At 41.9% G+C, this 133,203-nt stretch overlaps 4 protein-coding genes across 4 annotated transcripts in view; 2 read left to right on the forward strand and 2 right to left on the reverse strand.

Annotated features, from left to right (window-relative positions):
* Positions 1-54,795: 54,795 nt before the first annotated feature.
* hao1 (hydroxyacid oxidase (glycolate oxidase) 1) lies at positions 54,796-61,025 on the reverse strand (the record flags this gene model as incomplete). Its single annotated transcript, XM_080849862.1, has 8 exons — positions 54,796-54,863; positions 55,292-55,361; positions 55,542-55,700; positions 55,923-56,014; positions 57,328-57,503; positions 58,453-58,708; positions 59,934-60,085; positions 60,889-61,025. The coding sequence occupies 8 exons, from the start codon at positions 61,023-61,025 to the stop codon at positions 54,796-54,798; spliced, it is 1,110 nt and encodes a 369-aa protein (XP_080705988.1).
* Positions 61,026-65,396: 4,371 nt separating this feature from the next.
* Positions 65,397-69,857, reverse strand: tmx4 (thioredoxin-related transmembrane protein 4; the record flags this gene model as incomplete). Its single annotated transcript, XM_080850406.1, has 8 exons — positions 65,397-65,638; positions 65,778-65,850; positions 66,351-66,452; positions 66,805-66,850; positions 67,725-67,853; positions 68,115-68,160; positions 69,098-69,213; positions 69,682-69,857. 8 exons carry the CDS (start codon positions 69,855-69,857, stop codon positions 65,397-65,399), a joined length of 930 nt encoding a protein of 309 aa, XP_080706532.1.
* A 1,749-nt stretch (positions 69,858-71,606) lies between these two features.
* On the forward strand, positions 71,607-120,143 carry plcb1 (phospholipase C beta 1; the record flags this gene model as incomplete). Its single annotated transcript, XM_080850427.1, has 32 exons — positions 71,607-71,705; positions 73,770-73,847; positions 79,604-79,672; positions 90,846-90,986; positions 91,289-91,368; positions 91,886-91,939; positions 92,080-92,155; positions 93,398-93,498; positions 94,318-94,484; positions 97,294-97,440; positions 100,683-100,840; positions 101,068-101,150; positions 104,273-104,357; positions 104,618-104,804; positions 106,298-106,368; positions 106,631-106,727; positions 106,875-106,959; positions 107,415-107,539; positions 107,687-107,841; positions 108,163-108,327; positions 108,726-108,825; positions 108,911-109,015; positions 109,637-109,749; positions 110,187-110,331; positions 111,967-112,023; positions 112,220-112,439; positions 116,757-116,937; positions 117,153-117,229; positions 117,378-117,467; positions 117,740-117,797; positions 117,899-117,985; positions 119,940-120,143. The coding sequence occupies 32 exons, from the start codon at positions 71,607-71,609 to the stop codon at positions 120,141-120,143; spliced, it is 3,660 nt and encodes a 1,219-aa protein (XP_080706553.1).
* Positions 120,144-127,774: 7,631 nt separating this feature from the next.
* Positions 127,775-133,203, forward strand: part of plcb4a (phospholipase C, beta 4a) — a 37,211-nt gene continuing 31,782 nt past the window's right edge. The window contains exons 1-3 of the mRNA XM_080850764.1: positions 127,775-127,865; positions 130,299-130,379; positions 130,469-130,525. Of these exons, the coding sequence (XP_080706890.1) occupies positions 127,782-127,865; positions 130,299-130,379; positions 130,469-130,525 (222 nt within the window). The 5' untranslated portion in view covers positions 127,775-127,781. The remainder of the gene's footprint in view (positions 127,866-130,298; positions 130,380-130,468; positions 130,526-133,203) is intronic.

Raw genomic sequence — 133,203 nt, forward strand, 5'->3', positions numbered from 1 at the left:
ACAGCTCTAAACAGAACAGCAATAGCTTTACCACAAATGAAAAACATAGTGGTATATGATGATGACATGCATGTATTCAAGAACAATATTGGGTTTCTTTTTCAGTGGCTTTTTTCAATATAATACAATCATTTGTGGGAATACTAGAATTACTGTGAAAATTCAATCCCCATAATTGTACCCCAATGATACACTTCCAGTCTCCAAATAATGGGCCTGCCATGGATGCCACAATCCCCACCACTCAGACAATGGGACTCATTTATAAAAAGCTGCGTAGAAACCATCCTACATTTTGTGTAAGACATTTTCTGAAATGATCGTAAGTGAGATCCACAGAAAACGAAAGTACACACAAAAAACGCCAATCCTTCGGTTATAAATCACAAATGATCGTGGAATTGTGCGCAACCGAATTGTGCTCCACCCTCAAAACGCCCCTATTTAATCTAATTAGCATATTATCAATTCACAAACAGAACGCATCCTTAATGCACAAACTCTCTGTGACAATGGCAAGTGAGAAAGAAGCATGTAATCAGAAGAATTATAGTGAGGCTGAGATTGACGTTCATCTGATGGAAGAGCAGATGTGGGCCAAAACATTGTTAGAAAGCCTGTCTGGTGGCGTAATGGCAAAAGCAAAGTATGTGACATGTAGTAGACACGTCTCCGAAGCACCAGTGGCTGCACCTGCGGCACAAGCACCAGAAGCCGCATCTGCGGCAGCAGCACCTACTGCTCCAGCATCCGGGCCTAGCCGGCCATCACCACCTTCCCTTCAGCATGCCCTGCTGCGCTCCACTACCGACCGCGCACGGGCATGTGCTGTATTGAAGTGGGCTTCCTAGGCTATCTTAGTGTGCGCAATCTGGATGAGAATACATTGGGAATGCTGTTTTACGCAGGAAATCCTCTTTCACATTTTGCTTTTCCTGGGCACTGTATGGAAATAGAACATCGGGCAAAATTCTGCTAAATGATGACTGGGATATACTCGACTGGTCTCCAATTTCTCGACGGAACGTTCCTGTAGCCAGGAATCAAAGAACAGATAAAACCTGATCTGAACGGGTATGGCCTAGTTGTATCTGGTGCGCCTCTGTAGACGAGGGGCCATTTGGGTACAAAGCTCTAACAGAGCCGTTCTCGGCAAGCGGCACCTGCTTATCAGCCATACATCAGCCTGTGTCAAAAAGTCTGCGCAATCACGAACAAAACCCTTTCTCTCCTTATTGCGCAGTTGGCAATATCCTCTAACAACGCCAATGCAGCCATATCTCCTACTGAAAACTAAGCCACTAATAGACTTTTTATATTAATTTCACTTGTGAAATTAAAACGGAATACCTATTAGACGTGAATTTCATTCATGTGTGAATTATTCTAATAGTTGAATTGATTTTATTGAGCGAAACATTAATTTGGTCTTTCACCATTAGCCCTAATGGTGACGGTGGTGCTGACGATGATGATGATGAAACATCGTGCCGGCGCTCGGAGAGTTCTGAATTCCTGCAGTACTCCAGTATTGCCACAAGGAAATGCACTTACGCAAACTGAAACAAGACGTAGAAATACGTCCTTTTCCATGTCTAACACGGTTTTTATAAATCTGTACTTTGACGTGGATGTATTTGCACGCACACTCTAAGATCAAATCTGTGCGTAAGTACGTTTTATAAATGAGGCCCGTAGACTCATCCAATAAGAGCATATCCACTGAAGAGATACTATGATCATTTTGCATGCAAGGGTAACTAAACCTTGACCAAGCTTTAGACATAAAGTTGTGGTCCGGTGTTATATGTCTTGGCATAACTATTTCAAATACAGGAGACAATGGGCCTGTTTTATATAACGTACTTACGCACAGATTTGATCTTAGAGTGTGCGTGCGATCAAATCCACGTCAAAGTACAGATTTATAAAAACCGTAGTAGTGGAGCACCAAGGCATGCTGAAGGGAAGGTGGGGATGAACGGCTAGGCCCCGATGCTGGAGCAGTAGGTGCTACTGCCGCAGATGCGGCTTCTAGTGCTTGTACCGCAGGTGCGGCCGCTGGTGCTTCGGAGACGTGTCTACTACATGTCACATACTTTGCTTTTGCCATTACGCAACCAGACAGGCTTTCTAACAATGTTTTGGCCCGCAACTGCTCTTCCATCAGCAGAACGTCCATGTCAGCCTCACTGTAATTCTTCTGTTTACATGTTTCTTTCTCGCTTGCCATTGTCACAGAGAGTTTGTGCATTAAGGATGCGTTCTGTTTGTGCATTGATAATATGCTAATTAGATTAAATAGGGGCGTTTTGAGGGCGGAGATTCGGCTGTGCGTTCGTTTTCTGTGGATCTCACTTCAGAAAATGTCTTAGACAAAATGTAGGATGGTTTCTACGCAACTTTTTATAAATGAGGCCCAGTGTAACAGACATTTGATCCTAATTAAACCACAAGAAGTCACTGCAACATAGTGCAGCTGTTAATGTTGCATTTGTAGCAGCAACCATGCTAAATGTCAGACCACACCATACTTTGCTCTGCTTGAACTGCTTCCAGCCCAGATCACCGACTAATGCGATCGGTGAGTGTTGCAATATCTCAGTTCTCCACATTTAAGGGGCTGAGACTTGTAAGTCGTTTATGGTAACCATTTCCTGTCCTGCCACTTCCATTGTAACTCCTCTGTGATCCGTTGTGCTTCTGATACTGTGAGGTCCACTGGTGGGCATGAGGGGAGATTGTGTTATTCCTTCATCAGAGTGCAAGGCCTTTGTTCCGAAGCATGTTCTGTAACTGATATCATGACCATTAGACTCTGCATTGTGTTTCCGCTGCTTTACGCTTTAGTGAGCACGAGCATGTGGTCTGTCTGCTTCGACTGCGGTAGTTTGTGAAGGAGTAGCATGTGGGCACTTAGGTTTGGCTGCAAGGGTGAAGTAACCTCACTGACCCCTCCTGAGTCATTGCAACTTGCTGTGCAGAAATATGAAAAAGCACACAGTTGGACTGAAAGCTCACCAAGGGCTTGACGTTTACAAGGCTCTCCTGTTAGACATTATTCTAGTGCTGCTGTGCTCAGGGCCCGTGCTGATTTAGCCTTCAACCAATCGCTTTCAATTTATTTTCACATGAAAATACAATGAAGCTACACGGAGCCAAAATAGACAGTGAATACATCTGGAAGACCTGGTTGAAACGCAGACATGGCAGGAGATTTGCAAGAAGATGGAAAGCAGGACGTTTTTTTCAGAACTATCTAGCATTCATGCTGTCAGTATGCAACAATCCAACTGGGATATTTACTTCTGCAGTACATCTGGCACTATATGTGACTGCCTCATTTTGCACTAAGGACTTGCCACTGTGGTTAAATGCAATTCAGAAGGTGAAGTGCTTGAATGGTGAAATGCCCTGGTGTGCTTAGACAAGTGCTTCTCCTCCAACGTTGTCACATTTGCTATATGGCTTTCCAACATAAACAACTGATGTCACTGAGCTGCCTTGAGAACATACACAAATTGTACACTAGAACATTTTTGTCACCCTGGAGACATGAGCCCTCAGGACAAAAAAGTGCAAGAAATGAAAGCTGTCTGGTTCAAATTATGCTTATAAAACACCTATCCTTTGCCAATGCCCCTAAAGAAACCTTTTTCTTCTGAAGCGGCACTGACTTCCAGAGTGTCGGCTAGCAACAGGAGCCCTCCACCAAAACAAACACACCCAGATTCCCTCCTGCTCTGATAGTCAGCTGTCTCTGCTTTAGATACCGAAGACCTGTAATTTCATGTGCCGCTGGCTGCTGTCTCCGGGGTGATTTATTTTGTGTAAATACATGCTTTCACTCCACTGGACCCCACCAGCAGATGGCAACCATCAGTCCATCTCACTTAAAACCAAATACAGGCCTGATATAAATACTGCACAGACCACTTCAACGTGTGTGATCGGACTAAGGACTTCAGATCGTAATTGCATTTAAACATGGCCTAAAGACTGCGGCCGTTATTGCTTTGCACACAGCGCAGGCAAACTGTAACGTGCATTCTAAAAGGTGATGCATCACTGAGTTTGGTCTGGAGCGTGAAGGTGTGAGCAACAGTAAGAGATTGTGGCAGGATCTGACCATCAACCACAGATGAAAACATTTTTAAAATGGAGATAGAAGATTCATTAAATATGTCCATGAAGTTGTGTAAGTAACTTCTTGTCTTTAGGAGCTGCATTTGAAACTGAACTGTAATAGTATATGAAGAACACTTAGCATGACGGGTCATTAAAGTCATAAACTGGCTTACTAGACCTGACTCAAATTTACGTTTACATCTACTGTATAAAGTTCTGCAGAAAATGAAGTCTGAAACTACATTGGACGTGAACAGCTTCAAACCACTGTCTGTACAAGTTTTTTGCACTTGAAAATAAAGATGAATCAAGTCTACGAAGTCTCTTGTCCAGTGTGAGTGCTCATTGGCTGGATATGTATATGGCCAGAGGTAGGGTTGGGGAGAAGTGCTGGGCCGTGAAGATTGAGAATGCTTCTAAGTGTTTCTGACAGTGGCAGTGGCTCAGGGTTTCACTTATTATTGGAGCTAATGACATGACATAATCCTTCACATGGCTCACAGTAATAGGTCATGACCAGCCCCGGAACAGGTGGGACTCACATGGACCCAGCCTCATCCAAGAAATTGAACAAAGTGGAAGTTTTAGTGATGACTCCAATCGAATGGATACCACACAGACACAGTAGGCAATAGGTATATTGCGGTATCTTCCTTTCTCTCACTGAATAACACAGTGAGCATTACATATCTCATGTGTGACCATGCAGCATTTTATTTGAACTTCATTCGACTGAAGAATTTTATATCTAACTGAGCGTGAGCTAAGCACTGAGAAAAACAGGAAGGAAACGCCGGTGCCCTGACCGCAAGCTTCACTCAAGACTATTTACATTCGTTTGGAAAGGGTTTGGTCCAACATCACTCAAGACTATTTACATTTGTTTGGAAAGGGTTTTGTCCAACATCCAGTAGCTCCTGGGCTAATGACTCATTATCTGGATGGTGTTGCACCACACATCCATTCTAGTTCAGAGGCCCAATCCCCGAACCCACGCTGCTCTTCCCATTAAAGCCATGCATGGTTTCAAAGAGATTTAATATTAGAGGCTGGCCCACAGCAGGAAGGGCCCTTGGGAAGAATTCAACCATCCTATACCCTCTCTTTGTGAGTCACTGCGACAGGTCCAGAAGCTGAAGGGAGTGAACAGGATCAGTTTCCCTGAGTGGTGTTCCAGAACTCTCCACTTCTACACACCCTTTTCCCCTCTGGTGAAACAACATAAAGTCATATTTAGTCTGCCAGGTTCCATTTCTCTTCAAGGAAAATATGTTGCATTTTTTTTTGTTGGATGACATACATATGGTTTTACACAAGTTAAATATCTTCACTGGTTCACTTATGTGAATGTTATAATTATATAAATATACCATGTAACATATGTCTGGTTCAGTATTCAGACAAAAGAAAAAAGTCTGTCAATCTGTTAACACACTTGAAAAACTCAAACACATTAAGATGACACCTGCGTTTCTCAATCATCGTACTTGAAGAAAAAATGTGTGTGTGGATGAGTCAGACAACCACAAAAGCTCCAGATGACCTGGGCTGGTGTTCTGAAACCACAAATGAAGTGTGATTACGTTTCCTTCTGCTTTCATCTCAACAGAGGAAGCTGTCTGCCTAATCCATCTCTGCTCCCTGCAGGAGGTGAAAGGTTCTTAACAGCCATAGAAATATTCACAGTCTGACAATACTGAACTCTAGCACAGATTCATTGCCTTTCAGATGAAGATCATCTGAATATGGGGATTGCAGCATTAACTCTATTTAAAATATGCCATTTTTAAATGTGATTGCAATGACCTTGAATATTTTTGTGGTACAGAGAATAAACAATTGTAACAGTTGAGAAATAAAATATGTTATAGTTATTTAAATGGGTAATGAATGAACAGTTTATTAATACAATAAACAGTAAGATTAAAGGTTACAGGTGTCAGTCAAACTGGATGTAAGGTGAACAAAAAATGGATAAGTACAACTGCAGTAATACTGTACTTAAATGACCAAATAAACCTGAATGCATGAGAATGAAGAACTGGCAAGAATGAGTGAGAGAAATGGTGAAGGAGAGACAAACAGACAGATCATATAAGAGAAGATGAAGAGAGAGAATAACAGTACGAATAAGAGTAAGAATAAGAGCAAAAGAAAGACTGCTGTAAACTATGAACACCGCATAAAATGACATTAGGATATATATTTATAAATACATGTAATTGAACCCTGTAAAGACTGAAACATCCAATGTTAGCCAGAATTATTTTTTTAAGATGGAGTGTTCATTGGACATTTTGACAAAATACAAACCAAAAAACATAGTAATTTACATAAATTCCCTGTAAGCAAAATTACGTCCCCTCGACGTCCTGTAATGGTCTCTCTGAATGTTCTAAAAACGTAAATGTGTATGGTTCCCTTGACAACTCTGGGACGTTTTGCACGATGTTCCAAGACCGTCCCGTGGACGTTGCGGTGACAATTGGGAAACGTTTTCTATAGGTCCTGGGGACGTTCTGCAGGACGTTGCAAGAACGTCCCTAGGAAATTGCGGTGACGTCTGGAAAACGTGTTTCTATAGGTCCTGGGGACGTTCTGCAGGACGTTGCAAGAACGTCCTTAGGGCATTGTGGTGACTTCTGGGAAACGTGATTTAGACGTCCTGGGGACGTTATTCAAGGACGGTAAAAGGACGCACCGAGGACGTAGCAGGCACGGTGGGGGTAACAACCGTTTTTGCTGAGCTAAATTATTATTTTTTTTAAATATGAATAGACCGCTGGGCCGTCATTTTGCACACACACACACACACAAGGGCGCGTACAAACTTGATTGCGTGGCTTGGGAATTGAACCTCTAACCTTCCTTTTACTAAACCACTTCTCTACCTACTGTACTACCACTGTCTGACTGATATTTTGTCACTTTAACACGTTTATCACAGTGTGAGACACTGTCAACAAACTTAGTAATTTTTTTCCGAGGGTTTGAGGAAAAGCATATTGTAGCGATCTTAGTCACTACGCATTGAGGGTTTTTCGTAATGATTCCTTTTTTAATAAACATCCATGGCACGTCATGGACGTGCGGTCAGGGAGGCAGAGCCTAATAACTAGCCAAACTAATAATGAGAAAATAAAATAAATATGAATGCTTCTCTACTGATCTGTGCTATAAATGTAATGTCTGCATGATTCCAATACAATGCATACATAGGAAGGTCTATCAAGTCTCTAGCTTTAACATTGAGCTTTACACAGGCCTTCAAAGATGCTGCAACAGAACGTAGAGCTCACGGGTCAAATTGTCTGATTGGAATTTCTTAAAAATCCCGTCTCGCAAACACAATCTGAATTTGACAACAATCCTAATATTTAGGCCTATACAGCAAACGTGCACTGCCCCTATTATGTTTTAAAGGTACAGGCTAATCTGCCGTTAGAAAGTTATTAAACAACACGCATATGCTGCATTTTAAATAAAGCGCAAACCCTCGTTTACAAACAAGGAGCGAACTGAGTGAGAAGGATCCAACATGGCCAAGCAGACTAGCCTTAAAAGCCAAACACAACTGATGAGGGTAAACCATCTGACGAGGATGAACCTGTAATACCTGCAGTGTTGCGTCTGAACGTGTTTCATTTCATTATACTGTATATGCCCGTGCGTGAGCGTGCCGAAGTTGCGTAGGAGCTGAGAGAGGTATTGCAGACAGATAGAGATTTGGAAAAATTATAGCTCGCACTCGCAGCATATTGAAAATTGGAGCTGTGAACTTAGTTCAAAATTTTGAATTACGAACTATGAACTGTACTAGTTCATGTAGAAAGTGAACTTTCCAAACACTGAATACCTGAAGCCCTAGATGTTCGAACAGCTTCACCAGAGAAAAGGCCGAAATGTCGGGCGTTTATGTCGTTATGGAGTGACAAGTTCTCTTGGCTAAGGTGCGAGGTAATTGATAGTCACAGTAAAATGTTCTGTTAGCACTGCGAAAAGGCGACGCAAAGGATTCACAAGAGGGTCGAATAATTTTAGAATCTCTGCTATCATTGAACATAGTCAGAGCAATGACCATGTTGTGGCGCTCAATTTATCGCCACAGCAGGTTGCGATTAAAGGCCACTTCTGATTACTGAAGATGAACTCTACCAAGCAATTATGTCCTTTCAAAAAGGGAAATCGCCAGGCCTCGATGGGATACCAATTGAGGTATACCAAGTGTTCTACGAACAGATTAAGATTCCACTCCAGGCATGTTTTAATTTCTCATATGGAAAAGGTATTCTCACTGACACACAAAAGGAAAACGCAATCACTCTATTGTTAAAGCAAGAAGCAAGTGGTAAATATAAAGATCCAGCCTTGCTAAAAAATTGGAGGCCTCTTACATTACAAGGATATGATACAAAAATATTAACAAAATGTGTTGCAACACGTATTAAGAATGTTTTGCCACAGATCATACACAATGATCAAACTGGATTTATTCAGGGAAGAAATATCTCAAACAGTATTAGACAGTTACTGGAAATTATAGAACATTATGATATGGAAAAAAAACCTGGTCTGATTTTCATTGCTGATTTTGAAAAGGCGTTCGATAAAATAAATTGGGAATTTATATATAAGTGTTTGAAGTTTTTTAATTTTGGAGACTCCTGGATATCATGGATCAAAGTTATATATAAAGGCTCAGTAAGTAAAATTATAAACAATGGATATCTTTCAAAAGCTATCAGACTGGAAAGAGGAGTTAAACAAGGATGTTATCCCCGTATCTCTTCATCATAGCAATAGAAATACTGGCAGAGAAAATAAGAACTAATGAAAACATTAAAGGATTACAATTGCACGGCTTAAAAACTAAAATTTCAATGTATGCTGATGATACAACCTTTATGCTTAATCCAGACAATATCTCATTACTACACTTGGTTAGAGATTTAAATGATTTATCAAAAACATCTGGATTAAAACCAAATTATGAAAAATGTTATATACTGAGATTAGGTAAATTGAAAAACACAACCTTCTCTCTTCCATGTGACATACCAGTTAAATGGACTAACGGATCTATTAATGTATTAGGTATTAATATACCAGACGACATGAGAGAGATATCATCCGTGAATTTTAACACCAAGCTTAATAAGGTCTCCAAAATTTTGCAACCCTGGCAGAGGAGTAACATAACTATATATGGTAAAAAATACGCTGGTCGTGTCACAGTTCACTTACTTAATGTTAGCGTTACCCTCACCAGGAGAAAACTTCTTTAAAGACTATGAACAACACATTTTTAGATTTATATGGAATAATAAAAAAGACAAAATCAAACGTGCATACTTATATAATGATTATAATTCTGGTGGTACAAAACTATTTAATTTAAAAGCTATGAATTTATCATTAAAGGCCTCCTTGATACCAAAATTCTATTTTAACACAGAGTGGTTCTCAAGTAAATTTCTTGTAAAAGCGCATCCAATGTTTAAGAAATTACTTTTTCCTTTTATACAAATTCAACCGTTGCAGTTTCCAATGATGAAATGTATTTTTTCTAAATTGTCTGCTTTTTTGACCGAAGCCTTACAAAGTTGGCTGCATTTTCAATATCATCCACCAGAAGATAATGAACATATTTTACAACAAATCTTATGGTTAAATACCAATATAGTACTGGGAGGAACTACGATTTTTTGGAAACAAATGTTTAAGAAAAACATACTTTTCGTTAAGGATATAATTAATGATAAGAGGGAGATTATGTCATACACACAGCTAATACAAATATATGGAGTAACATGTACTCTACAACAATATAATCAACTTGTTGGATCTTTACCTCAAGTATGGAAAATAAAAATAAAAAATAATGATGGATCCCATATAGTAGACCACACATTAAAATGACAACTTGGTTAAAAAAGGTAAAAATTAATAAGGATATATATGATTTCTATTTGAGAGCAAAGGAACTAACGGCAGTACCATATACAATATTTAATAGTTGGGAAATTATGATGGATGTACCTGTCCCTTGGAACAGAGTCTTCATTACACTATATGAAACTACGCTAGACACAAAAATTAGATATTTTCAATATAAATTAATATATAGATATTTAGAAACAAAAAAAATGTTAAAGGCACAATATGCAACAATTATGCTTCAGGATTAGGGTTAGGATAAGCTGTTTAACCTTAAAATAACAGCTTAAAAAAAATTGGGGCGCTACAATGACTAATATGGAGAATTGCGTCCATGCCAATGGCATAGCAGGGTCGATAGGCATATAACTGCCTTCTGTAGTTTTGCCTGCCGATGCCCGCCGACCTGACTTTGATTACCTTCTGTCATACATTTTTAAACATTTTTGGACCCGGTACCTTTTTTTATCTCGTTCACACGAAGCAGTGTCAAGAAAAATCTGCTTTTACACAGAATTGCTGGAGCGGAGTTGTTAAATCTGCTGTAAAGATGTCATGGAGCATGTGCATAAAGTGACAGAAGACATAAGTCGAGATCCAACTAGCAATCTTCAGTTTGTTGAACGACTTCTCTACCACCTGAAATTACTGTTACCACAGCACTCAAACAGGACTAGTTAGAATCGCGCACTTCACCATAACCCTCGTCTGTGTTACCGTTACCGTTTTAAAACTTCCGTCTATAAAAAAATATTGGCTATTGCTGACATTGCTGACACTGACACGGTTTTGAACAATGCCATAGACTTATATACATGTATATATACATTATATATTTTTTTAAACAACTAGAGCTCAAAATTACGTAATCACTTCCGGTTTCTGTGCCTCACCAGCTACGAACCTCACGGCACGTCACTGGACCAGGGTTATTTGACCATTATCACAATGGAGCTTATAATAGTTTTGAGTAAGGTTTTCTCACTGCATAGTTTTGAATCCACTGGCCACGTATTACATATTGCGGAGATACATCCCTGCTTGTTTTTAGCATTTTAGTTCTAGCTATACACAATATAGACATAACACAGGGAGACTGCGGGCCCTATTTAGACGATCAGAAACGCGAGTAGGACGGCGCCAAACGCAAGTAGCTGTGTGGGCGGCTCTATGGCGCAGTTGCTATTATAACGGCGGGAAAAACACACTTGTGCCCAGCGCAAGTGTCAAATGGGTTGGTCTAAAGGAGGTTACTCAGCCATAGGTGTGGTTTGGGCGTAATATGCAGTAAACCAATCAGAGCGTCATCTCACATTCCCTTTAAGAGCGAGGAGCGCATATTCCATAGCGGCTTGTTATTATAATAGCGGAATTACCTGGAGGAAGACCGGAAAAGTTCACAGCCGAGGAGACCGACGTGAGATTTACACCAATTTTTTGGCAAGCCATGTATAATTTCAATGAAAATAAAGTATTTACCACATGAGGAAATCATTGTGATATCCATATCCAAGATATTTTAAAAATAGGCATACATCTAGCATACACATTGACCCAAATGATTCAGGTTAATTGAAGCTGCGTGACATTTGATTTATTGTATGGCTTTGTAAAAAGCCGGGAGATAGATATACGTATATGGGGATGCGAGAAACCCTCCAAAAGTTAGCAAAGTCAAGCAAGCATGGGAAGATATTGCCGTGATTGTTTCTGCTATGGGGCACCCGAAAACGGCCACACAATGCAGAAAACGCTATAATGACGTCCGGAGACGTGGGAAATCCAAGCTGGCAGGTAACACACGTGTCGGCGCCATGTCGCCCATGTCGGCGCAAGTTCATTTCGACGCGCGCCTCTGGAGGGAAAATCCCGCTGTGCACTGGGTGCAAGATAGGAATGATACATGCGTCGGTGACAATGTCAATTGCGCTGGGTGCAAGATAGGACCCTGTGTCTGACTGAGCCTCGGTTACCGTCAATACGTGGGTATGGGCAAAAAGCTCAGAGAGTCTCATAAGTCTGTCTTTACTAATAGCATAGATTCTTGAAGCCTTTTCCTCTACCCCCTGACAGCTATAACCAACCTCCTTTCAACCCTGGCTTTGCATCAGTGGCGTAACGTAGTAACCACGGGCCCAGGGGCAGGCAATTATGAGGGGCGTAAGGCAGTGGTTTCCAAACATTTTACAGTCCCATACCCATTTTTTTCATGTTTGAAATCGCCACCATGCCCCCTCCCCCGCACACATTTTCTGCCTATAACACTGTGACATTATCAGGGTTGACCACTGACCACCGCCACCACGCCCCCTCCCCCTGTCAGGGTAGTTTTTCGCTGAATACAGGTAAACATCAGTATTTTTGACAATGTGACTTGCCTATTCAGACTATTTAGATTGACATAATTATGTCTAGCTCTTGCTAATTGTGTCTCTTTTCAGATCAAGATGTCCAGAGTCTATCCAGACTGTGGCCATACCCGGGAGAAGGGTGACCGGCATTGCCTCGGCAGAGGGCACGCTGAGGCGGCGTTGTCCGGGGATATCCCTCCTGCTTGTGCGCTCTGTGCCGCAATGACGACGGCACGAGTCACGAAGCACCTCTCTCTATGGGAGAGAGAGGACCTGCGTCCGGGGGTGCAGCCTGTGCAGTCCGGGTGGTGTCCACAGACGGAAGAGGCTCCCCTAGCCCTGGAATCAGCAGTGGGCCTGGCGGTTTCCTTCGGTTAGCCGCTGGGTCCTCCTGCTCTTCCCCAGCGTGCTCGGTGGCCCCAGTCGCGGTGACTGCGGAGGCCGCCGAGCCGCTATCTGAGCTGGAGGAGAGAGTCTGTTGGAGGATTCGTTCGAGGACGAGGTCACAGACGTGGTGATGGGTGACTCGCCGAGGGCTACGAAGCCTACGGCACTCTCCCGGAACCTGGGTCACCAGCTACACGAGGTAGCGGTGAGGGCGGCGAGCCGGCTTGGTCTCCCCCTCCCCCCTCCGCCCAGCGTGCGTCCTGCATTGTTGGACGGAGAGTACTACGGTGACCCACCCCAGCCAACTTCCTCAAACATCCCCTTCTTCGAAGAGGTTCACGAGGAGTTGGTGACCTCATGGGCTGTGCTGTATTCAGGGCGCGCTCCGGTTCCGGGGTTTGCGGAGTACCTCCGTGTAGACCGGGCGAAAGAGAAGGGCTACCTCTCCTTTCCGCCGGTGGAGGGCACCGTAGCAGGGTGTCTCTCCCCTGCTTCCCCCACGATGCGCCTCGGCCAGAAACCCGTGCTACCCACCAAGAGCGCTCGTCACATGGCGGTTCTGGCCGAGAAGGCTTACCTGGCTGTGGGGCAGTCCACGTGTTCTACGAGCGTGCTCCAACGCTACCAAGCCAAGCTCCTCACGGAGCTCGCAGCTCGTCTGGGGGACGACGAGACGGTGGAGGAGCTACGGAGAGCAACGGATTTGTCTCTCCGACTCACCAGATGCTCGTCGCAGGGACTGGGGCAAGTCATGGGGGCTTCTGTGGCGACGCAGAGGTACCTGTGGCGCTCCAGTCAGCGTCAAGGGCGTGTTCGGTGATGAACGACAAGTTCGAGGCTGAGCAGAAGAGCCGTGAGGCTTTTCAGTCGTGGATGTCGGTCGAGCAGCTCCGAGCCAATGTCCTCTTCAGGGCAGACCACACCGGCACAGGGGGTGAAAAGGAGTGGGTTCCGATCCCCAGCTCCTCCAGCTAAGGTGGCCGCGCGCCGCGGCTGGAACAAAAACCCGTTCTGGCCACCGGCCCAGCCTGCTAAGCCACAGCAGCAACAGCAGCAGCAGCCAGCTAGGAGTGGGGTCAAATCAAGGTTTAGACAGATTGGTCATGAGCGGCTTAGTAGCCGACAAATTCAATATGAGCCCCAGGCTGGCAGATTGCGTTTTGAGCTGGCGCGCATGCGCAGTCTCGCCCTGGGTGCTGAAAACGATCTCAAGCGGTTACACTCTTCAGTTCGCCAGGCCTCCGCCCAGGTTTACGAGTGTAATTAAATCACGGGTGCCACGAGATCGCGCACATTTCCTTCAACAGGAAATAGATGCGTTACTCGTGAAAAGTCGCCCTATATTAGAACAAGTCTCTCATGCCGCTGAAGTTCAAAATGTTAACTCCACGCCGGCTGATTCAGTTCATAAAGCCGAGCGATTGGCTGATCACGTTAGATCTCAAGGATGCGTACTTCCATGTTCAGATTCATCCCAGACACCGCAGGTATCTGAGATTTGCATTCGGCGGAGTAGCATACCAGTTCCACGCACTTCCATTCGGTCTCTCCCTAGCTCCGAGAGTATTCAAAAAGTGCGTAGAGGCTGCCATCGCTCCATTGAGAAAAATAGGCATTCGCTTATTCAACTACCTGGACGATTGGCTCCTGGCTTCTCGCTCGGAAGCAGAGGCGGTGCGGGAGTGCCATCTTGTGGTGGCACACCTGTACCGCCTCGGATTTGTTCTGAACAAAGAAAAAAGCTCGCTGCGTCCTCAGTAGGCAGTGCCCTTCCTAGGCATGACAGTAAACTCCGTTTCAATGACGTTGTGTCTGTCGCCAGCACGAATAGATGCTATCAGGGAATGCGTGCAGATGTTCAGACTAGGACAGAAGGTCTCATCCCTCAGCTGTCAGAAGCTCTTGGGATTGATGGCAGCCGCAGCAGTGGCACGCCCCCTCGGGATGCTTCAGGCGCATCCATTCCAGGCGTGGTATATGTCATTGAAACTCGACTCCGCCAGAGACAAGTTTCGCTTGATCACGGTGGATCGCAGATGCTGGCAGGCCTTGGCCGTATGGCGATTCCCGCGTTTACTCTCGGTAGCGGCTCCGCTGGGTGCAGTAGTGAGCCGCGTTGTCGTCACCACAGACGCCTTCACTACAGGCTGGGGTGCGATATGCGAAGGATATTCTGTGAATGGGCTCTGGTCATCAACGCAAGCCACGTCACATATAAATGTGTTGGAACTGCGATCGATTTTCCTAGCGCTTCGACATTTCATTCACATTCTAAGCGGGCGTCACGTTCTCGTCAGAACCGACAACATGTCTCCCATGGCCTACATAAATCGCCAAGGAGGGGTTCGCTCCCCTGCGCTTTATCATTGGGCGAGCCGACTGCTCCTGTGGGCCCTCAGAGCAGTGCATATACCAGGTCATCTCAATTACGGAGCCGACCTTCTGTCGAGGGGCAACCCTCAAGCAGCAGACTGGTGCCTTCACCGTCAGGTGATCGACCAGATTTGGCTTCGGTTTTACAGGGCACAGGTGGATCTGTTCGCGAACAGGGATATCGCCTGCTGCCCTCTGTGGTTTTCGCTGGGAGGCAACAACCCTCCGTTAGGCGTAGACGCGCTGAGCCAGCAATGGCCCAACAGGTGTCGCATTCCCTCCGATTCCTCTGCTACATCAGGTAATCCGCAGAGTGGAAGAGGAGGGTTTGGAGTTGATATTAGTGGCGCCCCATTGGCCCAGTCAGCCATGGTTGGCGGATCTAATCAGATTGTCAGTGCAGCCTCCGTGGGAGCTCCCTCTGTGCAGGGATCTCCTCTCACAGGCTCACGGGATGGTTTGGTACCCCAGGCCAGAGCTGTGGCAGCTCAGGGCCTGGCTCCTGAGAGTAACAGGCTAATAGCGTCAGGCCTGTCGGATTCTGTAGTGAATACTATACAGACGATCGGGCGACGTCTACCCGATCCCTGTATACGCTCAAGTGGCCCATGTTCGAGCGATGGTGCGCTGCACGTCAGCACGACCCTATTGATTGCACCTTGGGCATCATCTTGGAATTCTTGAAACAATTATTTGATGAAGGGAAAGCTGCTTCTACTATCAAAGTGTATTTAGCAGCTATTTCCGCCTGCCATATTGGCATTAACGGCAAATCTCCAGGCAATCATCCATTGGCTTTGCGCTTTATGGCTGGAATAAGGCACCTTAGAGTGCCTGTCAGGCACCTATTGCCTTCTTGGGATTTGCTAGTGGTGTTACGGGCGCTCACGGGTCCTCCGTTTGAGCCCCTAGAAACGGTGGACTTAAAGTTTGCTTCTTTGAAAACCGCACTGCTCCTGGCACTAGTGTCAGCGAAGCGCTGTCTGTCAGCCCATCGTGCATTCAGTTTTTGATTGCCGGGGACAGGGTAGTATTGCGGCCTAACGCAGCATACACACCCAAAGTAGTGACAACTCCGTTTCGTAACCAGGTCATTTAGTTGGCTGTATTCTCGCCCCCTCCTTTAGCATCAGCGGAGGAGGAGCGCTTGCACAAGCTCTGCCCAGTGCGCGCTCTACGCATTTATGTAGAGCGCACTGGTTTATTCAGGCAATCGGATCAGTTATTCGTATGCTTTGGTGCAAGCGCCAAATGCAAACCCCTGGCAATGTCGAGCCTCTCCCGGTGGCTGGTGGAGGCTATCACTTTGTCCTATACAAGTTTGTCATTGGAACCCCCGGAGAAGCTTTGTGCGCATTCTACTCGTGGGGTTTCGTCATCCTGGGCCCTGTTTAAGGGTGTGTCAGTGGATGACATTTGCAAAGCTGCAAGCTGGAGCTCTCGCCACACCTTTATTAATTACTACATGTTGGATGTGGCGGAGCCCGGTTTCCTGCAGAGTGTGTTGCAGGCGAGTGATCTGTGATCACATGCAACATGCGATGTTTTGTTAACTGCACGACTGTCTCCCTTTATGGATTAAAGGCGGACGGCGCAGATGGGTGTAAGTATTCATAAGCATGGGATCGGTGATCCCGTTTCTCGTATGTTGAATTCATTCCCCTTATAAGACACACTGCCGCCGCCACATGAACCTCTATGAGGGCAAGGCGAATGGGTTGGCGTGTGTATATGTATATTGGCCGACACTGTTGCATGCGGGGTTAGACACGGTCCCATCAATCACATCGCAGTCCCAACTGCGATAGGGAACATCCCGGTTATAGATATAACCTCGGTTTTCTGAGTTAGGGACCAGATGTGATAAGGTTGCGTGCACAGTGCGTGTTTTTCTTCTGGAGGCTCAAAGGCTCAGAGTCTTCAGAGGATGGGCGGCATAGTCACCTTCAATATATAGGGACCTGAGGGGGCGGGCTCAGGGTGGTGATTTGCCGCAATTCGGCCTTCCGGTGTGAATAGAAAGTGCTTCGATTGGTCAATGAACACGTAATTTCCCATCAATCACATCTGGTCCCTAACTCAGGGAACCGAGGTTATATCTATAACCAAGATGTTTGGCCGCTCTGATGGCCTATTGTAGTGAACCCTGAAAACCCAAAAGTGAGTTTGCAATGTTTAGGTGTTCTTCACACATGGTTGTTTTGTATGCTTAAGTGTCAGTCTGGGCAAGAGTCAGTTTATCTCTATTTCCTTTCAGAAGGAAGTCATAATACCTCTAAATACTTTAAGTTCCTTGTTTTTGTAGCATTTTAATGGCACACTTTAGTGAGTTATGGAACCTCCATCCGGGCCTACTGTTTTATTAGCTTTTACTCGGTTCACGTAATTACATCTGCCTTATGGGAGCACAGCACACTATGCTGGAACAATTAGCGAGACCTGCTAGGCATTCAATGTTAGCATTTTGTTTATATTGCGAAATAGATGTCAGAATGGAACAAAGGGCTTGTCCATGTTATGTGTTGCAATGGAAGCTGTTTGATGGGTTATGTCATGGAAGGGAAACTCATATGTGAGAGAAAATGAATGAATGTGGATGATATGTGGGTGAACTTAATGATCATCATGTGGTTCGTAATGATATGGGGGTAGATCTCTATCAACACATACATCTGAATATTGCCATATGTTTTTCATGAGATGTAACTGTAAGAAGAATGGTGTGGTAAGGATGCATCATTAAAAAAGGACTGATACATGTGCCTTACTTTCCATCTTATAAATGATTTAGACTGGAGCTAATGACAGCATTTGGTTGATTACAACAGATTAGCATATAGTACTGGATACCAAATATGTAATTCCCTTCACCATGCATACAAACGCTTGCATGTAGGCATCCCCCCACTGACCCACCCATACACATACACATATACCCACCCATACACACACACACACACACACACACACACACACACACACACACACACACACACACACACACACACACACACACACACACACACACACAGACACACACTTTTTAATACAGTGCATATCACAATTCTGGTTTCTGGTAATGGTACTCTGGAAACCTATAGTCCTGAATGCATTACAATAGGCTTTGCAACATTTAGTTTTTATACCTTTTGGTTCAGCTGAAAACAGAGAGTTCATTATTCTTTGCTGGAGAGGGCACTGGAATGCAGCTAAAACGGACCCATTGTTTTGGCGATTTTACAAGAATAGCTTACAAGTAGAAGTGTGGGTTCAGGGTTTAAGAATAAGCTGATTTATAAGATTGAAAGACTTTTTTCCACAGTTGAACAAATCCAATCAGATTGAAACCAGGGACCGTTTCATTCTTGAGGTGGGCAACACCAAGTATTGGGAAAGCTGTTTGAGTCGACATTCACAAATACTTTGTCATGCTTGTCTGAATATCAAAGTAGACTCAGTTGAGGGATTGGTGGCTGGAATAGAATAAATTGGCTCTGGGGGTTTAGTGGACAAGGGTCTTTTGGCAACTTACTTTTATACTCTGTGCTACAGGAGTTCCTGCTCTGCTCAGCCGGTCGTTTGGCATCTGTACAATTTTACACCAACTCTTTCAGTCAGTTGATTTTGCACCGGTGGTAGTTGATTACAAAATGTTGATCTCTGGATGCCAGATGTATTTACTGTAACTTGCTTCACCAATATGGTTTTTATTTCTTTCCCAATAATCCAATTCAAGATCATATCTGTTAAGAGCAAATTGATATAATTTCTTCCCAGTCCATCTGGATGGCTAATTGTAACTTTTGAAAAGGTCTTCTCCATATCCTGCCACGTTGAGCGTTCTTTTGGCCCATTTGACCTCTACTCTTAACAGCTCTTCATTCTCACATAATATATCTACAATGAATGAACAAACTATACATTGTGTGTTTGGAGTCAATCAATACTTGATCCATTAGCAATACTTGATCCGTAATGTATGGTGTATCAAAAGACTATGCCTTTCTGAAGTACTAGATATTCACACTATCACATTACACCAGTCGAGGAAAGACTCAAATATTCACCTGACTGTCAGCATCCAGTGATGACAGAATTACTTTTTAACATTAACCAATCATTTGAGAATTGTGGTTGCAGTAATGGAGCAATGGTCTCATACAGTATATGATGGCCATCACCGTCGTGATTATCACCATCATTATCATGCAGGCCAAGGCTATCTGCCTGCTCTATTTCCTAATGATGGCAGCTGAGATGTGAGGATGTGGTTCATTTCCCCACAAGAGCAGTACAAAGGCAGGAGAAGATTATATGTCTTTATAGTCAGCGCATGACATAACCTTTTTAATTTAGCATACACCAAGGTCATAGACGACCCATAATAGCTTGGAAGTAACCAAAGACAAACAGAGACCTTTAATCTGCATTTCTAAAATAGAGTGCAGGCTGATCGGTGTTATTGCCAAGTGGGCGCAGCTCCTGGTTCCGTATGGTCATATGCTAAACATGCGCGGCCACATGAAAGGGCCAGCCACTGTGGGCCTCGTGCATCCCAATAACGGAGCTGCAGCTTGCAGCGGTGCGCTGCCTTTAATAAGTGCTGCGTGTGCCAGCCAAACCCACGGTCCAGAGAGAGAGTCCCTGTCCCACCATGTCCCCACATGTCCCCCTGCTACCAGAGAGTCCCTGTCCGCACTTGTCCCCAGATGTCCCCCTGCTTCCAGAGAGTCCCTGTCCCCACACGTCACCACATTTTTCCAGCCTTGTTAAAATGACCTGCAATGACAGACACTCCCTTATATATTCTAGATGCGTGGGCTGCCTTCTGCTTCCTACAGGAGTACAAGGACATCCATGCCCCCGAGATTTCTGTAGCTTGGCAAAGGAGAAAAAAAGACTAAAAAGGGTTTTGATTGGGTTAAGGTTCTGAAAAATAAAAAGCAACCATTTTGACAGGATCTCAGTAATACCATGCTTTCACAATGGTAAATGTGGTTGTGGCTGTGAAAGGCTTTGGCTCTCAATCACTCAGCTAACTGAACACACCTAAATGAACACATGGCAAGCCATCCAGGAAATGCCATGATCTGTACTCTTTCACTCCCCTCTGTGTAAAGAAAATTATGACTTCACTTGATCCATGACTAGAACTGTGCATAAATAAAACAATAACTTCACTTATGATTTCATGCTTCAATGGGATGTTCAAAAAAACATGGAAAATCAGAGAAAGGTTATTTGGTAAGTCTACTGCAGTTAAATGCTGTTGACATTGTTATATGTTGACAGAGTGATAAATGGATTTCTAAAATAAATATGATTTTAAACAGAAACTCTCATGAGAGTAAGCATTTGATGCACAATGCCACAACCTATATGATTTCCAGTCCTTCTGTTACTCTATATTCAGTGTACAGTGTGTGATTAATTATACACTTCATTGTAAACAGCGAGTATTAGAATTGTGATCAGGGCCCTTTTTCCACACAATTGGTATATGTAAGCTTATTTCAGACCCGAATAAAATATGATGTACAGTGCTACCCCTGTGAGTTCACGCTTGAAATGAAATATTGCTTGGATGCCGAACTAAGACTGAGTTTTACTGTCGACTTTAATCCTATATAGGACACGGAAAGGAAGCCAACTGCAACTCAAATGATTTAAATCGAGAAGACAGAAACAAAGACATAAAGTTGTTCCCCCATAATCCATCACAGCATGTGTAAAACTGGGCCGTTGAGGCAACTATTACGGCTAAGGGCTGGCAATACGTTAAATCTGTTTTCTCAAACAACTTCATTGTGAGTGACTTATGATGTCATGTTGTGTGTCTTTTACTAAGCTTTAAGAGTATGTCATTTCCTATTCGCCTCACATTTGTTGTCATTTTTTCCAAAACTTCCATTTTGGCTGCCTCTGTCTGGCCCTCCAAGATGACCATTCATCTGCAATCCCCCTCCTCTCCCCTCCCCTCCCCTCCCCTCCCCACACCACCTCCCTCTCCTACATGTGGCATGGAATATTAAACCAATAATGTAAACCATATTCTGTTGAAAATATCCCATTTTAACAATTTATTTGTCTTTTGTCTCTGGACTTGAAACCAAAGTTGTTGGATAAATGTGTTTCAGTAACTTAAAACCACTCCGATTTGCTGGGCAGGCGAGGGAGCGAGGGCTTACCAACGGTTGGACCGGCAATTTGAACCATTATTTTAGAAGGTGAAACAAACACATTTGAGTGAGTCATGGCATGAAAGCAAACAGTGTCTGTTGTTTTAAAAGTAAGGATGTGCCAGACTTTCCTCCTCAGAGCTGAAATAATCCCCGGTATTTATCCTCTTACATAGTTTTCCTCTAATTGGCTTAACATCAGTGAGGCGATGCAGAGAATGAAACCTACACCAGCAATTTTTTTATTAACAAAATGATACTATTCTCATCCATAGAACTAAACCAACATACCACACCACGCACAGCAAAATGCCAGATACGAGTGAATGAAGTATTTCAAGTTTCAGTATTTCATTCACAACAGTGTTAACACAAAGAGTCAAACTGACTAAAAATCCTGACATTTCAGGGAGTCTAACAAAATAAGTTATAAACATAATATACATATTGGGTGCATTTATTAAGAGATAGGATAATTTTCATAGATCCTCTGCTAGCCATTCAAAGCTTTGCAGCACAGTGTATCAGAGTTATTTGAATAGTTTACTATAAAAATGAAATTGGATTTCAGGGCAACTACTGCTTTTCACTGGTGTATACTTGAGCATTGCTTTAAGGCAGACATGTTTGTTTGTGTTGCTTTCAGAAGAGCAGTTAATTTGGTCAGAAGCCTTTTCCAAATGTTTACATTCACACTGGGAGGAACAACGTGTCAGCTTGACTCGCTGACCTTCTCTCCCTAACACATCTTTAGCCATGAGAACAACCATGCTGCACTCTCAATTAGTTTGGGGGTCAGCCCCCGGAGTGGGCTTGGATTTCTCTCCATGATTGTAAGAGATATAAACATCCTGCTTGCAAACTGATTATTAAGATAGCCCAGCAAGGCCAGTAAACATGTAGACATATTTCAAAAGTGAGATAGAGAGAGAGAGAAACAGGAGGGGGTTTAGAGAGAGGGAAAGAGAGAGTAACCGGAATTTCAGTGTCCCTTGCAGTCTAATTTTTTATTTTTATTTGTTTGTCCTCAGAGTGACACACATATTTCCTGTTCTTCTCATTTTTTGGTCCATTTAACTCGACAGCACTGAATTGTTAAGAATGGCATTTCATTTACAAGCAATGGCATTACTTCCAGTTTCTTTAACATGTAAACTTGCATGAAAGATGTTGATTGTTCAAACCATTTGAATGTGATGAAGTGAAGCAGACACCTGAGTTGTGGTTTCCTTACTGGAGAAAATAGTCAGCACTATAAAGCATGTTTGCAGTGGAGCTCTTAGCAGCCATCATTTTGTGCTTACAGATTCCCCACTTTGCCATACTGGTACGTGAGTTGGAGAAGAGATTTTACATGCCCTACACTTCAGTTGGATTCAACCATTAAATAACAGAACATTCGGATCTCCCCTAGCTCTGTTTGTAGCTAGGCCATATTTTCTTATGCTGTTCATCAGATATAGTTTGTGAATTGAATAGCTTGTGAATTGTGTAAAATAAGAATGAATTCACAATGGCTTTTCAACCCGCTTGTAGGAGTAGCATAGGAACACAGACGTGAGAGTGCAGACTTCCACCAGAGTCTGAGCAGAGGACCGGCGGTGTGAGACAGCTGAGGTAGGAGGTGGGAAAGCCTTGCATGCTTCCCAGCCTGACAACAGGCCAGAGGCAGTGGGGCTTGTGTGAGGAGCCCAAGCCAAGCATGACAGCGGAACCGACGAGTCGATATTTAATCAACCCCACGCTGGGGAGCCTGTTGAATATTTGATGGCGCTTTTCTTCGATGATTACCTTCCCATTACTGTATCTTATCACCGGCTGCAGGGAGAGGCTCCGGGCCCCATTGTGCCGGCGCAGCACGAGCCTGACGTTCCCCAGGGTGGGAGCCCCATTGTTGGGCTGTCACCACCTGGGAGTCCTGCCCCTCTGACCAACTCTTTCCCACACAGGTCCTCAGTGCTCCCACTCTCGCTCACCCCTGTCACTCATCACTGCTTACCAATGCGGGGAGGTGGTCTGAATAGAGAGAATATGGCTGGAAAAGAGAGGATGAGAGAGTAAGAAAGCGAGTGAGAGAAATAGAATGAGTTAGTGTATGTGAGAGAGAGAGAGAGAGAAAGAGAGAGAAAATGGGACATTCCAATTCTACTGACTGAATGAGCCCCCACCTCTCCATCGTGATCCCACGTTTTAATTTACTGCTCTCCATGAGTAAAAAGGATTATGAAAGGGGGGGGGGGTCATCGACCTGAGAAAGGGTCTCTGCATCTGCAGGGGTTCAAGGAATGGCTAAAAAGGGCTGCAATCAAATGTGCTCCAACATGGGCCCCTTAAAAGAAGTTGGATGAGAACAACAAAAACTCTCTTAGAGAAGGATACATTACTGTATTAAGTCCTGCTTTTCCCGTTAACAACTGACTGGTTCCCTAAACTTTTTTCCCTAAACTGTATTGACGGAGCCATGTCAAATCAGAGTTAGATCTAGGCTGCCAGTTACTGTCTAGGTTGCCAAAGGCCGTGCTAGCTAAATACATCTAAACCAATCCTTTGCAAATGGTTTACTATTTTGCAGACTTTTGTGAACTCTGTCCCTATACATCAGTGTCATTCAAGAATGTTTAGTACAAGGTTTTTCTAAATTCAGTTCAGAATAGTTGCTCCTATGTTTGGAAAACAATAACAAGAAAATAACTTCAGACAGTTAATTGCCCAATGAGAGGCCAGCCAATGAGCTAGGTCCCACTGAACCATGACTGCGCATGTAGCCGTCTTTGCAGATGCCTGTTTGCAGTTGTTGTTTACTCAACCCAGAAGGCTCAGTAGGAGATGCAGGGGGTCCTGCCTGCCAGAAAATTAGCTTTATTTCATCACCCCCTTTTTAAAGGCAGTTAAAGCGCTTTCATAAATCAGTTGAAATCTAGCCTATGTTGCACTAAAAGGCAGTGTTTGAAAGCAGAGGAAAGTCAGGTACAGTTGGACGGGAACATGTGAGGTACTGGAACATGTCCATAGACCAGCTAAAGATGGAAAACAAGCAATGATGTCAAATGACATCATTCTATATATACATTGACATGAAGACTATGAATGCAACTCATTACACTTTAATGATGTTTGACACTATAAATACTAGTATAGAAACCAGTGCTGATTTATCAAATAGCTATAGAGGAAAATGTTTTGTACTTTATAATTTCAAAGATCTCAAGGTTTAAAGTTTGAATACCTGCCTGTCAGTGTGTGATTGGAACGGGGATTCATATTAAACACAGCAAGAGAAAACACTGATCTGATCTGTATCTGGATGGAATTGCAACACTGACATCATGCGTCATCATGCTACACTTTGCATTGGAATGATCCTATCGCCATGATCAGATCACAGTGGTCAGGGGGATATACTATCAGTGTATTGTCAGAGGGGGAGACATATCAGAGTCAGGAAGATAACTGTGTTGACCAAACTAAACGCAATGCGGTTACTGGTTTTACCATAGGAAGTAATAGATAGAACAAAAATCTAAAATACTGCTTTGTTAAATTATCACACGCTCTTAGTGTAAAAAAAAAAGGACATGAACATTAGAGTAAAGGAGGTGTCTATCACTGAAATTGCAATGGCATCTGGTAACCATATTGAATGTGAAAGTATATGACTCATCTAAACTTATCTAAAGTAATGACACAACACATTTTTACAAAAACAGTGTCACCAAAATGGCATTCAGACCGTAGAGCTTTATGTATACCATTAGACTTTTTGGGGAACTTTGCTACTTGACATATACTCCTATTTTTCAAGATCTCCTCCCGCGTACATATATTTCTTCTGAGTGACTTTTTATTTTCAATTCCCATAATGTTTTTATGCCTTTGGGGCCCGGATATGAAAAGTAGACTTAAATGACAAACATGAATAACATCTGAACTTAATGAAGAATATCAATCATTGCCTGAAAAAAACAGACCCAGTACTCAATGGAAATAGGCCAGGCATTTCATTATTTTCCAGGCCAGTGCTGGTTCATGAACATTCAGGGACTAAATGATGTGGCTTAATGAAGACATAAGAAGAAATCAAATGCTAAAAGACAAACTGGACATCAGTACAGTCATAATAAACAATAGCACCTTAAACCTTTTACTTTTTTAATCTTTAGTTCAATATAGCTGGAAATGCTTCATCACATCATGCTGGTATGGTGGGACATACCTTTGAGCCTGATAAAAAACAATGTTGTTTTTTAATTTCTTTGGCATGTATAATTGTGTGTTCATGGGATGATTGTTGCCCGTGTGAAAAGGGCGATCTAAAAGGCTTTGAATGGCCACTGAAGTGAGTACTGCTCTTTGGCCTCTAGTCTGTTAAAGAGACGCTGGGCCACTCGTTAGCATAAAAGTGTTCCACAGCACGGTGCCGGCAGCATCCTGATCAAAGCGTATGCTATGTGGACGATAAGATCTGTTTTTGTAGGCCTCCCTCCCTCCCTCCCTCCTCCGTGGCATGGGAGATTGGGCTTGTGTCTAAAGAACAGAGCCGAGGGCCGCTCCTTCGGGTGACTGTAAAAGGAAATATCAAACACAGTTGATGTCTTTTCCAAGGAAGTACTTTTAGCTGGTAATTATTGACCTCAGCCCTTCCTGTGTGATGAACCACTTCACAAAATGACCCAAAAGAATAGTTTCCTTGATGTAAACTGTTTATGCAAGACATGTATGCTCTGGGGGGAGAATTGACAGAGTTTCTACACTACACAAAAAAAGGCTTTTGCAGAAGCCATGTCAAGTTTGGTGTGTGGATTCAACAAGGAGGATTATGGGATGTCTAACAGGGACATATATCAGATATGTCACCAACTTCTGTATTTACCACGACAGCCATCCTGTAGCAGGTCCTGCTTATACAACCCCTTACACACACACACACACACACACACACACACACACACACACACACACACACACACACACACACACACACACACACACACACACACACACACACACACACACACACACACACACACACACACACACACGAAAGATGGTGCACAAATGTAAATGTGAACACACACAAACAGCTTTAAAAAAGCTGTTGTCATCAGCGTGCCAAACTCAAATGTCAGGGGACACAATCCATCATTTGCATCTGTAATAGTTTAAGAGCACATTTTTACCTGATGTTATCCAAGCTTCCGTTTCCAATGACATGGTTAAATTCATGGCACAGATCTTGTCTCACATTCTTTATTAATGAAGCTGCATATTCTGTATCTATGAGAACGCTTTATCTGTGTCATCTGCATGGGCTAAATTGCTTCCTCCAAAGTGATGGTGAATATGAGCAGGCAGAGGCGGCAGGCGGCTGGGAGGACCTGTGTTGTGCGTAGTTCACTTTCCTTTGGGATTTCCTCCCCAACTGAGGAGCAAATGATCCCAGTGCCTTCACTTCATGTCATAAAATATCAAAGAAATCATCAAAAAGAAACCTGCACTTTGTCAATGCCATTACTTAAGCATCTCTCTAAGTCAGAACTAAATAGTGGACATCTCTTGGTCCTTTTATTTCTAGCTCTCCTTGGATCATGACAAATGGTCTAAATTCCTCTTGTGAGGCTTCAGGACTGTTTTGCTTTATGATCGCATTAAGTTTATGTACACTTACTGACTCTCACTATCTTGTCAAGCAGGGCTTCCAGAAGGAAAACAGACAAGCTGTCTGATGAACATAAAGTTTAAAGTTTAAAACTTGCTCCTCACAGGTGATCACCATCCTGGGCTTTTCTTTGCCTGCCGCCATGTTGTGTGCCATCAGGTGTTTGACATATCTCATTTCCTGTTCTAAAGGGTAGATGGTAACCAGACCTCTGTGACCCCCCCATCCCACAGAGGCTAGATATGACCCTATTGTTCTGATCATATTCAAAAGTCATTTGCCACTGTCAGGAACAAAAGGCATTGGGCATTAGGAAGGATTATATATATTTTGGTCTGAGGCTTTAGCTTTTTCCAGCCAACCATTGTGCAGCGCATTGTGGAGTAAATGTGCTGTCTTTAATCATTGATGCACTGTTTGTTCCAGTGATCTCTACATTGTTGAGTTCATTTCACAGCCGTCCCAGGAGCCCATAGTAAAGACCAGAGGAGTGCACGATCCTGGGGCAGCTGTGACCTTTTAAGCTGCACTTACAATAGCATCCAAGAGTTTGTCACTCCAAACTAAACTAAACTAAAACGTTGAATGTATCCCCGTAGCTAAATAGGGAACCTGTTCCACCTAATCCAAAAAGGGTTCCACTCCTGGGGCTCCTGTGCTGGTTTAGTCTTTATTTTTTGATTTGGCTGGTGATGAGTCAATGACTAGTGCTGTGCCCAAAGAGTGAGCTTTTCTTGACACTTTCATCTTCAATGGACTGTTGGTAAGTTGAGTTTTGATCCCGAGAAAGTGTCTTTTTTTACAATGGCATTAGTCATAAAGGCCGTTAGAAGTGAAATTGTGGGACAATGCTTTTTCCAGATAGCGATCAACATGATATGTGTTTTTTGTTTCACTTCTCCTTGACAGAATATTTCAGTCCTCTTCGCTTGGTGAATTCAGTCTTTTCTTCTGAGAGCTGTAATTTGACAGGTGGAGAAAAGTTTCTTATCTGTTATTTGAAAGTATGTTTCCAAACATGGCTGCAGCTCAAAGCCACAAGAGAAAGGTATCCTTCGCTGCCGTGTCACGAGGGAGCCCCTCCCAGCGCCTGGTGAAACCTGCAGTCTCTTGTCACACCCCTGCACACATTCTAATTACCCAACAGCCTTACACATATCCTTTAAACTGCTCCTAGTGGGCCGCTTTGAACCACCACAGTTAAAACCAATGTCATCTTTTTAAGCACACAAGCGTACTCCAGAAATATACACAAGTTTATTAACCTCAGTGCCTTTGCTTCCCCGAGGCCATTAATGAAAGACATGGCTATGATCATACAGCTCCACATGTGTGTGTAAACTCTGACGTCAGACATGGCTGCGTAAGAGAAACAGTATGTGCGTACAGAGAGGGGGATTCAAATCTGTTTTTGCCGACACAGCTGGATCTCAGCGTGGTCCATGTTTGGAAATACCTGCACATGTCACTAAGGAAGAATATACCATGGATATGCCACAGTGGCAAAAGTAATGAGTATTTTTGTACATTGTGTCAATTTGGGTCAAATCATTTAAAAGAATACCACTATATTTTTTTTTGCTTTTTCTGTATAATCAAATGCTGATCAAATGTGGTCAGTGTCTTTGGATCTGGAGAGATTGTGAGGTTTTAGAAAATGATTCATTTGACTTGATATTTGTTTTCCTCATCAGAATGACGAGTCTGTGGTGCTGTGTGTATAGTGTAACAGTGTGGAGGAGCCATAACATCTGAGGTGTTTTATTTAGTTCTGTGCCATGGGAGTCCAGCTGTAACATTAATGTTCCCTTTTACATCATGGAAACGTTTACCTTCTTCATAATACCGTTGACAATAGTGCTATTAAAATGAAATATATGCAGCGTATAACTGTATAGCGCATTGTCAGCTAGCAAAAAAAGATTAATGGAAAGCCGTTGCTAAGAAGCCATGTGTTTTCCAATGCAATGAAAATATGCTCAGAGTAAACTTTCCAATAAATTACACTTTCTGTTCGTGAATCAGATAATGCCATTTTTAAACAGTGGAAAAATAAAAAGTGGGTCTTCACATAAACATTCCCACATTGCTCTATGTTTCATCTAAGCAGGCTGGTTTGGTAGTGTTTATGGGGCTGCACATGAGAATATGGAGAGGGAGTTTGGCCATAGCTGGTTTTAGGTCATTTTCAGATTTCTTTCAGAAATGTGCCATATTTAAAGGATTACACTGAGTTGCCTTATACCTTTCTGAAATGACGTGTATATGAATAATGGAATTTTACTACTTACATTTACTACATACACAATGTCTGAATGTCTACACAGATATTCAAAATGGATTACTGAGCTACTTGTCATTAAGGGACATGCATGCTGTGTCAAAAAAATATTATCATAGAAAAATCTTGCAGGCTTACTGGAATTATATCATTCAAAAATAATTATTTTTGTACTTTCTTTGCCATTTATATGATTTTCATAATTTGGGTCCTGACTCTTGAAACACCGAATTCAAGATGAAGTCCATATTGTTGCATTTTTGTGTTTCTCTAGAAGGTTACTAATAATGAAATGACCTATAAACAACATGCGAACAACATACAGACATACAGAATATGTCACAAAATAAAAGCAAGTTAATTATCTTAGAACAATAAGCTTTTATTTGTTCTGTCTGGACAGATTATTGTGACTTATTATGTGTTGCTTCAAATGGGGCTAAATAAACTCATCATTATGTGCCATCACTATCTGCCCATAGTCACACACCTGAGATCACAGAACTGACAGCGACAACTAGTTTGATTCCTGATTTTGGAAATGTTCTGATTCTAGAACATTTCCAGTTCAGCTCAGTTAATTGACAAACTATATGAAGTATACTTAATCTCCTTATCCTATCTGTCACAGAGTGTCATTCATATAAATAAATAAATATATGAATTAATTAATTAAGTAAGTAATTTATAGCATACTCTACATTCAAAGGAATAAAATAATAAAACATAGTTAAAAACATAGTTAAAATCATAGCTAAAAACATAGTTAAAAAAAGTTTAAAAACATAGTTAAAAACATAGTTAAAAACATAGTAAAAAACATAGTTAGAAACATAGTTAACAACAACCAATACAACAGTTCCATCCAATAGAAACAGCCTCCACTGCACTGGGCTGTAGATGCAATGGAAATAGGCTTGCAGAGTGTTTGATTTGAAGACATTGCTTGGCTTGGTGTAGATAGGATTTCTGTGCAATGTAATTATGTATTAATGAATTGTATGATGCATACATTTGGGTATCCCAATGTATTGCCCCTTTTTACTACCTACAAGTATAAAATGTATTTTCAAAATAGCCATTGTGGCTGATAACATCCATGGGCAACATTGTCTATACATCCCTTAAAAAACTGCATTTTAATGCAATCTTTAGCAAAATGGACAATGCAACGTCTTATCTGAACCCCTGATGCTGATTCAGCATCTCCCTGCTCTACATCTGTAGCTTGAAGCCCCATTTACCCCAAGCCTAGAGTCACTGAATCGGGTTTGTTTTTCACACAAATAGAATCTTTTAATTTCGTAAGGATGGAGCCTGGTAACGAGAGATTTGCGTTTAGACTAACCCAGCGGATTGGGATGAACCGGCTGTAGTACATACCCCACGCCTATTGGTGGCGCTTTAGCGCTGCTACAGACAACTGAAAAAACGTAGAAGAAAAGACAGGAGCACAGCACACGGATAAACACATTACACAAGACATTCAAGCTCCAATTAGCAACGTTTAGCCTAACCACATAGCCTACATTTAATCTGCACAGTAATACATTATGGTGGTTAATAAAATCAGTGGTCAGAGCAGACTATAGGTTATGCGAAAATTTCTATTTTCTATTGATAATTCTATTTTCTATTGATAATAAAGAGTTTGGAAGCATGTCATCCCATTTCCCATGAGGCTTTGCTCCGTCCTTTCTACATTAATTTATGAACAAAAAAGCTAATTAAATCGCTGGCCAATTTATATTTGTGGTCATGAAAGTTATGTAACGTCTGAATAAAAAGAATTAGATCAAGATAGGTGGCTAAACAAAAATCAGTAGGCTGGATTAATGAATGTGAATTCGAGACACACCATAAGTGAGATGTAGAGAGACAACAAGTGTTATATATATTGGTTGGAGATCACAATGCGATCACGTGGGACAATGACATCATCAGGTTGCGTGAATCTGTGCACACGAACACCAGCCCCCGTACCGATTCAAATTTATTCACTTTCTACCCCCTATTCGAATCGTTGCAGATACCAAGTGCGGATAGAGAGTGTTCGTCTAAATGATAGGGCTATCGGTATTAGTTTCATTACGGACGCAGACAAACTTGGCTCTGTGTAAATGGCACTTCAGGCTGCTGTTTTTCCTGCACAGCAATTCATCAATTCAATACAGACACTTACCATGCTTAGTTGACTGCTGACATTGGTCGAGAGATAACAGGGAACGGAGATAGCCTTATTACTATCCAAGGGATCATATAAGCCTACTTATTACCAGTTACTATCACTTTTGAGTTGCCAGCCTGCTGGTACTAGGCTAAACTAGCATGGTCCCATAATGTGGGTAGGTTAGCTTTATCCTTCTGGCTTCAACAAGACCAGCTGCTGCCAACACACTGATCAAAAGATTGCAGATGCTAGGGATAAAGCAAAAGTTACATGATATACACACTAACAACTTTCAAAACAAGTTTCCATTGTAGAATGGGTGGCGATGTAAGGCTAGGCTCCTATCTTCACAGCAGAAAAGGGTCAAGAATATCAATGCTGAGACCGAAACTAAGTACTAATTTGATGCATTATTATTTCCTGGTGTATTAAGAAGCTTACCGTGTCAAACTACTACCAGCTCTCTTTCTGCAAGTCACGATTCATGAAGTGATCCTGACTCTGCCACTTCAGCCAATTAAATGACAGCATCTTGTTTCGCAGGATCTAGGGCGCATTGGAAAACTTGGAAATGTATTTTTCACTCTTCTGGGCGACCAACATAGTATTGATAATAATACGAATGAGTTTGCAAATATTTTGTGCGTAATATTTTTTTTGTGTCTTTCCCAAACTTTGGTCGTGACTAGTCTCTATGGAGCCTATGCAAACATACGCCCTTGGTGCCTAGACTACAGGTTTCACAATTGAAGTAAATGCCCTAAAATGAGGAGCTTGCAGGGCCAGAAGTTTTGATAATAATTTCAGCTCAGGCCTTTCAGATCAGAGCAAGTTCAGGCAGAGTCTGTGTCAGTTGGCTCTGTAATTACGTTGGAGGGCAAGCAGATAATTGATGTTTATGTGGGATGGGTTGCCATGTGGAAGCACATACCAACTGATGCTGACTACTGTTGCAGAAATGAAAAAAACAAACTCCTCCAAATATTCCGGACAATATTTTTCCTCCACAGGGGTCCACACTATACTTTTGTGGTCCGCATTATCCCTTTTATTTCACAGAGCATCAGCACGGCTGTTAGCTTTAATACAGGGAAACGAAAACTGGAGAAAAAAAGATGAACTCGCAGGAAACATGTACTTGGACGGGAGATGCAGAGTTTGCCTCCATGTCCGAGGCCCTCCACTTTGGGCAGTCCCTCCATCCGTCCAGCTCTGAATTCCTGCGCAGGCCTTGGAAGGGTCTTCTCACATGAAGGCTCTCCCCCCCCCCTCCCCTCTGGCCGCCACAGAGATCCACCTGCTGCGCTCAGATGACCAGGCCCATTTACGGCCCCTGCTGGGTCACAGGTGGTCCATCTGGTCTGATTCGCTCGCTGCATGTCTCCCTGTGTTTGTCTGAGGGATTCTGACCCAGAAAAACCCTCCGACTAATTATATCACATTATCAGCCCCGTCGCTTTTGCCTCCCCGCTTTCCATCTCGCTGAAAAGGTTGCAAAAATCCCATCAGCGGAATCAGAAAGTCCACATTAACCTACGACCTCCATCTGATGTGTGTGGCTTGGAGCGCTCTCACACCCAGCCACAGGCCCATTAACACGTCGCAGTTGAAACAGAAGCTGTTTTGACGGGCTGGAATTATCACTAAGTGACAGTGCACAATGACCTCCGTTGTGGGAACGAGAGTGAAAAGCGTTGCCCCTCCCGAGCCCCTAACCCCCCACACACTATCCCGTCCTGTCACACACTCACAGCTGACCTTTTCAGTAATGTCAGCCCTCCCTCCTCAACACATATACACGCACACACACACACACACACAAAGACACACACACACACACACACACACACACACACACATATACACACACACACACTCACGTGCACACACACTCACACACACAGAGCTCCATCCCTCTCACCCACCCACCCCAGCCCATCTCCTCTCCTCTCTGATCTGTGCAGGTGGGGCTTTCAGCATGCCACTTCCCTGTAGAATGGAGATAATGAGAGGGCCTTGAGGAGAGAGGAGAGCAACTCTAGTGGAATTACATGCTCCACATCGGCAAACGCTAATTAAGCTGTCATTGGTGATTCCCATTCACAGCCATCGGAATGGTTTCCGCTGCATCAGGAATGTAATTAGTTTATGTTCACTGGGAAAGGTCAAAGGTTTGGGAAGGCCGTGGCTTGAGTGTGTGTGTGTGTGTGTGTGTGTGTGTTTTCTTGTTTTGCAGGCCTTGATAGGGCCAGTAATTGCTGGATGGCCTGGGCTGCAGGTGCTTGCTGTGGCTCATTTGGACCTTGGCACACAGCACAAGGGGCTGACTTGGACGTTGTGGCGAGTGAATGGATAGCGACAAGGCCTGTCTGTTTAGCTCGCCTTGAAAGAGCATTCATTAGATCCTACCTGTTTAGAAATGATTCTCAATTTCATTGGAGGAATGGTCTAATGAGCTCAGTGTAAAGTTCTGGAGAGCTTTTAATTTGCTCTCGAATTCTCTTGACATTTTTCAGTTCCTATAATACATCAAAGCCTAAAGTTGTCAGTTTATGGAAACTAATCATAGAGAAGCATTTCGAGGGGTTGAAACTATGAGTGGTACACAAAACATTCCTCCCTCTAAGATTTGTTTCAAATTGTAAATTAATTTATCATAACATCATCATTTAAGAGATATTTTGAGGTTATCTCTGTCATTATTGTAATTGGATGACTTTGACAGATGCTGAAAACCAGATGCTCTTGAGGCAGTGCTGTGGTTTCCCTGTCAGTGAAGCCCTGGCTGCCAAATATGATCAGCACTTGATTGTGTTCCCCTTTCATGCGGACCTGAGACAGCTAGTTCATAGAGTGTCCCTTCAGGTCCAGATGTGGCACAATTTAATTTGATATGATGACCACATCCATGCAGGAGAGGTCAAAAGGAAATAGATTTAACAAGTCCAGTCAGACTTGAGAGAGACGCAGTGACTAATAAATCTTAAAGGCTCCGGAAGTGGTTAATCCGGGGCTTTTGAAAAAGACACTAATTAGTGAGCTCTCACCATCAAAGGCAGACAGCTCTCTGATTTACTAGAGTGCTGGTGGAGGCCAAGACATCTTGGTAACACTTTACCCAAGTGCACAGCTACAAAAGTCAAGGAGTGTTGCCATAATCATAACTTAATGCTTGACGTGGCACGTCAAGACAACTTAGGCTGGTAAATATATAACACTTCAGTAGCACATACTCCATGCACACACCCAGTTGATATTTATTCTAAGCTAGTTATATGGAATTAGAAATCTACACTCTGCATGCACATATTAGAAATATAAATGTGCAAAATGCAATGTGTGTAGAGAATCATGCTGTATATTATTACTTTGAACTATGATACAATACAATGCGTTTTCATGTAGTTGTTATTGCCTGTAAAGGTATGAGGTGTAATCATATAGTGATATAGTCAGAAATGTCTTCATCCCATTGTATTGCATTACACAGATACATATAAAGTATGGGGTTGTCATAAGTGCAGACTGACAGCTGGTCACGAGAGGGCATTCCCAGCAGTCTCACACACAGCCAGTCCACTGCATGAAATGTGGGATTTACGACAGTCTTCGACCCTGTGTATTGCCATAGAAGCCCACATTGGTGTGAAAGCCCCCCCACCCCTTCCCCTTGGCCAGGCCTAGGTTTTGTTATGTTAATTGAATTGACCTGGATTGAAAACAACTCATACATAGCCTAAGTTTAAACTTTTAAACACATACCACCTTAAACATGTGAAATAATTCGACAAGAGACATTGAAAGACAGCTAACTCACTGCTTCGTCAAATAAGAGAGATCAACTATCTGACTGGAAACCACTTACAGATTCTGAGCTAAATTTGCGTGTTAGAAAGGTGTTATCTTTCCCCATCCCACCCATGCTAAGCCATTTCTAGCATAACATGCGATCTACCGTGGAAAACAGAAGGCAGGCGATTTTTTTTTATCAGTTCTCACCACACAACGACGTCTCATCTTTGCTCCTTGAATGTCCAGTGGTGTAGTCCAGTGTATACGCAGGTATATGGAGTATACCCACTTATTTTTCAGTCCGCATTGGGTATACCCACTTCTCAAAACAGGGTGCTGTATCAATAAATAAAGAGTATACCCACTTCTCCAGGGACCACTACACCACTGTGAATGTCGATATGTAATGGTATGGTGTTATTGAAACTTACTACGTGTAAAAAAGACTAGAAATTGAACGTTTATTATTGGAGTCTAAAGTTTCTAATGTTGCCTTGGGCGCCTTTACGTGAACATCATTAAAACGTCACATAAGTCCACTAAACAATTCCCAATTTGCACGCTCCAGTAACAGAAGAGAAATACCCCAGAGTAGGGAGGAATGATAAACCAGGTAGCCTACTTGGTCTCACCGACGAGCTAGATCCTTACCAGCAAAGGTGGCTAAGCGGTTAGCACCATTAGGTACACAGTGCCACTAACCTGAAGAGCGCAGGTTCGGATCTCGCGAAGCTCGAGTAAGATTTCAAAATCTACCTGAACAGACACAGGTTAGATATTAACGAGTGGCAAACATGTCCCAAGTTGTGAAATGACTATCTCAATATCAGAGTAAGCCCAACTCTGTATAATTACATGCCAAAAGTGAATCTCAAGAACATTACAGAGATGAAGCTCCGGAATATGAGTGGAACAGCCTGGAAAGTACATTGCAATCCCCGAACTCTGAAAATGAAAGGCAAAGCAAGAATCGTGAAATCCCCGTAATCAAAAACCTAAAGAGAGAACTCTGAAAACGGAAGGCGAATCAAGAAATGTGATAACCCCGGAGCTTTAAATTATTATCGTGTAGGCCTTCATTTTAATTTCGTTTTTATGGGGCAATAGCTGTAAATGGGAGGGGATACGTTTTGTCAGTTGAAAGCTGACCTATAGACAGAATCTCATTCCGTCTCATCACAAGACGTTTTAATTCATTTCCTTGTCGTTTTCAACCAATGGCTGCAGCAGGGTGTGTGTGGCTAGACTGCTGACAGTCAATATGCTAATAAGAGCATTTCGCACCTCTGTCAGCGGGAGGTGAGAATGCTAAACACATCAGCCCCCCTCCCCTCGCAGGTTCCTTCCCGGGAAATTCCGTTTGAATGTGGCAGACGGATATTTCGGGGGAATGTCCGCGATCAGCCAGGAATGGTGATCATTCGCGGCTGTATCCACTGCATGACATGTGGGATTTACGACAGTCTTCGACCCTGTGTATTGCCGTAGAAGCCCACATGGGTGTGAAAGGCCCCCCACCCCTTCCCCTTGGCCAGGCCTAGGTTTTGTTATGTTAATTGAATTGACCTGGATTGAAAACAACTCCCACCCCCCCCCCCCCCCCCCCCGCTAGGGGAGGCACCCCGTCACTGCTTCACTGATTTAAAAAATCTGAAAGTCACAGGTTCGATCTCCACTAGTGGCAACCATAGCCCAAGTTGCTTAACGACTGTTAACGACTCTTAATGACTGTTATCAGAGTAAGACTGACTCTGTATAATTACATGCCAGAAACGAATCTCAAGAACATTAAGGTGAAATAATAATATATAAGTTAGGAACATTACACATAGCCTAAGTTAAAACTTTTAAACATATACCACCATAAACATGTGAGATAATTCGACAAGAGACATTGAAAGACAGCTAACTCACTGCTTCGTCAAATAAGAGAGATCAACTATATATATATAGGCTACATATATCTGGAAACCACTTACAGATTCCGATTAGCTAAATTTGCGTCTGGATGGAAAGGTGTTATCTTTCCCCATCCCACCCATGCTAAGCCATTTCTAGCATAACATGCGATCTACCGTGGAAAACAGAAGGCAGTCGATTTTTGTATCAGTTCTCACCACACAACGACGTCTCATCTTTGCTCCTTGAATGTCCAGTGGTGTAGTCCAGTGTGTACGCAGGTATACGGAGTATACCCACTTATTTTTCAGTCAGCATTGGGTATACCCACTTCTCAAAACAGGGTGTTTATCCTGTGCTGTATCAATAAATAAAGAGTATAGGCCTACCCACTTCTCCAGGGACCACTACATCACTGTGAATGTCGATATGTAATGGTATGGTGTTTTTGAAACTAACTACGTCTAAAAAAGACTAGAAATTGAACGTTTATTATTGGAGTCTAAAGTTTCTAATGTTGCCTCGGGCGCCTTTACGTGAACATAATTAAAACGTCACATAAGTCCACTAAACAATTTCCAATTCGCACGCTCCAGTAACAGAAGAGAAATACCCCAGAGGAGGGAGGAATGATAAACCAGGTACTTGGTTGCACCGACGAGCTAGATCCATATCAGCAAAGGTGGCTAAGAGGTTAGACACAGCACCATTAGGTACACAGTACCACTGACCTGAAGAGCGCAGGCTCGGATCTCGCGAAGCTTGCGTAAGATTTCAAAATCTACCTGAATACACACAGGTTAGATATTTACGAGTGGCAAACATGTCCCAAGTTGCGAAATGACTATATCAATATCAGAGTAAGCCCGACTCTGTATAATTTCATGCCAAAAGTGAATCTCAAGAACATTACAGAGAGGAAGCTCCGGAATATGAGTGGAACAGCCTCGAAAGTAGGCTACATTGCAACCCTCGAACTCTGAAAATGAAAGGCAAAGCAAGAATCGTGATATCCCCGAAATCAAAACCCTAAAGACAGAACTCTGAAAACGGAAGGCGAATCAAGAAATCTGATAACCCCAGAATATTAATTAAATTATTATCGTGTACATTTTAATTTCGTTTTTATGGGGCAATAGCTGTAAATGGGAGGGGATACGTTTTGTCAGTTGAAAGCTGACATATAAACAGAATCTCATTCCGTCTCATCACAAGACGTTTTAATTCAATTCCTTGTCGTTTTCAACCAATGGCTGCAGCAGGGTGTGTGTGGCTAGACTGCTGACAGTCAATATGCTAATAAGAGCATTTCGCACCTCTGTCAGCGGGAGGTGAGAATGCTAAACACATCGGCCCCCCTCCCCTCGCAGGTTCCTTCCCGGGAAATTCCGTTCGTATGCGGCATAGGATATTTCAGGGGAATGTCCACGATCAGCCACGAATGGTGATCATTCGCGGCTGTATAACAGCGTATACGGGCCCGATAATCTTGCTTTTCGTGCAGCGATCACAGCGTATACGGGCCCGATAATCTTGCTTTTCGTGCAGTGTCTCACACACAACTTGTCAGGCTTTTCCCGGGGATTGAACCCGAGTCGCTGGTTTTGGGAACCAGCGTCTTAGCCAGGTGAGCCAGGTGAGCTATTGAGAGGACCCAGTTACAGGATGTCGTTTTGAGATTAGTTTCTTTTTATTTTCGAAAACACAAGATACCTCCACAGGAGAAACTCCAAAAACACAAAAGATCAGCAAAAAGGGCAAGAGGCATTAACTAAATAATAAACTAAATGGAGACAATGTCACAAAGACCAGAAGCAGCTTGAGACTGCAGCAAGACTACGTGCTAGTGATGTTACAAATGAACCAGAGGCTTCGGAGCTTGTGTCGCGAAAATTAAGCACTTCCTCACTGGAATGCTTATCGGCTTGTATCGTTTTGCCGAGATGACATCAGCGGTGACGTCTGAAGCCTCATTTGAATCAAGTGCTTCACCAAGTGGTTCGTTCGTTCACTTTTCGCGGGACGCTTGGACTATACGACGTCCCAAAACTCATCTTGTATTCGTGGTAGTTATTGTCAGTGGTTGGAGAATTAGCGATAGTTGGAGATTTAGCGGTAGTTGGAGATTTAGATTGTTTGGTGTTGTTGGTAGTATAGATTATTTGAGATAGAGTTATGGAGCCAGTAAGGAAGATAAATACCTTGATCGAGTTGCACAAAGCACTTTCTCCCCTTTTCAGTGCCCTGCACTGACCAGTTTTAATCTAAATCACCGTTTAAAATTCGCTTTGGTCAGGATTCGAAACTAAACAGACCAACGTTCAGGTCGACGTCGCTTACCGTTGTTCCACCATAAAATCTCTAGTATGTAGATCAAACTATGATTAGAACAAAGAATACAAAAACAAAGCCTTTATTGTCATTGTATTCGCCTACAATGAAATTTGAATTAATGGAGAAACGTTTTCTTCCACCATACGTTTGTGTGCATGTTATTTTTTATTTTTCTTGCGCACCACAACAAATTTAACAAATTCACTGTCCCGAGAAAATCTTTCTTACACCATATTTTTTATTGACCTACAGGTGTCACTAGAGAGCGAAGGACGCTTCGAGTAGTGAACCTTTTTTCAACACGTCTGGCTGGAAAGCTTTGAGGGTTCATGAAGCTTCATTTCGCCATCACTACTACGTGCTTGAGAGCACGACCAAAACACATGGGTACAAAAAAAACTATCTAACGACCAGAAAGAGCAGGGAAACTAGCCAGGTATTTAACTCCTGGCTAATTGGGAGTCAGGAGGAAAACATACAGTGTGACAGAGGTGAGGGCAGACAATTGGCTACAGGTGAGGGCACACAACGGGAAACAGGTGAGGGCACATAACGAGACACAGGTGAGAACACAAAATCACTACAGAGGCACATGTGTGCGAAAACAAACGTTCTTTTGTCCTTTGGCCACCAGAGGCCGCCAAATCGTGGCAGTGGCAGCCACGATCGTGACACAACCAGTCTCACATACAACCTGTCTCACACACAACCAGTCACACACACAACCAGTCTCACACACAGCCTGTCTCACACACAACCAGTCTCACACACAACCTGTCTCACACACAACCAGTCTCACACACCAGTCCCACACACAGCCTGTCTCACACACAACCATTCTCACACACAACCAGTCTCACACACAACCAGTCACACACACAACCAGTCTCACACACAACCTGTCTCACACACAACCAGTCTCACACAAAATCTGTCTCATGAGGGTGACTGCCAGCCCCTCAGGGGGACTCCCAAGCTACTTGCTTCCTGGCACCAGGACACAGACAGACAGAGGGAGAGAGAAAGAGAGCGTTAGAGAGAGCAAGAGAGAGGGAGAGAGCGAGAGAGAGAGCGAGCTGCCTCCATTAGACAGTGCTCCTGCACTGCTGGTGGTTGAATCCACTCAATTAGGCTTCTTGCAGGGCTGTAGTGGCCTACATGGAGCTGATTGCGGCCCCCGTGGCTGAGGCTGAGCCGGCCACAGATGGGCCCTGTTCTCTGCCTTCAGCAAGCCCACTGTCTGGGGAAAAAGGGGGAGGGGGAGGAGGGAGTGTGGTGGCTGTGGCGGGGGGATGAGGAGAGCCTGAAAGAAGGGGCATAGGCATGGGAGGAATACTGCAAATGCGGGAGAAAAAGAAGGATGGACAGATACCGTGTGGAAAAGAGGGAAGTACTGAGTGACACTTCAGATTCTCAGAACTTTCTGCTGTTTCTTACAAAAACATGCTTACATGGCAACTCATCAGCTTGCACACACAGTACAGTAAGGACAGCATGATAAATTGGTTGGTGTGAAACAATAGCCTGTTCTAGTCCACTGCACTTCCAGCACACAGGGGACATGAATGTGGGCTTTCATTTCAGCCGGCCAGGTGCAGACCCTTTTACACTTGAACTTCTCCGCGCTGGCTACCCAGGCGCTATTCTGTTCCTCCCTTTGTGACGCACTCGTTATGCTTGGACAGCTTAATTGAAAATTAGCTGCAGTGAAAGACACCCCCTCCCCATACACACACACACACACACACACACACACACACACACACACACACACACACACACCATAAACGTTCTCTCTCTTACACACACACACACACACACGTTATTTATTAAAGGTCAGTTTTCAATGGATGAAACAAATTTCAGCGCTTTTTATAAAAAGGGTTGGAAAGATGCACTCTCAAAGTGGCAGCACAAACTGTTATTACGGCATACATTTGTATTAATTTATTTTTTATGTTTATGTATATGCTTGATTCCTACTACCTTGGTGCAATGACAACTGAATTCATAAATGAAAAAATAAAAAGAAACATACCTTGTTCCCACAATACATGGTTGCAAAGTTTTCCTTAGAGTCTGCAAGGTAATATACCTGTTAACCTATCTCTCAAATAAAACCTTCAAAAACTCTTTAATGGACTAGAGGGACATTCTGACATCATGGGTGTTTTAAATGAATGAACCAAATATATTATTTTTCTAAATATTTGTGTTGATATTTTATACTCAGAGTAGAGTCAGTTGCTAGAGGGTCATGGATCTGTATATTTGGATTTGCTGAATCAGTACTGTTTCTTTCTCATTTTGATCAATTAGAGGACTGCTTGTTTTTGAGGGAAGGTTATCCCATCCGTGCAATGGCATTAAAAGCTTAAACAAACAAATCCCACGGGACATGAGACTTTTTTCCCATTTGCCACTGCTCTCCCTAATGGGACCGCTTCAGTGTATGAAAATACAAGGAACAAAGATTGGCTTACAGCTTGTCAATGAGAGAAAGTTTTGTTTGCGCAGGAACACATGGAAGCACTTTCAAAACTTCACGCTTTCATCGATAGGTCAAACAGAAGTGTGAGCAAGGTAAGTGTCTGTTTACCCCCACACACAGACTCTACTGCTGCTGGCAGAGGAGTGTATGTGCATGTTCTTGTATACTGTGTGTGTGTGTGTGTGTGTGTGTGTGTGTGTGTGTGTGTGTGTGTGTGTGTGTGTGTGTGTGTGTGTGTGTGTGTGTGTGTGTGTGTGTCTGTCTCTCTGTGTGTGTGTCTGTCTGCCTGTGTGCGCTCATAAACATGAGTATGGTTTGGGTATTAAATATAAGTGTTTGTATGTATTATTTCAAATAACGTTGTGTTAACAGGAAAGTGTGATGTACATTGTAATGGTCTTCTAGGGTACCAATGAATGGTTGGAGGTGAACTTACTGTTTCCTATTTTCTTTAGTTTAGTGTTGGCTGTTGGAAAGGGTTGACCTTGTTAAGTGTTTCATGAAATGCGCCTGTGGAACAGTGTAAAACTCCTTGAAACAGGATGAGCTCTGTGAGACAACAGAACTTTCTTTGTGTCAAAAATGGCAAAGCTGGTCCTTCCTCTGATAATCTTTTTTCATCTGAGCCTTCAGCTGTGTGCAAACAAAGCTTGTTTGAAGATGCCGAAGAGCTTTCTTTCAAAGAAGAGTGGTAACATTGTGCTTTGGCAGAGGGTGGCTCCCGTCATCACCTCCCATGCATGAGGGGGGCTGGGGGGGGGGGGGGGGGGTCGGGGGGGGTCCACTCATGGTGTGGGGAGACCAGGGCTTTCCCCCTCATCAGAGATGCCAGCACATTGACTCAATCATGGATAAAACACACACAGGAAGAGGAAATGATCAAGTTAGAGCCACTTTAACAGGGGTGGCTCACATTTATAATTTGCCATTTACTGTTTTGGGGTTCAAAAAGGCTACTTAGAATTGCTGTATACCTACAATAATGCTTATGGGGACATATACTGTATGTACTTGGTCTATAAGGCTCTGGTCAGTTTGACGCATTTCATTGGGATTTTTATGAAAATTAATTTTGCAGATTTTAAAAAGCCATTGCTCAAAAAGCCTGTTCCAGTAATATCTGGTAATATTTGTAAATCAAACATGTATAGGGATCAGTGCCATGTCAAGGCTATATGTGGTTTAATCTGGCACAAAGAGGCCTGGAAAGATAGCTCCAGAAAGGAAATGACAAATGTTGCATATTTTCAAAGATCTAATGTGGGACACACAGTTAAAAAATGTCAAAGAAATTACCACAATAAGGGATATTAATAATGTAAAATTCAAGTTTATCTCTTTTGAGAATTACAAAATACATTTGTGAAATGTACTATATTATTCACATTTTGAGGGTCAGAATACACTACCTCAAGGGCAAGCAAAATATACATTGCAAGGCATGTAGGATAAGCTTCAGATCACCAATGTATTTCTTACTTTACAGCTGCATGAATATAGTACGTTTAATTTAGAGAATATGCACTTTACTCTCCTCTCTACTCTACTCTACTCTACTCTTCTTTTCTCTTCTCTTCTTTTCTCTTCTCTTCTCTTCTCTTCTCTTCTCTTCTCTTCTCTTCTCTACTCTACTCTACTTTACTCTACTCTACTCTTCTCTACTCTACTCAATTTTTTAAAAGAAATTGCTCATTCATACCTTGTCAATTGTAGCTATGTTTTCTATTTTAGCTATTCTGTTACTGTGAATTTAAAATAAATGGTCTTAGACTTACTAAATATTTACCTTTCATATTTCCTAAAACAACAACTTTTATACATTTTAAAGGATAAATATTTGGGTGACGTGGAATTGTTGTGGAATCCAGCCTTTAATAAGCTGGATATTTCAGCAACACAAATAACATATTGTAAGGAATTTCATGAATTTATTTAGAAACAAAATTAAAAATGTCATTATTTATAGACCGTGTGGTGTCCTTTATGGGAATTGAACGTACTATGTGTCCCACATTTAATTTCTTTATTTTTGCAATTATGCTAAATTTGACTTTTTCATTCCGGAGCCATCTTTACAGAGCAGTTTCTGTCAGATTAAACCACCTGTGGCCTGACAATGCACACATACCTACAAGAGTTTGTTATAAAGTAAGGGAATGAATATAAGTGTGTTATAAAGATAGGGAATGAATATAAGTTGGATATTTTAAATACTTTTTTGAGCAGTGAATGTTTAAAATGTTTGAAAAAACAACAACTCCAGGCTGTACCTGACACCAATCCCAAAATATCTGTCAGAAGCTTGCACACAAATGACATATCTGTCCTCATAAGCACCATGATGAAGATACAGAAACCCTGAAATGTGCCATATAAATAAAACATGTGACCTCCCCCTTCTGTTAAAGAGGCATTTGATCAATAGTATGCCAATGGCTCTGATATTAAGATTTCTTCCTCACATATGTAAGCCCTTCAACTGGAGAAAAAAAAGATCAAAATGAAGATTTTGAAGTGGGAACCCCTGGTTGACTTACACATGTAAGCATGGTGCTGGCAGACAGGGGTCCAAATACCCTGTAGTGAGTGAAACCCTCAGAAGAAGTTTGAACCAGAGTTGTTTGGAAGTTCATTCTAAACCTGTCCATCTAAAAAAAAAGAAGAAAATGTGGTCTGGCAAATATCTTTTGACTTGCTGTCTCAACCAATTGATTCTACTATAACTGTTGAATGTAGAATAATCCATAACATATGGAGAATAGAATTGTCAATAAGTCACACCCGCATGCTTTGATTGGAGTGTCTTGCCCAATTATCACCACAGGATATGTTTGTGGTTCTTGACTGGAAAAACAGTGGAGCCAAAGGTATCCCAACTGCACCTGTTCAAATGAAACCTTAGTGCTAAATACTTGCATTTCATCTCTTGCAGCTGTCATTTTCTTTTGGACACTGGAACATAATCATAATAAGTTAACTTCTGTTCTCCATGTCTTTTTAATATTCTTGTAATTCTGTTTCCCTCATTTAGAGGTACTTCCCCCGTGCTTCTGTCACTTAACACAACCCCAGGAATATTTGCCCCTAACTGGCCTCTAATTCTGATGCCTAATCTTTTTGTGAATTGCTCCTCATTGGAGAATTGCGTTGAGTTTCATTTAAAGCATACACAGTAAACATAAGCCTCACATAAGGACAAGGCATATGCACTTTTGATCACAAATGATTGTGTAGATTCAGTGCTATATAAATGATATGCTGCAGTAGTTCTCTATCTCTATAGTGCATCAGACAAAAAAGGCAAGGTCTATGTCTTCACCTACATCACATATCTAGGCCTGTGTGTGCCTTTGTGTGACTCTAGTGATCAAGCGGTGTGTTTGAACTTGAACTTCAACAATGTTCTTGTCATGTTGCATAGGGAGAAGGACAGTGTTTTGTAGCTCTTGTGAAACCGTGATCACAGTATAAATCAATTCAATTTCAGCACTTTCAAGATGTCATGAAGTAATGACCCTGATCACAGTCTTAGAGATCATTGAGGAAAAACAGGTCAAGTGGAATGTTGGGCATTCATTTCTGCAAGTTTCAGAGGCAAACATGAAATGTACTTGTTGCTGCAGTTTTAATGTAACTAACATGAAAGTTTGAAATGGCTGCACTCTAGCAAATCCATCTACATATTTATGCTCCCAAAACAGCTCGACCTGGAGCGATCAGCCATGTTTTCTCTGGAAATGGCTGAGACGCGTGTTCCTCTGGAGCGGTTGAGGGGACATTATGGAGTACAGATGGCTCACCTAATTGACCATCAAGTTACCACAGCATGTAGCTTGACGGGGTTGCAACACACCATTCGACACGCTTTGCTGCCATGCATACAAAAATACAATAAAATGTAAATGGGTTCCAAAGTAATAGATGTCAAATGTTTCTTCCATTTTAAGGAGCATGAACTGCTAATAAACCGCGCAGAGCGTTCCATTAAACTCAGCTGCCAAGACTTAGAGAGCAATTTTCAAACTCGTTTATTAGGGCAGATGGGATTCATTATGCAGGAATTTGTTAAATAGAAATGAAAACCAGTAGCAGTTGATTCTGCAAATCCAGCAGGGGTACATAGTCTGGCCTCCACTTTTACATGGCTGGCACTTGCACCTTCCTCCTGTTTGCATGTCAGACCTCTGCCAGCCTGCTTCACTTGCTTTGTCCAAGTGGAATATTTGTGGTATGCCCCTCTCCGCTCAGATTCAATGATGCTTTTTTTATGGTCTATATTGAGCCAGCAGGGCCAAAGCCATTTCCATTTCTCTGTAGCAAAGGGTTTTTTTAAAGTAGTGCTATTGGTGAAGAACACACTGAATTACTTCATGTACGCAAAACATTTGAGTTTGTTCCTCAGCTCCCTGCTGTCCTAAACGTTTTGGTTTCACAATACTCCACTTTGGTGTCAAGCATGGCTGCTATTCATTACAGCACTGCCACGATCTGCCTGGGATAAGAATGCAGGATCTTCTGTGTGTGGAGTTCCAGTAGAAACAAGCTTTTTGCAGCATTTCTGAGCTGCTCAGGCCTCAGCATGTCACCAAATCTAACAAGTAATTACTGAATGGGTTGAACTTAGAAAAGATACATCCACACTATTGAAAGGCATCTTTAAACTATTTGTCACAGCCAACATGTCCTGCCGTGGCACAGGTTAACCCAACAACCCCAGATGTTTACGTGGTCGGACTGCAACACATCTGGTTCTGTCTTAGTCAGTTCTGCTTTTTGGCTGAATTCCCCCCCATCTCTGCACTGACGTGGCCCTGCGGTGTCCTCTTCCTCTTCCTCTGTCCTCCGCTGGTCCATTTTGAAGAGTCCTCCTTTTAAAATGGCATCCATTGAATAGTAGATCACCCTGCATCAGGACCTGTCAGATGTGTGAAACCAGAAGAATGTGAGATCACGAGGAAGAGAGGTATGAAGAGGATATTGCTTGGATAAATCACTGCTCTTGGGAACTCCACCCTTCTAGTGTTTCCCAAGCAGGCTGCAGATCTCTGGCCAGCCCAACCCCACACACTGAGAACAGGAGAGTGGAGTTCCCCACTCGCTTGCTTTGTCATCCTTCAAGTAGAAGAGTTCTTCCACTCCATCTTGTTTTTGTGTTTTGCGTTTACAATTAAGGAGTGTTGCCTGCAGAGTTTCATTAAAAACATGACAGCAGCACTAAACAAACCTTTTCCATTCAGATGCCAGCATTGTGTTTGTTTGTTTGTCACCAGGGACAGACACCATTGAGCAATGTCTTTGCCGTTCTAAAAAGTAACAAAGTATTCACCAGTAGTATATAAATCTGGAAACACTTTGTTTGCTATCAGTGGAAGAGGTAAGTTAGTTTGTCAAATGAGGTTTTGTCAGAACAAACAAGCTACCAGGGTTCACTTTACTTCCTGGAAGAGTTATTTTCAATAACTCTCTGAAAACAAGGGAGAGACAGTTCAGTTGATAGATTCATTTAAAGATCAAAAGATGACTCATTAAAGTAGGTCAAACAGACAAGTCAAGAAAAAAATTGTTGGCAAATGTTTTGTTTGACGTCACATTTTTGGCAATACAGTCTCCACTCAGAGTGCACCTGCATTTTCAACATATCGCTTTTACATGAAAGGACTACTTCTGTGGATCCAAGGACGTGGCAGACGCTCACTCCGAGGCCCTGGTGCAGGTGCACACAGTGTCATTTCTGAGCAAGTTTAATGTCTTTTACATAAAGAGGTCTTCTTCCACCCAAACAAACAGTGAGTCAGTGTCGCTGGAGAGGGGTGGGGGGTGTCTCAGAGAGAGAGAGAGAAAGAGAGAGAGAGGGGGAGAGAGAGTCATGAAAGGCCTCTGTTTATGACGTGAGTAAGGCTTTATTTTATACCTTGTCTTCATATCCTTCTCTTTGTAAAGAAGCCATATGGTTGGTCGTCTCTTCCACCAAGGAGCCTGAAGCCTCACAGAGTCAGTCCTGGGGTCGGAGATTCTGACTGATCTAAAGTGCTTGCTTGTGTTGAAGAACGCTTGTGAAGATCTAAATCAGTGTTTCATGTTTATGGTGTTTCTTTTAGCCGTCAGCATCAGCCATTTCCACTCCTCGGCTATGGTACCTCCAGCTCCTTCTCCTGTGTGAGCCACAGCTAGTTAAAAACATATGCGCCCTGCTGGAGTGACTACAACTTTTCCAAGGACACTTTGGAATGAGTAATTTCTGAATGAAGGCAGCTGCTTGTGTTTGAGGGATTTCTAGGCTGTAACACGAGGGCAGGGCTATCTGAGTTGGTAGGCTGACTTAACTTGGGTATGATACATAGATCTATTTATGTTTTGGGAGGAAGGGGGGTGGTTTATGTTACTTCCTCCTCTGGGTTTTGCATGTTTACCGGCAATATTGCCTCAGAGCCAATGTCTACATTCAAGCCACCATCTCAACTTATCCTGCTCTCTGTCCACACCCCATGTTTGTTGTTGTGGATACATATTGCATGAGGTTTCCTTTGAACACCTACCAAAGTACAACACAGGTAATGATCCTAAATGTTGTAACCTCTCTGTTTTCTGACATAACATGTGTCTTACCGCTAGTACACATCTGTGAATGCTTCCAAAACCATACAAAATTTCAGCTCAATCAGCCACACGATCGCACACTATTTTTCTCATTCTGTCTCCAAGTTAATTTATCACTTATTGACCACATCAGCATCTCCAAGGGATTCTTTACAGATTCTGTGTGTTTTCATTTCAAAGAATTGTAATTCAAGATGAGGCTGTGTCTTCAGTGAAAAATATGTGAATTAACATAAAAGCCCCAACAAAATGTTTTTCTAAGTCTCCCATGATACCTCATACGTACATTACCTTCTTTCATATATCCCCATCTCCGCTCATATTTCTAAGAAGAATTTGTGATTTTTTTTTGGAAGATTAAACGCACTGCCCCTGCACTGATACAATCTGTCATGTTGTCATCAGATTTTCAAGATTCCATACCTCTGCCCATCTTTCAGCTCCCCTGTTCCTATGCAAAGCATGTCTGCATATGTACAGTGCTTAAACAAATAAGCCTTTCTTTCTTCTCATTCCTTTGAGCTGCATAGAAGCATTCCACCTGCATTATGGACAGATGGTGTACTAATGACAGACAAATTTATGCTGTATGTGCACAATACACCCACTCAACCACACACACACAGACACAATGTGACCCAAACACCCACACATTCGCACACAAACACTCATACACATACACACACACACACACGCACATGCACAAACACACACTAACACACACACATGGACACACACGTTTTATACTTTTGACCATCTGAACATCTGTTGGTAAATGGGAAGCAAAGAGGAATGCAAATTGTAGCCGAACATCTGCTGACCACAGGCCACATCCCAGCCCAGAAAGAATAAATAGTGCGCGCCATAATCATTTACAGATATTGATTTTAGATGAGTATTACGCAGACTTAGTCATGCCAGAGAGGGGACCACATACTTCGTTTGGCCTTTTAAGTCTTATTGATTCTTTTTTTAACTCTTGCTTGAAATGTCCATAAATTGACAAACAAAACAAAGAGATCTGTGGGAAATGTTTCATGAAACAACAGGCCCAGATGTTGGACTGGGACATGTGCTAGTAAAATACCACAATGAATGAAAAACAAATCAAGGTTCCACTGTTTTTTTATGTCAGCAGATGTGCTCTCTCTCCCTTCCTCTCCCCCCACCCTCTCTCTCTCTCTGTCCTTTCTCAACGTTCTCCTTGTTCTAACACCAAATTTGCACGACCCCCCCCCCCCCACGCACACACTTTTAGTTCTGTTCCAGGGTTGCTTGCATAGGGAGCTGTTATTAAATTGGCAACAGCTGTGAGGCCCATATCTGAAAACATGTACTGTCACCATCTCTGTACAAAAATAAATGGATAATTTAGTGCAATTGTCACAGAGTGTTAAAAAGACTGTTTTGTTTCGGGATCAAGATTGGTTTCATTATAATCATATTTCTTCACCTGGTACAACTTAAATGGTCATTTGAAAACGAGCACATTCTTACACGTAGTAGTAGCAGCAGCAGCAGAGAGAGAGAGTTGTCTCCACAAAATGTTGGAAATATGTTAAAAACATAAAGAAGGTGTCTTATTTCACATGCAAGGAAGAAGTGGTCATCAAATATATTCAGGGATGTTACAAAAAATGATCCACACAGTGAAAGAGTAACTTTCTCCTTCTCCTTTTTTATTTCGCTTTGTTCCATAGGGCAGCTCTTTACATGGCAGCTCGTCTCCCCTCCATCCCAGGTGCAATGAGGGTGTGTTTCCCCTGCCTGACTTCCCTGAGTTGTTTTATGGACCCTCTGTGTGTGAGTTCAAAAATAGCAGGGGTGAGTTAGCAGTCATCTTAAGGGCTCTGGCAGATGACTACTGTGGGAAGAATGATGGAGTAATGACTTGCACATTGATATGCTTTTCCAGGCCATTACACTCCCTGCCACAGGAAGGAAGTACCATGTTCTGTTTGCTGCATCACCCTCTCCAGCCAATTTGAGTGGGTAGATTTATAATAATAATAATAATAATAATAATAATAATGATAATAACAATAATAATGATGATGATAATAATGATTCTGATGTGCCATGTGCATTGAGTAAAGTTTGGAGTGGATTTTAAAAGTGATTATAATTCATGTGAATTGTCTAATATTTAACACATTAAAAAAAAAATATGGATATACCACCACCTGTCATACTTTTAATTACTTTTATAAAAGTTCATGTACATCATTAGAGAAACTACATGCATATGATCCAAAATTACATCAATTGTAACTGAAACCTTCCAGTTCTTAATAAAAAAAATAGATAAGGCGAAAAGAAAAACTGAAACACACAAACACACACACACACACACACACACACACACACACACACACACACATAAACGCACGTCCTACGGAAAAACGCCCACTGTCTGCAAATCAGGTGGAATGATATATGTACAGTTATTGCCCAACCCCATCCCTACAACTCACTGCCACAAAAAAAAAAAAATCATGCAGTGGGGTCTGTCTGACAGCGGATGATTGAACCACAAACAAACACACAAAAAAACGATTTGAACAGTTACCGAGTAGATTGATCAGGGGAAGACACAAACTGAATTATGCTCCATAATATTTTAGGCGTAATGCACATCCTGCGGAGGGGGATTTTCCTCAGTTTCTCTTGGTCGCTGAGTAGAACACCATGAGAAGCTAAACATTGCCCTCTGTTGGGGAAAGCTGAGGCACATACAGCTCAGCCAATTATTCCCACAAAACAGTGGCATGGGTACGTTCATTGACTCCTCACACTCCAGCCAACTTCTCCATAACCGTCTTATGAATGCAACGTTTAGGTCATAACACAGCTGCAACCAATGGACGACGCAATCAGGTTCAGTAGTAGCCTAGTACAGATAGAAAGAACACGCACAAACGTGCGTCGAGATCTGGCAAATCCAGTGGTCGCTATGAACATGCATGGCGTGTGTTCAGCAGGAAACAGTAAGATGATTCAGACTGTGTCCTGACATCGCGCTCGCGGCATAAATAAATAGCCTAATTTTCGTCGTTGATTGTGAAGGCAGCGCCGATCTCCGACTGTGAGGCACTGTCTTGTCACCGTGACCACAGGCCCTGAAACAAGGCACGCCCTGTTCACTGCGCTGGCTGCCTGCACCACCGGCTGTGGAAAAACCAAATCTAAAGACATACATGAGTGTATTTAAAACACAATCTCCCACACATATATGCACATTCAAGACAAAGACACTCATATCAACATATATGGCTTCACATGGAGTCATGAGTCATGATTTAAGTTTTGACTGCAGGCTAGGATGCTATTAGCTCACAGAAGTAACAGACAACATGTAAAAGGTTTTTAAGATTTTTTTTTTCTGTTCCGTTTTAATGTATGCACATAATGTTGCAGGAAGTTTTCAGCTGTAAGTGTCATTCAGGCCTACATAACAGAAATGTCTGTGCTTCCTGCACTGACTAAAAGCTCTATTTATCCTTATGGCAAACACTTCACTTTGGTATAAGGCCATGCTATAATCTACCATGTGTTTGTCCTTTTTTTCTCAGCTGGAATGAAGGTTGGCTTTTTGTCTCTTTTAGGTTTGCGTCTTGGAACTGGCTCTCCCCTCTCTGGTCAGACAAAAGTGCCTTGTTAAGCAAAACCTCGGCAAACTTTTATGGCTTGTGTGGCCGCCGTGCTATTTGCAAATGCTCAAACAAATTAGAACAACAGCTGTGTGAAGCTGACTCTGGGCAGGCAGCAGGGAGCGTGCGTGGATACGCAAGGTTCCCCCAAATGAGCTCCTGCTAGGCCCTGCTATTTCAGTGAACGAGAGAGGTGCTATTATACGGAAGTGATTGCAAGTCAGCCCTGATGCAAAGCCTTTCGGGACAGTGTGCTGGTGATGTACTGGAGTTAGACTCTGTGGCCTTACATTATGGACAAATGCTTTGGTTTGGGGCCTGGAGACGTAGTCGTGTTTATGGGTGGGTGTATGTGTTTCTTTACATTCTTGCACTTTCGTCTCATATGAAGATGGAGATATAGACATGGATATAATTTTATGATGGATATCATCACATTTAAAGAGTTGCTTACATTTGGAAACAGAATATCTCATATAAGACACTATGCACATGTGTGCTGAAAGACTCTGCACAAAATTTAAATGAACAGTTACAACAAATAAGCACTCAGCCAATGGCAGCACAGCAGGAAATAATTGTAGAACTTATCAGATCCTTCAAGACACAGGGACTCAGCGAGGTATGTTGATTAGTAAATCATGTCACAGCAAGGCACCAGTATTATTTCCGATTTCAAACACTCCTTCATTCCTGTTATCGTCCCTTTTTGTGAAGATACTCACAACCTCCCCCCGCCTCAAAGATTTCCATATGACATATAGGCATGTGAGATGGAAACCCCCACTGCATCCCCACTGCACACTGCACGTTTCCCTTCTCGCACAGGGGAGAAGTGGAGAAGAAAGTTTCCCTGGTGGGCCTCTGCCAGCCGGGGGAGGTTCAAACAAAGTGCTAGGTGCTAATGAACAGAGGCCCGACAAAGTTTGTTTTCCTGTAGCGGGCCAGCGCACATAATGGGCTCTTTCAGGAGTGGCCGTCTCAGGCATGGAAAGAGCTGGTAAAGAAATCCCATGCCGTCTGCGTGACCTTTTCTTACTTCACACAAACCCATTTGCCTTCTGGGCCCTGTCAGAGGGGCATAAATATTCATGAGAAAGCAGTGAGATGGACATGAGGCCAAATGACTTTCCCTCACCACAGCAGCCCAGTGGGGGAGCAGCAGAATGTACATTTTACAGGACACTATATGCATATATGTGCATATATAAGTGATATGTACAAACTGATGCTGTTACTCTAATGTGAAACCTTGTAAATTGACCAAAATGCGGTGTAGGAGTAAGGAGAGGAAGGAGGAGGGAGACCCTCGGCCTCGCCGCTGGTACCCTGTGTGAGATGGGAGTGGTGGTTAGTGTGCAACAGGGAGATGGCCTCCTTTTCAGAGTCTTCCATCCTCCTCCTGTGGCCTCACATTTATTGGAGTCATTTGAGGATGGCTTTCAAAGCATTTTCTGGTTTTGTATTTTTGTCAATGTACAGCAACCAGCCTTGATATAGCAGGACCTGATGTTGGCAGATGCACTGTGTTCTTGGGCTGGACTAAGCAGACATGCAGACAGCTTGCCATGATGGAAATAGCAGACCGTCTCACAGAGAATCCTTTCTGTGTGCAGGGAGAGATGAGATATGGAGAGCTACATTTATTGCTTGTATGCGGTTTAGTGGTGGGCGGTTTATTTGATCACTTAGCTATAGAGATGCTTCAGTGATCAGTGGTATTGACATATTTATAAACATTTTTTTAAATGTTACAAAAGTGGTGACGCTCGTGTGTTGTCTGAATGACAGCATAATCCCTGTCTTGTGGCAGATGTGCTGGGGTGACTCAGACAGAGGAAGCCATATTGTACCACACTGGATCAAAGCAGCTTTAGAAGCATAGGGGTTTGGATAACAGTGTGTTGAATCTGTTAAAAGTCAAATGTCCTACTGCTTAACTCTACTCATCAATCAGCAGCAGTGATATTAAATTCAGGAAGTGTAACTGGAATGAAAACCATAGCAGTGCATCACCAACAAACCAAAGAAACAGGTGATACACTTCATCCCAGCTGTTTCAGTCATATATCTCAATATAAATATATGCAAGATATCTCAGGATTTGAGGACTTCTTGAGAATATCTGGCTTGTTTGTTTTGCTTCTCATTTGAATGGATTAAAATGTCCTTGAATGCTAAATATGTTCCATCAGAAGACTATGTCTGCGAGGTGTTCTTCTCTGTCTTCACTGGCGTGACACTAATGTAGCCATCTTATGCACAGCAATGCATTGTGGGATTTAGACAGAATTATTTTTAGCTGAGGTTGAAAATTGCAGACCTTGATTCTAGCCTATGGTTTTTCCTTTTTCCTCGCAATGGCAGATTTGGGCAGACACTCTCGCCATGTTCTTCATATAACACAAATCCATCATGTGCTCAAAAAACTGTTTGTGTTTTATTGCATGCATTTTCACTGCCGTATGTATTAAACTTGTATTTCAGATTCACATTCTGATGTGTTTGAGGTCATGTTTTCTAGACTCTTATTTTAATGTTTTAAATTCAATCTTGGAATTCGTCAGACATCAAATTTTTGAAGTGAACTCAGATCTTTTTACCATAGATCTATCAATTTCCTTTACAGAACGGCATCCTATGGAATAAAGGAAAACATTAATTAGTCTTGTTAAAAATATCATATAAAACAATGCATCTGTTATTTCTTCATTCTAATAATTGTTACGTTTAAGCCTCTGTACTGTGATTTTCAAAAGTAAAGTATGTAAAGACAGCATTTGGGCAGGTATGCAAACATTATAATATCTTCCACATTATCCAGTGTTACCAAACTAGGTACATCTGAAAAAATGCTGCCCCCGTGGAAGACACTGAACCTTAAAGTGAGCTACCCATGTGTCTACAATGGGCCAGCCTCTCGGATGAAGCTTGAATTCTCTTTTTAATACCCTGGGAAGCTGGCATATGGCATGACATATCTGCAAAATACATTTCCGGCTCCAAAACTAGTTTGTGTTTCATAGCAGTGAGAGGCAGATGATGAGGAAGAGGATGAAGCCTTACCTGCTAGTGCCAACGCCAGACGGAACTCTTCACTGAAAACCTGGAGCACCTCTCCAACACCCTGTTCCCCCTTTAAACAAGAACACAACTCTTAGAACAGAGAACCTGGAGCACCTCTAACACCCTGTTCCCCCTTTAAACAAGAAAACACCTCTTAGAACAGAATGATGCTTATCTTGCAGCACAGTGCTGAACTGAATTGAGTCAGTGCAGATCAAGTGAACACTCATCCTGCAGGTGTGTGTCTCACCTCATAGGCCAGACCCCAGAGGATGGGGCGACCTACAAACACTGCTGTGGCCCCCAGCGCCAGGGCTTTGAGCACGTCAGTGCCTCTCCGAACTCCTCCGTCCAGGTAAACCTCTGCTTGGCCCGCCACAGCCTCCACTATCTCTGACAGCACATCCATCTGGAAATGAATGGATGAATGAAGGGTTCAGTTCCACACTGCATTTGAAACATTGAGAGCTCAGTTAAACACCATACACCACTGATAAAAAAAAATCCCAAAACACACACTGTGTATCGTTTCTTTATCTCAATTAAACTGTTCCCGTAGGTGGGATGATTTGTTTGTCTGAATGTCTGCAGATAACAGTGTTATATTTCCAGATGTTTCAAAGATACGTACAGTGGCAGGTACACCATCCAGCTGTCTTGCTCCATGATTGGACACAAGTATACCATCGACTCCATACTTTACGGCCTCAACTGCATCTTCAGCTAAATGTTTAAAACAAATTATATATGAAAACTTTAAGCAGCCGAGAGCTTAAAAAAGCAATGGGAAAGGAACACTGATATTGAAATGGACCTAAATGTTAAAACAGGACCTCACACTTCAGACTGTAGGTGTTTAAAATACTATGTTGTTGCCCTTAGCAACAGTCCTACTGTCAGAACTCTTGGATATCCCAGCATGGTACATCTGTCAAAGTGAACGACTTGTGTGGCGTGACCAGTTGTAAAAAGCAATAGATCACTACTGCTGGCACAGACCAATTCTCATTGCTACCTGTGGATTTCTATTTCATCCTCGTCATTTAGAGAATCTAATCTCTGGAGTTGATGACCAAGATGTGTTTGTATTTACATGCTTATTGTTTATGTTAATTTAATTTGGCTGTTTAAAGCTATCTATAGCCATCATCCAGAGTGGCATTAGTAATTAATGCTGAAAAATGGAAAGACATATTTTTGTATGTTTTTACAGTGTAGAATATATGGGGTTAAAGCATCCAAATCCAACGGTATTCTGTCTTTAAGGCTGCTATATAAATTACCACAGGGCTTGGCCCTGTATGGCAGCGCACAGGACGTCTGAGCGGCCTACCGGAGGGAGATGATGAAAGGCTGTTTCATGCAGACGGCGAGCAGGGGGGAAAAGGATTAACTGATTTATACCAAAACGTATGTGCTACACTTATGAGCTAAGATAATTGATGGTTCCTCCTGGAAGTTTGGGTAAAGAAGTCTTTTTTCCCTCCTCGTTTTATAGCTCAGTCCTTGAGTTGGAATTACAGGTTGTCTTACTCTATTGCAGCCGTGCTCAAATAAGTATTCCAGAACTTCAAATGGGTTTTACACATCACTCCCTCTCTGAAATGTTTGTTATCGCTTCTGCAGATACGAAAGGCGAGTGGAGAGACGCATCACAGCGGGGGGGAGACAAAGTGTTATCATCACAGATTCTCTCTTTTCACCAACCCCCCAAAACAAATCACACACACAGCTCGTCTTCTTTTATCAGCACGGCTGTCCTGATAAACTCAGCAGGTCCCAGGTTTGATCATTCACACACACACACACACACACACACACACACACACACACCAAAAAACGACCTCACTTCTCATCTGAAGGGTGTGTGTTGCACAGAGCCAATGGGGGTGAAAGAGAGAACACAAGGCCAGTGTGTGTGTGTGTGTGTGTGGGGGGGGGGGGGGGGGGGCGGAAGTGGAGAGTGCAGAGGGAGTTCCCAAAAGCTGTGGTGGACCCCAGACACTCTGATCACTTAACCCCCTCAGACACCTCACCTCTCAGAACCCCCTTGACCACCACGGGCAGCCGGGTCAGGCCCTTCAGCCAGGCCACGTCCTCCCAGCGCAGGGTGGGATCGATGGCCTGCGCTACGTACACAGCCAGGCCGCTATCCTCTCCATAGCCCTCCTTAGACGAGAAGGCTAAATCTGGAGAGTCAAAATTGGACATCCTGTGAAGAAGAAAATAAAAATAAAAATAAACAAACAAGAAAGGTAGTCTCTCGCCCTTTTTTTGAGAGAGAGGTGCCTAAATGGAATTAGTCCTGAACGTGTTGTTTTTGGTCTCGGGGCTGAAAGTGGAGCCAAGGACTCCTTTGGCAAACAGCATACAACGCAAGTTCGACACACTGCTGTTGTTGTTTCGCCTCTTTGATTTACGGGGCCAAGAAAAAGATCCCCTAAAAGGTTGAGAAGTTCATCGTATGTCACAAGATGATGGAGGGGAGGAAGAGGCTTTTACACGTATGCATAAAAATTACAATGTGGTCGTAAAATGTTTGTACAAACTCTTTGATTTGTTAATTGCTGTAATTCATCTGGTGAGGTGGGGAGGTGGACTAGGGGCCTGAGAGATCTGCATGTGTCTCCCTGTGAATAGCATATTGTGAGTTTTGGCTGACCCCAGAGCAGTTCCTATTAATCCTCTGGAGCGACAGACAGGCTAATCTGCACTGTGACACAAGTAAAAGGTTTCCCCTCAGTCTCTCCTTCCATACATATATTAAACCTCCTCTTTAAAGACATGCAAAGGGCTCACACTATTTAACGACTTCCAAAACTGGGGAGAGACAGAGTTTTGTGTGTGTTTCTTTATTCAAGACTCACTCTTATTCCCCTCACAAAGATAAGCTCAGCTTCTGCGTCGGTGCAGACTAACTAATCGTCTCTTCATTTTCTGTCCTCTCTGTTCTTGCCTGTTAATAATGACTACATGCATCGTTTGTTGTGTTTATTTTGGTTGGGGCTGCAGCAGTGAACGCCACTAAAACTCACTGAGTTTACACATTTGCTCTGAGTGTGGGACAAATATTCCTACCCATCTGTTTGACCAAATATGCATATGGCACACCGCATATTGTTTGCTGGCAAACAGACAGGTCATGTTAGCCTGCTCCTTACCTCAAATGAGAGGGCAGCTTAAATCGGTTGCGCACGTCATTGCGCCGCTTGCCAAGGTAAGGTGTGTCCACGGTGACAAAGATGCCCTTATACCCGGCCTCCTCAGCTCTCCTGACCAGCGACTGAGTCAGCGCCCTGTCCTTGTAAATGTACAGCTGCATCCAGCGCACGCTGTCTGGGCTGGCCTCAGCTACCTCCTCGATGGTGGAAGTGGCCCAGGAGCTCAGCATCATGCCCGTGCCAGCAGCGTGGCAGGCTAGGAGACAGACAGAGAGAGAGAAAGAAAGAGAATTAGAAAGAGAGAGAGCAAGAACAGGAAGAGAGAGAAAAAGAAAGAAAGATGAATCTAAGCTATGGAAGGAGTCCAGTAGTACTGCTTAAACTGATCTGTGATTTTCTGAACATGTGCAAACAATGTGCAAGTGTGAATCCTGAACTATTCTTGTGTGAGCCCTTCAATTGGGATGACAAACAGTCACGATGTGAGCAAAGAACCTTGAAGGCTCTCAGAATATTATTAAGTCCAATAGCACCACCTAGTGGCTGAACTAAACTGACTGAAAATAAAGTACTCACTGCTCTCTGAGTACATGAAGCGCAGGTCCATGGATGTGCAGATACAGATTGAGATAAACAATAGAAACAGATCAAATAAAGAATTTGAGTTCTTATTTCCCCCAGCTATCAAGTGTCTCATTGCTTCATCCCCCTTTTCAAACTGTCAGTCTGTGTATAGACATTAGAGGCAATTAGAGATTGTGTTTACCCTTGTTGCAGTAATTGCTCTGTCATGTTTGTATTCTTTGAGGGGTTGTTTACCAAAGCTATGCTATTCAGACTCCAACTGATGATCCCGATTAGGTGAAGGAGACACATCCTATTTGTCTCTCACTATGTCTCAGTAAACACCACGACTTTGTTTTTCTTCAGAATATTAACACATTCAGAACATACAATTACTCATGGGGAAAGAACATTCTTGAGGCATCTGAAGAATGTTTCACCAGGCATTTCCCTCTCTGTAGCTTCTCCCTACACACCATGAATCACAGATCTCAGTTTGTGCAGGAGATGGCAGTGAAGACCCAGAATCCCTTTAAACGGATCAGGAAAGAGTCACCAGTTCACAATATGGGCACATCCATCAGGCCTGGTTAGTGACTCCCTGTTAGCCTTTGCATGAGTCCAAAGGTTCTGTGAAACTTGTTTGAAAAAGACGAACTATGACCCTTGCTGGTGACCTCTCACCCCATCAAAATAAGCTTCTTCTAACCCTGCTCAACACACTGAACACAATGGAAATGGAATTTACAATTACTTTAAATATCTTTATTTTATAAGCATATCTGATATCAGCATGGTGCTGAAAATGGATGCCCATGAATAAAGAAACATCAACATGAACTGGTGGTCAATCAACAGTCAACAAATTAATTATGCATGCCCCCTTTAAAGTCCAACTGTTACGCAAACCAACCGACCTCTGACTGTGGCGGTCTCCCCGTCGGGGTGGGCCATCCTCTGCATGGCGGTGGCAGCCACACAGATAGGCATGCTGAGCCGTTGGCCAAGCACCGTGGCAGACAGGTCCATCTTGGACACGTCTCGCAGCACCCTGGGACGGAACCTCCACCTAAGCATGAAAGAAAACAAAGCAGCCACGTTGTTCAGGGAGACTGAATGTGTCCAAGGGCCTGACCCTGGATCAGGACTTCTGTGGTTGCTGAGGGCACAATGTTAAATTGTGGTCTGAATGTTAAGAGTTTGTAATGAATGGAAATTTAAGTGGAAAAATCACAACAGTTCCCTTGCTGACAAATGCTCATGGGATGGCTGAGTTGCATTAATGCATATATTCATGTGAAGCAGTGTTTAAGATTATGTTTTTTTCTGCAGTTGTTGCCACAGGATGTTTTTCTGGCGTGCTATGGCGTAGGGGAGTTATGTCTGATCACCCACACAAAGCCGGGGCAACAGCAAGAGAAAAGGCATTCAACACAGAGATATATATCCGCTAAACACTAACTACTCCTGACCTCAGGCAAGAATCACAAGGAGCAGAGCTAAAAATAGGCAGCAAACTGGTCGTAAGTGTTTAACGGTTGGCACATTTAAGGTGGAATCCATGTATTATTTTGCTAGCTCACATTAATATAATACAGCATGTAAAATACAACTGTGTAACAACCTTCTCAGTTTCAACATTTACAATTCTATGTTCTTATGTTCCTACGTTTTTATTGCATTGCAACTATGATAATCATGTATTTGAAAAAAAAAGTATCAACACAGATCAGCTGGGATGAAAATAATTGGAATAATGTATACGGTTGTCATTAAACCTGCCATTGCTACTTGAGGTGTTGTGAGTCACTCAGAGGAGTGAGGAGAACAGAAAGCTTCAGACTTGACATTACAGATGGGACTGTCACATACCTGGAGAAAGCAGCCACATTGTCACTCAGTGTTTCCTGGTCGTCCGCCCCTGAGACATAGTAATCGAACACAGCCTTAGGGAGAACTTTCTGAGCATGCAGCTCAAAATCAGCAACACACACCGGCTTGTCGGACATGTTTTCCAACACACACACAAACACCTCAAAATCAGCTACAAACACCGCAGTCCATGTTCACAGAGATCAGAAGGGCAACTTATCAATCATTAACTTCCCTCCTTTTCTCTTTTCTTTGGTAGAAGTGAACTTCTAGATGATATTAGGAAGGTGTATGCCTAACCAAGGCAGATAGTTGGCCTCTGGTGTCACTTCAGGGCGTTTGGCTTGCTTTGTCAGCAGCCCACACAGAGCAGAAAAAGGCAGAAAATAAACCAATCAATGCTGTTGTTGGAGGCCATTCTCCCTTTCATGGTTCACAATGACCCCTGACCACCCATTCTTTCTGCAGTGTTAACTTGACGTTCCAATCTGCTGTGTTGTATATCTGACCATGCCTACATCTCACCCTTTTCTATAACATGCTGAATACGCCCCAGGCACTGCCCACAGAACACTCTCTGCAGCTCCGTATCATCCCTGTGTAGGTTGCAGGCTGCAGATGTATTCCTGGATGTGTTTGAATTTGGCTCTCTTTAAATCCTCCCCAGTAGCTTTACGTAACTGCGTGGCAGCGCTCAGTCTCCCACACATTACAGAGGGGTTCATGAAAGGACACGGAGCACTCGGTGAAGGCACTGCATAGCCTGTGCTCGGCACCAAGAGAAACTTTTACCAACCAAGCAGAACAAAAGCCAACCTATACATGATGAGAGGACATGTCCACATACAACACACATTCACCACCTGATTAATATTTAAAGCATCGTGAGGCAGACAGGGGGGCAAGGCAGTCCGAAGGTCTTTTCAATCTACAGTGCAGATCAGGACAGCACACGTGACTGATGAGAAAATCAAAGTAAAGGTACATTTGGATGGTGGTGTGATGTGATGATGCTATGTGACCAGATATCAAGGGCTGGCCAACAGCACAACTTCTGTGAGATTGTCCTTTTTACGTTATGCAAAGGCCTGAACTAGCTATGGAGAAAGTCTATTCTTTAGTGATGTAAGGGGATCACTGTGTGTCTATTTGGTTTAAGCCCAGCTAGTTGCTTGAACAGAGATAATAATTAAAACCCATATCAGAAGACTTTAAGACATTTTTCATTCACATCTGTAGAAATGGATAATAAACTTCAACACCTCAAACACTTTACGTCAATCCATTTTTCTGAATCTTCAAATTGCATTTACAGGTCAGGTAATAACGGCTTAACATAACATACAAAGTCAAATAAATGGAGTGCTTTAGAAAAGTCAAAGTTATCTTTTATCTGAAACCTAAAATTCAAAAGACAGTTTCACAATTCAAACAAAGATAAAATATTTCCTTAGGTTAAAATGTACAAAACAGTCACATAGACAACAATGGCACAATCATACTTTGTGATGAAATGAACAAAATCAAACGCTAAGAGTTGGTTGTGTGGGTCTGTGAGCTGTAGGTAACATTTCAAAAAGAATGGACTACAAAGCTGGCACAGACCCGGCTCCAACAATGGTGTGCATGTATCTGTAAGTCTAAACACATGACTCTAGTACAAACACTCATCTAAACAGACCTAAAAGAAAGGGCAATGACGTACCCAATGCTTTGTTTTGCGTTTTGAATATACAGTAGGCTGTATGTATTTCTGGCCCCATATAAGTGTTTGCAGGCAAAGCTCAAACTTTTGTCTACAAAGCAAACAGTTAAAATCCCAAAGACTGGGGTCAGTATCGATGTGTTCACTGGACTGGGATCAGTGTCGATGTGTATGGACTAACTTTATTTGCAGTCAGTAGAATCATTTCACATGAAATATTGTTCTTCAACCATAAGGTATAGTGAATACTTAAAACAACCACTGATCTGTGAACACACCTGTGTTCAATACAATGTATGTTGTGCAACAGTCTATTTGCCTTATAAAACCGAAAGTAAAAAAAAAATTACTTTCAAAATTTCCAAAGGTCTCAAAAAGCACCCAAATCTTAAAATCTAAGAATGTGCATATGATCATTATCAATAAAATTAGATATATAAATACAACTATTGGTGATTTCAATGGCTTTCTTCAGGAAAAATGTCCATTGCCTGGAATCTATTTATTTTACTGGGTAAAGGCAGTGAACACATAGCAAGGACACATACGTGTGTATATATATATATATATATATCCTTGCATGTAAGAACACGATTTAGGCTCATTTCATAAAAAAAAAACAAAAAAAAAACACACAACCTTCCATGCCTCTGGGCACCGTGTGCTAACTGCACGCTAGTCGTGACTGCATACTTGTCCACTTAAAGAAGTAGGGCTGTTCAAGCTCAGCTAAGTCCTGTTAAGTGCTCCCCAATCGTCCCTTAGGTGATCATTAAGGACATACCAGAGTGGATTCACTCTCCTGAGAGTAAAAAAAAAAAATCATACTGTATATCCAGATCAAATAAAACATCACAGCTGACTAAAATATGTAGTTCAGGGTGACGATTGTCTTCTGGAATGACTGCTATGTTAACCACCTGTGCAAATCTATCTGTTGTATTCTCAAAAACAATGGACATCAATAAACCCTGTGCTGCATTAGGACTGAACATTTTGTGTGGTTAGTATTTCACTTTCAACCAGCTCCTCCCGAGTCCGTTTGGTTTAGTTATGCAGTCATACATGCAGGAAAAAAACTGAAAGTACTTTGTGATCCTAAAAAGATGATGAACATGGCTACAGTGGGGAAAATAAGTATTTGAACCCTTGCCGATTTTGCAAGTTTGGCCCCTCGCAAAGAAATGTGTGATCTAGAATTGTAATGGTAGGTGTATTTTAACAGTGAGAAACAGAATATCAAAAAAAATCCAGAAAACTGCATTTTATAACATTTATGACTTTTTTTTGCATTTGATGCAAAAAATAAGTATTTGAACCCCTAGCTAAACATGACTTAGCACTTGGTGGAATAACCCTTGTTGGCAAGCACAGACATCAGACATTTCTTGTAGTTGGTCACCAGGTTTACACACATCTCAGGAGGGATTTTGGTCCACTCCTCTTTGCAGATCCTCTCCAAATCCTTAAGGTTGCGTTTCAATGGGAGGGAATGAGGGAATGAGGTTCAAGCCCAATATTGCACGTTACATGGCCCCATCCATAGTCCCCTCGATGCGGTGGAGTCGTCCTGTACCCTTGGCAGAGAAACAGCCCAAAGCACAATGTTTCCACCACCATGCTTGACGGTGGGGATGGTGTCATATTCAGCATTCTTCCCCCTCCAAACGCGGCAAGTCTAGTTGATGCCAAACAGCCTGATTTTGGTCTCATCTGAACACATCCTGTCTCCCAATCCTCCTTAGAATCATTCAAGTGTTCATTGGCAAACTTCAGATGGCCCTGTATATGTGCTTCCTTGAGCAGGGGGACCTTGCGAATGCTGCAGTTCTTCGAAGAATTACGGCGTAGTGTGTTACCAATGGTTTTCTTGGTGACTGTGGTCCCAGCTGCCTTGAGATCATTCACAAGCTCCCCCTTTGTAGTTCTGGGGTTATTCTGCACCTTTCGGATGATCACCGATACCGCATGAGGGGATATCTTGCATGGAGCCCCAGACCTAGAGCGGCTGACAGTTGTTTGGTGTTGCTTCCATTTATGAATAATCGCACTAATAGTTATCTGCTTCTCACCAAGCTGCTTGCCAATGGTTTTGTAGCCCATTCCAGCCTTGTACAGGTCTACAATCTTATCTCTGACGTCCTTGGACAACTCTTTGGTCTTGCCCATGGTGGTGAGGTTGAAGGTGTGAAGTATGATTCTTTGGACAGGTTTCTTTTATACAGGTCACCAGTTGAGATCAGGTAAACTTTGTTAGACCTAATGAGGACTAATCTGTGTGCTTCTTGGGCACATAACTGGCCATTGGGAGCCAGAATTCTTGCTGTTTGCTTGGGGGTTCAAATACTTATTTTTTGCATCAAAGGCAAATAAAGTCATAAATCTCATAAAATGCAGTTTTCTGGATTTTTTTGTTGATATTCTGTTTCTCATTGTTAAATATGTTGTATATGTTGATGACCAGGCATTATTTGGATTATATATAGTTATACAAGTCATTTTTTTTATCTTTGTTGTTATACTGCATGATATCATTATTTTGGTATGTGACTGAAAATAAGACATTGAAAAACACTTCCAGAGGCCTGTGGTAAAAGATTTGGCATCGCCCATCAGGGTGAGGAGTATGCACCTGTGTTCATGCAAAAAGCCCTCCTGGAAGAACATGGGCCATCGGGGAATGTTAGGACCCGGCGTGGCTTGTATAATATGGATGGAGGGCATTTTAAAAACAGCAAATACTGTGGACGAGATATAAAAAGACGGTGACTGGTATATGGTTCAGGGGTGGGGTGGGGGGATGTTAGGTGCCCTCTGATGAGTCCTGCGGCTCTTGGGGCCTCCTCTTCCTCAGGTCTGTGGGGGCGTCGCTGTGTCCGTGGGGCGCGGTGGCGATGTCTGCCACCTCCGCGACGGGGGTGGTGTCGTCCTCAGTGGAGTCCTCGCCAGAGACACGCTCACTCTCGTTGTCTGCATCCCACGCTCTCCTGCCCTCCATCAGGGGGGCCTCCATCTCCTCTTCAGAGCCTTCATCCTTCAGTCCTGCTGTCAGTCAAACAATGCAACAACAGGAGGACAAGTTAAATTGTACCCACTAAACTGGTATCCACAGAACAGATCTTTAGAGAATGATTTTTAATACGTTCTTGAGACACATTATTTCTTGTGAATGTCTTGCAATTACCTTTTGTTTCAGCTTTCAGCTCATTTTGTTTTGGTCTTGATGGCCAAAAGAAGTCTGCGATCAAGACCAACATCTACAACAATGTAGAGAGAAAAAAGGCTCAGCACTGCACAACTCGACTGCAATTTTCCAGAAAAAAAAGGGCTGAGAAATGAAAACCACCCCCAATATCCAGTCAATGCTAGAACCCTCTGCAGATTTACATCACCACATATTGTATAACACAGAATTGTATAACACAGTGGAACAGGAAGGTGCCTTTTCCATGCGCTAAGCCCCTTTATGTCTTTATGTTCAGCAAAAAAAAGAGGAGACTGATGATTCAAATAAGAACATATACACATTACTTCTGTTGTTTTCTTGAAGAGAGGATAATGCCTAGAGACGCGTGTGTATATGTGGTGACAGAGGGAATACACCACACTGTTCTTTTTGACTACTGCAAACTCCTTTTGTCAAGTATCCTTTGAGATGAGATAGTTAGCAGAACCCCTGGTGGCTCCCAATCCACCAGTGGAGAACTGATTGTTCTGAAATATGCCGTGTGCCAGAAAAAAATGTCATTCCACTCACCAGGCCAAGAAGCAGCCCCGTGAACAAGGTTACAAGTGCAAATATGATGTAGGAGCCCCATGCAGGAATGCCAAGGATGTCAGTCAGGTAGTTGTGAATTTGCTGAGAAGAATACGAAACAGACCGAGGGTCAGTGGTGTGGGGTGAATCAGGCTTCCAAGGAGAGATCATTACATTATGTAGCATGCTTTCAGTTAAGAGGAGCCATTATCTCCAGCATGTCCTCATATGTGTGGGCTAAGTAAGAAGCCTCGGCTGAAATATATACATTAATAATGCACTTTGTGGATATGCCTGGAGTAGCAAGAACCGGCTGAACTATAATAGAGTAGACATGTAAAATAATGAGCTTGCAAAGGTATTTTAAATTAAATAAACGTCAAACTAGGGTTCATATGTGGGCAGCAATTCCGTTGAAGTCTCTGAAATGCCACATCAGAAAGCCGGTGCTCACCCTGATCCAGACTGAGAGACGGAAGAGAGCCGCCATGCCCGACATACTGTGGAAGACAACACATCTCATGGTGAAGGAGGTCACCCAGGTCAGAGAAACAATACTCACAGGGCCAGAGACTTTAAGAATATCAATTCTAACAGGAGTTTAAGTGAAACGTAACTAAGCAAATAAATAACATTAGAGAGACTGAGTGCGAAGATTAGTAAGGAATAGGCTAACTGTAGACTGCACACTATGAACAGCTTCCTTAGCATGGAATAGGCTAACTGTAGACTGCACACTATGAACAGCTTCATTAGCAAGGAATAGGCTAACTGTAGACTGCAAACTATGAACAGCTTCCTTAGCAAGGAATAGGCTAACTGTAGACTGCAAACTATGAACAGCTTCCTTAGCAAGGAATAGGCTAACTGTAGACTGCACACTATGAACAGCTTCATTAGCAAGGAATAGGCTAACTGTAGACTGCAAACTATGAACAGCTTCCTTAGCAAGGAATAGGCTAACTGTAGACTGCACACTATGAACAGCTTCCTTAGCAAGGAATAGGTTTACTGTAAACTGCACACTATAAACAGCTTCCTTAGCCAGGAATAGGCTAACTGTAGACTGCATACTATGAACAGCACATGTTTCAACATCATGCAGAGCTGGGCTTCCAACTAAACTGTCAACAACTCAAAATGGACCAGAGGTCTTGCAGCCTAAGTTTCAGATTAGGGTAGGGTAAGGTTGTTTTGCCATGTAGATCTAATGCCTTCATGTAAAACATTACATGTACTGTTTTGAATTATTAATATCTATCTTAAACACTTAAAATATATCTCTATCCTACGACTGTAATGGTCATAAATCCCCATCCAGGAGAGTAGTACACATAGCACACAGAAGAGTTTGGAAAGAGTAGACGTCTTTACAGGAAAGAGGATGGTGACTTCCACCCTGGCAAGGGCTCCACTAGCTCCCACTTCTGCAGGGAGATGTACGCTTGGAAGTCCTCAATAGACCGCGAGGACATGTACCTCCGGAAGTTTCCATCTTTAGCACTGCAGTGTGAAGAAGGCAGACTCCATTACCCAACACACCCATTGTTATCTCATTATTCAATGCAGAGCTGACTCTTCTCGGAAACTAAACTTTAGCTGTGCTGTGAAATAACTGATGTGCAATTGGCCATAACTGTTTTCACCAAGAAAATTGACTGAAAGCCAGCAGACATTTGCATTGTGTGAATGCTGGCATGCGTAGGTGTGAGTGGCATATGGCTGATATGAAACGTATTAATTATCAGTCATCTGAGGACTTACTGGAATATAGTTGGCAGCGTTGTCACGAGGAACCGCCCACTCAGACCTAAGCAACAGACAGAGAAAAAGAGAGAGAAAAAAGTAAGAAAAATTAAGCCCTGAGCGCTGCGCACTGCAGAGCATGGCAGCGCTGTCTTTAGTCCCCATGCTAATCAAGCTCTTAAAGGCGTGGGTGGAGGTGGCCAGTGCCAACTAAAGTATCCTGGAGAGGCGCAGGGGATGAAGCTGGAGCTGGAACTGGAGCTGGAACAGGAGTGGGGGTGGGGGCAGTACTCAGTGAAGCAGTGCACCTCTCTGTCTGCCCGACTCAAAGCAGGGGAGAGGAGACCATATTCAAGCACCACTACATCCGTGAAGGGGGACTATTTGTGGAAGCACAGGAGAGACGTGGGGACATTTCACCTTGCCCTGCTTAACGCTTGCTGAACATTGCTCAATTTCATGTGCTACTCACTGCTATGAAAAAGCTGCTAGTGGGGTTGTCAGTTGTAGCAAAGGCTTTTCAGTGCTTTCCCGCACTACATGACAAAACCGCTACAGGTTCCATAGAACACTAACCAGCACTTGGAATGGATCGTTTGCCAGTTGTGTAAAATCCTTTTGGGCAAATTTGGCAATTGTATAAAAGCATTCATTTACCTGGCTGTATGCTGTTTTACATTGTCTTCTGTAATTCATTGATTAGTTTGTTTGTTTCTGATTAACCACATGCATTGACTGAATCCCACAGTATGGATTTTGCCACCATGCTTGTATCTTGCCTTATTGTTACCTACAATTAATTCTGCTAAATCGCTGCCTAAAATAACAGCCCAATAACAGCTGAAACATGATGTAGCCCTACCAGGTTACTGTTTTAGTATTGCATGGTAGATAGGTATAATTTATAAACATTAACCCTATTCCAAATTAGTAGCCTACACAAAGAGGGGAAATGGTAAATTGTAAAGACAGTTTGGGGGTGGGGGCGGTTTAAAGCATACCTGGCTGTTGTGTCACGTCCACCTTTCCAACAGAGATACCCAGGGCCTCGCTTAGTGCAGCAAACCCGTCCCAGTCATTTTGGAGATGTTGACAAGCTGGGCACCACGGGGCATAGCTGAACAGAGAGAAGGGGAAGCATATGGATCACTAGTATGTCACATCAACAGAAAACCGACTGAGACCATCAGGGACAGATGTCAGTGACTGATGTTGGCATTACTGTGAGGCTGGCCATCGATATTTGAATATTTGAATCATATGACGTGCAACTTGCAAAAGTCCACAAACGAATGCGCAACACTAAAACAGCAAAATACTTGGCATAGTGAAAATCATCGTTTAGTTAAACTTATAAAGGTAGACTAGCGTTACAATGTTTCCAGTAATGTTAGAGTAGTTAGCTAGCATTCGTAACATTTCCGGGGGGTTGTAGAGCCGAGCGTTTTGGTTAACAATTGCATAGCATTATTACATGCACGTTGATAGATTTTACCTAATAGAGTTTGTGTGCAGTGGAAATCATGAAATAATACTGTCAAACCAGCTATTTGATATTTACATAATTCAAACTGCCTCTACTCACAATTTTAACATCCACTCCCCTTCTAAAATGACAGTCCAGTTTGCGTCTGCGACGTTCAAAACGATATTGTCAGATGAGGCGATGGGTGAAATTATCAGTAAGGCCAATAACAAGGAATAAATCCACAGTCTGCTTCTATCATATTTCAACTTCCAACAGCATTTGTATCCCGCCATATTGCTAATGCACACGAAGGCCAACAACCAGGAAATGATATTGCCCCCTTTTTTAAGGTGGACCGAGACATTTCTGGAGTCCTCCAACCCCGAAGAATGATGGTGCACCACTGCAGCAAACGCTTGTTCACTTGTCAAAAATAAAAAATATTGATCGACGTTTATCGGTTGTTGTGGTCTCTCTCGTGTAACAACATTGTAGGCTACTGCTTTTGTGACAGTTAATAATCATGGCTCAACATCGCATATGTTACTATGTAATGAACATACATGCATAATGAGGTAGAATTGAGTGCTTGTGCATGCTTGTAAAAAAAAATAAAATCGAATTGCCTAAATCGAAAAACGGCAACAATTCATAAAATTGCCTCCACATGGGAATCAGAAGGTAACCAACCTTGTTCTAGAAACCGCCACAATTAGGAACAATCAGTGTATTTTCTTTGTGCTCAATTTCGCTGTCTTGATTGGGTCGTAGATAGGCCTATTCTACAAACCCAAAAAGAGAGGGCCTATTTATTTGGGCAGGTTTTTAAAATGTATTCTTTATCATTGACATGCATGACTTCGAATATGCATGACCAGGCAAATACCAACACACATGGGTTCCGGTTAATATACACTGGCATGTTCAAAATAACATTAAGCTGGTCTGTTTTTTTCTTCTGAGAAATGACCAGCATGGCCTACATTCTTCAGTGTGTTCAGGCATGACGAATAGTGATCAAGATGTGTTTGTCTACCAGCATTACCCAGCAAAACCAGTATGTTATAACTGTGACACCAGCAAATGCAGGTTTTTGCTGGAACATGAGAGCATTGGCCCTAAATCTACATATGCCATAAGCAAAGAAGCATCCTCCCAGTCACCGCCCCCTCTGTTCTCACATGACAGATGCTAATACTCACCTTTCAGTGAGATAATGGGATTCTTTAGTTCATGAGGCAACCCACCAACAGAATTTTAAAAGCTGAATATCAAAATGCCAAGTGTGGATGCTGGGCATTCTCCAAGCCATTTATTAACCTATTTTGCCCAATGGCCAGTATAAAAATGTAACTTTACGCCAAACATAGCCTACTTGAAATGTGTTACATTCTTCATTGTTTTTTTTTTTTTTTTTTTTACATTTCATCAGTAGGCTACAGGTTAACAAGGGTGAACACGTCTACACTTGTGACCCTGGTTGGTGCACTGCTATGAAAGCCATACATAATCCTCAATTTTGCCACCATGCCATGCAGTGATGTCCTCATGGCAAACGTCTTGTTATTGCTGTATCTGATGATGTCTAAAAACTATTTGTTCATCCATCCCAGACTCCTAACTTTTACTTACAGATTTACTCCCTGCTGTACACTTCAGGGTGGCCATTCATATGACACTAGTAAGCACACTAGGAGGCGCTGATTTTCAGTAAGCGAATCGCTCATGCGTTGAGTGCTGCAAATGAGTCAATGCGCGGAGGATACTCTCTCACCGGTTGCAGCTACACTGACTGACACTTCACTGTTTACGGCGCGTTTCTTCCTGCTGGCTTCTCTTGCATCTCCCGGAATCTCTAGCAAGGCTCGGACATGAAAGATTATGAATGAAATGCCATGCAATACATTCAAGATGAATCCTTTCATGGCTTTTTGTAAACATACAAAATTGATTTAAAGCACAAGATCACTTGAAGCCCTGATTTGGGCAATAGCAGAAAAGAACCAGTATTTGATGGTCCTGGAAGCAGCCTAAATGTGTAAATGGCAGGGGCACAGCCTGGGGTTCACGCTCTGCAGCTCAAACGGATCTCCGTTCCAGAGAATCTGAAGAAAGGCAGCAGGTTTATGAAATGGGATGATGTAAGTATATGCATCACCGACAGGTTGGATATGTATTGAAACATAATGTTTTTTGTATTTCCATGGTAACTCCGCTATGTCTAGTCTGATATCTTGAAGATGAAATGCCACGATTGCTACCGCAGTTCCAATCAACATAGCCTATCGCTTCAACTTGCCTGTCACTTCAAATAAGATACCCTCCAACCACCTATTAAGTCAGTTAAGGTAGTTGACAGTTGAAACGGCTTAGTCGACAAACACTTCACAGTAGGCTAGATTGTAGCCTACGGATCCTTATGGTTTGTAGCCTACAAGCCTTACATTGAAGTAGCAGAATATTTCAGAATATTTCATCCGGCTTAACCGACATCCATATGCCAGGGTAAGACAGACTGCTGTGAAGTCTGCCGTAGCTTTAAATCAGAGCTGAAAAAAAATCTCAAGACGCACCACTGTTCACTAAATGCATTCATCAAATGTGTATGTGAATGTTGTATGAATTCCGATTGGACATCACGTCACTCTCACTTTGTACAGCAGAGACCGATGACTAAAACCTAGTGCGGTCATGCCAGGACGGTCAGTGAAATTGAGCGGCAGACTGTCCGATTGTAAATGCCATTACAAAAGATCAATGTATGATTTGATTTGTAGAGATGGTAGATCTTTAGAGTAAAAAGGTGGCAACTGTACTCAATAACGACTACTGCATGGTTATTTGATAAATCCTGGAGAGTTCAGCTGCGTGTGGTTGTCTTGGTGTCACCTGTTGGTTTTCTACAGTTTTTCCCTCAAGAAGTTTAAAATAGCAACCAAAGCCATCCTCTCTCCTCTAAAAACATCGATGAAATGAAATAGGAATGTATTTTGTAAGAGTAACAGTATTTACGAGATGTAATTCAAACTTGTCTCATGTAGAACTAGCCTACTATGTTTATAAAACTGAAATGAGTCTACAACCACAATTACTGACAAATGTTGTTTTGTGAAGATTCTACATGTGTTTTCTTGTAGTTGAATGTAGGCCTGTTATATACGAATTATGCTTATGCTGAGCATATGCTTATACTGTAGATATGCCTATGCCTATGCCTATGTATTTATGTGTATGTGTATGTATATGTATGTATGTATGTGTGTATGTGTGTATGTATGTATGTATGTATGTATGTATGTATGTGTGTATATATACTGTATATTGAAATCCTGGAGAGTTCAGCGGCCACAATATATTGTATATAACAGCCTGTGTAGTTTTCAGATGAAGGTACACAGTAAAGGTTGCCTCGAAAACCCCCAAATATGTTGACAGTTGAAAGCTTAAACCCTAGATGGAAAAAAATAAATACTGGTCTGTTGCTATGGCAGCTGGCATTCTTTAAATCCTTATATTTTCTTCTTGTTCTTGTTCCTATTTGCCTAGAACCCTGTCTTACATCAGCTGAGATGTTTGTCGTCACCCAACTTAAATAACTGTTTTGTGGGCAGTTCTAAGGCAGATCTCAGACAAACACAATGAGTTAGCCTACCAGTTCCCTTTTGAAAGGCTTTATTCTGTTTTGTGCCTCCTGCCTGGTTGAATATTTTAGTGCCTGGGCTGAGTAGAAAATCGTCCCTTTTCTTCCTCAGGGTAGACGTCTTCCCCATCTCCCCACCATTAAAGTGTCCAGGCAAAGTGGGCATCCCCTGACAGGACTAAACTAAGATGGGGGAGGGGTTACTCACTTTACATGGACTAGGATGTGGATGTGGTAGCCTACCCTTCACTGAGGGAACATGAAAATGGATGCTCAGTGCTGATGTGAATCATTTTAATGTAGAGCTCTTATGCAATGTCTGAGTCAAACTTAGCAATTGGATCTGGTAGAAGGCGCAGTGTCTCTTGAGACTGGAAAAAAGAACATATTTTAAAGAAGATTGCCTAAATCCTATGGGACTTGGGTGGAGTTATTCAACCGACTCAAACAGTTTGATAAAAGAAAGGTTAAAACATTTGATAACTGTAAAATAAAAACCTATATGAGAACGCAGTGTGATGCCGCTCATGTCATTGTACATTTTATCTCATTGTGACTTTTGTAGGATTCATCAACGGTTACCTCAGTGACGTTACGCGTGGACCCTCAGGGCTTCTTTCTGTACTGGACCGACCAGAATAAGGTAGGATGCACACACACACACACACACACACACACACACACACACACACACACACACACACACACACACACACACACACACACACACACACACACTCTCACACTCTAACACACACACACACTCACACACACACAAATGCTGGAAAAGTCATCACATTTAAAAATCCAATTGACCAGGCCTGGAAAATTCATGAAATCCAGTAAATGAATTGAAAGTTTTGGAAAAGCCATGAATTGACATGAATTGCATTCAGATTTCCACTTGAACTGACATGGCCTAACTAGCCTATTGGAAAAGGAATGGAAAAATTAAAGTAAAGTATGCAATCCATGTGTTTGTAGGATGTGCAAGGTCAGGGATATTTCATTTAAGGTCCTTGAAAAGTAATTTAAAAGTTTTGAGATGAAAACCAATGTTGCTGAAAATGTTGGGATCCCTGGTTCAAGCATTCACAAATTCAAAGATGTATCATCATCAAAATAGATTCAAATGTGTTGTCTATTCTCACCGCCTTGACAACAGATATATTGATGATATTTGAATTAAAAGTGCACACTCTGTGTAGCTCAGTGGCTAGTGCTAAAATGCTGTCAAACTTCTCAAATATTCTGATTGTAATCCCATAGTTAATGAATATGATACATAGTCAGTCTTCTGTAGGCCTAATGTCTATTGTATTGCTGGACATTAATGTCAATGACAACTAATGACATGTTATGGTTCACATTTTTACATGACAAAGTTGTAACAATTTATGATAGATAATTCACATAACATTTTGCAAAAGGTTTCAGTCCTGCTGAAGAAAATCTAGTGAGACTGAAAGATTAGTAGTTTTAGCTGCAGTAGTATTAGCTTATAGGTGTTAATGTAACACATGCACGTCTGGTTAGCTATAGTGAAGTGTGAAACAAGCATGTGCATGTTTGTAAGAAATGCTAGAACTGCACATGCATGTTCACCTGAAGTGCTTTGTGTAACACATGACTTCACACTCAGTAGGCTGCTGCCTAACATAAAATCAAGCATGGTTTTCAGAGCAACTTCACAGCTTGCCAACACAGTTGGACAGTCTTCAGATATTGGAGTTTGTTGAATCAAGGTCCCCCTGAGAGATTGACACTTTTGTTCAGGGAAGCTTTGGGTTGGCTCATGTCAAAATATTCACTCCCATCCCTTGCTTGGTTTAACTGCCTCCTGAGATTTGCAGTGCTGTTTGGATGCATATTGCAGCAAGTAAATGAACGAAATGTGAACAGTCCATATTATGTAGACTTGCCCTGCATGAAAGATGTACGTGTTGTCAGGAAAGGTACTCAAGAGAGCCAGAAGAGAACCTGACGTCAGGGTGGCCCATCCCTTCCCTCGCCCTGTCTTTGGCCCTCTTTATGGTCCTGTATGGTGATGACAGAGACCTGGCACGTTTAGGCTAAACTCCTGGCTGACATGTCAATATAAAGAGTTATGAATACAATGGCTTGGCCCTGGCATCCAGTGGACCCCGCGTCCCCCCTACGCAGAGTGCTGCCACAACAGCCTCTGATTAATCACAGTGACAGGGTCGGCCCTGCAGTGTACCCTCAGCCCTCAGTGGGACCAGATGTGCCTATCATCCCAGCGACGGCTCCCTGCGCGGGGGACCCCGGGACCCAGCCCTGCCTCGGTGCTCCCTGCCCTGCTGCCGGCAGTGATGTGGAATTGCTGCCATGATATTAACTTACTACGCTATATATGATCTCATGGCAGATGGGAGAGCCCAGAGAAAGACTACAGAGTGCCCGCAGAGGTGGGAGCAGCAGTCACTGTGGTGCTGTGGAAAGCATGATACTGCCTTCAGAACATTTTGCTCAACATTATGGCAAAGGTCCTCACATATGGATTTTTTTTTTGTAAAACAGATTCCTTCTCAAGAACGGTAGAACGTTTCTCAAAATAACTGTATGTAGGGATATGGTATTCCATTCCAATATGAAAGCCTGCCATACACATGTGCAAGCTCTGCAATCTGTAGCGTATGATCTGGCACGTTCGTAGAAGCTACTGCTGGTCAGTTTAGTTCATGCACACAGATGGCCTTAGCTATTAAAACAGTGCTACGCTGCAGGCAATGAGCTGATGTATGTTGCAGGCTTCATCTTCATGACGTGTTTTTGAGTCATGATTATCATTCAGCTGGCTGCTTCTCCCACTCATTAGTGTCATCCAGAGAGGAATGTGGCTGGCAAGCCAATGAGTGAAGAGCGTCTGTTTCTTAGACAATAATTAGGTCATAATGAAGCACGTAGGATCGCCTTACCTTTCATTTGGTTAGGATTTCTGAGCAAATAAACAAAGCAAGTCACAGACTGAAAATAGTCAGACATCAAAGGCATGAAAGATGGTGTGTCTTCCTGAAATATGTCACTGGCGTTGCATCCTCACCGAGCAGGTCATTATAAGTGAGGAGCAAGAGTATTTGTCACAACATTAAAGCACCAACATGCAGTAGTGGATTTCAGTAGTGGTCTGTGTCTGGCATATAGCAGCCACGACTGGACAGACAGCAGTACAGCCAGTACTACAGTAACTGAAGTCATGAGATATTTTGCAAGCTTCTATGCCTCCACAGGCCTCCTCACTCCTATTGAACTACGGTGAGACCTTGGCATTTTAAAAGTATCAACAAAAGTGCTTTTTTAACAATACAGCATTACCACTCTAATTTAATTTGACCAATGTCTGCATATGCCTCAACCTGGAACACATATCACAGGAGGCCTTCTGGGAAGCCATGAAGCCAAGATGCCATGACTGACACACATTTGGAATTTGTTTTTAAGTGTGCTGGACAAAACTGACTATATTACGTAACACCATATGTATACTTTCAGCATCATAATTTGACAAGTGCATGTTGATTGTTTGAAAAAGCAACTTGTCACAATGAAGTCTTCTTAGTGGAAAAATAAAACAGTAATTTCATTCATGACACAGTGTAACATTGCTGTATCTGGAGTGCAGATGAGGCATGATCCTATTCTTATACACGCATACATGCACCCGATGGTGACTAATGCAGGGAAAACAATAGCCCTTGATAGAGTGTTTATGCAGGGGTCTTTGGCTCGATATATGTGTTGCTATTTTGACAAGTGAGAAAAAACATGGCCAGCCTGTAAAGGTAGATTAGCTTGTCTGTGTTTAGCATTGACTATGATTTAGTGGAGCGATCAGGCTCCAAACAACCAAAGCCAGTGGCACTTCCTTGATAGTGGGTGGCTGAATGTGAGTGTGCTTTTTCAACGGATATTTGGTCAACAAGTAGATGAGGCTGGTGAGAGTCAGCAGACAGTTGATCCAAGCCGTTTGGAGCTGACTGCACTTTCCTCTAGCTCATTTCATCGCTGTCTGATGGCTGCCTTGAAATTGCTTTAACCCAACACCCCTTTCATAGACACCACCCCTACCCCACCCCCACCCTTCTTCCTGTTGCTATGGTACCATTCAAGCGCTTTCCACAGCAGTGTTTCTGAATTTTAAATCTTGTTCTGCTAAAGCAGGTGATTGAGCTTGAAGATGGACATAGAGAGAGAGAGAGACACACACAGAGAGAGACAGAGACAGATAGAGAGATAGAGATAGAGAAAGAGAAAGAGATAGAGATAGAGATAGAGATAGAGAAAGAGATGGGTGGATAGACAGCATGTTTCAGAGGGATTTGTGTAATGACATAATAACGGGACATGTTACAGAAATAAGTCACAGAATCAACATGGTTTAAATGTTAGCTAATTTTATGGGAGGGGATTTTAAGTTCCATTTTATCACCTCAGTTCTGTTTTTTTTTTTTTTTTAACTGAAAGCGAAAATCATCTGACAAATTCAGATAAAAGCGAGCTGTTGGTCTCATTGGAATCTCCCCTCCTAATATTTGGTAGAAGTATGTCAGATATTCAGGTCATGTGGTTTCCCCTCATGAAAACAGATGATTCTGTAAAATGATCCATTACGAATTAACTGCATAGAAGTGCTCATCAACAAAACATTTATTTTCCTGGAGGCAATTCACTCAGTAGCACACAATTGCATTCGACAGCATGGTTATTCATTAGCATATCTACTGATGTACTTAGTAAAAAATATTAGACATCAAGTATATAATATCTGAATGGTCCAAACATGTCTCTATGGTATGCCCTGTATTAAGGCAAACAGGCAAGCAGTAGAGAAATGTCAGGTCAGTGTTTAGTCAAATGTTAGGGTTTGCCTTGGATTACAGTATTTTTTTTACCTTAATTTCATTATGTCTTGAACAAGTAGCAGGGAACAGCAGTAATGTGTTTAATGAATCATGCAATTTATCCTAATCTAATGTATGAAGAATTAAATTGCGTAAGTGATCATGACTACAAATGAATATTATGCTGAGACAATACATTCTAGCTCTACTTGATAAAGTGCAAGTTTATTTCCTTAAGCCTCACACACTCAATGCAGCCACTGCCTAAAGACAGTTTAAAAAAAAAGAACGCTCAACTTTAACCTTTAGCATTTTTGCATTGAAATACCCCCCGCCCCCTGGTTTATTTCTACCCACCAGAGACGGCGGTGTATAGTTGGTGGACCGTGTCATGAGGTGGTCGACACATCCTCGGCCCACAACCACATACATCTCCCCGCAGCCGTCACAAAGCATGAGTGTCACTCCGGGCTCTCTGCCTCTGCCTGTCCAACACCCCCCCTCCCCATTCCTCAAAGTTGTCAGTTCCTTCCTTCTGAGCTGAGTTCAGCAAGGCCCCAGTGTGAATCAGACCGTATGCTTTTTTTACTTTTTTTTTCTTCCCTTTCTTCTGTCTGATTCATCTGATCCAGCAATCCTGGATGCTGCATTGTCTGACTGCTTCCATTCTCTTCTTCTTCCTCGGCTTTACAGAGCATCTTTATCTCTGCTTGCTCGAATGCTTACTTTACATTTGCTCTAGCTGACTAAAAGGAGATTGTTCATGTCCTTGCTGTTCTTATGAGCTTGATGTGCCTCAGATCCACTGGTAATCTTATCTGTGTGTGGGGGTGGGGAAAGGGGCATATTGCCATTAGGCATAACCTTTCCCATGGGGAAGAGGAGCCCATTTTGTCTATTTGTCACTGTTACCCTGAAGGCAGGTATCCATAATTGACAAGCTGCACAGGCTACAATGCCATCTGCCTTTCACACTAGGAAACTTCTTGATAAAGTTGTTTCTTATACTTTAATAAGTAAAACTTATAATGGATATAGCGTTTTATAAGACAAAGTTACCAACTTCTATCTTAGCTTGACTTCATCAATAATTTCTGGTTGCTTATCCCTAACATCCTTTCCATCTTGTCTCCATGGTCATTAGTGGGTGTAGTAGTGGGTTCCCCTCATTGCACTACTCAAAGCTATTTCTACTGCAGAAACAGTTACTTGCTCTAGTTTTTATATCTCATTTAGCACTCATCTTTCTATCATAGATAATTATAAATAAGGTATATATGAACTAGTCATGCAAATGGTATCCCTTTACGTCTTTCAACTACAGTCAACTCAAGAGTAAAAGTGGCTATACCATTGACTGGATTTTACTGTATCAAATCAATTAGCACTATGTGCTGCCATTTGACCTCCTTTGACACATTTTGCTCAGAGGGCCACAGACACATTATGTTGTTATCTTGACAGTAATGTTCAAATGTCAGCCTAGTACCCTGGGCATTCTAATTCTAAAACTGTCTTTCCGTTTTGTTCATGACAGGAAACGGACCTGTTAGACATCACCTATATCAAAGATGCAAGAACCGGAAAGTGTACAAAGACTCCAAAGGTACGTTGACAATCTTGACATAATGTGTGCTGTGTCTCTTCTCTAATGAGTTATCATTTAAAGACATTTGAGATTATTACTATGCATAAATCAAGCATCTGTTAACATTATTCCTAAGCCTCCCTTAACAACTCCCTCACATTAATTGAAGTGATTCCTTACAAAAGAGATCCTTTTAGGTCCTTGTAAAAGCTCAACTATGTGTAGTTTCCATTGTGACACCATTATTGCCTTGTTTTATCTTGTCCACCTACTATGCCCTACTTCTCTAGACAAATGAATTGTGTCACTGATAATCTGTTAGCCACGATATTCATCTCACTGTGGGGGGAAATGGGCCAGACGACCCAGGCTGCAGTGGCCACAGGCGGGCATCTGTAACCTTAATCTGACTGCTGGCGAGTCATGTAGAGGAGCCCATTTGAACGTTTGTTGTTTGACTCACAAGGTGGAACCCACTCAAATAAGCAGGCCCTCCAGCACTTTGGCAAAAACAAATATGGCTATTGCGAAACTTGTCAACATTTTTAAAAATATTCCTCAAACGTAGCCACCTTTTGTCACCTTAAGTGAAATGACTCAAGATCGGAATTCTTTTCTGGCATTTTCATAGTTTTTCAGTCTGTCCTTTATTATATTTGAAATGTCCCACATTATTTTGGGATACATTCTTGTCATAAAAAAGGCGGAATGCCCTTGCCTCTGAGATAGATGTGTGGTTGTGTTGTTTAGTGCTGTTGTTGATTTAGAATGCAATGCTATGCCTCAACTCTGTTATTTAGTCATCTTTTTTTGCCTGCTGTTGTTTATCATGCGGAAGACCGCTGCACCTCAAGTGATGTCTTTATCTATGTTTCCTTTATACCCCCTAGCTCAACAGCTCAGGTTTTTACAAATGTCATTAAGTGTGGGGGACATTAGGACATCACCAAGGCATATTTGTCAAGCTTAACAGCAATGTGTACACTGCTGACAAATTTCTGTTACGTTTTGGGCTTTGTGCTCTTTTCTGGCAAGATGTGCAGGAAGTATCTCCTTGATGGTGCAGCAGTATGAAGGCATTCCCGTGTAGAATAACACACATTCATGTCAAAGATACATCTCACAGTAAGCTCTCTATCTATTTCTTTGCCACGTAGTCATAACTGTTGGAAACGTTGGAATATGAAAGGTTGTTTCTCATTCCCCGGGTACTGAAGTACAGTTGAGGGAACAGGATGGGGATGGGGAAGTTGATAGATGGTGATAGTAAAGGCTGTCCGTTTCAGGTTTCATGTTGTCATGAACTCATGAACTTTGTTTTAGGCAGCATATATGACCCCTGACTTACCTTAGTTATAGTGTTGTATTAGTGGTCATTTGACCCCTGACTTACCTTAGTTATTGTGTTGTATTAGTGGTCATTTGACTCCTGACTTACCTTACTCAAAGTGTTGTATGAGTGGTCATTTGACCCCTGACTTACCTTACTTATAGTTTTGCATTAGTGGTCATTTGACCCCTGACTTACCTTAGTTGTTGTGTTGTATGAGTGGTCATTTCCATCGCCATAGGACCAAGGGATGCCGATGATTTGTTTGGCGATTTCCTCCGTATCTTGGCAAAATTCTGTTTCCTAATGCAACACAAACTTCTATATTTCTGCTCGACTGTAAAAGGCTATAAAACTCTTGTATTTATACTGCAAGATATCTGTCTAACATGTAGAACACAGTACATCATCCAGTTTTAAGTGTCCATTAACTGAATGGCTTGACAAGACAGCATGTGATGTAAATGACCATAATGGATTAAAAGCCTGGAATCAATACTTCTAATGTAATAGAGTGGTATCAGGTTGAATCCAATTTCAAAAGTAATGAAAAAGAAGAATGTGTACACTAGATTTTAAGATAATAAGAGCATTTTTATAGACTACATCTGTCCTTTACCCATCCGTTCAGGCCAAGACTATGATGTCAGGCCCCCTGGATGATATAGATTCTGAGGAGGCAACAGCATGATGGATGGAGCTGTGAAAAAGCTAAATGAGCTATTTACTGCCCCCTGAATATGAGGGTCAAATGAAAGCAATGTGAACACAAGAGGCACGGTGGGCTGAGGCAGTGGGCTGCATGTGCGTGGCCATCTGTTGAAACAGCTACTGGTGCTTTGTGTCTGCTGTTGTTGGTAATGAGCATATGCTTTGGGAAGACATTGTTCTCTCACTACACAGTGAAACAGTTGGAACCACAGTGTCCTGTAATTCTTGGGTTCCTCATGATAAATGGTAATTTCTTTGCAGGGCTTGTTCAGATTCTTTAAATAGATGGGTACTTTTTCATTTAGAGTGATGAGATAAAGAAGGATTTAGAACAGTGAGTTCAACTGTACCATCTTTCCTGTTGGTAATGGAGTACTTCCCTGAATATGATATGCCATCAGTCCTTTGGGAATATTGCCATGTCTGCCAGGGGTCTTGGCCAATGGAAAGTTGGAGGAAATGGCCCCCGGCAAGACTAAAGTGCCTTCAGCAGGTTGAGCAACTGAACATGGCTGCCATGAACCAGATCACTCCATCTGTTGTCATGGGTCTGGCATACGGCGTGGCAGTCAGGGCTGCAGAGCACTACAGTCACTTCAGATCCCAACACTGGACTTGTACTGGGTGCAGGAGCAGTTATCCAAATGTGAGCTGGTCAGTGACACGGGACTGGAAAATGAGTACAAACATAAATAAACGTATATTGTTAACACATTTAACAAAGCTAACAGTCAAACATTATCAAAAATAATGGGTTATATTTGTTAATTCCACACTGATTGGAACTCTTGACAGATGAATTCATTAAAGAAGGATGATTGAAGGCTTTTCATTATCCTTCAACTAAAGTGACAGCAATAGTGAGCTTCCGTGTGAGCATGTCCTGGTGATATAACCGAGGTCACAGGCAGATGGAAACTGGAGCTCAGCCTTCGTGAGAGATTTGCAGCATGGAGACATTCCTTGAAGTGATTCTTTGAAATATGGGGAGTTAAAATAATTGTTATTACAGGTATGAATACTGTTTTATGTTGCTGCCTCCGTACAAGGAGCCCCTTTGAATTGAACTGGAATTTCACTTTCCTTTTCCCTTTGCCCCAAACAGTCTACAAAAGTGAAATAATGCATCGACAATATGTCTTGTTATCTCCCATAAAGACTCTGTGAAATGGATTTAGGTGTAGGCTAGTGCTAGCTCATTCCAGACAACTCTACTAAAACAAGGCCATATTCATGTGACACTCTTATTTAAATTGTGCTAATTTAGCTCATATTTGACTCTCCCCATCAGATTCAACTTAAATAATTAAATCCTTTTACAAATAAATGATGGGTTAAACTGTTCCCAACTGTTGAGCACGTGTCTTGTCTTGATTATGAGGATCTGAGATAGGAATTGGCCTCATACAGTGCAGCTGACTATCTTAGCGGAGAGCACAGTTAGCTCCGCTGACAGAGCGAGAGAGAGAGTCACGACCATTAGGCACAGCACGTCCGACGGCGACCAGACCAGTGAACGGCACAGCGTCTGGTCTTTGATTACTTGCCTCCAGTTCTCTACAGTGCCTCAATGGATCGTTGCCATAGAAACTCTGGAGGCAAGATACCCTGCATGACCAATGCCCATAGGCAAGGGAGCTAATGAGGGGGGAATAAAAGGGCACCCAGTGTGGAGAGGGGCCCCGTCAAGCACCAGGTGACAACAGGAGCAGCGGCTATCTCCCTGGAAGCTGGTCCTCAACCCCTCCATCCCCAGTGTGCTAATGCTTCACCTCAATGACGCATTCCTCCAAACGCTCTCTGAGACACTCTGACTGGAACCATCTCAGAAGGACCAAGAAAAAGAAAAACATGAAAAACTGCTAAAACCTTTCAAGAATTTCAAGCTGTCAGTGCCTGCCATGCTTGTGAAGTATGTGTGGGATTGTGTGTGTGTGAGGGGGTGCATTTCAGAACACCCACCTCATAATCTTCTCCCAGGTCCCTGTGTACATGTTTGGATATAATTAGTTTCTGTATTCATGGCTATTATTGCCGATATTGCCTAAGAAAGTGATTGCCAACAGAACATACCCGAAGGTGGAAGAGTCCCTCTAACGGGATTTCTTTTTCTTTCGCAGTCATTACGTATATCGGGCAGTAATTACCAAGCACCCAACAGCATAGCCATCAGCCTACCTACAAAACTGCAACATTCACAGGTGCAGATGCAATCAAAATCGAATTTGTTTAATCCCTCTCCCTGACTTTCATTTCTTTCCCCTCAGTTTGGAAAGATAGAGGAGCAGTGAAGTGTTCCTGAAATAATACAAACATCATTCAAATCTCCTTCCTCATAAAGCTGCACTGACACTGGTGGGGTAGAGAGAGAGAAAGAGAGAGAGAGAGAGAGTAAGGGAGAGAAAGACATTTGTATGCCTGTCTGCTTGTCAACATGGTCAGTACAGACATCCTGAACTTCATTCCAGGGAATGGAATTAAAGTGAGCGTGAGAGAAATGCATTTGAATGTGTGTTGGTGCCAACCCCCTCAGATATTTGCCCCTGGCAGGCCCTGTGGGAAATGTAAGTGTTACAGTAATCAAGCCCTGCTCTTAATTACGTCCAGGGATTCCCTGCTGTCACGAGGGTCTCAACACCTTCCTGGGCTTCCTGCTGTAGGCTACACCTCGCCAGTAGCACCCCAGCTGGTGTCAGCTATAATTGCTGTGAATGGAGGTGGTCTCCTGTCAGTTAGCCTTTCATAGGGGCTTTTAATGAAGCAGAGAGCAGACAGTTTATTAATTTAAAAAAACACAGATCCATAGCAAATCTAGAGTGACCATTATTAATGGATTTGAACAGCTCCTATGTATGGACTTTTAGCGATTGCATGGTACACATTATCAACAGCATTGGCCAAGGATTCCTTTGCTGCGCTGTTCTATGTGGGAAGGCATTTAATACTCAGGGCACAAAATCACCTTAGGAAATCCGAGCACAAACCGTGAACTGGAGGGGTATTTCTTATTGAAGAGGAACTTTAAAATTCATATCTTACATGAATTATTCAAGTCATATTTAAGTTCCAACACTTTATCATAATTTACAGTGTATTTGCACATCAGCGTAACGAACTTGTGTCAGGGCTTAATGGTTACCTAAACCATTTGGAACTATAGTGTGATGCTAGTCTCCAGGCTTGATCGAGATAAATCCCAGATGTTGATGGTTGCAGTGAACAGAGTGATTCTGACTCAAAGCAGACCGATGGTGATTGCTTAGGCAGACTAGTCCATGTCAGATTGGACAGGAGAGTGACAAGCGTCTGCTCTTCGCACAGAGTCTCTCTGTTCAGGATGTTCCGCTCGGGTGCGTGTCTTTTTGGAGGACAAGCCTAAGCTCTCCTTGGAAAGGCTCAGATGGCTCATGGTTTTTTCAGACAGACCTAAGATGATGTGCCACAGCCTCAATCTATTCAAGTGTATTTTTAGAAAAATCCAAAACACTTTGACACCATGACGACTGTTTGGCATTATGAGATTTTCGGCTCTCCTGGAAGCGTTTGATGTTTTGGCAGGCTGGCCTCATAACTGTCAATAGCCCATGTTGTTGCTGTCTGCCACATCAACATGGCTCCTTTGTGATGGGCCTTCCCTCAGAAGTGCTTTGATTTGCCTAATAACATCTGTCAGCCTCCTCTTCCCTGACCCCGAGTACCCCATGTGCTGCAGAGCGGGGAGCTGTTGAGCTGCACCCAGCGGTCAGCTATCTCAGAAGGCATCCTCCATTTACCGCTCATTATCCTGTGTCCACCGCCACAGTGACCTGGACCTGGACCTGTGCGAGTGTCTCTTTACTTACTCTCCCTCAGTGCTGCATGTGGTAGATCAAATAGCACACCTGATGCCAGCCCCCGCACGCACACACACACAGACTCTCATAGTCACAGAAAAACTAACTCTGTTCCTCCCAGGACACCCTGAGTCATTTGTCTTGAAGTACAGAGATAAACTGATACATGTGTGAAAGGCGAGGGAAGAGACAGAGAGAGGCAGCGAGAAAATTACGAGAGATTGCTCTGTTTTCATTTTGCTCACCCCATTCTCCTTGAGTGCAGGGCAAAATAGATAGATAGATAGATAGATAGACAGACAGACAGACAGACAGACAGACAGACAGACAGACAGACAGACAGACAGACAGACAGACAGACAGACAGACAGACAGACAGACAGACAGACAGACAGACAGACAGACAGACAGACAGACAGACAGACAGACAGGTAGATAGATAGATAGATAGATAGATAGATAGATAGATAGATAGATAGATAGATAGATAGATAGATAGATAGATAGATAGATAGAGGTATAGACAGATAGGCAGGGCAGGCTAGGCAAGGCAAGGCAATGCAAGGCAATGCAAGCCAAAGCAATTAGCACATTTAATACACAGAGGCAATTCAATGTGCTTTACATAAATTAAGACAAAAGGAACACGGAAAAACAATGAAAAATAAAAACAGTGAAAAATATACTTAAAATAATTAAAATTAAATTATAACAAATAATGTAAATCAAATAGTAACTAAAAAAAGAGTAATAATTGAGTCACGTGGTACGCCCACCCAGGATGGCTGCTTAAGTCGGAGCGGAGCTCGTTTATCTCCTAAACCTCCCAAAGAAAATAATTTCAGTCGATGTTTAGATTTATTTTGGTGTAGGTTGTGAAACTGAAGTGGAATGAGTCACAAAATTCACTATTTCATGTGTCATCAGCCAACTACTTTGCGAGGAAAAAACAAAAACTCTCAGGCGAAATTATCCAAAATGGCTGCGTCATATTATATAAATATTTTACTTCCTGGTGTCTCACTCTCTGGTGTGTCAAACTATTGGGTCCTCTATTGGTAACATTGTTGTAACTGATCATGCCCCCATTGAACTTGTCTTATCTAGTAGCCTACTGAAAGTGTGAAACCGTCACTTAGGTGGCGTCTTAACAACTCATTATTACAGAACAAGGGTTATTGTGAATATATAAGGATAAGGATGAATGAGTTTTGGGAGTGTAATGAAGGTTCTATTGACGATGTTGGAATGACCTGGGATGCCTTTAAAGCTTTCCTGAGAGGGTGTCTTATTCAATATAGCTCTTCCATTAAAAAGGCTCAGAGGGATAAATTGTTGAAATTAGAACAGGACATTAAGGATCTTGAAAAACAGCACATACTGCATCCTGAGAGGGAAATATGGAACAAATTAGTTAAGCTTAAATTTGAGATGAACAGCATATTGCAGAAAAAAGCTGAATATGCAATATTTTGTCTGAATCAAAAATATTTTGAACAAGGCGAGAGATCAGGTAAAATGCTGGCACATAGGGTTGAACAGATTAAATCTAGTAATCTAATTCCATCTATATTTGACAATAATAATAAGTTGACCACCAATAAAAAATAAATTAATCATGCTTTTACTACATTTTATCAAAAGCTGTATACCTCCAATGGGTTAGTAGAGGAACAGAGGTTGTCAGAATTCTTTTCATCTATTAAAACTCCTAGTTTGACCAGTGAGCAGAGAATTGTACTAGAAGGAGAGATCACATTAGAGGAAGTCAAGCAGGCAATAGGTAGTCTAAGGTTGGGCAAATCTCCAGGCAATGATGGATTTTCATCAGATTTCTATAAGGCCTTTATAGATGATCTGGCTCCAAGACTTCTGGCATTTTATCAACATGCCTTACAGAAGGGTAGGTTACCTCCTAGTATGAGATCGGCAGTGATTACATTACTACATAAAAAAGGGAAAGACCCACAGTATTGCGGAAATTATCGCCCAATTTCGTTAATCAATGTTGATGAAAAGATAATTTCCAAGATTCTTGCTGCTAGACTTGAGAAAGTGCTTCCCAGTTTGGTACATAGGGACCAGGTTGGATTTGTTAAAAATAGATGCTCAGCTGATAATCTGCGCAGGATATTACATGTATTTTGGAAGAGCAGGAATAATGTAGACCCTGTTGTTGCCTTCTCCCTAGATGCGGAGAAGGCTTTTGATAAAGTTGAGTATGCCTTCCTGTTCTAGGCTATACTTTAAAGAAATTTGGTTTTGGTCCCATCTTTATGCAGTGGTTACAGGTAGTGTACACAGATCCTATGGCTACTGTTCTTACCAATGGGATAATGTCACCATCCTTTACTCTAAGTCGGGGCACTAGGCAAGGTTCACCCTTATCACCTCTCATTTTTTCTTTATTTTTGGAACCACTTGCTATTGCATTGCGTGAATGTAAAGACGTTAAAGGGGTAGTTATGGGTCAAGAAGAACAAACACTTTTTTTGTATGCAGATGACATTCTTTTGATTTCAAGTAATCCAGAAATGGCAGTACCTGTCATCTCCTCAATTATTGATTCTTTTTCTGAGATTTCTGGCTACACTATTAATTGGTCTAAGTCGGAAGCTATGCCTTTCTCTAAAATATGTCCCCCAGCTATTAGGAGTTCATGATAATGGTGGGTTAGCTTTATCCAAGGCCTTTTTCACTCAGAAAGGAAGACCAGTACCATTTAAAGATCCTGTTCTGGCTTTTGTACAAGAAACATGGTTTAGATCTCACCAATTCATTAATACTAATCCTTATCTTACCTCTAGAGTCTCTATTTGGTATAATAAGAAATTATTAATTGGTAAGTCACCATTCATGTGGGATGTGTGGGCTAGAGCAGGAATTAATCTGTTGGGGGATTTATTTGGTCAAAATGGTTTGAAATCTTTCATTGACATCAAACAAGAATTTCACCTTGATCAAAGGGAGTTTTGGAGGTTTTTAGAAATAAGACACTGTATTAAAGCTAATTTGAAAACTGACCTAGACCCCCCATCTAGTATTCAAGAGTTATTCCTAATACCTGACAACAGAAGAATCAGAGCTTCTAAGTTTTATGGGATCTTTAGAGAGGCACATGCACCCCAATTAGAAGGGCTGAAACTGTGTTGGGAGAAAGACTTAGGAATTCAGGTTTAAGAAGATAGTTGGAAGAAGCTGGTTGCATCTTGGTATGGTTGCTCACGTGAAACAGAGTCACAGCTTATCCAATACAAATTACTCCACAGAAGCTATTGGACCCCCAATAAGCTTGCTAAACTGAAATTGGTTGATAAAGATACCTGTTGGAAGTGTCAGAAGGAAACAGGAACATTAGTTCACATGCTGTATGAATGTGAAAAGAATGACCACATGTGGAATGGGATCATTAATCTCCTGAATGGTCTTTTCCAACTTAATCTTTTCAAGTCGCCAGCTTTGTGTATCTTGGGTCTGTTACCAGATGACATAAATCTAAATGGAAGACAGAGGTTATGGTGCGTTTAGCCACCATAACGGGTTGTAGGATAATACTAAGGCATTGGAAGTCATCTATTATTTGTTGTTTTAAGGAATGGACTGAACAAATGACCAAAATGGCTTTATATGAACAGGTAACTTACAGAGTTAAGGGGAGAGAAGATATCTTTAACCAAGTCTGGGGTCCTTTTTTGCTGTATCTAGAGGATGCATCTGGTTAGTCAGATATTGTTATATGTGTATTTGGTATTTGATGTTAATGTCTAGTATACCCTGAGGTCAGGATCAAGTTAAGTTTGTAGGCACTTTGTTTTTGTTTGTTTGTTTGTGGATTTTTTTTTGTGTGTGTTTGCTGTTGTGTGATACGGTTTAGTTTGTATATTCAAAACAAAATAAGGACAGAGAGCTGACTGTATGGCTATAACGATTCCTGTACTTTATGAATCTTATGTTCTACTGTCTGACAAAAACATGAATTAAAAAAAAATAAAAAAAAGAGTAATAATTAAAGGATAAGTGACATAATTACATGTAAAGTGCAGTAAGAGTGTAGAGCTCAATCCTAGGTACATTAAAAGAGAATCTAGATTTCAAAATGGGTCCATTTGGGTTATCAGTCTAAGATCTTCTGCTAGTTTGTTTTAGATGTATGCAGCATAACAGCTCATTGTTGCTGCTTCACCCTGTTTAGTTTGGACTTTTAGACCCTACTAGCCCTACCTCCATTATCTAAGAGCCCTACTCAGTTAATACATTTTAAACTTGTATGTATTCAGGGTTTAAAGCTTTTAGTCATGTATAGACTTTTCTCTTGTTCTCTTGGTCCTGGATAAAACTCTAGCAGCAGCATTTTGAATGAGCTACAGCTGTTTAATGTTTTTTTTTGGGCACACCAAAGAGAAGAAGCATTGATGAGGTTCTCTTGGTCTTTCTGGGCCATTGATTCTGAACATATTCTTAAGGTGATAGAAGGCCATTTTGGGGATTGTATTGATATGGCAAAAGTGAGAAGAAAATCTGACAAGATTTTGGACTCTGTCTTTGGTTTTTAGAGCCAGAGAGTCGAGCTTGATGGATAGATAGACAGATGAATGAATGGATGGATGGATGGATGAATGAAAATGTCACATGCATAGAAGTTGTCATTCTGTCAAGGACTTTCCAATGCCCAGCCAGGGACAAAAAGTGTCTCGAATTGAAATTCTTTATCAGGGCTACCCACTTTACCATAGTGAGACAAAGGGGAACTATGCCTTTACTCTACCTCTTACTGAAATACATGCAGAGCTGAATTCTATTTACCTCAGAACTCAGAGCTGGGGAGTTGACCAGTACAACAAGTCAGAAAACAAATGCAACACCAATTGTTGTTATTAGCCGTTGTTACCAGATGTTAGCAATACCATTTGATAGTCCACAGATAAGAGTTGGACAGTAGTGTGTGTACGACTCAGATGTAACGAGACACAAATAAGAGAGACGTGCTAATTAAGTATATTACACAGCTTTAACTCTATTGATGCGCATGGGTAGTCATCTTGGATTCTGAAGTTGGGGTTGGTAGGTTTTGTCCGTCTTTCCGAGTCAGAAATCTGACTTCATGGGGCATTCCAGTTGAAATCTCAGACTGGGAACTCGGAAATTCTGACGTCCCAGTTTGCATGGAACGCACCATCAGTATCACCATAACATCTGCTAATCTGTCCAGCTTTTGCTTTGTTCAAGGGCTGAAATATGTGTACCTATGTACACGTGAACATACACAGTCCTAGTGCTTAGAGCCTGACATGCACCCTTTGTTATGTAATGTTGTCAGGAGGCTAAACTCCGAGAGCTGCTGGACGTGGGAAACCTGGTGGGAAGGATTGAGAACAGAATGCTGACGGTGGTGACAGGACCAGACTTGGTGAACATCACCTACCTGAACTTCATGGCCTTTCAGGAGGAGGTGGCTAAGGTAACAGTCCTGCCTCTGAAGAGCATCTGGTTTCATAGCTAATGTATGTAAACCATACCTGACATATCTATGCAGTGAGCTCTCAGCTTTCACTTGATTTAATGGACTGCAGTCTGCAATTAAGCCTCTCCCTCCATTCATCTGCAGGAAATGTCATAAATACTCCAACTCGTTACTCCCCATGAATAACAATGAGACGATGTCACCTTTCTCGCTCTCATATTGAGTGGATGAGTGTCCTAATTTAATTGAACTGTTTTTTTTTTTCCTCCCCCCTTGTTTGTTTTGTCATCTCGCGGCAGGAGTGGGCAGATGAGTTGTTTAGTCTGGCATCCAACCTGCTGGCACAGAACATGGCGAGGGAGTCCAGCCTGGAGAAAGTGTAAGCACCTGTGACAGGACTGTCACCTCTCATCCTCGTCCAGACAGCTAGCGATGCAGCCTGACAGCCACCAAGCAGCCTTTCACACCTGAAGCTCCAGCCCTGGGCGAGCGCACTGAAGAGTGGAGCCAGTGCTGGATTCCTATTTGCAGCTTTTCCCTCCTGGCTCCCTTGAAAATGAAATCTTATTCTTCTCCCCCCCCATTGCTTTTCAGCCTTTGGAGGAACCCTAGCAGTTCATCTTAGTCATGAGTATTAGCTTAATGTGCTAAGTATTAGCTGTGTAGTTCTTATTGGTATTCTAATGTGGACAATGAACCTTCTCAGAGCACCTTCAAATATGAACCTCTCAGAGACTGTTAGACTCTAACTCTCTTCTTAGAGACTGTTGTGGTTCTAGGATTTTAATAGTTTTACCAACGTGTAAAGTAACAACTGACTTCAGTTGCACTGTCAACCGCATCATAAATGAATGAGTTAATAATCTGTGTGTGTCATTATGCATTATGTTTATCAGATTCACAAGACTGAAGCTATTGCCAAACCCGGAGGGTCGTATCCCAGTAAAGAAGTATGTCTCTTTTTCTCTTCTTACACTTGCTTGTCACTGCCGCTCACTGCTCCACGGCAGGCCAGACACCAGTCTGAGTGTGCGTTCCACCAGTGTTAAGAGTGATTATCACCACAGATCATTGCCTGTCTCTTTCGCAGCATATGCCGCATGTTCTCGTCTGACCGGAAGCGTGTAGAGACGGCGCTGGAGAGCTGTAACCTCCCGTCGGGACGGGTGAGCATATGTTTCCCCGGCACTTCCAGTTCCCGACCGTGAGCGCCAGGGGGGGGGGGGGGGGGGCTCATGCAGGAAGCAATGGCAGTGTACTGAGTGCCAGCTACTGAGAGGGTCATCTGATATAGTGTGTGTCATCTGCCGAGAGCACAGACATCAGTCTGTTAACCACTTAAAAAAGCATTATCAGTGTTTGTCATGCGCAGGGAATGTGACCTCACTGTTATTGCTTAGCCCTGGCTGTATATAAATCCAACTTCACCGTCCATTTTCTGCAAAGACATCTGACCTTTGCAAAGTAAATCGTTTCTGTGTAAACACCAACACTGAAACTACTAATAGTGTGCCATTTTCTCTTTTTTTGCCATTATAATGACTGTATTATGGCAGAGACACCTTATTTATTTGCACTGCTGGCCTTTACAAGCAATTCTGCACCCAAGGGGCAGGCACAGAATAGATTTTTCTGACTCCAAGCTCCTAAAAGGCCTACTGGGGATTGGCTCAGGAAAGAAAATGTGTAATTAATGCAGAATTATTTTCAAGTTCTTCTCTGCCTGCCTCCTCAGCGTGAGTCAGTGGGTGTCTGTCCCTTTCATCTTTTCTTCCATGTTCCCTCTTGGTTCTGTCCAACAAAGCATTAATTGCATGCAGGCTACTGGCGCAGCTTATCGCATTGACCAGTGCACTTGAATATTCATTTGAGTGCTTCTGGAGGTAAGAGACGAATGTAGGACAACAGCAAGCAATGGCATTGACTGTTTTCACACAGGCGACTTTGTTCAGTATTGGGATTCATGATCTGATTGATTTGACGACGGATGTGCTGGATGTTGCCAGGAACTTGGCAAGAAAGCTCCAATTAACTGGCTCTGAGCTTTTGGTAGATATTATTATCTGACCACGTGGAATGGAAAAAAACTATTCAAGCCCACTTCTATTTTCAGTCAACCCCCTACAGAAGGTTTTAGAACATCTGCCCAATTATGAATTTATATCAGTGGGTGAAAAACATGTAAGCAGGCCCCAAAAAGTCCAGAGCTAGAGGTCAAGGTGGGGTTGGTCCTTGAGAAACAGAGCTAGGGGTCGAGTTGGGTTTGGTCCTTGAGAAACTTTTGCTTGAGATGACACCATATCAGCTCCATCTGTTTGTGTTTCAGCCCCACATTACTAAGCTGTCTCTCCTCTCCTCTCTTCTCCTCTCCTTTTCTCTTCTCTTCTCTCCTCTCCTTTCTTCCGCAGAATGACTCCATCCCCCTGGAGGACCTCACTCCCGACGTTTACAAAGCGTTCCTTAGCAACATCTGTCCAAGGCCGGAAATCAATCAGATCTTTGCGGAGCAGTAAGCCACTGTCTAACTGGATTTCATTTGTCTTATTTTATTTCAAACTGGCATAACATTTTTAGGCTAGTCAGCTACTGGGCTTTATGTTTGTATGTGTCATCTGTAAGGACACATCTTTTAGGAGCAAATATTTGTTTACAATAAAAAATCGTTCCTTTACTCTACTTTTGTCTTGGGGGTAAATGCATCTGTATATTTGATGTATTTTAAACACTAGTAGATTGACAAGGAGAGTGACTGGTCTTACTCCTACCTTCCATTTTAGAACAGTCTAAACACAGTTTCCCCCTCAGTCATGTACCGCACGTTAGTCATAATGACTCAAATATACCTTTCATTAATTAGACCAAAAGTTAATTAGTAAACACTAATATCAACCTTGAGTGTTTTTCCCTAATTTGTCTCTGTATTTTTTTTCCTGATTTGTATAGTTTGAAGTTGTGAGTCGTGCCACAAAGACTTTTTTTTTAATTAAAAAAACATATACGACAACACAGTTCTTACCAGCTCCTCATCCTTCTGGTTAAAATTCACTGCAGAGACTGAAAAACACACTTCTTCTATTCTTCTCTTTTGTCTATTTATGAAGTACTTTCAAGGTTCATGGTGCAGTGTGCCTTATGTCCCACATAATGTTTGTGCGCCACATTCCCCACTGGGAAGAAAATTGACTGTCAATTTGCAAAAACAATACTCTTTCGTACTGCAAATGTACACTAGTTTTCAGTGATTTTTTTTTAAAACTCTGTAGTAGCCCCTGAGCATCTTGTTTTTTTTTTGTTCTCTCCCTCTCTCTCTTCCTCTCTCTCTCTGCAGAGGGGCGAAAGGCCGTAACTACTTGAGCATGGAGCAGATGACAGACTTTATCAACAATAAACAGCGTGACCCACGACTCAATGAGATTTTGTACCCACCACTGAAACCAGACCAGGTCCAGCAGCTATTCGAGAGGTTTGAGCCCAGTCCAGGCTCTCTCCAGAAAGGTCTGTCTTCTGTCTTCTGTCTTGCTGGTGCTGGGTGTTAACTCATTCAACTGATTGGCTTACAATGGGACAGGGATTTGTTGAAATGTTTTTCAAATGCAGCATGGATTTGTCTTGACAAAGCCTGAATTAAGCATAACAACGAAAACTAATTTCCTCATTTAGAAGGCACTGTTGTCCAAAATGAATGTGGCAAGAGACGGGCACTGCCAAGGCAAGAGACTGGCACTGCCAGGGCTGTGTTCTGAACTGCCAATGACTCCTGGTTATTGACCTGAAGATATAGTCATGTTCTGGTCTCGTCCGTTCCAATCCACCTTGCATTACCTGATCACATGATCAAAATACCAGCCCATGATACATGTCTTCCTTGATGATTCAATGTCACGTGCATCCATGTGTAATACTGACAGCCACAGCCACAGATGACAAATCAGTCTGATTATTTCTGCCTTTTGTGTGTCCGAGAAAAGACCTGATTGCTGATTGAGTTACTGTTCCGTATGCCAGCTTTTACACATAAGGGACACACGTTGACTGTGTTCATGCCACTGAAGCTGCTTGTGTAGGTGGGCTTGGAAGACAACCTAGATAACAGCTGACACTGGAATTAATCTGCACCAGCGCAGTCAGCTGCCATCTTGGACCATCATTCCTCCACAGCTCATTTGAATCTATCCAAATAGAAACTTGGCTTTAAAACACGAGCCACATTTCCTCTTTTTTTTCCCTTTCTGTTTTAATTCTGTCCATTATTTCAGCCAATACCATCTGCTCTGTAAGTGTCCCCCTGCCCCCATTTCTTATAGATTTCAGGATACATGCCCAAGATGATTCATTTTGACCGCCATTCTCCAGTTGAGATGGAAAGGGTTAAAATCATTGCAGCTATGTTCCATCCTCCGGCTCCCACAGTGTGACAGCCTGGGTTCAAATCTCTTCTGACACTTTTGGTGCGCTGTGCACCTGCACTCTGACCTGTCCCAACCTTGGGTATTTTAAAAGCACATTCTGGGATGCACTGATAGCTCAGATGCACAAGTTAATGTCCACACTGGGATTCAATCAGATTTGTCACCAGATTAAAAACATCATGAACCCAAGCACATTAACAGTTGCCTTTTTGAAGTATGGGAGTTTTTAATTATTGAAATGCTTTGGAATGTGGTGTGTGTCTGGTGTGTGTATTTTTGTGTGTGTATTTTTGTGTGTGTGTGTGTGTGTGTGTGTGTGTGTGTGTGTGTCTGTGTGTGTGTGTGTTTGTGTGTGTGTGTGTGTGTGTGTGTGTGTGTGTGCCTGTTTGTGTGTGCGTGTTTGTGTGAGTGTGCATGTATGTGGGAGTGTGTCTGTTTATAAAAATGTATTCAAAGAGTGTGTGGGTACTTTCTCCACCGATTTAACTCTCATCACCATAGCAACAGCTATTGATGGGAGCCCGAGAGGGCCATGTCATGCTGCAATATGGACAAGATATTTTTGCCTCTTGTTAAACAGCAAGACGCCTTCAGCAGCACATTAGATTGGGATCTTAATCCTAATTGATTCCAATGAGGATGTGGATTTTAGATGGGGGACAGCAGATTGGAGTCGAGGGAGTGAGGGGTGACTGGTGGGGAATGAGGGAGATGGGGCAAGGAAGGAAGCTGGGGCCCAGGAGCCGTGATGGAGAGCTCAGTGGCTCTGACCTCTGTGCCTGGCTGATCTACAGCTGTCATGGTGACAGCTGAATCCTCCACCTCCTCAGAGGGAGGTGGTTGTCAGACGGAGGGAGGGCTCCAACCACCTGACAAAAAGAAGTGCCTGTGGCTGGTGTCTCAGCAGGCAGTGTGGGGGTGGGCATGCTCCACATTGTTTCTATATTTGACCACCTTTTGAAAGCACTGGAGAAACCCTCCATTAGATTATTTTAGCTTAGCCCTTCAGCGCAATACATCTCAATTGACATATTGACATTGTGGCCTTGATGGACTGAACAAGGTGCACCAAGGAGACCAATTTAAACAGGCCACTTCAGGGCCCTCCCATAGAGACAGCCAATCAATCAAACAGTTTGTCATGCCAACAATCATTCTGTCAGTCCGTCAGTCACTCACAAAACCCTCTCCAGGCATTGAGGAAGTGGTGTGAGTCAAGTGTGGGACTTGCAATTGTATTGAACAGTTCGAGGGATTTTGCCTAAACGAATTAGCAGTGATGTCATGGGAGACGGAATGTTCCAATGCCTTGCCCACCCCCACCCACCCACTAGAACATGTGAAAGGTTTGCTCACTTCTCCAAAACCATTCCCGAGTCTTGTCTTCCTCATGTCTGTGCATTTAAGCCCATCTGCCGTGTAGCGCCTGTGACAACAGCGTTCCCCTGTGAGAGACTTCATACACTCCATCTCATGTTGTCTCAGCAGGCAGCCGCCTATGTTATGCAAAAAGGCCATTGTTAATTACCTGTGCCGCTCCGCAGAGAATAGCTTTAATTAATGTAAACTGGTGCTGAGGATTTGTCACAGGGGACAGCTCTCCCTGTGCAGACAGTGCGCCGTTCAGAACACACTGATCTCACAGCCTGAGTCTAATGTGATAGCTGTTTGCAATTCTGATGCTAATCCCCCTGCTTTAGGACAGACTGCAGCTCAAGGTGCTAATGCCTGGGAAAGGTGATAATTCTCTGTGACTTTAAAGGTGCATTAACTTGAAGTTCCCTGGTGTCTCCACACTCTATTCCGCACTAAACTAATGGCTTGGAATGCTGCAGTGTTCTCAAGAGTGTACTAGCGTGTTCTCAACCCACTGTCTCTTCTTGTGTTCAACACAGGGCAGATATCAGTGGAGGGCTTCTCCAGATACCTCATCAGTGTGGAAAATGGTTTCATTCCTCCTGAAAAACTGGACCAGAGCGAGGACATGACCTTCCCTCTATCCCACTACTTCATCAACTCCTCACACAACACCTACCTCTCAGGTCAGAGACCAGCCTTCTACACCTCATCCCTGATAATACTCTCTCTCTATCTCTCTCTTTTCACTTTTTCTCCCTTTCTCTGTCTGGGGGGGGGGGGGGGGGGGGGGTTGAATACAGGCTCTATAATGTAGGAGTGGGCTATGGTTCCCATTTTGTAAAATTATCTTTGCTCAACTTGCAAGTACATGACATTTTAGCTATTTTTGTGGCGGTCCAACTGGTTTTGAGACATAGCATGTCCTTGGATTGTGATATCAGTAGGCTAAAGAGCAAAAGAGACACAGACCCTCTTTTGGTGATATTGCAATGCAACATTCTTTGCACTAAGTCACATTTTAAAAAACAAAACACATTTGGTGATAGGCCAAATTCAACTTAGAAGTTTCTAGCATTATCAAACACTTTGAACATAGTTAAAGAGTGCTGCTATCATCTGAAAGTCACTCTGAACAAAGTCTTGACCTGACCCTACGTCAAAAGTGTTCCATTTGTTGATATCTTGATGTCAGCTATAATTTAAGTCAATAATAGTCATTACAGTGTCTGGCACAACAGCACCCCACATTTCGCTCAACAGAAGATATTACTGAGGGGCTGCATGGTGGCACTTATATGTAGCAGTGTTTCCGTTGTCCGCTAATTACTGGACCTTGTCCGGTAAAAAAATGAAATGTCAGAAAATATTAGATCTCACCGGTCAAATTGTCCGATTGGAATTGCTAAAAAATTCATCCCCAAACACAATCGGAATAACGTTAATATTTAGGCCTATTACAGTAAGCAAACATGCACTGCCTTTTTTATGTTTTAAAGGATCAGGCTATTCTGCCTTTTGAAAGTTATTAATCAACACGCATATGCTGCATTTAAAATAAAGCGCAAACCCTCGGTTATAAACAAGGAGCAAACTGAGTGAGCAGGATCAAACATGGCAGACTAGCCTTAAAGGCACCCAGTGCAACATTAGGGCATCAAAATGGAAATATTCTGGATAAGTCAATCTTTATGATATTGACATTTACTTCTCCATATTAGCACATTTGCATCATTATTTGATACTTTGGGCGTTAAAAAGAGCGCTAAAACTAGCGCCACCAATAAATAAAGCAGGATTCCAGTCAATGGAAAAATGGCCTCTTCCCACCGGCGATTGTTGTTGTTTACCACACAACGACGTCTCATCTTTGCTCCTTGAATGTCGATATGGAATGGTATGGAGTTATTGAAACTTACTACGTGTAAAAATTACTAGAAATTGAATGTTTATTTTTCGAGTCTCAAGCCTATAAAGTTACACTGGGTGCCTTTAAAAGCTTTTTTTCAGAGGCCAAACGCAATGATGTTCAGATAACTCCACCAGAGAAAAAAAGAGCATGTCTGAGGGTCTTCAGTGTTGCACAACAAAAATGAGAAACAAATGACATTTTTGGCATAGTACTCTCTCAGATTGCACTAAGCATTTAAACACGTCACCCCCACACTAGCTTCTGTGGACTTACAGAGGAACACTGGATGTAGTGGCCAGATGAATGAACTGTGGACTAACAGAGGAACACTGGATGTAGTGGCCAGATGAATGAACTGTGGACTAACAGAGGAACACTGGATGTAGTGGCCAGATGAATGAACTGTGGACTTACAGAGGAACACTGGATGTAGTGGCGAGATGAATGAACTGTGGACTAACAGAGGAACACTGGATGTAGTGGCCAGATGAATGACACAACAGGAACAGAGGGAGGAAGCGTAGTCAGGGACGGTCATTCTCTGATCTGCCAAAGAATGAGTGCCAACCACTCTCAACCTTCCTGGCACAACATGGAGATGCTTTGCCAAGATTTAGGTTTGAGCCCAAGGTGACACCGCGCTTCTCAATCTCTCCAGCATTCACTTTCCTTTCTTGCCAGAATCACCCAGCTGTCTTTAAATTCAGTAACACGTGCTCTGGGATGCAGCGTATTGATACAACGAATATAAATATATTTTTTTAGAGCTCAATAAAAATGTCTAGCTCGCTGGAGATCTCCACTTTCCTTACTAATGCTGGTATCTGTTTGTTTGTTCTCTAATATTACGTAAAAACATGTCTGATTCTTATGACATCATGTGACCTCTGTATTGGTTTGGTCTGATTCTTATGACATCATGTGCCCTCTGTATTGGTTTGGATGTAACGGGTCTGATTCTTCTGACCTTCACGTGCCCTCTGTATTGGGTTGAATGTTGAAACACTTCATCATTGAACAGTAACATTAACCATTTACTGTTTTCACATCATGCTCCAGTATCACTTCCTCCTATCCCAACTGAACCTCTGCCCAAAACACTTCTCATCAGTTCATAGAGCATCAGAATTTATGTAGTTATGGTTGTAAAAGATGTCAGTGACATCTCTTCAAAGGGATCTTGTGTTTGACTCATCTCATAAAGAATTAGCGCCAGTCCAGCATTTGGCATTTACATGAAAGAAAATAGCAATTCTCCTCATCTTTTCACCCTGACATTGCACTCTAAATGCACAGTAGTGTAAGTGCTCAAGAACCAGCACCTTACCATGTTAAAGCAGGGCCTGCAGAACTCAAACTCCAAAACAGAGTCATATTAAGGACAGATTAACACACTTGACAGTCCAACTAGCTGCCCAGGATGTGTGCTATGTAGCTCTGTGGTTGGATATTAGGGCCATCAGTGCTGTTCTTGTTAGCAAGGTTTTTGCATGCCTTTTGAAAGTTAGCTGGCGGACCAAAACTCCGTATTGCAGCTTTCATGACTATCTGAATTCCTGCAGTTCTCCGTTCAGAGATCAATAGATCAGTCATTTAAACTTCTTTTGGATGCTTACTCACTCAGCCATTTATAAATCAAATGGATTGATCAATTGTTGAATGCAGCATGCAGTGACATTAATGCATTAATCACAGGCACTTTCAGCTATGAGACTGCACAACAGGCCTATGCCTGGACAAAGTATTTATGTGTGTGTGGGTGTGTGTGCGTGTTTGTTTGTGAGTCTGTCTGTGTTTTTGTGCTTGTCTGTTGGTACGTGTCTGCATGCATCAATGGGAATTTGTATGCAAGCGTGTGTGTGTCTGTCTGTGTGTGTGCGGGTGTGTGTGAGTCCGTCTGTTTATTTGTGCTTGTCTATGTATGCGTGCCTGAATGCATTTGTGATCATTTGTGTGTGAGCGTTTGTGTAGATATGTGTGTGAACCAGCTTGTGTGTTTTTGTTGTGTGTGCGTAGCGGGCCAGCTGGCTGGGAACTCGTCAGTGGAGATGTACAAGCAGGTGCTGTTGTCGGGCTGCCGCTGTGTGGAGCTGGACTGCTGGAAGGGCCGCACGGCAGAGGAGGAGCCCGTCATCACACACGGATTCACCATGACCTCTGAAATCTCCTTCAAGGTGACCATAATCACCCCCTTCTCAAACACATACACACACACATACACACACACACGCACACACACACACACACACACACACACACACACACACACACACACACACACACACACACATACAGATCTATTATGCATATAGCAAAGACCATCAGACTCAGAAATCCACACACTGTTTTTTTTTAATTACCCGGTAACTAATTACCATGAGTCTTTATACTTTCTTTCCAGGAAGTGATCGAGGCCATTGCAGAGTGCGCCTTCAAAACATCCCCGTTTCCTGTCATCCTCTCCTTTGAGAACCATGTGGACTCGTGAGTGAATGTCCTTGCACTGTTTGTCTCTTGCTGCCTGCCTTACCTTGTACATTCTTGTGCCAGTATGTGCTAGGGTAAGATAATGGCCGCTATGGCAACAGGAAGAATGAATTGTAGAGGATCCAAAAAAGCGTGCTTGGTTTTCTGTTCTGACTCCGTCTCTTGTGAGATGCAGTGTGCACACTATATTTGTTGCTGTTGAAGAAGTTATATATTTGCAAGTATGACTGTAAAGTACAATTGTAGAGAAGAAATGTAATGATGGCGGTTAGAAACATTATTTAAATCAAATTAAAATTATATGCATTTCAATTTAAATTGTATAACATTAAATGGATTGCTTTAGAAAACTTTCAAAATAGAATGAAAGTCTTTAGACAGATAAACATATTTGATGACAGAGCACATCTGTGATTTCAAATTGTAAATAAAAGAAAACATGTTGATATAAACAGTGACATGAAGAAAGTCAGCCACTCACTTCAATATGCTAAGCATCCAGGTTCTTTTGGGGTCTTTGATCTCCATCTAGTGGCCGAGCATCATAATACTGTTTCACCAATAACATTTACATTTAGTCATTAAGCAGACGCTTTTATCCAAAGCGACTTACAAGGATGTATATGCATGTTATATCTTCACTGAGGGCACACTGCACATCAGGAGCAATTAGGGGTTTGGTGTATTGCTCAAGGACGCTTCGACAGTGAGGAATTTAACTAACAACCTTCTGATTATTAAACGACTTCTCTACCTCCTGTACCACTGTCCCCTGTATGATGGGCCATCATGTCAGAATATGTAAAACAAATTAATCTAACTTGAAAGGAGGGGGAGAAGGGGCAAAACAGGAGAAAAAACAGACTGACACAAATGAAGAAAGAGAGTAGAAGGAAGGAAAGAAAGGACAGAAGGAAAGGAAAAAAGGTAGAGGATAGAGGAAGAAAGACACATGGAAGCTTATACAGAAATGTAGGTACGAAGTGATGTCACAGATGAAGTATGAAGCTATGCATAAAGTATGATGTTTGAATGATGAACTAGAGTTGGACAAAAAAAGAGAGAGAGAGAGAGAGAATCTGGTGGAAAAATGATAGGGCAAAACTGTCTTGGAATTATGGGAGTTTGAATGATATTAGCCCTGGCAGTCAAGACCGACGGTCATTCCACCATTGTCTTCTCTTGCATGAAAATACGGACATGTATGTGGCCATTTTGTACTGATGAAATTTGTAATGATACCAAAAAACATGGTACTCAAATGCCCTATTGGTTGCATTGACCACTGCCAGCTCAATGGCCCAAACTGCGTATCTTGCGGATTTGGAAGGGCCCCATCTTAAACAGTGTATCCCAGAGGCAGTTGACATTTTGTATTGTTTCAGAGCCAGTGTAGTTAGCCTGTGTCATTTTCTATTGTTTCAGAGCTAGTGGAGTTAGACTATTCCTTTCATTTTCCATCGACGGTTTGAGCTCTGAAGTGGGCAACAGCTGTGTGAGAGACAGTCTGATGAAAGACTACTTTTTGTTAGACAAGGGAGAAGATCAGCAGAAGATTACACACTGGCGCGGTTGCAGGGAAAGTTTCCATCTTGCAGAGTGAGGTGGATCAGTTGAATACCCTGCCCGTCCCTCTGGTCATCCTGTTTTGGGAATGGAAGAAGGTGGTCTGCACTTACCTTACTGTGATGAAGATGGTCTTTGCTTACCTTACTGTGATGAAAGTGGTCTGTGCTTACCTTACTGGGATGAAGATGGTCTTTGCTTACCTTACTGTGATGAAAGTGGTCTATGCTTACCTTACTGTGATGAAGATGGTCTTTGCTTACCTTACTGCAATGAAAGTGGTATGTGCTTACCTTACTGTGATGAAGATGGTCTTTGCTTACCTTACTGCCATGAAAGTGGTCTGTGCTTACCTTACTGTGATGAAGGTAATGTGATGGTGGTCTGTGCTTACCTTACTGTGATGAAGGTACAGTGAAAGTGGTCTGTGCTTACCTAACTGTGATGAAGGTACAGTGAAAGTGGTCTGTGCTTACCTTACTGTGATGAAGGTAAAGTGATGGTGGTCTGTGCTTACCTTACTGTGATGAAGGTACAGTGAAAGTGGTCTGTGCTTACCTAACTGTGATGAAGGTAAAGTGATGGTGGTCTGTGCTTACCTTACTGTGATGAAGGTACAGTGATGGTGGTCTGTGCTTACCTTACTGTGATGAAGGTACAGTGATGGTGGTCTGTGCTTACCTTACTGTGATGAAAGTAACGTGATGGTGGTCTGTGCTTACCTTACTGTGATCAAGGTAAAGTGAAGGTGGTCGGTGCTTACCCTACTGTGATGAAAGTAACGTGATGGTGGTCTGTGCTTACCTAACTGTGATGAAGGGGAAGTACTACTACCCCAAGAGACTTCAAGTATTTAGAGAACAACAGACCGCCTACAATCTGGTACTGGGGGAATGAATGGAGAAGTGCTTTTGGCTCTACTTGGGGTCAGTATGAACATTTAGCCATGCCTTCTGGTCTTGTTGATGCTCTCTGTATGTTCCAGGCTTTAGTTGCTGGATTAGTAGTGGTTTAGACTCAATCCATTCTTGTTTGCTTGAGGACTTAGTGAGATTGAGGAGTATGGAAGGGCGGTCTTTGCCATGTTGTATTGGCAGAAGGTTTGTTTCATCAGAGCTCTAGTTCTTTTTTTAGGCGACATGCATGGCTGGTGCACAGATGAAAACTCCCTCTTTGGGTTAGACCCAGTACAAGTGAAGCATATATCTTTTAGTTCTCTACCTCTGATTTGGGAGTTGGAGATCCAGTCAAACCATCTTGCACCTCCACAATAAAGGACCATCTAGCTCAGTCCTCACCAAACCAGATAGCCTTGGACCTCCACTTGCTTTGATTGATCTCTTACTATTCATCCTCAAAGAATACAAAGGCCCTCTTCTAATATGCCTCTATGGGTCTGGTCACACGGGACTGCCATGTTCATTATTATTAGTGACATCAGGAAAAATCACTGACATTCTGAAAGACTGGTGTGCAGCTGAATATACTGTGAATTTATCCCTCACCTTGTAAGCGCTGAATGACTGAAATGTTATCTGTTGATGTTCATCTAGTCCAAAGCAGCAGGCCAAGATGGCTGAATACTGCAAATCAATCTTTGGAGATGGCCTGCTGACTGAATGTCTTGACAAATACCCAGTAAGTTTCTGACACAGGGTCACACCTACATGTACATATATGACTGTGTGTGTGTGTGTGTGTGTGTGTGTGTGTGTGTGTGTGTGTGTGTGTGTGTGTGTGTGTGCGTGCGTGCGTGCGTGCGTGCGTGCGTGCGTGCGTGCGTGCGTGCGTGCGTGCGTGCGTGCGTGCGTGCGTGCGTGTGTGTGCGTGTGCGTGTGTGTGTATGCGTGAGAGAGAGAGAGGCAGACAAGATAACTGACTTTTCTCTCCTCTCCCAGCTGGAGCATGGGGTGCCGTTGCCTAGTCCTCAGGAGCTCATGGGGAAGATCCTCATCAAGAACAAGAAGTCCCACCACAAGCCGTCAGATGGCAGCGCCAAGAAGAAGCTGTCAGAGCAGGCGTCCAACACCAACAGTGACTCCTCCAGTGTGTTTGAGCCCTCGTCTCCCAGTGCCAGTCCTGCAGGTATATGTCATATTCCTATGCCAGGGCTGATAACACAGTGTGTTTGAGCCCTCGTCTCCCAGTGCTGTTCCTGCAGGTATATGTCATATTCATATGCCAGGGCTGATAACACAGGGGGGATATAGTAGAAAAAGACAATAAAATGGGATGTGGCATAAAATGAGCTTGTTGATTGCTAAATTACATAATTTGTCTTTCAGTTATCACCAGTTGTATTTGGTCATACTAACCTTCACCAATAACCTCTTTGTTTTGTGTTTTGTATTAGAGACCTCTCTGTTTATTTGTAGACTTGAGTTTAACAGTACCCATTTGCATATTTATGTACAATTAGAATAGGTTGTTAATTATTTTATATCAAAAGTCATTGGAGAGCGCTGTGATAAAGTTGCAAACCGTCACGAATCATGGTGTCTATCTATCGCCACCTGGTGGCTAATGCAAGACACAGTATAGTTCCAGTCTGGGGCTCTTCTGTTGCAGCCCTTGCAAACAGCCCTCCATTAAGATCAGAATATCATGTTTTAGTGGTAACTGTTCTTCCTGTGGGCATGTAGTGAAAACTGAGTACCTGTTTCATCTCCTTCAGCGACTAATGTGCATCGCCTAGTGACCCTATGGTGGGTAATATCCCCATCATGTAATATTCATATGAGTGAGACTCACTGCGCAGCCGGCCCCGGCCCCGACTCAGATACCAGATGCTGCACAGCAAGCCTCTCAGTAGGGGAACATCAATGCCTACAGGCTGGGCAATCGCTCAACTTAGAGACAAATATGACTCAAACAGAATTAGGCATTGACATTGACACCAAAAAATCAAGTTGCTCCAATTACAAAAATCAAGCCCGGGACTAATTTAGAACTTAACATAGATAATGTTTACTCCAGATTCTATTGAGAATATGTCTAAACACGATACCTGCGTAGGAAATTTTCGGCAGGCAGTCAAGAGTTTTTAAATAGTTGATTTAATAGATAAACTGCACTGCAAACGTCAGGAGAGATTTTCTGTCCTTCAGGGTTGAGTCCTGACTCAAGGCCTGTCCTTGAGCCGCCTCTCCTCTTATCAACACAGGCACACATCTGGTTGTTTCACTGACTTCAGTTCAGTCTCCCCCTCCTCATCCCCGTCTCCATGGTGGAGGGCATACAAACTGGATCGACCCCAGGCCCTGCCCTCTGCTTATCTGGAGGAAGCCAGCTGCCTTATCGACAGCTTGCCTTCTGGCAGTTAACAATTAAGTAAATTACAAACCGACACAATATTACCCCAAGGGTTTTTCTTTTGTTGCTGTTCATCATGTCATGCTTACAATCGACATGACATCTGTCCTTATCCTGGCCCCATAGTTTTCAATTTTAAGGTTGGTTTGTGTGTGTGTGTGAGTGTGTGTGTGGGTGGATGGATGTGTGTTTGCGTGTGTGGAGAGCTATCTATTGTGATTTAACACGGACTGTGCTACATAAACACATGATATGATGACATTTAGTTCCAACAGAGGTGGAGGTTGAGAGTGAAGATGAAGACGATGACGATGATGACTGTAAGAAGGGGGATGAGGTACTTCTCTGTCTTTTATCCATGTGCACAAATTTCATTACATTTTCTATTCCTGTTGTTGCCATTTTTCTCCTCAACCTCCCTGGCAATTTTATTGTGATGCTCCCCTCTCATCACATTGAGCACGATTACTGTTCTCTGGGATGGATCACTGCGGTGGAGATGAGCCTCACTCCTGCTTGAGATGAGCCGCTAGGACTGTTTTTGGCTTATGACATGTAAAGACACTACAGGGACGTATTTCTGTGTGTGTCATGTCCAGGGAACCGCTGGCGAAGAAGCCATTGCCACAGAGGAAATGTCCAACCTTGTCAACTACATCCAGCCTGGAAAATTCACCTCATTTGAAGCCTCTAAAAGTAAGCCAGAATCACACACAAACACATCCATCCACACCCACTGATTTGTGTGTCACCACGTTTTTATATGCCATGAGTCACCCTGTTTCGGTGCATCCAGACAAGTTCAAAATGTGCCGCCCTGTTATTGTTTTTTGTTTTTCCCAGAGAACAACCGCAGTTATCAGATGTCATCCTTTGTGGAGACCAAAGCCCTGGAGCTGCTCACTAAATCACCAGTGGAGTTTGTGGAGCATCCTTCTCATTCAACATTAATGAGTCACTTCCCCAAATCCAGGCACTCTGCATTTATATGAGTGTGGCATGGCAGCCCTTATAGGCATCTGATTAAATAGGTGATGGGAGAGGAAGGCATAGGCATTTATTTTTCATGGGTTTTTCACACAACTCGATATATTAAAATCTCTGAAAGGAGGTTTCTGTCACATTGCTATTACATAAATCTCATACCCAATATTACTTTGTGTGATATATACTGTTTTCTTAACACCCAAAAGACATTGAACTCATAGATATTTCATGAACAAAGGGAAATAAGTTCTTTGTACCCAGTGTGCGATCTTCTTACAAAGGTGGTCTGCTTTGCAAGGAAGACCATATTCTCTTCTGTCTGAACTATGTGGTATTTGTCTTCACATTTGCCCATTCAAACAATACTTCCAGCTTTTCTTAACCAGCTGCACACAGATACAATAAGCTCCAGCTCAGCCGCATCTATCCAAAAGGGACCAGGGTGGATTCCTCTAACTATATGCCTCAAGTCTTCTGGAACGCAGGATGTCAGTTAGTGGCCCTGAACTTCCAAACAATAGGTGAGTCGAGTCTGCCCTGAAAAATGTATTTAATTCCACTGAGTTAACTTTGCCCTGCCTAGTACACACCTTCCTGCGGCGTGGTGTTTGTTCAAATTCACCATATTGCTTTTCTTTGGCTTTCTCTCACCTTTATTCGACCCACAGATCTCTCTATGCAGCTCAACCTGGGCATGTATGAGTACAATGGGAAGAGTGGCTACCGGCTAAAGCCTGAGTTCATGAGGAGGCCTGACAAGCAATTTGACCCATTCGCTGATAGTACCGTGGATGGCATTGTAGCCAATACTCTGTCAGTAAAGGTCAGAATATCAATGCAAATACATATTCAGCACACTGAAATAATCATTTCTCTATGTCCCTCATCGTTAAACCCGGACTATGTAGCTTTAATGTCATGTGTCAACAGATGATTTTCAGGAGAAGTAACAAATAGTACTATTACGTAACAAATAGTATATTTGAGTAGTATACGGTGTTGATGTCAAGCATCCTTAACTTTGCATTATTTATCGTCAAATTGTTGTCAAACAAGGCTCCTCAAAGAGATACTCCAAATGCATGAGGACCATTTGCTCTCCACTCCATTCAAACTAACAGGAGAATCTTCTTGTCTCTCATAGATCATATCTGGTCAGTTTCTGACAGATAAGAAAGTTGGTGTGTATGCTGAAATCGATATGTTTGGACTTCCAGTGGACACAAGAAGGAAAGCCATGAAAACGAAGACATCACAGAGCAACGCAGTCAATCCTGTTTGGGATGAGGAGCCCATTGTGTTCAAAAAGGTAAACAGAGGGGAATTGGGGCTGGCTGGCTGGCTGGCTGGCTGGCAGGCTGTCTCTCTGTCTGTCTGTCTGTCTGTCTGTCTGTCTGTCTGTCTGTCTGTCTGTCTGTCTGTCTGTCTGTCTGTCTGTCTGTCTGTCTGTTTGTCTTGTTGTGTTCACTAAAATCTCAATAGGCTGTTTCACTGTTAATTCATACAAATTTGGGCATATCAGCTTGAGACGCCTGTCTATATTTTGAATATCTTTGTCAATATTGCAGAGGTATGCTGTTAAAGTTATACGTCAGCCTGGTTGCTTTGGGATTACTTTGAAGGATGTATGTATTGACTTCCTTACTTGCTTATTTATTTACTGATTTTGTATTATGTTTGTGTGTTTTCGGTTGTTTTTATGAGTAGGTGGTTCTTCCCACTCTGGCTTCGCTGAGATTAGCTGTCTTTGAGGAAGGAGGGAAATTCATTGGGCATCGTCTCATCCCAGTGTCAGCCATTCGACCAGGTACAAGGAGAACCGGTTTTCTTTTGAATTTGGGAAGCCTACAAAAGGATGCATCATCCACTGACACCCAGACATTGTCTTTCAGGATATCGGTACATTGGCCTCAGGAACGAGAAGAATCAGAATCTCATTCTTCCGACTCTCTTTGTGTACATCGAAGTTAAAGACTATGTACCAGATACATTTGCAGGTATGTTGGCCTGCAACGTCTCAGTGCTAAAAAGGCTATGACACTTGTTTTATTTCTCAGACTGGGATGTTGCCACATCATGTAGAGTAATTGTTTAAATGATATAACAGTATTTACACTATTCGGTTTGTTCCTCTGTAATTAAACACTGTTGTGTGCGTCTGTGTGTGTGTGTGTGTGTGTGTGTGTGTGTGTGTGTTGTGTGTGTGTGTGTGTGTGTGTGTGTGTGTGTGTGTGTGTGTTGCCATGCAGTGTTATCCTAGCCTTCTCTGCCTTAAGCAGGAGCTCTCTCAGCATGGAGCCTTCTCAGTGAAAGTGCACCTCTGGGGCGTCCTAACACAAACACTCCAGCCCCTTTTCATTCAGAAGCTAAACGTAGCCTCCTGATGATCCGCGCACACACATTAGAGCTCACAGGGGATTCATAAACCACCCAGAGGGAATTGCTCACATCAGCAAACATATGGCAACCACACCGCTCACTTAACTCACTGAGAAACTGCACCTGTGTAACTGAGACTAACCATTTTCATCTAATGTATATGTGCTGATTTGAAAACGGAATTTGTCCAAGGGAGGTGGTACGTGACCTTCTAGCCTGTGTTTGTCTTCTCTAAACAGATGTTATAGAGGCATTGTCCAACCCCATTAGATATGTGAACTTAATGGAGCAGAGATCGAAGCAGCTGGCTGCACTGACATTGGAAGAGGGGGAGGAGGACATCAGCAAAGAGGTGGGAAAAGGCCTGAGGCCTGAAGGCTGCTTTGGATCCCTGTTACATCACCTCAAACTCAGTTAGGGCAGCAGCTCTGTCAGCTCGCTGTCCTAGACCAGGGATCAGTGGCAAAACTACTCTCTCAAAGGCTGATGTTTTTACACCCACTAGATGTTTTCTACAGTTATGTCCAGTATGTGAAAGCTTTCAGTCTCATTTAGCACTAATTTGATCGATAAAAACAATATGTCGTGTTAAATTGTTGTTTTGTTTGGTTTTAAGGGGAGTGTGTGGGTAGGTAGATAATAGGAGCTGTCCAGAATATTGAAATCAAATCACACACACACACACACACACACACACACACACACACACACACATACACACACACACACACACACACAGAGACTTCAAACAAGCAGGAGGTTAATGAGAGGTCATTGTGATTTCTTCAGCCGGCTGAGCCTGGTGTGGAGCAGCCAGCAGGTGTGGAGCCCAAGAGTGAACTGAAGCCTGCCCCCCTGGAGAATGGACTGAGCCACACGCCCAGCGCTTCCCCCAAACCTGCCTCCCAGGCCCCGCCACAGCAGCAGCCCACAGGTAGCCCACTCTGAGACAGCCCTAGGTCTACAGCCAATCAATTAACCAATCTATCTATCTATTTATCGGTCTTTCAATCTATTAATCTATTATTCTATCAATCTATCTATCTATCTATCTATCTATCTAGCCAATGGGCCTTATGTTTAGAGATAAAACATGCCATAAATGATAAGTGACATGTATAGATGTTCTACATGTACCTACAGCTTTCTAGAAATGATTACTGTATTATACTAGATGGTTAAGCTGCAATGTTTCCCCATGGTAACATTAAAGAGGTTTTACACTTGATGTTGTCTGTGATATTAAAGCATCAGTAAGGACTAGCAATCTATCTACCAAAATAGGGCATGGAATATCATTACAAACATCAACAACAGCACAGTTTGCACTCATAAAAGGCTTGCCTGCATGTTAACTGCACTGTACTTAAAACTTTTGATGTAACCAATTACATAAGAACATTTGAGTACATATATTATTTATTTTAAGTAAACTTAACTTTTAAATTATACATCGGCTATACTGATTTATTTTGTTATCATTTTCATAATTTTTGAGTTCTCTGAACTCATATTATTCCAAAATCGTCCAGGATTTTGCCTCGACAGATATTTGTGTTTCTCTGGGTCTTTCACAAACTAGTTTTTACACCCTTACAAGTTTTTGAACGGGTATCTCCCTTACGTTCCAACTTCTTGCGCAAGCTTTTACTGTAGAGAGAACTGCCATTGGTCGACCGCCTTCCCAGTGTTGCCAGATGTACATTTACATTTACATCTGTGATTTAGCAGACGCTTTTATCCAAAGCGATTTACAAGGAATTTTGCATTTATAGATGAGGAGCAGTTTAGGGGTTCACACTTATACACTTGGTAAGGAGGAGTGGGGAATCGAACTAGCAACCTTCCAACCTCTCGATTACTAAACGACTCCTCTACCTTAAGTCTGCTGTCTCCGTCTTTCATCACAAGATCTCTGCAATGGTGTTCTCAACGACATTGATGACGTCAGATACTAAAACAATTTGAGTTATCAGGCAATGTTTACTCAAACAAATACATTCCAATACAATTAAAACGTCTTCACTTGCTCAGAAAACTAATACATTTTTTTAAAAACATTACTTAAAAGTTGGGTCAACTAAGTACCAGGTTTTAAGTACTGAATACATAATGTTAATAAGTTAGTAGAACTGTTTGGGTTTACAGTGTGTTATAGTTGGCAATGCCATTATGTGAAAGCCTTTTTTGGGATGGGGGGGGGGGGGGGGGGGGGGGTTGTGGTTCAACCTGGACCACAGAACTGCATAGGGTATAGCCTAGGTGGCTAGTTCAGGCGCATCAGGTGTCCCATGACTATATACAATGAACAAATATTTGAAGATGATACACCATAAAACATTCTTAAATGTGATTTTAAATACATATTATTGCATACTGTCTCTTTACTGTTCAGGGATTATGTCAGTGTTTTCTGGTGCTGTGGTTGATGGGCATGATCATTGCTATTGCTTAATGATGCAGGATCAAGAGAATGTATTCTTATTTTGGCTGATATTTGTTGTCAGTGAAGTGAAGACTATTATATATCCTCAGAGGAGGAAACATCCCTATGTTAACTGTTTTCCAGGATCAACTAAACCAGCTGCAGCTAAAACTGAAGACATCATCCAGAGTGTCCTGACAGGTCAGTCAGGCATCCTAACTCAGAGAGTGATGAAACCAACATACTTCAAAGAATCTACTGTGGAAGGCCCTTCAGAACCTTCCATCCCTTTAATTAAAGTCTGTTTATTACTAAAACAAAACGTCATCCGAGCTCCAGAGGCGATGGGAGCCCTGCTGATGCTGATGCACTGATTTCATGAACTCCCCTCTGACAGAAATGGAGGCCCAGACCTTGGAGGAGCTCAAGCAGCAGAAGGCGTTTGTCCGTGAGCAGAGGAGGCACTACAAGGAGATGAAGGAGGTGGTGAAGAAGCACCACAAGAAGACAACAGACATGATCAAGGAGCACACGGCAAAGTACAATGAGTTTCAGAGCGAGTACCTCCGCAAACGGGCCGTGCTGCAGAAGTCGGCTAAAAGAGATGGTAAGAAAAGGTAGGTTCACTCTCTCTCTGACTCTCCATCTGTGACTCGCCTCTTCTATGTTCTTCTCGGTGTGGGGTTAGGTTAATACCAACAGGAAAAGAAAATATTTCTTGTGATAAGATGATGCAACTTGTATCAATGTAATATTGTGGTGTATGATTATAGATTGGAAAATGAGTAATATCATGTTTTATCTGCAGATGTTTATGACTAACTTCAATTAGGTTTTTTTTTAATAGATATATTTTTTATATATATATATATACATATATATTTAAGTTGTATGCACATATTAGTATAAGCCTATTATATTTTAATCTGAAATAACCTTCCAACTGAAAACTGATGACATTGTATGATTAACCAGTGATTTTCAGTGAGAAAAAATAAGGTTGTGAGTCATAGACAAGTCCGTCATCTTGTATAAGTGAGGAATCTCTTTGGAACAGATGCAGTTCATGTTGGGGGGAAACTTAATTGATTGGAAAAGTGCCTTCAGACTGACACATTAATTGTGGTGTTGTCATGATTTCAGTCAATAGGAAGATCACAGACACACAATGGGGACCAGCCAAAAGCAATGTAGCCCTGAGTCTGTTTAATAGGTCTGAAATTCCTTCAGGCGTAGTCCCCAAAAAAAGCATTCAGGGTATGAAAAAAATGATAACTCTGAAGTCTTTTTTAGTCTATGCAGGAAGCAAAGCTTTTGTACATAGAGAAATGATCAACTTGCATAATTAGAATTACTTAGTTATTTACCTGGTGAATAACTATGGTGAGGTCCAGGGAATACAAATCTTGGTGCAAGCCTTTGAAACCCAAAGAGGCTTTTAAACCTGTTGCCACACATACACAACATGGCTGGGATATGCTGCCAGATCTAGCCAGCTAGCCTTGATCTATCCTTTCTCATAGTACCACTTGTACCTCAAGAGGCGTCAAGTTACTGTGGCAAAAACAACAAGCAAGGCCATTGCTTGTTAATAGTAAGCTTGTCAGCTAGCTCAAAAGCTACTTAAAAAATGTTTGGGTGTATGCCTCAACTGAGTTAATGTAACATATGAACATCAATCGGTGTGGTGTAGGCACTTATTGTCTCCCAGATATCTTTCAGTTATATAGATATTTTATGTAACATGTAGACTATCCACAGCGTTAGCCATTTTGGCCAAATGTTTTGTTTAGTTCGAGGGAAACCTAAGAGGTGGACAATGACAAACCATGGTGATATGCTATCCTCAATTATCTGAGTGTGGAAATAGAAATTACTTGCCCACTAGTCAACAGCCAGTATTGATAGATACATTGCCATCTCTCAAGAACTGCTCCCTCAGTCAATAAGTTCAGCCTAATGCTATAGCTTAAACACGTTGCTAAATGAAAACAAAGATATATATATTTTATTACAATCTAAATATCCTGTTAATTGGATGTCATACACATCAATTTCGTTTCCATATCAGGACAGTGAGGAGTAACATTACCTTAGCCTATTTCAACTATTTTACAGAAAGCTAACCTTAAAGAATGCCAGTAACCGTTGGGAGCAAGAAACAAGCTGATATTTGGGCTTATTTTTTTGTATAATGAGGCTGAAAAAAAAAAACAGAATCCATTGTTATTATAGAAATGCAGGAATGTGGACCTATAATAGTGAATTAACGTTGTGGTGGTAACATTAGGTTGCAAATTATTGTGAAGGGGCTAACTTATCTCAACAACTGGTCATTGTTAATGTTATATGGTTTTAAATAGAATTTTTCTATTCTATTTTCTACCTTTTGCTTTAAGCCATATTGTGCAGACTGTCAGTTTATTGTTTTGTCGGTAACGTTAGCTAGTTTGAGTAACATTTTCAAAGCCCTAAAAACAGCATTCAAAATTAACTATAGCATGCAGTCAGTAAATATATCACCAAAATCTCTCAATTAACAAGCTACCTTACTTTTATCAGTGCTAGTATGTGGTTCTAGCTAGACTGCAAGTTTATTTAAATCAACAGTATAAAAAGACTAAAATGTCAAAATTCTTCATTGACTAAAATAAGAATAAAATGCCCAGACTAATGACCAACTAAAACTTGACAAAAAAACATGATATTGACTTAATTTGATAAAAACTGACAAGGACTCTTGACAACAGACTGAGGGCCTGATTTACTAATATGCGAGCGCTGCTTAATCTGCGTTCGCAAATTAACGCACAGTGTTTTTGCGCATTTTCCGTGGTATTTATCAAACCACATCTGCGCTGGGCACTGTGTGCTTACTCCACCCTTTAAAGGACCTGATTTACTAAAATGGATTTGCGAACGCAGCTTAATCTGCGCCTTTGCCAGGCGCACATTAACGCACGGTGTTTCCCCGCATTTTCCGTGATATTTATCAAGCCAGATCCTGGGAAAACATTATTTAGCGCACCGTTAAAAGACGGCAGAAATTGCCTGCAAGTTACTGCCCACCATGGAGATTCGAGGAAGAAAAAACTAAGGTTCAGCGGAGAGGAGATAGATATATTGGTTCACGTTTGCTCAATCATTGAACCTGATTCAATGGGTTATATTGTTGTTTTGCCCGCCATCACCTACAGCGAGATGTTTAAAAGAACACGATTATAAATAATATGCTATTGGTGGCATTAATGCATAAACTGTCTATTATAACAATATAGGTGTGTACATGGCGAGATTAATACGTTCTGGGACATGGGCTCACTACAATATATCCCCACTGAAACAAATACATTTACCAAGTAGTCAGGCCTCTCCAAAATCACCGTTGCTCAATCATGAATAGATGGCACTATTCCGGAAGATAAAACTGTCATGGACAGACCACTACCACATAAGTAATGGTCATGTTGGCATCACATATGACCTGGACATTCATTAAATATATGTGTGCTTTCTGTTTCGGTGTTCGTGGATTGAAGGTGGGACTGTTTGCATGTGGGTGCAAGCAATGGTTCCAATTACGTTCGGAAAGTTTGCGATTTCAAAAAAAGTCCTGTTTGATGTCTCTAATTTCAGCTATGGCAGTGGGGAAATGTATTGACCAGCGCACCGTAGCAATGCGTCGAGTACCTGGGTGAATATTTGGCTGAGTGAAGGCTGAGATATGACAACTGCTGATGCTATAACTGTTTGAAATGATCCAATGCCAAAATGTGTAATGTGCCTAGTTTAACAACTGATGGAATGGAATGTGATCTCCGGTTGGAGGCTTCGATGTCTCTGATCTGGTTCAGAAGTATTGCGTGGCTGGTTAACCTGTACCGTCTAATGATTTGTGGATCGCTTAACTGAAAAAGTGTTATATATAATATATCTTCGCCTTGCTCTTATAACTGGTGCAATATCAACGTTTTCAGACTCAATGGAAAATGCGCTTCCTGGTTAAGACGTGCTTTTAGGAGGCGGAGAATTATCCTGCAAATTGAGACGTGCGCTCGACAGGCAGTTTTAGTAAATACCACACAATACATCATTAGGCGCACTTACCTTCTCTCCTCCCATTAAATTGCGCTTCATGCCCACGTTCCACCCAGGTTTCCACCCACGTTTCCGTGCCCTCCCCTGTTCACACCCACAAGCGTTAATATGCGCTGCGCCCCCTTAGTAAATACCGTTTAATGTTTACGACCGCTATTTTACGCCAGAAATGGGCGCAACCCTGTTAGTAAATCAGGCCCTAAGACTTAACAAAGAAAATTCACACTTCATGCAGAGAACAGATAAGATCCACTTGGACCCCCATAATCAATGCTTGCGTTACTGCACAATCTGCTTGAACCCTGAAGATGGCCATTCCTAAACGGTGAATGCTTGGAAGCACCCATAACAAATGACACACTCCTTAATTATCCTTGGCCAGTGAGTGAATTGTAATGACTGAGGACTGGCCTTCAGTGGTCCGCCTTCATTTTGAGAGCGACTGGTTGGTGCTGGTGAATTAGCTGAGCGTCAGCTTATGAGCTAGACACAGACTACCGTGGCCCGCCCGAACTAACGGTACACTTGATTTATAACTGAATAATTCGTGTCTCATGCGTTAGTTAGCGCGATTTCAATGGAATCATGTTTTAAAGTTCCCTTGAAAAAGTACTTGACTCATTGTATACCATTGATAAATTATGTATTGACAAACCGTGACAGTGACATGTTAAAACAATATGGGGCAAGGAGAAAGAAAATGGTGTTTGAAACAAAGCAATCCCTTCTTCAAAAAGCGTAGGTATTCCTTAGGGGTGCCTCTTTAAGCAAGGAGAGCGCTGTGTCATTGTTATGGTTGGTTTGATTCCAGTGCATCTATCTGTCCTGCCTGCCAGGTGTCTGTCACCTGGCCAGGAGCATGGCTTGTCCTTCTTCGAGCAGGAGCTGGTCCAGTTGGACCAGGAGAGCAAGGGCAAGCTGGCGGAGCTTAAGGAGCAGCAGCAGCAGCAACTTCTCAACCTTAGGCAAGAGCAGTACTACAGCGAGAAGTACCTCAAGAAGGAGCACATCAAACAGGTACAACAGCCCAACAGATTGGGTTTATTCTGTGAACTAAAAACAGCAACCTCTTTCCTATTTCTTAACAACTTGAAAATATTTTTTTCTTCTGCAAAGAACACATTGTCAGCTTATTACCACACACTTACTGTATTCTATGTATAGCCTATCTTATAATTGATTATTTGGTTTCTGCTGTTACACCATCTTTCCTGTACTGTAACCTCTTTCAGGTCATGGTGAAGCTGACGACAGTTGCTGAAGAATCACAAAGCAACCAGATGAAGAAACTGAAAGAGATATGTGAAAAGTGAGTGCAGGGCGATCTTGTCTCTAGTCTTGTCTTGTCCATAGGATTTAGCTTGACTGTAAATACCAGTGGAAAGAACGATCTGATGAAGTCTGCTTCGTTTTTATAAACTCTTCACCTCTACCTGCAAATGGTTCTTCCTTCACAGAGAAAAGAAAGAACTGAAAAAAAAGATGGACAGGAAGAGGCAGGAGAAGATCAATGAAGCTAAATCAAAGGAGAAACATTTAACAGAGGAGTAAGTGTATGGAGGGAATCATAAAGTTGAAGACATAATTCAGTATTGAATGAAACTTCAAAACATTGTGGCTCCCACTTTTAACATCTTTCCCCCTTTACATTTTGTCATTATTAAAACTCTGGGATTAATATTGATTTGACGAATTGAATGTTTCTCATTTTGACATTCGTAGCATTTATTTTTGCTAGTTTTGTAACAATATGTTGACTACTTAAAGAGAGATAATAATTGATCATCTGTGATTGATTGTGTCATTTTTTTCATCTTAGAGAGAAGCTGGAGATAAACAGGTCATATGTTAATGAAGTAGTACAACACATTAAAAGGGTGAGCTGACATGAAACACTAAGCTTTCCTTGAACCATGAACAGGACGCCATGGAGCCTCTAGTGTGTTGACTGTTGTTTTCTCTGTCCGTGTCCTCTCAGTTGGAGGAGGCCCAGACTCAAAGGCACGAGAAACTTATTGAAACCCACAAGAGCATTCTCCAGCAAATAGTTGATGAAAAACCTAAGGTAAGAGAGCCTGCCTGGGGTTAACATTGTTTTTATTTTTATGTATTTACATTGACACAAAAAACAAACACACATAGTGTCTCTGCCACTTTACACTACATTTAGAGAAGAACAACGCTGGATTTCATACTTAAAGGGAAACTTCTGAATTATTTCAACCTGGGAGCTTTTTTTTTAAACATTTACTAAGAATACTTAACGATCAAAATCGGTCCAGTACAGCGCTTTAACCGGCAACCCTTAAATGGCTGTACAATGTAATCCTATGGAGCAAGCATCTGCGTCAGAGTAAACCTCTTGATTCCGCCACTGACGGGCTCATAATGTTATTATAAGTGTCTGACATTATGGAAAGATTGAATGAACCTACAGGAACATGGAATTTTCCAGAGAAAGTGCTCAATTCCTTTGAAAACTCTTAAGATCCATCAGTGAAGAGATTATTTACATCAAACAACATTGAGTACTCCAACACAAGACACTGCACTTTTAAAACATAGTTGATCTTAAACTAAAACAATGGGGTAGAACCAACCTACAGAGATAAATCTGTGACTGTTTATCTCAAGAACTGTTAAGAAACTGAATGTTAAACCTAAACAGTAATTTTCTATAGTCCATATTGTCAGACACTTGGAATCACATTATGAGCCTGTCAGTAGTGGAAACAGACGGTTTGCTTTCACACGGATGCTTGCCCCATGGGATTACATTTTATAGCCGCCTTGCGCTTGCAGGTTATAGTGTTATACACTGGACCGATTTAGTCCTTAGTAAAAGGTTGAACTGAAATAGGGCCCAGGTTAAAAAATCCTGAATCCTGAATCTCTATATGCACGTGGATGAAGTGGATTTACATAATTTAGTTCTCAAAGATAGATAGGTAGCAACAAGGGCTTTCTCCTCATCCTTCTTGAGTAGCTGTAGTGTGCACTCTCATTAAGCCCAACTATTTAAAAAGCTATTATCACTGGCGTTGTCATTATCACTACTCTAGGAGGAGAGCTCATCTGATGATGAAGGTAAGCATTGCATCTGTCTGTGAATGAATCATTCCATTAGTTAACGTCAGCTTTACTGCCAGCCCACTAGAAATGGACAAGAGTGGCACTGTTACAGCATATGGTCTTGTCTCTGCTTTGGATGGTCACTGTCTGGCTCGTAGCGCCTGTTGCATCATGTGACTGCTTACTGTAGGTATGCCCTGCTCACTGCTGCTCCTGCAGATTGCTCTAGTCCATGGCCTTTCAGTAGTCTAAGACCAAAAGAAGAAATGCCTAGTATATATATGGAACAACAGGTTATGTATAGATTAAACACATGATTCAAATTATAGCTATGTTTTGATACAGGCATAATCCCCAATATACAAATAATAAGTGAAGATATAGTAAACATCTTAATCTGGTTTGGCGAAGCCTCTTGAATTACATTTAAATAATGTAGTATAGGTAAATAACCTTGAGACTCAAGGTGATCTGCACAGCAACGGTAAACTAGATCAATGAATGTCATTATTCTCAGTTTACTAATAAATGCCAGGAGTTTATTATACTACAGCATGTGGTACAATGAATTCACTGTTGTCTACTTGTTTTGTTTGTACGCACAAACTCTCTACTTCATTTTGAAGTTGGCACATTGTCCCTACTCTTGTCTGTTTCATAGCAGAACATCAAATTTGAATATTTCTCTAGAGATAGCATCAGTTAATTAAAAAAATAGCTTTACTTCAGCTATAATTACATCAGATGGGATTTTGTTAATTGAATCTTTTGTCATCCAAGAAAAAAAAATTCCCCATGTGCAAATATCCCTCAGTGCAATTATGAAAGTACTGATGAAGTCACTGATCTACTATACTGATAGGGAGTGAGTGTACTGACTGAGTCAGAGAGGTGAGTGAACAGAAATGAGAGGCATGGCATCTGTTTTGATTGATTTGTTTTCACAGCTGCAAAGCGATTTGGACCAGGAGTACCAGGACAAGTTCCGCCGACTCCCGGTGGAGATTCAGGAGTTTGTGCAGGAGACCAGTAAGAGGAAACTGACGGAGGATGGAGACCATGAGGCACTGCCGGCCTCCTCCACCCAGGAGAGGCTCAGCCACAAGGGGGCACAGTCAGAGGATGACATGGAGGATGAGAAGAAAGACTGAAAGAGAAATGCGAGATACGTTTTTTGATTTTCTATTTGTTTTCAGTCTTTTTACACTTCTAAGCTCTTGTTTTGTTCCAAAGGCTTCTGACGTAGCATGGCTTACAAAGCTGGCTAATTTGCAGTATTTACAATGGATATTGGCTTTATTTATTTATAATTCTGTGTTTTAGTGTTCTTGTGTGGAGTTATTGTTTTTTTATGATTTTGATATTGATTTTGAGTGTTGAATATTTGGGGGCTATCACTGCTTTAACCTTTGTTAACAAAATGTTCTTTTTGTCTGAGCTTTGGTAGATCTTCAGAACATTTTTGCATGAGTGTAATTTGGGCAAATGAATTGATCTGATGTCTTATGAAGTACCTGAAATATTTAGACAACCTGTAGTTTTCAGGTGTGTGCAACTGATCTTATAAAAAGTACACATTGTATATTTGCACTGAAAGTGGTAACATCACTATTTGCTTTCGACGGCCAGCACTGGTGGCTTGCTGTTGTGGTTAATTCTGTTGTATATTTGCTGCTAAATGTTGTTGTGTGTGGTTTGAGTTTTTAAAGTATTTTTTATTTTTCACAATTTCTTGAAAAAAACACTGATCAGTCTCTTGGTGTGGAGATATGGGATTATATAGGGTACTAGAAAATAACATTTTTCAGGGACGCATGGGTGTATTAGATATTGTGTTGACATACATTTGTGAACTAGTGATTTGTTGTTCTTAGGTGTAGTGGAGTAATAACTGTGAGGATGTGTTTTCTGAGTTTTAATAACTGGAGAAAAGCGACATATTATACAGGCTGTGTCCTTTTTTTTTATATATACCTGGTGATTTTAAACAGTGACCTATTCTCCATCACAATCCTTTTTACCACACAGCTTTCTCGTAACTCAGTTCATGGATGGTAGAGATGTTTGAAGTGAAAAATATGAAAACTTGAACTTGTTTTTAATGTTTTATAGTTAAGAGCCTGACCCTTTGTGGAATTGAGTGTTCTGTGAAGAGAGCCACTGATTCATATTTACCCTTATTGCATGGACCTATAGACACAGTACAGAAATGATTTATTCATGATCTGTTACCCATGTTAAAGGATTTGTTCATGTTCTATAACCCATGTTAAAGGATTTGTTCATGATCTATAACCCTTGTTAAAGGATTTGTTCATGATCTATAACCCATGTTAAATGAATTCTCCATAAAGTGCAAAAGGACTTGTGGAATGTTGGCCATGTAAGGCCAAGGTTATGAATATGCACTTATTATGTCCTTTAGTATTCTCATAATTATGCAATTTATTACTCATTTAATCAAGTCATGCCCATGGCATTTTTTGGTTCTGCCCCATTGTTTAAGTTTAAGATCAACCATGTTTTAAAAGTGATGTCTTTAATGTTGTTGTATGTTAATAGTCTCTTCACTGATGGATCTTCAGAGCTTTCAAAGGAATTGAGCACTTTCTCTGGAAAATTCCATGTTCTCGTGAGTTCATTAAACCACAGTCATATTCCCCTGCAGTCTAGATATTTGGGGGGTATTTGTTTATTGGCTGTGTTTGACTTCGTTGGAACCACCACTGTTGTACATTCCATACAAACATCTTTTTTTAGCTTTGGTATTAGTGAATGTTGTATTTACCATTTCCTTGCAGCAATATCTGAATATTCCAAGGCATTTAAAGACCAAGTCTCACTTTACAGATGGTGTAGGGAGAAAGGCCAGGGCTTATTACTGGTCCAGCTGAAAACTCTCACTGGTTTTTGTTATACAGCATTAGTCCTCAAACAAGAGGTCAAGCAGTGGTCTGATATTTATTCTAAAGAGATACAAGCTCAAATCACAAGATGATACTTTATGTCACTTATTTTGAACAGGCAATGGGTCCTTTTAAAGTCCCAGTTTTATGATGTTGGGCTTTAAATTGCAGAAGAGTGCAATATTGTTTTAAAAGTTGTGTTGTGAGGATGATGATTGTCCATAGTTTCTTTTTCTTAAATAACCTACAAATGTTTACAGAACATATGTTGGACAGAAAGTGCTATGACTAGGAGCCATTTTGACCAGATTTTTGCAATGAAACTCTGCCATTCTTTCCTTTCAGACCAAAATCTCTTCACATCGTAAGATTACTTGAATTACTTTTAAGACTGAAATGATTTTTGATTGATTTGATGTGCAAGTCCTGTGCCTTTATATGTGTTATCCATCGTAGATGTGGACTGTATAAATGGCATTTTGAGTGAATTGTCATAACTTAGAGCTCTCTTTTTTGTAGACAGTATGCGCATTTTAAAATTGTTTCTACGACCAGATAGATGTTAATTACTTGTAAAGCCTCATATTACATTTTATGTTAGCTACTGAATGCCATATTTTCCTCCCATTATTTATATATCTCAGATAGCCTCATAGCATAATGGAAATTAATCAGAAGACTTAACTGTATTGCTGGTGCCACAGTTTTTTCAGTCATTATTTTTTAGATGAATATAGTTGGATGTAAGTGGTCTTGTGGTTCTGTGCATTTGTTTGAAATTATTAAAAAGTCATTGTGAAAGTTTTATATGATAAATGGGCGGTGTGTGATTTTTTGTGAAGATGTATAGACCCAAATCAGGAAGGTCTGAGAGTAGAACTCAATGTTAAGCTAAGGTCCAAATATCAGAACTTCAGACACCCTGTGGAATGTCGAGGTACGAAAATTAAAGTGCAGAAAGAAATCGTGGCCAAGCAACATCAACTAGACCGAGATGTATCCTGTGCCAAACTGACAGGATGGAAGTGAATGTTTAATTAACACCATATTCAGCATTTGAATGAAAATATTTACATTTATCTTGACAACAAAAGTTTTGCAAGAAGTTGACTGATAAATCACGTTTAGGTCGAGCGAACCAGCTACTGACTGGCACATTAGTAGCAGCCAACAGTGATTCCAGCATCTAGTGCTCACAAGTGGCCGTATGATGGCAGTAGTTTACTGTTGTTTTCCTTCTCACATGGGGACGTCGTGTATGGAAAGGAGGTGACAGCACAAACTGTAATGAGGAATAAAAACAGGAGACGAACCTGGCTCTAGCAAAGACATTTTTCCTACCAGACCCACTACAACGACTGACGGCATCGGCTTGTGGAACTCCTGAAAGTAAGCCTTCACATTGTTAAAGCCAAGTAGCACACTCTTTCGCTGTCAACATTGTGCACTTAATTAAGATGATAAAATAGTCGGCCTTTGAATATCAAAGGAAGTTTGTTCATTTGCACAGAATACTGTAGCCTACTCCATTTTATGAAAACAATGGTTATTCGCTATTCTGGTCGTTATTCGCATGAATAGTGTAATGCAGAACAGCGTGTGCAGGTCTAAACTGAAACACGGGCGCAAGTGTTTTGGTTATTAGTGGGGACAACCATTGCCTAGCCTAGTTCAACCGTCTAAGACCACCCACCTTCTGAATGTGTAATGCATCTCTTACCAGTGGGTAATTACGGAGGAAATGATATAGGTAGTCGTCGAAGGGCAATGTTTACAGAGTTGCAGCACTGTAGCGTTTACTGTTATGGTAGTCCTACCCAATAGCCATAATAATCACTGTTCAAATGTGTTGTTAACCACAGCCTATTTACTCTCACACTCAGCTGGAATAAAGCGTGCTTTAATCGACTTTTAAAAGTTTAAAAAGGCTTAAGATAGATAGAAGTTTTTTTTTTTTTTATCAAACCTTCGACTATTGCTTAACTTACATTAAAGCAACCTCCTTCTGGAAATATAGGCATAGGGTCAAGTGAATGGATGGCAGCCATGGCTAGATGTAGGAATTATCCCACAGACACTTTGTCAGGTCTGACTGTTCCTATTAATCGCTGACTTGGCACACTGGAAGTTAGAAAACGCTAAAATGTCTCTCCAGTTAAATTATGAATCGCTGTTGCCAATTGCTCACTCCAGCCAGTGATGTTTCAGTGATTAATATATTGCTACTAACTGCAGTGGACAGATTGGCAAATTACCTTCTCCCCAGCTTTGCTCCTCTCTACCAAGGATCACTAGTAACATAATTAGCTGCCAACCCAGACCCTTTAGTCCAGTTTAATAATGGAGGCACTAGAAAATGCTATGCAAGATAATGAAAGCAACAGGACACGGCATTTTTAGGGGACCTGACAATGTTGTGACTTTAATATGTGTTACACATTCTCGTGCAGGAGTGCAGATGTTCACTTTGAATCAGACTTTTCCATTTGCAAACCAGTAGGTTAACAGTTTTTAATCTCAGCCTCATTAGGATAAATTCACTTTAGCCATGCTCCCTACAGGAGTCATTCTGGTGCTTCCCTCTCGCTGACCCAGGAGCTAAGTTCCGGTATTCAATAAGAGGAGGAGCGCACGATGCGCTACGCCTCATCTGGTGAATGAGACGCGCATTGCATGCGATCTGAGGCGTAGCGCACGAAGCGGGCCGCTCGAGGCGCATTGCGCATTGCCTAATAAACGTGGTTGACACGGCGCACATAGCCTACTATAAACGTGGTTGAGACTCTTATTAAAGCTCTTACTCTTTCTCACAGACAAAACAAATAGCTACACGCTCAAGCAATGTCATTTATTTTTTAAAGAGACAAAACAAATAGCTACACGGTCAAGCAATGTCATTTATTTCTTTAAGAGGAGGAGCGCACGATGCGAGTCGCCTCACCTGGTGAATGAGACGCGCATTGCATGCGATCTGAGGCGTAGCGCACGAAGCGGGCCGATCGAGGCGCATTGCGCATTGCCTAATAAACGTGGTTGACACGGCGCACATAGCCTAGGCTACTATAAACGTGGTTGAGACTCTTATTAAAGCTCTTACTCTTTCTCACAGACAAAACAAATAGCTACACGGTCAAGCAATGTCATTTATTTTTTAAAGAGACAAAACAAATAGCTACACGGTCAAGCATTGTCATTTATTTCTTTAAAGAGACAAATCAAATAGCTATATGGTCAAGCATTGTCATTTATTTCCACGGAAAAAAACGAAAACGAATCCAACTTACATTACCACTGCACACTGACAACCTTACAGATAATGTATATAAGTTGTACAAGCATTTGTATTTAAAGTTTACAATTTAATCTACCAAAGAACTCACCGTTAAACAATACAACTCCCACAAGTTGACAATGATAACATGACGCAAATGTTGCGCGCGCACATGTGATTGACAACACTGGCGCACACAGGGGGTTGTGGTCAGCTTTACACATGAACTTCCCCAAAAATCAAGAGGTCAAAAAATTAGATTAGATTAGATTAATTAGATTAGATTCAACTTTATTGTCATTGCACAGAGTGCAAGTACTGAGACAACGGGTTCTTACCAGAAGTACAGATAGCAAGAGTTCAGAGTAGGCTATTCTATATTCTATAGTGGTAATATAAAATAAATAGATGGGATGTACCTATACAGTACATATATGACAGTACAAGATATATGGGGTATGAGCAGTAGTAACATTGGCAGCAATAGTTGGTCATTAGTGCAGATATGATATAGGTAGATGCAAAGGGCTGATGCAGGAGTAAGTACATGTGAAGGTAACAATAGAAGTTATGAATGAGGTAAGAGGCATGATAAGATATACAGTGGTGGCCAAAATTATTAGAACACCTGACAGATCTGAGAATGATTACCTTTTTTTTGCCTCCAAAACATGATTTAATTTCATAATGTTCATGAAACATGCAGATGGCTGTTCTGAGCACAACAAATATCAGATGAAGTGAGTCCTACTGTTTTTATCCACTTTTATTATTTAATATGTGGTACGCCCACCTTTTGCAGCAATTACAGCAGCACATCTCTCTGGCATAGAGTCAATATATTTCTTGAGAACTTCAACACAAATGTTATCCCATGCCTTCTGCAACTCAAGCCAAAGGCTTTCCTTGGAATTTCCAATAGATCTGTCGAGTTTATTTTCCAACTTGCCCCGAATTTGCTTGATGGGTTTGAAGTCCAGACTTTGAGAGGGCCGGTCCATCATTTTCAATGTTCCAGCAGATTCCTTGTCGCCAGTAGATCCGGCAATAGTTAAAATAATGTTTAGGATCATTGTCCTCTTGGAAAATAAATCCAGGCTCAATAAGATGTCTCCAAGAAGGAACTCTGTGCCTCACCAGAATGTTGTGGTATACTTTTGTATCCATGATGCCATCAATTTAGCCAAAGTCACCTGTTCCTGAGGCTTAAATTGCACCTCACACTATAATACTACCCCCTCCTTGTAAACTGTTGGCAAGAGACACTAATTTTTATATCTCTCCCCCTCACTTCGTGGAACATCCACGCTTTGCTTGTTGCCAAACTATTCAAACCTGGACTCATCAGTACACAACACTTAAACCAATCTTTCTTTGTCCATTTCTTGTGTTCTTTTGCAAAATTCAGGCGTTACACTCAATTGTTCTCTTTCAGTAATGTTTCTTTGCTGCTATTCTGCCAAAAAAAACCTTCTTCTCCCAGTTTTCGACGGACAGTTCTTGAAGACACTGTTGCACCATTAGTCATTGTGATGTTGATATTGTAAAGTCTTTTTTAAGAAATAAATCACATTGAAATAAATTGCATTGTGAATTTAATTTTTCTTTCGAGCTTTAATAAGAGTCAACCACGTTTATTAGGCAATGTGCGCACGCAATGCGCCTCGAGCGACTCTCTTCGTGCGCTACGCCTCAGATCGCATGCAATGCGCGTCTCATTCACCAAGTGAGTCGACTCGCATCGTGCGCTCCTCCTCTCTTTGAATACTAGTTCTTACCTGGACCCAGGGCATTTTCAAGACAACTGGAACTTAAAGTGTGTATCTAAACCACAGAGACTGCTGACGGAAATAGACTTTGTCTATAAATGTTCTTTGATTTGATTTGAACATAGTCCTCCCGCTGTTGAGCTCTGTTAGTTAGGCTATATTTGTAGTGGTATTCAAACTAGGGTTGCAGCACAGGATACCACATGGTCTGTTGACTGTCTTTTCTGAGCTGCACTGTCTAGGCAGAGGCTTACAGATAGCCACTCGTGTTTGCTTTGGACATGAGTGATATCAGAGAAGGCATCAGCTTCAATGCAGGACAGCAAGAATGTTTAACATCCATATAACCGTTTAACATACACATTACGATGAAACGCTGACACACTGTGAGGGCTTTACAGGATCCCTTCGGTGATGGATATTTTATTTATTCGACGGGCATCCTACATTGCACTGTTCTGGTTCTGTCAGAGGCCTGGAATGTTTCAGATGAGAGTTTAGGGCTCTCATAGGACCTGACGACGAACACCTCCATGGCAGACCAAAAATTTCAAAATGATGGACACTTTTTAGACGATTTTAGACAAAGGCTCCGTATATCACAGCAGGGCTACCAAAATGTCGTGATGCCCTTTCAAAGACTTTATTTATATCACAGCCCATTAATGCTGTACGTTCTAAAAAGGGGAGGCTGTGCCTTACTGAAAGCAGAACAGCAGCCCCTTAAGTCACTCAGAATTCACTCTGTGCTGCTCTAACCCTGTCTGTCGTTCAGTTGCTCTCTGAGGGTTTGGCTGTGCCAACAGGTGCATGCATTCATACTAGTACGTCTCTTTTAGATCCATGGCACGAGCGTATGAGTTCAACTGGCAAAAGCCTCTTCCAAGCTTCATGCAGGAGGGGGCATACTTTGACCGATTTGAAGAGGTGAGAATATCCACTTTTTAATGACCTTTTCTCTTCTTTTTCACTTGTGTTATTGCATACCTATAATGCACAACATTTTTCTATAAATATCACACAGAATTATGGTTAATGTCTTTTTTACTTTATATTTGTTAAAAAAAAATAATTAAACCACACTAAGAGTATGCTCCCGGTGTGTAATTTGTCACTGATTTCTTTCTGTGAAAGCACTTTTTCAGAGATGCTATATTCTTTTAGGACATCTTCATTTTTGTCACTTTCAGTCTTGACAGTTTGCCAGATGAGATATCATTATACAGCGTACCAACAGACTCAAGGTATCGCTATGTATCAGAGGGATTCCTTTCTGATTTGCAGCCCCCAGTATGCACCTCATACTGTATTTGATATGGGTCCTGTGTGTTCATCAAACGTGCCAGGGACAATAGTATGTAGAATCAATGAAACATTAGCACCAGCCTGCTACATGTTCTTTTTCAGGAACCAGGATTAGAGCACTGTTTCATCAGAAAGACAGTCAATACTATTGATCTACATGTAGACATGCTATGACTGCTTTCACAGTTCATACAGAGGGTGAGCCTGTATTCTATATGGTTGCTACTGAAAATCCTGAGAAACGGAAGTGTTTGTGTTTTATCACAGAGGATGTTCTGAACATCTGTGTTCTCAAGCCTCCCCAGGGTCTTCACAGTAAGGGCACAACTAAGTTTATCTTGGAACAGATATCAGCACAGAGCTTAACTGTCACATATAATGTGTCAGGGACCAAAAATGCTCAAAGACTCCCGTAATTGATGTTATTCCTGTGTTGTTGAGTATTTCCCTTGACTAATCAATTGTTTTCCCTTGGGGGATGAGGAATTTGGGAAGAGCCACTGTTGTGTGGTTTTTTGCAAGTAGTAAGAAATTGTTTGTGTGTTTTTTGAATGGTTTGTGTAGAAGAGGTGGTGTTTCTTCACACATGGTAATTACAAAGTTTATCTTCTTTGTCTTGGTTGGCATCAATTTAAGGATGTATCTTAATTTGTCCATTTAGAGAGACTACAAGGCTTTGGCTAGGGTATCTCCCCCCTCATATTGTAATGGGAATGAGTATCTTTAAGTGGTCTAGAATCAAATATCTGTGATGATGACTCTTAAGTACCACTTGTAGAATTTGGAGGTATCACAAAAGCTTGCTATGATTTCCAATGTTTCCTTGTAGTAATCAGCATTAAGGGATCATGCTGGCATCATCCTCACAGCACTATTTACATGTCATCATTTCTCATGGTGATGTCTGAGTCTGTGCAGCTTGTTTACAGTGAAGAAAAAGTGATATCAGGTTGGACAAGAATGTAGACTATGTGGGACCAGCCAATACAAGGAGGCAGAATGAGGAGAATGTTTAAGCCTTTCACAGGCACGGCAGCCAGAGGGCAGACACATTACACTCAGCAGCCTTCTGTAAAGCTCACTCAACGAGAGTTACATAACCATGAACCCACCCTGCTCTGGCACCGGTGGATGCATACAGTACGCTTGTGAGAGAGATGTATCGGACAAGGAACCATGTGCGTTGTTGTGTAGTGTCTCAGAATCAGAAATTCACTGTCCATGAAGGGTAGTATTTATGTGCATTATTTCATGTTTTTGTGTTTTTAGTTTAAATATTAATATCCTGTGGAAATAGATTCAGAAAGATTAGCTGAATTTCACATCATATTTCTAATTATCTTAAATGTGATGTTACATCATCTAGATTTTGTCTATTTGTTTTAAAATACTAAATTGGCTGCCTCCCTGTCACAAAGGTTTTTTTGCTTTTTGAGTTGTGACTTTTTCCATGTGAGATTGTAACGTGGATGATGCCTCGGGTAAATACTTCGGGCATTCAGTTAGACTATTTTCTTTAGCATATTCCACTCCCTGTCTTCTCAAAAGGTGTTTTTGTGTTAGGGAGCCTCAAAACAGACAAATGTAGTTACATATTATCATATCCATGCCCACAAACTGTCAGTGCCTTTGAGCACAAATGGGCTACTTCATGTGTATGACTGGCTGTGTGTATAGCACATTCTAATTCAAGACCATTTTTGCGTTTTGTCAGTTTGTCAGGTAAAATGAATCCAATTTGAATAAATATGATGCTTGAATATATCTTCCCCTGAGACAGGTGCAACCAATTTAGTTTGGAATTATGAGAGGTGAAAACAGTGTTGAAGTCATGTTTGGTGTAGCCCAGTCAGGTACATAGATGCACACACATGAAATGTAAACAAGTTTTACTGGACAGCAGACCTTTTCTCTTGGTCATGTTTTCCTGAATAACCCTCTCACTGCTGATTAATCACATTATCTGGCCATTTACCCTAAAATGTGTGACTGTGTTTGTCTTGAAGGCTGTTTTATTGCTCTTGAGATGCTAACTTGCAGTCTGCTTTCTCACAGGACCCGTTTGTTTTTGAACCCCAGTGCTTTTTCAAAGTGGACGAGTTTGGTTTCTTCCTTACATGGAAGAGCGAGGGAAAGGTAGGGCTTTCTGAGTAATTCAGTTGCCTTTTTATTTCTTGAAAGGATTCGGCCAACCTTTTTCCCAACCTAAATGTGTTTCTTTTCAGGAAGGTCAGGTTTTGGAATGTTCTCTTATCAACAGCATACGCAGCAGCATCCCAAAGGTAATGTCCAGTCCTCATTAAAAGAGTTTCAACATGTTCTAATCTAGTTACTCATATAGTAGCAAACATTTCCACATAGTGGTGTCTGTTTAGCTTCAAGAACCTCTCTCTGAACTAAATATCTACACAGAGGCAGAGGGGTATGTATATGTATGTATATGTGGGCCATTCTACCGAATTCGTGTAATATGCAGTCCCTCAACAATAAAAACTATTTACAAAACAATTAGGTGTTTAGGCATAGATATTTAATTAGAAAATGTTATGGTCTATATAAACCCAATGCATTACATGAGATAGTGATAAGCTAAATATATACAAAATCATCATTTATAGGGTACTTTCTATTGGGAAGTAGCTGTCCCCAACCCTGACATCTAAATTTCAATGCCTTTAAATAACACTTTTCAATTTTTTTAGATTTTTTTCAATGATTTCATTTCAAAGATCTTTATGATTGGGTTGAAACAGAACTTGGAATATTTAGATTTATTATGGGTTTAATTTTTAAATCAATTTTCTATACTCAAAAAATCATGTCCCTAGTTTTCATGTCACTACCGAAACACAAGAGTTTTAGTCCATTGGCTGAGCCTGTGTTTTAGCCACGACTCTGCATTTTTGACCATGCAGTGACACTGCATCTCTGACCCTCATGGTTGAATGGTAAGTAGCTAAATCCCATAGTTTTTGTATAAATGTGTTCCAAAGTCTGAAAATCGACGTGTAACCTTAAGAATTGTCACTACCGAAACGCATGTTTTCTTCAGTTAAGTAAACCTTTTGGGGTTTCATGGAAAATCTTATGTTTGTATGTGTGTTCACCTCTTCAAAGATGTATTTGCATGCCGTGTGCTTGTTAGAATTCTTTATTTATGCTTAAAGTTAGCTAGAATTGTCACTACCGAAACAGTCACTACCGAAACATATGGTAGTGACCTGATGATTTCAGTAGTGACAAAATGAAATGGTAAGTAGTTCAATCCCATAATTTTTAAATAAATGTGTTGTGTGGACTAAAGGGCGGCCCAGAGCACCTTTTGGAAGATTTTGGGAGAGAAATGAACATCCATCCAACAGTGCAGTCACTACCGAAACACTGGATGTCACTACCGAAACAGTGCAGCACTACCGAAACACAGGATGTTTTGTAAAAAATTAAGTATATTGAGTAATCAACTAAATTGTTATGATACTGATTGGATTAATGTATGTTCAATTTCATCAATGAACAACTCTGGAATCAATATGATCAGTATTTTGCATTGTACAAAGAAATATTGCACTTAGATTTTGATGAATTGTATAAATTGAACTTGAAAGTTTGGTAAAAAATTCATTTTTATGGATTTCATTGTAAAAACCTTCAAGAAATATTTGTAAAAATACTCTTCAGAGAAGGGAAGGAAACACAATCTGAACAGGTCAATAATAATACTTTTTTACTATAGTAAATGTGATGTTTCGGTAGTGACAATTTTTGGAAGAGGAAAAACATTCCAACACATTCTGAAAATACAATATAAAAATTGACTGTTCTTTTACTAGATAAGTGTACTTTAGATATGGTACAATATACATACGGACAAAGTTTTGGGAATAAAACATAAAAAAAATCAAAATATTTCCGACCTGACTTTGCACCAATTCGGTAGAATGGCCCATATATGTATGTGTATATGTACAGTGGTGGCCAAAATTATTAGAACACTAGACATTTTTAAGAGTTTTCAGTTGTTTTTGTTGAATTGGCCTTTAAAATACCTTAAAAACGAATTCAATATCTACAAAGTCATCATTATGCTCTATAAACCATAGAATAGAGCCATCATTTTGAGATTTAGGTCATTTTCCGTACAAAAACAAGCTAGGCCTATTTCACTGTCAATGTCACACAATCATGTTCCTGCACAGAAGAAGCCAAATTACTTCTGTAATCATTGTCAGGTGTTATTGTGGTTACATTGATGGTGATGCAAGAGTCTTAGGACACGCCTCGGCGATTCTTTTGAATGTACAAGGCCTATCCTGCTCATTAAGTGATTGGTAACATCAGGGTTTTGTCACTGAGGCCACACCACCAAATGGTATAGATCCAAAGCCTCTAGAAGCAGTCTTGAACCACATGTTGCTCTTTGAACATGGCTAAGGTGAAGAAGGAGCTAACGAGTGAGCAACGGGTTTGAATAAAGGCTTTTTTTGATGCTGGCTGGAGTTACTGCCCCATAGCCAAGGACTTGAGATGCAGTCCAAGCACTGTAAAGTACACTTTAGACCACCATGGCACCAGAACCGAAAGGGGAGAGGTTTCAAAAAGAAACTTTCAGACACACAAGAGAAGCATCTCAAAATTCTCAGTCTTCAGGACAGAAGAAAGACTTCACAAGAACTGTGTGACGAGATCAACATCACAATGACTAATGGTGCATTAGTGTCTTCAACAACTGTCCGTCGGAAACTGGGAGAAGAAGGACTTTTTGGCAGAATAGCAGCAAAGAAACATTACTGAAAGAGAACAATTGAGTGTAACGCCTGAAATTTGCAAAATAACACAAGAAATGGACAAAGAAAGATTGGTTTAAGTGTTGTGTACTGATGAGTCCAGGTTTGAATAGTTTGGCAACAAGCAAAGCGTGTATGTTCCACAAAGTGAGGGGGAGAGATATAAAAATTAGTAT

The sequence above is a fragment of the Sprattus sprattus genome (assembly GCF_963457725.1).
Source record: "Sprattus sprattus genome assembly, chromosome: 13".
In the NCBI taxonomy this organism is placed as follows: domain Eukaryota; kingdom Metazoa; phylum Chordata; class Actinopteri; order Clupeiformes; family Clupeidae; genus Sprattus; species Sprattus sprattus.